Raw genomic sequence first — 121,896 nt, 5'->3', positions numbered from 1 at the left:
AGACCCAGGGTCTTGGGGTCCCGGACCTTCCGGGGGAGGCCGAGAGGCCCCCGTGGGGCCAGGCGGCCATCGGCACCGATCCGGGCCTGGGAGGCTCCTGCAGATGGCGGGGCTCCCGCGCCCCGCGGTGGCCGGGATGGCAGATGGCCCCACCACCTACTCCGCAAGAATGTGTGTGAAGCTGTTTCGAGACGTTCCCAGTCAGCGAGAGCGCGTTGACCCGCAGGCTGCGGAGGGCTGGGCAGGGAGCCTCCCGCCTGGCACAGGGCGATGGGGACACGTCTGATGTGCTCACATACCTAGCGTGGCTTCCCCTCACCCCCGTCTGACGCCAGGCTCCGTCTCCCCGGCTCCCGCCACACCCAGCGCCAGGAATGCTGCCCCGTTCTGTCACCTCCAGGCCTTTGTTGGTGCTGCTTTCCCCCCTGAGACCCTCTGTGGCCTCTGACCTGGCTGATTCTTTTTTCCTGGTAAGTTAAAGGCTTGTGGGTTTTTTTTTTGTGTTTTTTTTTTTTTTGAAGATTTAAAAAAAATAATTCTTTATTGTTGAAAATATTACATATGTCTCCCCCTTCCCCCACTCATTAACTCCCTCCAGCCCACCCCACCTTAGCTGGTTCTTATCCTTATTTTATTTTTTATTTTTTAAAAATATATTTTATTAATTTTTTACAGAGAGAAAGAGAGAGAGAGATAGTTAGAAACATCGATGAGAGAGAAACATCGATCAGCTGCCTCCTGCACACCCCCCACCCGAGATGTGCCCACGACCAAGGTACATGCCCTTGACCGGAATCGAACCTGGGACCCTTCAGTCCATAAGCCGACGCTCTGTCCACTGAGCCAAACCGGTTTCGGTCTTTCCCTTATTTTAGTTGGAACTTGGAAGTTCCTCTCCCTGGCCCTCATGGCTACCTGTGAGCTGCCCATCACAGCTCCAACCACCCTGACATACACTAAGGGCAGTGTTCTTCGTTATAAATCTTGGGGTATCGCTGGGGGCCCTCAGGGGCCCTCAGAGGTTGGCATTAGGGCTGGTACGTCCCCTAAACCCCAAGAAGACACAGCCCTACTCAGTATGTGCTGGGCATGATGGTATTCACCAGGGATGAGATGCAATTTGTAACTTGTATTTGTATGAAAACACAAACAAAGAATATAATTTCAAAGCATGAAGAGTATTGGGAAGAAGGTAAGAAAAATATTTTTGCTTAGGATCCGGGGAAGGCCTCCTGAGTTGGTGATCTTTAAGCTGAGACGCAGGAAAGTATCATGCAAATATGGAGGATGCACATTCCAGACTGAACGGATGGTGCGTGCAAAGGCCCCGGGGTAGGGAAAGGGCATGGCTACTGGAGGAGAGGGAGCAAAGGAGGAAGAGACGGGCTGGTGAACAGGTGAGGTGAGATCCCATGGGGCTTTGCAGGCAATGGGGAGGAGATGGGTTTTATTCTGGAAATAATGGGGAGCCATGGAGAGTGTGTGAGCTGGAGAGTAAAACAATCTGATAATTTTGAGCTATCCCCTTTGGCTCCCAGGGGCAATAGGCTGAGGCAGGTCCCAGGCAGGAGTCAGCAGGGTTCAGACCAGGGCAGGGAAGTGTTTGTACTTGTATGTATTGGAGGCTGAGGGGACATGAGCCACTGAGGCACTGGATGTGGGAGGAATCTCAGGCACTGCCCCGCTCTCAGGCCCCGCCCTGAGTGGCTTACCTAAGACAGGAAACCTTATAGAGGTGATGTTGGCGACCAATAGCCCCATCTTGGCCGTGGGCTGCACCGCTGGATCCACATGTCTGGATCAGAATTCCCGCTCCAGATGGTACCTGGGCCTTGGGGATGAGGAGTGGCCTTGGATGGACATGACCCACTTGGGAGAGGCAGGCAGAGGGCATGAGCCAAGTCCTTGACTCAAACCTTTGTGCAAGCAAGTGGGCCCGCATTTTCCCATCCAGGCCCTGTGCTCTGGCCGGAAACCAGAACCAAGTCAAAAAGTCCAGATGTGGCCCCAGCCTGTGTGTCTTTGTGAATAGAGCTTCGGCCCTCGGACTGAAGGTCCCGGGTTAGATTCCAGTCAAGGGCACATATTTCAGTTGCAGGCTGGATCCCCGGCCCTGGTTGGGGGATGTGCAGGAGGCAACCAATCCATGCGCCTCTCTCACATTGATGTTCTACCCCTCCCTTCAACTTTCTCTCTTAAAAAAAAAAAAAAAAAAAAAAAGAGTCCAGATGTGCAGTTGGACGCGGTCCCATGACCGTGTGGTTGGGGAGGCCCCGTGTCCAGAGGTCAGGCCTCTGGGCAGCCTTGCTGGCCAAGCCTGATGGGCGGCCGGGGTGGAGGGGCGCGGGGGTGGAGGGGCGGGCAGGACAGTTTCAGCTTTGAGTCTCTGGTTGCAAAGGTTAAAAAAATAAGCACCAGCCCTGAGGCCTTGCCCCTCCCAGCACCAGCCCCAGTGCTGGGTGGAAAAGCAGGCCCCGGGACACCCGCCAGCCCACAAGCCCGAGACCCACCCTGGGGCCTGGTCAGGCACGGGGCGGGGGCCAGAAGTTGGATTCAGCATCTCTCTGGTCGTGAGGGATGACTCAGTTTCCCATCCGAAAAGTGTAACATTGATCTGAAGTCATACATCCCAGGAGAGCATCAGGGACAAGACCTCAGCAGTCCCAATATTCCAGGCTAGCGGGTGAATAAGTCAGCTTTAAAAAAAAAAAAAAAAAAAAAAAAAAAAAATATATATATATATATATATATATATATATATATTTTATTGATTTTTTTTTTTTTTACACCGAGAGTAAGGGAAAGGGATAGAGAGTTAGAAACACCGATGAGAGAGAAACATCGATCAGCTGCCCCCTGCACACATCCTACTGGGGATGTGCCCACAACCAAGATACATGCCCTTGACCGGAATCAAACCTGGACCCCTCCGTCCGCAGTCTGACGCTCCATCCACTGAGCCAAACCCGTCAGGGCATTTGGGCCTGATTATTTATCCCAGTTGCTAAGAGGAAGTAGTTCACGTACAGACTGAGAAGACGGAGACTGGTGCCAGGGGCTGGGGGTGGGGGAAGGGGGTTGCTTAATGGGCACAGAGTTTTAGTTTTTTGAGATGAAGAATTCTGGAGATAAGTGATAGTGATGGCTGCACACAATGGGAATGCACTTCATAGCACGATCCTGCCCCCTTAAACATTAAGATAGTAAATTTTATATTATATGTCTTCACCACAGCAAAGCAATTTTTTAAAAAGAAAAAAGGAGGGGATTGGAGTCAGACCTGCTTCTCCTTCACGGTGGGGCCCTGAGCAAATGTTTTGCCCTCCCTGGGCTCCTGTTTGCTCTCTGCCTCCCTTCCTCGGTCCCTCCCAGCTGTGGGTCATGATCATCGCTCTGATCCTGATGATTCATGCCATTCTGTATCTCCCTACTTCAACCCTTTGGGGCCTGAGCGGCGCTGGGAGCAGCTTTGAACCCAGGATCTCCTTCCATTGGCTCCTCCTCTGCCATCACCAGCCATTTGGGAATAACAGGCCCGTGGCACTGCTGTTCTGGGCTAAAGCTGTTTCCTTAGGATGGGCAGGGTTGCCTGATACCCAGGGGAGATCAGGAGGCCAGCAAAGCCCTAACCGGTTTGGCTCAGTGGATAGAGCATTGGCCTGCGGACTCAAGGGTCCCGGGTTCGATTCCAGTCGAGGGTATGTACCTTGGTTGTGGGCACATACCCAGTAGGGGATGTGAAGGAGGCAGCTGATCAATGTTTCTAACTCTCCCTCTTTCTCCCTTCCTCTCTGTAAAAAAATCAATTAAAAAAAAAAAAAAAAAAGAGGCCAGCAAAGGAGGGAAGGCCCTCATTTGGGCTGGGAGCTGCCTTCAGCGGAAGCCTCCAGGAGGCCTGGGCTGGGGCTGGGACTGCCACCCTTGCCCAGGGCAGAAGGCAGCAAGAAGGGCCTCAGATGTAGAGCTGGGAGCTGGAGGCAGAGGCTGGAGGCTTGGCACACTACCAGAGTCCCCCCCAGTAAAGCAGGCCAGACTCCCTGCGATCCAGAAAGCCCCTGAGCAGGAATCTGAGGTGGGGATCCAGGCTTCACCACGTTTAGTATCTAGTGCTGTCTGGGAGGGGTGACCCCGCCTCCTCCGCCTGGGGTCTCCCATCTCCCCACAGTGATTGGCTCTGGGGGGGTCCTGGTGCTCTGAGCTGGGTAATGAGAGTCAGCCCTGAGATATCTTCTGGGCCCAGCAGGGGAAAGGTGATCTGTTTGCTCAGGACCATGGGGCTGGAGAAATGCAAGCCTGGCCCAGTTTTGCACCCTAAGAGACAGGAAGGGAGATAACCAGGAGATGCAAATCAGAACTATCACCAGATTCCACTTCACATTCATTAGAATGGCCATAATAAAAAACTTTAAAAACAAGTGTTGGCAAAGAAACGAAAACCCTTGTGCACTGCTAGTTGGGAGTGTCCAGTGGTGAAGTTGCTGTAGAAAAGTGTGACATTACTCAGAAAGTTAAATATAGAAGGGAAGTCGCGGTCGACGTCGTCGGGACCTCCGCCACCGAAAGCTGCGGGACCCTCTGCCTCGCCGCCTGCTCCCGCCTCGCGCGCCATGCCGTCGGAGAAGACCTTCAAGCAGCGCCGCACCTTCGAACAAAGAGTAGAAGATGTCCGGCTTATCCGAGAGCAGCATCCCACCAAAATCCCGGTGATAATAGAACGATACAAGGGGGAAAAGCAGCTTCCTGTTCTGGATAAAACCAAGTTTCTTGTACCTGATCATGTCAACATGAGTGAACTCATCAAGATAATTAGAAGGCGCTTACAGCTCAACGCTAATCAAGCCTTCTTCCTGTTAGTGAATGGGCACAGCATGGTGAGTGTGTCCACACCGATATCGGAAGTGTATGAAAGTGAGAAGGATGAAGATGGATTCCTGTATATGGTCTACGCCTCTCAGGAGACATTTGGAATGAAATTGGCAGTGTAAGACTAGAAAAATGCATCTGTTCTAGAATTTTTTAAACCCTTACCAACGGGGGAAAAAGGGATGTTACCAACTGAGATTGGATCAGTTCATCTAAATCACAGATCATCAAAACAGTAGTGTCTTGCCTAGGAGTTTTAGAGAGTTGTTTTTGTACTTTAAGCAGAAAAACTGAGCTCCAAGCGAGCACATTCAGCTTTGGAAAACTATATTATTTAACCTAGGCTGTCTTGTTTTAAAGTTTAAAAATAAAATACTTTGCATTCTAAGTTACCAATAAAAAAAAAAAAAAAAAAAAAAAAAAAGAAAGTTAAATATAGAGCCCTAACCAGTTTGGCTCAGTGGATAGAGCATTGGCCTGTGGACTAAAGGGTCCCAGGTTCTATTCCGGTCAAGGGCATGTACCTTGGTTGTGGGCACATCCCCAGTAGGGAGTGTGCAGGAGGCAGCTGACCAATGCTTCTCTCTCATTGATGTTTCTAACTCTCTACTCCTCTCCCTTCCTCTCTGTAAAAAAAAAAAAAAAAAAAAAAAAAAAAATCAATAAAATATATTTTAAAAAGAAAGTTAAACATAGACTTAGCATATGATCCAGCTATGTCAATTGCAGGCATATACCCAAGCGAACTGAAAACAGGTGTTCAAACAAAAACTTGCACACACATGTTCATAGCACTCATTATCACAGTAGCTAAAAGGTGGAAATGCTGAAACCGGTTTGGCTCAGTGGATAGAGCATTGGCCTTCGGACTGAAAGGTCCCGGGTTCGATTCGAGTCAAGGGCATGTATCTTGGTTACAGGCACATCCTCAGAGGAGGGATGTACAGGAGGCAGCTGATCGATGTTTCTAACTGTCTCTCTCCCTTCCTCTCTGTAAAAAAAATCAATAAAAATATAAAATAAAATAAAATATATTAAAGGTGAAAATAACTCAAGTGGCCCTCAACTGGTGAGTGGGTAAACAGGATGTAGTCTGTATATGCAATGGAACACTACTCAGGCACAAAGAGGAATGAAGCTGTGATACATACTGCAATATGGATGAACCTTGAAGAAATACTCAATGAGAGAAGCCAAAAACTGTATGATTCAGTTTATATGAAACTAGAGGCCTGGTGCACGACATTTGTGCACTGGGGGGGGGGGGTGTCTCTCAGCATGGGACCCCTCTCACAGTCTGGGACTCACTGTTTGCTTTACCTTCCTTCTTTTGTTTACTCCTCACAGTGACCTCTGAATGGGGTTGCCATATAGCCAGAGAGGATCCTGGGGAGAATCCAACAGCAGTTGGACATCCCCCAAAGGGCCCTTAGTGCTGCTGCAGAGGCGGGAGAGGCTCCCACCACCTGTGCTCTCCAGCTGTGAGTCAACCTCTGGCTGGGTGGCGCTCCCCCTGTGGGAGCACACTGACCCCCAGGGGGCAGCTCCTACATCGAACGTCTGCCCCCTGGTGGTCAGTGCACGTCATAGCGACGGATTGTTCCACTGTTGGGTCCATTTGCATATTAGCCTTTTATTACTATATAGGATGTCCAGAAGAGGCAAATCCATAGAAACAGAAAGTAGATTAGTGGTTGGGGCTGGGGGCAGGGGAAAACGTGGAGTGATTATTAATGGGGAATGAGGTTTCCTTTTGGAAGATGACAATATTCTGGAAGGAAAGACAAAATATATATATATATATATATATATTCTAGAACGAAATAGAGATGATGGTTGCCATGACTAAAACCCACTGAATCGTACACTTTAAAATTGTTGAAATGGTAACTCTTATGTCGTGTGTATTTTATCACTTCTTTTTTAAAGGAAGAAAGCTGATGGAGAGACATCCTGAAGGCACCATTTGGGCTTTTGAAGCCAGAAGCCCTGCCCCTGCCGTAAAGGCAGTGAGGGGTGGGCTTTCTCCCCCTGTGACCTCGTTTCAGAGATCAGCTCTTTGTGCCAGGGCCTCGGAAGCACGAGAACCGCACTTCCCAGCCCCCTGCTTTTCCGCGGAAGGTGGGGACAGGGCCCGGTCCTTCCAGCCCAGCAATACCACGTCCAGTGCGCACGCTCTGTGACCACATCGTCCCCACAGCAGCCCTGCCTCATGCTCTGAGCTCAGAGGAGGGAAGACATCGCTGAGTCTTGTGCCTTGGCTTCCTCACTATGCCACATCGGGAAGCAAAATGGCTAGGGCTCCAGGAGGAGGCAGTCCGGGGCTCCAACAGGCAGTCTGGCTGGGTTCGGATGAGTTCATGCTCAGCATCCAACAGACAGGTTTGTTTTGTTTGTTTGCTTGTTTTGTATTTTTAAAATATATTTTTATTGATTTCAGAGAGGAAGGGCGAGGAAGAGAGAGTTAGAAACATCAAGGATGAGAGGGAACCATTGATTGGCTGCCCCCTGCACGCTGCACCGAGCCCACAACCCAGGCATGTGCCCTTGACCAGAATGGAACCTGGGACCCTATCCACTGAGCCAAACCAGCCAGGGCCAGACAGGGGTTTGAGTTCTGGCTCTGGCTCTCTGTGATCCGGAGCCTGTTTCCCCTCTCCAAAACAGATGGACTGTTTTGGGCATCAGGGGTACAGCTGCTGCTGGGAGAAGCTGCTGTCCCAGGAGAGCTCATTAATACATGATGCGTCTGGTGGAATCTGAGCTGAGCTGTGAGTCCTGGCGTGAGCAGAGGTGGGAGCCAAGCTGGGAAGGAGGCAGCTTGGCAGTCCACCCCTGCCCTGAGGGATGTGCCCGAGAACAGACTCTCCTCCACGCCATGTTGCGGTCAGCCTTTAAAGGACATGGATGTAGAAGTAACGATTTTATTCTTTTTCCACTTGCGGCTGAGCACTCAGCGTCCCAGCACGCCTGGCTGGAGGTTGGCATTGTTTCCGGGCACCTGGGCAGCCTCACTTGGCACAGGGATTCGCTGAGCGGTGGCTGGCTGGCTGCGGGAGTCGGAGATGCTGTGGTCCTTCTCTCCTGTGGCTCCCCCAGAGATGGGGGGAGAAAGCACTTCGTGGCTCCGTGGCCCCTGGGAGCCTCCGTGGACGGTGGGCAGGTGAGGGTGTGCCTGAGAGAATGGTTCTGAGACTCCACCCTGTGGCCCCTCAGATGTGGGAGGCCGCAGTGCTGTGCCTCAGCCCTCCTCGGTCCTATAGTTCTACCTGTGGCTGCCATTCTATAGTTCTGTGCGTCTGCTGACTGGTGGCCACGTCACTCTGGGTCCATGCTCTCTTAACACCATGGCCCCCATGGCTCTAGGGTCCCACAATTCTGTCGCTTTAGCGCTCCATGGTCTTGTGACCCCAAGATCCACAGTTCTGTGACCTTAGCATGCTGTGGTCCCATGGCTGTAGGACCCCACAGTTCTGTGGCTTTGGTACTATGGTCCCGTGGCTCCATAAACCATGATGTCATGGCTCTGTCACTTCTTAGCTCCTTGTCTCCTTGTTCTGTGGTCTTATGGCTCTTGGATCCTCTGGAACTCCTTGGCTCTAGTAATTATTCAATACAGTGGGAAACAGAGTCAGGAAGACTCATAGGTGGGTGCCTGCTGTGTGCTTTACCTTCCTTCTTTTGTTTACTCCTCACAGTGACCTCTGAATGGAGTTGCCATATAGCCAGAGAGGATCCTGGGGAGAATCCATTTATCCATCTAAGCTACATCCACCCATCCAGCCATCCCATCTATCTAACCATTATCCATCCATCCATCCATCCATCCACCCATCATTCATCCATCCATCCGTCTATCCATTCATCCTGTCACCCATCCATCCATCCATCCATCTATCCATTCATCCTCTCATCCATCCATCCATCCATCCATCCATCCATCCATCCATGTTCATACACCCATCCATTCATCCATCAACTCATCACCTACCCACCTATCCACTCACTCATCTACCCGCCCATCCACCCATCTATTCACCTATCTTCCAACTATTTTCACCCACCTGTACATCCGATCCATCATTCATTTATTCCATCCTGTGTGCACGATGGTGGGGAACACGAGGGGGGGGCTCACTTGACACACCCACACAGCCCATGTAAGCCAGCAGTGCCACACAGGGCGCTCAGGCTGCGATGGAGGGTGCTCAGGGCACTTTGGAGGCGAGAAGAGGCCACTAATACAGCCAGAATGAGAAGAAACTCCCCATGTTAAAGGGGACGATGCCCCAGGGAGCAGGCACAGCTGAGGTAAAGGGTCCGGAGAGCAGAAAGAGATGGGCTACCGATGCCTGTGGAACCCAACCACGGCTCTCAGCTCCCAGCTCTGCCCCTGCACGGGCTCTCACCCCACACTCCTCCCTGTGGTCCCACCTCCTCCCCCTCCAGAGCCCTCTCTCCAGCTGTATCACCTTCTCACTGAACACACCAGGCACAGCCCACCACGGCCTTGGCCCCGCGGTGCCCCTTGCCTGGGTGCTCCCAGTTAACCAGAGCCACTCACCTGTACCGGTCCTGGCACCAACATCCCGCTGCAGAGGGGCCTCCCGAACCCCTGGGCTCCTTCTTCCAACCCTGCTGGCCCTGCTTCCGTGTGGCGAGTGTGCCACGGAGCCTGCGTGCACGTCTCAGCCTTCGAAGCTGCCCACCCCGGAGCTGGGAGGCCAGGACCTCCTCCCGCCTGCGAGCTGTGTGGGACGGGGCCAGGGTCTGTCCAGTGAATAAGGTCATTTAATTTCATCCCGCCGAACGAGAATCACGTATTTGGTACCTACTGTGTGCCCGTCTTCCCTCTTCGGGGCTGGGGCTCCTCCCTACCTGCTAGCTCCCTCCCCTTCTGGTCCATGCCCCAGCCAGGCCCCTGCTCGCCAGGCAATGATGGGTAAACACACCCCACCCTCAGCCTCCATTCATCCATCACTGGGCTGAACAAGGGCCTCCTGTTAATGAGCCCAGTGGAAGCCGGAGAGAAACTACAGAAGGTAGGCTCTGTGCACAAACCCACCCTCTCCAGACAGAGCCCCAGGAACCGGGGAGGAGGGGGGATGACTCCCTCCCTGTGGCCAGGCTAGGTGCCTTCATGAGGAGGGGAGGGTGCGTGTGACTTCCCTCTCTGAGCGTGCCAACATGGAGAGGACCTGGGACGAACCTGCCTTGCTAAACCTCAGTTTGCTCATCTGGAGAATGGGGATGTTACCAACTCAGGGCTCATCACTTTCCATGGATTAATTTACTCCATGGTGGAGCTCTTAGGGTCTCCATTTTCACCTGGGTTTTAACTGCTACTGTGCAAAACTCTTCAGGCATTTCCAATTTTTAGTTCATTAGACAGAGAGAGGGGGGCAGAGGGAGAGAACAGCAGTTCTGCAGTTAGGCCTGCAGGCAGGCAATCTCTCTCCCTGGACACAGACACAGGGCAGGGTGGTCCTTTGTCCTGCCACCGTTATCCTTGGAAAACAATGAAGATATGGCTGTGCAGCATCATTCTTAGAAATCAGCATCCACCGAAAGTGGCATCATTCAATCCCAGTGGGTTTCCTGTTTCTAAAGATTTTTCTCTCCTGAAGCAACTTTGCTTGCTAACCTTGAGGGAAAAAAATTTACAATATAGTAAACTTTTGAAGGTGGTCTTTCCATCACTGAGAGAGAGAAAGAGAGAGAGACAGAGAGAGACAGACAGATGGAGAGAGGGAGAGAGAGGAAGAGAGAACATAAGGAAGAAATTGAGACACAGAGAAGCCAAGCAACTTGCCTCAGGCCACACAGCAGAGCTGCAATATGAAACTCAGGGTTCAAGAAATGCCAGAGTTCAAGACCTTCATGGCTGTGCGCTGCTGCCCCCGCGCTGATGGAGGCCGAGGGCCAGTTCCTCGCCTCCTGGGGCTGCAGAGGGTGGGGATGAAGAGGCCAGAAAGAGAAAACCCATAAAAGTGGTTGGCAAGGTTTCTGAGTGTTTGGTACTTACAACATAAAACTGTAGGCATTATATTTATTGTTATCTTCTCCTTTACCATCCTCTTTCGGGAAGCCTGGGACAGAATGGGGACAGGGCCGGGGCAAATGGAGGGCGGGAGAGAAGGCAGAGCTTGCGGAAGGTCACAGAGCAAATCAGGATGGGTCTACTGGCTCCAGTGCCCAAATGGCACTCTGTCCGCCTGCCCCTTGCCCCCTGCCCCCTGGTCCTGCAGGAGAGATGGGGCCGGTGGGGCCAGCAGAGGCAGGCTGGGTCAGGCTCCTTGACTGTGGCCTCCCTCTTGGCCCTGATGAATTCCCCAGACCCTGGGCCTGCGGCCAGGCCCGCCCAGGGCAGGGCGGCTGCCTTCCCGACATATTTTCCCTCTGGATTCACCAGAGGAGGCAGCTGGGCAATCTGGGGGCGCCCACATGTCTCCTGGCCCGAAAGGCTTCTGCCAGGAGGGGCCCCAGGAGCCCCGTCACCAGGGCCCCAGCCCCTCCGCCCCAGCCTGGCCAGGCTCCCAGGTCCACTCGTGTGATGGGAACGGGAGCCGGCAGGGGCACCAGCCCAGGCTCAGGCCAGGAGGTACCAGGCAGAGGGACCTGGGCCAGCATTTCTCATCTGGCTTCTGTGACCAGGGGCAGGGAGGGCGGTGCGAGGGCCTCAGAGGTCCCGCCTTCCCCAGTGCTAATCCTGGCTGTGTGACCTTGAGGCGTCTCACCTCCCCCAGGAAAATGTGACTAAACACTCTCTCCGGTGTAACTGACATAAGCGTGTAAGTCCCTCGTTGCATAAGGAGGTGACACCAGAGCCAGATGTTGCACATGGCTTTGCTCGTCCAATCCTCTCAACAAGGATCACCCTCGTTTTATAGGTAAGGAAACGGGCACAGGCAGGTCAAGCAACTTGGCGAGGCCACAGAGCAAGGCCGTGCCCAGCTGAATTTCCAACCCAGGCTATGTTGCCCCGAAGTGTGTCCTAACGTACAGGGCTGGCAAGGGTTACTATGGTGAATAGCAATGGTGCTGCATTATTTATAAGGAATAATAACAATGTTACATGAACGGTAGCAGGTGCTATCACAGATCACTAAATCCCCCAGCCTCCTTAGGAGTCCCCAGAACCAAACACAGCCCCCAGGGTCAACCTATCTCAGCATTCTCCGCCAGGAGCACTCTGCCACGGTTCTCAGAGGGCTGATCACACAAGCACCAGCCTCTGAGCAAGGAGGACTTCCTGGAGGAGGGGGCACCAGAGCCAGGACTAAAAGGACAGAGAAAGGTATTTAGAGAAAGGCAGGAGACAGCAGGCACAAAGGCTAGGAAATGAAGAGGAAGGGGACAGTACTAGCAAGTGTATTTCAGGGCCTGGCGGGGCCCAGGAGGCAAGAGTGTGAAACCAGAACGCAGTCCTCTGTTGTCTGACAGGCAAACAGGGACATCCTGGGAGACTCTGCCTGAGCTGCTCCCTCTGCCTGAAGTGCCCTTCCCCGTTTCTTCCCGTGGCCCGAACAAGGCCACGTGTGTTCAAGCCTCAGCCTCGTGCCAAGCCTGAGGCAGGAGCCTGGCTTCCATGTGCCCCTGTCCCAGCTGCATGAGGCACACGCATGCCTGCGGGCCCTGCTGGAGCCGTGGTTTTCCCAAGAATTCCAGCCCCAGCCCCGAGTGGCCCCCAGGTGCGCCGGACGCCAAGAAAAACAGGAGGTGAGCTCATGGCAGGCAGAGGCAAGGCGCGTGTTTCGCTGGAAGTGGCCAGGCTGGGGCCAGCTGTTCCCCCCCAGGCCTCCCCCTCCTCACTCCCCCTCGGTGACTCCCACTGCCTCCAGAACACAGCCTGAGCCCCACACCACTGGCACTGCTTCTCTGGATCTCCAAGACCGCTCCGTCCTGAGATCAGCCTGCCCATCGCGCTCATTTCTGCCTCTGGGGCTCTGTGCATGATGCTCCTCTACTGGAATGCTTTCCTGTCATTTCCTTGCCTGGCCGTGTCCTCCTCATCTTCCTGGTCCTGGTTTGGTGTTCCCTTCTCCTTTGGGGAGCCAGCCCAGACTCCTCCCACCTCAGGCTGGGCCAGGTACCTTTTGGGGCTCCTGCATCGTAGTCCTGGCCCCTTTGGAGGATTACGTAGCTGCCTCCCACCAACCTGGGCTACCCACGCGGGAGAGGCCGGGTCTGGCTTGCTCATCCAGTATCCCCAGCATCAAGCACAGGGCATGACACACAATAGGTGCTCAGTGCACACTAGTGGAATACATGAGTGTGCCTGAAAATTTTTCCCACCTGCAAGCTCCTTTCCCACCACCTCCTCCAGGAAGCCCTCCTTGATTTCCCCACAGCCTCTCAGGAGAACAGATCTGATGCCCGACCCTGGCGTCACCCTCCCCTTGCAGTGGTACTAAGCTACCCTGTTTCCCCGAAAATAAGACAGTGTCTTATATTAATTTTTTCTCCCAAAGTTGCGCTAGGTCTTATTTTCAGGGGATGTCTTATCTTTCCATGCGCTGGGTCTTATTTTCGGAGGATGTCTTATTTTCGGGGAAACACGGTAGTCACTTCCACCATTTGGGCTTCCATTTCCTCACCCTTAGAATAAGAGGCTGCACGCCTCTGGAGGGTCGGGGTAAAGGGTAGGGGTGGAGAGGGTTAACTCCAGAAAACTGAGGTGTTTTGTAGCTAGCTCATGAGTGTGGCTGGGCTGAGAAGGATGATTTTCCTGATTAGCAGTAATTTTTATTTTTATTACAGGCTGTTCCCACAGCAACTGGAGCAGAGCTTGGAAGGCATGGGGAAGTCTTGACAAACAGGAGTCTGGGCCCCCTTCAGGTTTGCACACCCCTCCCCCGGGGGAAATGGACACACACACAGCCCACTGCACAGACTAGGAAGCTGAGGGGCCTCCCGCTGCGGGGCTACCAGATTAGGCAGACTGAGGGCCCCTGCTTTCCGCTGACCCCTCATTTTCCTGTAATAATGATGCTTATTCCCACCATTGTGTAGGGGAAAACAGAGGCACAGAGAGACCTCACTTGCCCCGTTTGGAAACAAGAGAAGAGGGAGAGAGGGAAGGGTCAGTCAGCCTGACCTAAAGCAGGGAGGGAGGTGGAGATGGAGGTGGGTCTTAACCGTTAGCCACCCTTGACTGCTTCCCCGAGTGTGAGTTGAGGGGGGCTGCCCCGGGCTTGGCATACAGCAGGCACCCCATAAAATAAGTGACTGAGAGGGCTGGAGGGTGGTCCCACCTCACTCCCCATCCCACTAACCCCTGCGCTGGCCCCCTATGACTCAGTTTCCCCACCAGGTCCACGCCGGGCGGGGCCCTGAACGCAAAGGCCAGGGCTGGCTGTTTACCTTGCGGCTGGGCGCTGGGCAGGGCGCGGTGGGCCGTCCCTGGGGCCGGCCCCGCTGCGGGGATAAATAGGCCCCGCCGGCCGGTGGGCGGCAGAGAGCGAGCCGAGGCCCAGCTCCCCTTCGCCGCCATGGTCCTCGCCGCCGCCTGCGTCCTCCTGCTCTCCCTGGCCGCCCTGGGGGCGTCGGGGCAGGGCCAGAGCCAGGTCCCGCTGGGTAAGCCGCCCTCCCCGCGCCGCGCGCCCAGCCCCTAAGAGGCCGGGAGGGTCCGCGGGAGCCGGGGCCGGCGGCGGGGCGGGTAGCGGGGCTGCGGGGTGAACGAAGCGGGCGGCTGCCGGGGAGCGGGGCGGAGCGGGGAGAAGCTCTCAAGGAACATGGCTCCTGTCCGTGGGCTCCTGTCCGTGGGCTCCTGTCGGTGGCGGCGGCCGCGTGAGGAGCTGCGTGGGGGGAGTCCCCCGGCTTCACACCCCACCAGCGCCCCCTATCGGTGCAGGTGCGAACCTGGGCCCGCAGATGCTGCGCGAACTGCAGGAGACCAACGCGGCGCTGCGGGACGTGCGGGAGCTGCTGAGGCAGCAGGTGCGGGCGGGGTGGAGGGTCCCGGCCTCCGGGGCGAGGGGGGAGTGAGGCCTGGACCAGGCGGGGCTGGGGGCTGGGAGGCAGGGGCTGCGCCAGGGCAGGCGGCGGGAGAAGGGTGTCCGAGGGGCGAGGGGAGGGGAGGGAATCCAGGGGATGGAGAGAGGAGGAGGAGGAGAAAAACGGAGCCTGGCTGACCACACGCCATCCCCTCTGCAGGTCAAGGAGATCACGTTCCTGAAGAACACGGTGATGGAGTGTGACGCGTGCGGTGCGTGGACCTGAGGAGGCAGAGCCCGGGCGGCGGGACCGCAAGAAGTGGAGAAGAGAGGGAGGGAGGGAGGGAGGGAGACGGGGAAGAGAACGTGGCCGGCAGAGACGGAGGAAGTGTGTGAGGGGAGTGGAGAGCCGGACTGGGAGCGGAGACAGAGGTGCTGGGAGGAGGACGCACAGACAGAGGCAGAAGCCGAGCGGGAGGTACAGGGAGGTATAGACGCGCAGGGAAACAGCTGAGGACGCACCGACACGCACGGCGGAGGCTGGAGCGGTCCGGAGAGCAGTCCGGGGTGGGGATGGGAGTGGGGGGTCCTGATGGGTCCAGCCCTCTGCACGGCGGGGGCTGCAGGCTCCGCCCGGGCCTGGCTGACTGCCCGCTCCCCCCGCCCGCAGGGATGCAGCCGGCGCGCACCCCCGGCCTGAGCGTGCGGCCGCTGCCCCAGTGCGCGCCCGGCGCCTGCTTCCCCGGCGTCGCCTGCACCATGACCGCCGGCGGCGCGCGCTGCGGACCCTGCCCCGCGGGCTTCGCCGGCAACGGCTCGCACTGCGCTGACATCAACGAGGTGTGCCCGCCCCACCACCCCGACGCCCCCCCAACTCCCCAACGTCCCCCCCGCCTCCTCGACAGCTGGGGGCGCTCTCCCCGAGGACCCCCTCCCCGTCGAGGGCGCACGTCCGGACGACCTCCCCACCGCCGGGGGTCGCCCGCTCCGACCACCCTCCTCGCCACCCGGGAGACCCGCGCCAATACCTCTCCCCACCGCCGAGAGGGGTCCGCCCCAGCAACCCCACTCCCCTCCGAGGCTCGGCAGCCCCAACGACCCTTCCACCGCCGCGGAGAGTCCGCCCCGACGGCCCCCCTTCCGAAGGGCACGCACACCCCGACGGCCGCTCCCCCCCTCCGCTGGGGACGGCCGCCCTCACAATCCCTCCCCCCGCCCATGACCACCCCACCTGCCGGCAGCCAGGAACGGCCCCCTCCCGGCGTTCCCTCTCCTCCCCTGGCCCTGCCTCCACCCCCAACAAGGCCAAGTCGCATTTGACCCCCGGAACGATGGCCTCCGCCCCGTGGGCCATCCCCCCTCCAAAGTGCTGGCTGCTGGCCCCGGGACTCTCCAACTCGGAGTCGCAGGAAGCCTAAGGCGCCGCTGGGGGGCGCCGGGGAGCGGAGCAGCTCCGTCCTCTGACCCCCATGGCCCTTGTCCTCCAGTGTAACGCCCACCCCTGCTTCCCCCGGGTCCGCTGCGTCAACACCAGCCCCGGCTTCCGCTGCGAGGCCTGCCCCCCGGGGTACAGCGGCGCCCCCCACGAGGGTGTGGGGCTGCCCTTCGCCAAGGCCAACAAGCAGGTGAGGGCCTTGGGGAGCTGCGCCGGGAGGAGTCGTGAGGCGGGGGCGAGGGGGAGGGGGAGGTGCACATTTAAAAAGTATATATATATATTATTGATTTTTTACAGAGAGGAAGGGAGGGGGATAGAGAGTTAGAAACATCAATGAGAGAGAGACATCGACCAGCTGCCTCCTGCACACGGTGTGCCCGCAACCAAAGTACGTCTTTAACCGGAATCGAACCTGGGACCCTTGAGTCCGCAGGCTGATGCTCTATCCACTGAGCCAAACCGGCTCCGGCTAGGTGCACATTTTGTTTCGTGAACTCTTGGAGCCAAGTGACCGGTTCCCTGCCTCGCCGGGTGGGGACCGGCCGCAGGGAGTCAGTTGGGTAAGGGTCCGAGTGAGGAATGGCCGGTGTCTGCGGCGGGATGGAGGGGAGAGGTAGCACGCAGAGGACGTCCGGCCCCGGGTTCGGGGTGTCTGCCGTGGGGCAGTGACCTCTGCGCTCCCTCCCCCGCAGGTCTGCACGGACATCAACGAGTGTGAGACCGGGCAGCACAACTGCGTCCCCAACTCCGTGTGCGTCAACACCCGGGTGAGGCCGGAGGAGAGGAGGAGGACGGAGGGACGGGCAGGGGAGGTGGGGTGAAGAGGCAGCGTCCCCAGCTGACCTCCCTCCGCCCACACGCAGGGCTCCTTCCAGTGCGGCCAGTGCCAGCCCGGCTTCGTGGGCGACCAGGCCTCCGGCTGCCGCCCGCGCGCCCAGCGCCTGTGCCCCGACGGCTCCCCCAGCACGTGCCACGAGAAGGCCGACTGCGTGGTGGAGCGCGATGGCTCCAAATCCTGCGTGGTGAGCGCGGGCGTGGGCCCTGACCAGGACGGGAAGGGGCGTGGAATGGGGAGGCGGGGCTCGGGGACGCCGGAGCCTCCGCTCACCTCCTTGCTCGCAGTGTGCCATCGGCTGGGCTGGCAACGGGGTTCTCTGCGGCCGAGACACCGACCTGGACGGCTTCCCGGATGAGAAGCTGCGCTGCTCGGAGCGCCACTGCCGCAAGGTGGGCGCGGACAGAGGGCGAGATGTTGCGGGGGGGGGGGGGGGGGGCGGGAAGAGGAGGGTGCGAGCAAGAGCGGAGGGCGTGTCCGCCGTGGTGTGGGCGGGGCCACACGGCACGCCCCTCATGTCTGCCCTCCCTGCCCGCCCCTAGGACAACTGCAGGACGGTGCCCAACTCAGGGCAGGAGGACGTGGATCGCGACGGCATCGGAGACGCCTGCGACCCCGACGCCGACGGGGACGGAGTCCTGAACGAGGAGGTGGGGCCGAGGGGGGGCCCGGGCGAGCTGGGTGGGCGTGGCCTTGGCGAGGGCGTGGCCTCAGAGGCTGGACTCGGGCCCCGTTGCGATATAGGGTTCCCAGAGTCAGAAAGGGGCTCCTCTGGGATGTGACCTTTGCCCCACTTGGCCTGACTCCCCCCTCCTCCCTTTAACTGGTCCTCTCTCCCCCCAGGACAACTGCCCGTTGGTCCGGAACCCAGACCAACGCAATTCGGATGATGATAAGTGGGGCGATGCGTGTGACAACTGCCGAACCCAGAAGAACGAAGACCAGAAGGACACTGACCAGGACGGCAAAGGAGACGCTTGTGACGATGACATCGACGGTGACCGTGAGCAAGGCGTGGGGGAGGGTGTTGGGGGGAATAGCCGGGCTCCAAAGCCGAGGGTTTGGCCTGAGATGCTCGGACCATGAACCATGCTCAGGGAAGCAGAAAAATGCTATGTCGGATGCTGCAGGGAGGAAAAGCAGGACAAAACCTGGAGTTTAGGGTTGGGGATGTGCCCTTTAAAAAAAAAGTTTTATTTATTTATTTATTTTAGAGAGAGACAAAAACAACAATGATGAGAGAGAATGATTGATCAGCTGCCTCCTGCAAGTCCCACACTGGGAATCAAGCCTGCAACCCAGGCATGTGCCCTGACCAGGAACAGAATCATGACCTGGTTCCTAGGTCAATGCTCAACCGCTAAACCATGCCAGCTGGGAGGCGCCCTTTTTACACTTGGGGCATAGAAGTTCAGGGGGTGCAATCACAGGGCAAGGAGAGGGCCTGGCTGAGCTGCCCCCTAGTGAGGGCCAGTCCCCTCCGTGGCCATCTATTCAGGAAGTCTGTGAGGCTGGGCCTACTTTGTAGTCACAGGAGCCTAGAGAGGGTAAGACTCTGCCCCAGGCTTGCACTTGCCCTGCTGAAGTCGGCCTGGCCCTGCCTGATCTCTGGGTCCTGTCCTGTTCCCCCGCTTTCCACAGGGATCCGAAACCCAGCGGACAACTGCCCAAGGGTGCCCAACTCAGACCAGAAGGACAGTGATGGTGACGGTGTAGGGGATGTCTGCGATAACTGTCCCCAGAAGAGCAACCCAGACCAGGTGAGGGCAGGTCAGACCCCACTTGGGTCAGACCCTGGCTTGCGCTCCAGGCTGTTAACAAGTCTGCCGCCCATTCCAAAGCAGCTGGTGGGGTGTTCCTTGGGGTCAGGAGGACCTCTGCTCTTGAACTTGGGCCTGGGTTGGAGGCTTCTGAGTTCCTTTGCTCTGATTGTGGACCCCTGCACCCGCCCTTCCCTAGAGGGATGTGGACCACGACTTTGTGGGAGACGCTTGTGACAGCGACCAAGACCAGTAAGGAGGCCTCCTGGGATGGGGCTCAGGATGGGGAGCCCCTGACCGGGCCCTGTGAGGATCTCCTTGTTTCTCTGCCTCCCCCACCCATTCTAGGGACGGGGACGGGCACCAGGACTCTCGGGACAACTGCCCCACAGTGCCCAACAGTGCCCAGCAGGACTCAGACCGCGATGGACAGGGTGATGCCTGTGATGAGGATGACGACAACGACGGAGTCCCTGACAATCGGGATAACTGCCGCCTGGTGCCCAACCCGGGCCAGGAAGACTCAGATCGTAAGGCAGGGGGTGGGACCCGTGGTGGGACAGGGTGTGTGGAGCCACTGGGGCAGGTTTTCAAATGGGCGTGGTGGGGCCAATAGGTGTGGGCGTGGCCAGTCGCTGGAGTGGGCGGGGCTAGGCATGAAGTGAGGAGCCTGGCGCTGACCTCTCCACCTCAGGGTCTCCCACCTCCTCTCAGGGGATGGCGTAGGTGATGCGTGCCAGGACGACTTCGACGCTGACAAGGTGGTGGACAAGATCGATGTTTGTCCGGAGAATGCCGAGATCACCCTCACGGATTTCCGGGCCTTCCAGACGGTGGTGCTGGACCCCGAGGGTGACGCACAAATAGACCCCAACTGGGTGGTGCTCAACCAGGTGGGAGCAGGGACCAGGCGGAAGGTGGGAGGAACCCAGAACCCCCGCTTAGGGCGCTAAGCGAGGGGCTGGAAAGCTGAGGGGCCCCGTGGCCAGGCTGAGGCCCTTCTTCCTTTGTCTTTCTTAGGGGATGGAGATTGTGCAGACAATGAACAGCGACCCTGGCCTGGCTGTGGGTGAGACGCTGGGAGGGGAAAGGCTCTGCAGGGAGATGCTCAGGGCCAGGGCCAGAGGGAGGGTGGGGCGAGGTCAGGTTGGGTCTGGGCTAGAGCAGGGTGGCTGAGGCAGGTCCAGGGCTCAGGTGCATGGCTGTGTCTGGATTCAGAGGGTAGGGATGGGGTGGGTGTCCTGAGAGGGTAGTCTGGGCCCAGGGGCCAAGCTGGGCTCTGGGGGTGGGGTGGTTCTGGGGAGTCCAGGATGCCATTGGTCTCCTATCTGCCCAGGTTACACTGCTTTCAATGGCGTGGACTTCGAAGGCACGTTTCATGTGAACACCGTCACGGACGATGACTATGCTGGCTTCATCTTTGGCTACCAGGACAGCTCGAGCTTCTACGTGGTCATGTGGAAGCAGATGGAGCAGACATACTGGCAGGCCAACCCCTTCCGTGCTGTGGCTGAACCTGGAATCCAGCTCAAGGTGTGCAGGGGGCGGGGGCCTCCTGACCTCTTGTTCCATGGCCTCTAGCAAGCCCCTAAACCCTTCCACAGAACCCCAGAGCTTTCACAGCCCCCCAGCATCACTCAAAGTCTTCCTACCCACTTTCATCTCTCCTCTGGATTCCCATGGGCCCCCAAATCCTCCCGTTTCCTCTCCCAGACCTCCAAACCCTCACCCAGCACCCCCAGCCATCTCTTGGGCCCTGAAACCCTCTCGTAGAGCCCTAAGCTTTCCCTCAGGTTCCAAATCCTCCTGCAGACCCCCCAGACTACGTTGCAGATATTTCCCAAATCCTCTAGGCCCCCGTGTATCCCATAGACACCCAACACTCTCTACAGGTCACTAAATCCTCTCCCAGACCCCCTAATCTTCCCAGACCCCAAACCTATTCACCGACTCCCACACGCTCTCAGGAGTCCCCAGATCAGTTACCCACCATGACCCACCTGCAAATCTCCATGTGGTGCTCAAGGCGGCTTCCTGTGGGTTCCCATCCAGACCCCCCACCCCCACCCCCCACCAATAAGTCTGCTATCATTCCTCCATGACCTGAAGGAACGAACCACCAGGCAGGGTTCTGAGAGGCCCCAGCGGCCTCCGTGGCCTCTGACCCTCTGCTCCTGTTCCCGGGCACGCCAGGCTGTGAAGTCCTCCACGGGCCCTGGGGAGCAGCTGCGGAATGCGCTGTGGCACACGGGGGACACAGCATCACAGGTGCGGCTGCTGTGGAAGGATCCCCGCAACGTGGGCTGGAAGGACAAGACGTCCTACCGCTGGTTCCTGCAGCACCGGCCCCAAGTGGGCTACATCAGGTGGGGACCCCAACCCTGCGGGGACTGAGTCCCTGCTCCACCCCGGCCCCTGGAAGGAGGGACTCTGGGGCCTTGGTCCCCTTGTCTGTAAAACAGGTAAACGCAGGCAGCTAGAATGAACTGTGACTGGCCCTGGGACATGACACCCCACCTAGGACCCAGCACACAGTGGGGCCTCAGCTAGAAGGTGGGGTCTCATCCACACCCCATTTCTCAATCCCTACTCTGTGCAGGAAATCCAGTTAGCACCCACTGTGTACAGGATCCTGGATATCCATTCTCACAGGGAAACTGAGCTTCCAGTCAGGAGCCCCACCTGCTCTGAGTATGGGTCAGGCAGGAGAGATCCATGGCCCCTACTCGAGATGGGAGGGGCCCATCTGCCAGGGCAGGACGCCACACGCTGAGGTGCTTCACTGTCCCGTCTCCCTCTCCCCCAGAGTGCGGTTCTACGAGGGCCCTGAGCTGGTGGCTGACAGCAATGTGGTCTTGGACACAACCATGCGGGGTGGCCGCCTGGGTGTCTTCTGCTTCTCCCAGGAGAACATCATCTGGGCCAACCTGCGCTACCGCTGCAACGGTAGGAGGAGAGAGTAAGGGGGCGGGTGAGGGGAGGGCCTGCTAGGTAGCAGGTCTGCCCTGCTGGCCTCACCCTTTCTCATTCGCCTATCCTCTCTCCCTCCACAGACACCATCCCAGAAGACTATGAGACCCAGGGGCTGCTGCAGGCCTAGGGATGGGTGGGGGACCTGCCATTAGATGACGGCCACCCTCAGGCCTGGAGCACTGAGGGGCAGCCAACCTTGGGGAAGGGAAGAGATCAGGGAGGACAGAATAAAGTGTGTTCGGCAGGATGGTGGCTGTGGTCTCTCCTTGGGGAGATGGTGGAGTCTGGCCTTACTGCTGACTTCCCTCCGAACCAATTAGCAGTGTCCAGCTGCTGCAGCTCACCCACCCTGAAGTGTCTGCTCCAGAATCCTGGGGGGTTGGTTGTTCCCCTTCCGGGACACAGGTCCAAGTAGCTGGCTAGTAGGGTGAGATTGTGAGGGGTGCACATCTGTGTGTCCATATTCATGTGTGCGTGTGCTTCCCACCAGGTGTACCTGTGACACCCATATTTCATCTCTGGGTGAAGAACAGGGGTAGGAAAAAAGGGGAGGAGACAGAGACGAAAACGTTGGGTTTTTATTAGGTTTCATTACAAAGGATGCAAAGGTACAAAGACAAAAGCGTCCACGCCAGAGGACAGGCAGGGGCTGGCCGAGTGCGCCCTGAGCCGCCCGCCCCAGCCCGCCACGGGCACCCACACGCTCGGCCCATGGGACATCCACAGCAGAGTGTACATGCTGGGGTGGGGTGGGGGCAGAGCCAGCCTGGGGACAGAGGGACACAGGTGGGGCAGGGCTCAGACCGATGAGTTTGCATATATTAAAGTGCCACCCAGACCCCTTGGGGGCAATTTCCTGGGGGGACACATTAGGGGGCAATGGACCTTGGCTGCCAAAGGCCTCCCTCCCAGGGCCCAGTGGGGAAGGCCATGGCAGTGTCCCCTTGTCCGAGCAGGCAAGAGGTCAGAAGTGACAGGCTAGGGTGGGCTGGGCATCAATTGCCCCCAAATTCCAGAACCTGGCTCCTTGGGATGAAGTGCTGGGAACTGGCCAGGAGGATGGAAAGCAGAGGGAGCCATCTGCAGCCAGCATTACCCTGACATACAACCCTTGCCCTTCATTCACCCTGATTGGGAGGGGCCCTGAGACCCATGGGTCTGAGCCAGTAAACAGGAGGGAAACTTCGGCCCAGTTCACAAGGGTCTTGCATCTGCTCTCCAGGAGTACCCAGCACCCTACCTCCCTCTCCTGGGGAGTGCCCAGTTGCCTGTGGCACGTGGGTAATGAAAGGCCTGAGCCCCACTCAACCAGCACCCCTGCAGGAATGTCACAGGGGCCCCTAGTCACATAAAACTGAGAGACCCCCAGGAGGTGGAAGCCCAGGGACCAAAAAGAAAGGGGACAGAAACAGACCCAGCTGCACACTTAATCCAGGCAAGCCTCCCGGAGAGCGTGAGGCACCAAGTCCTCCCCCAGCTCTGCAGGCCACGGGGGCTCAGGTAGCCACAGCCCTCGCCTGGACCGCCACCGCAGGAGTGATGGGCCAGGACCAGGGTGCCCAGGACCACAGACCTTGAGCTCCCCATACCCAAGTCCTACCCTGCGCCCCCAAAGCTTTGACCACAGCTTCATCAGAACCCAGGGCTGCTTTGTCAACCCCCTAAAGCCTCCAGAACCTCACATGGGGTTGGGGGTGCCTCCTGTGGAAAAACAAAGTTGAGTCCAGCGGAGGGGGCATTGGATGGATGTTTGGTTATAATCAGCTCAGGGCCCCCTGGCTCCTTAGTGAAAGTTGCTCATAGGCACTCATCAGGCCCAGGAAACCTGACAGACAAGGTCCCCCACACTGAACATCTGGCCCCAGCAGAATGCATGAATGGGCAGGGGGCCCCTGGCCCTCCAACAGCGCCGCATTTGACAGAGCTGACCTCACCCACTCCATGTGACACATGGGCCTCACAGCAGACCACCCCACTGGATGTCCTTCCAGGAGTTTGGCCAATGAAAATCAGGTCAAACACACTAACCACTCGGAACCCTCCTTCACCATGAAAACTTATGAGCAGATAATAGCATAGAGGGCCAAAAAGTCCAGCCCACGCAAGGGGGTGGGGAAGCATCCCTGGGGAAAAGTCAAGAAGCACACAGCCCTGCCCTTGATAGCTGGTCCCAGGGACCCCTGTGAACCAGTGGTGGGGCTGGACCCACTTTAATCAGGTCCCCTTCTACGGTGGCTTGTCCCCACTGGGGAGCCTGGCCAACATTGGAATACCATTGGCTACGAGTCCCCACACTTTGCTGAGGGGTTGACCTGCCCCGAGCTTTCCACTGAGGATCTCAAGCACCTCTGCCCCAAGAGACTGGCACTCACCCTTCCTGCCCAGAAGTATCAAGGGGAGGGGGCTGCAGGATGCTCCAAACAGCGCTGCCTGTCTTCCCCCTGTAAGGGCATGGAGCGGGGAGGTCAGCATGGGCACCTGTGATGGGGGATATGATCCCGAGACCCTGTCTTCTCCTCCAGTCAGTCCTAGGCACAACCCTCTTCTCTGGAGAGTCGCTAACCCCAGGATTCATCTCAGCCCATGAGCTACGTAGAGGGACAAACTCATTGCCCTGGGGACTTGGAGGGCAGAGGGTAAACTGAGGCAGATGGGGATTAGGCCAAGCAGCTTGAGCTCCCAGAGGAAAGGTTTGCACAGCTGAGGGAACTCAGCTAAAGCCAAGAGCACTAGGAAGAGGGCAGTCGGGGGACCTGGATGGCCTCTGAGCCCATGTGGGCTCAGTGTCAAGGCTTGAAGTCCAGTCTTGCCCAGAGCTTATTCGAGTAGGATATGGGCGGTAGGTCTACATACAGAATATAGGCACAGGCCCGCCCCTCTTGGTGCAGCTTACCTAAAATCACAGTATTTTCACATCGCAAGTCAGAAGACTGATTCCCTTATGCTGTCTTGCCTCAGAAAGTCTTGGCAACTCAAGAATATTTAGTAGAGAAGTGATATTTAAGAAGAAAAAACAAAACCCCCCCACAAATTCCCTGTTGCAGACCCCAGGAGGCCTCCCAAGCCCCAGGAAGACGTGGAGATGCCTGGCCGCTGGCTCCCGGTGGGGCCACCTCCGAGGATAGCTCTGCACCTCCACCTCTCATAGGCAGAGGATGCATGTTAATACAATGTCACCTGTGTTCCAGGCCATGGGCCTCGCCTGTCTGTCTGCACCTAGAACTGGTGCTGGACAGATGGGAAGCGTGGGCTGACAAGGCTCCCTCACTGGATCCCAAAGCCTTGTTTGAAAATTGCATCCAGGAAGGTTGCTTGTAATTTTATTAAGGCCATTTTTTAAAAAGTTCTACATACAAGTCTAATGGTAACCAAACTCTTCTATGTACATCTAGATGTTCTTTTTTTTATTTATTTAAAAAGTCCCCATCTATGTCCCCAGTCCCTGCCACAGAAAAAGGATAGGCCCTGGACCCGGACAGACTGACACTGTGCTCCTCAAGCCCAGACAATGGTGGCGGGGCCAAGTGACTGGGGAGGGAGACCTTCTCACAAGTGTGGCTGCCCAGCTGCTTGGATACGTGCTAACAGCCTGGCCAAGGAGCGAAAAGGAAGGACAATTGCTAGGATCAAATCCAGCTCCCAGTGAGAGGGCTCCCGAGGCCGAGGCAGAAGGGTGACCTCTGACACCACAAAGAAACACACCAGGCAGAAGTGTCAGCTCAACAGCATGTGGAGGAGTAAGTTGAGATGCAACTTGGGGACTGAAACAGAGATTCCTAGTAAAGCTGCCAACAGAAAAGAGAGCCAGCCTGTCACCCCCTCGAAGGGCCTGAGGGCAGAGGGATGGTCACCACTGCCTATCAAGGCACTTTGAGAAGCAAGCACCTAGAAACCCACCACTAAAAGCATGCTGCTCTTTGCCTCCAAACCCAGTCCTACCAGGAGGAGCAACAACAGAAGTGGCCAGGGGGATGAGTGTCAGCTGGTTCTCAGGGTGGGGATGAGAGACAACCTCATTTGGGGTGTCTAGGAACAGAGGGGCCACAGCTGCTGCCAGCCTCAGGGTCTGGGACACACCAGCCCTGAGGACTGGCGGGCACCTTTAGGGCGAGGCAGAGCCGGGTCTTCTCCAGGCCCTTAATAAAAGCATTGGCTCCTTTCCAGAAGTCTGTTACGTAGCCAGAGAAAAGGCACCTCCAGTTACCCAAGCTTCTGTCAGAGTCCTCGCCTAGCACAACCTGCCCTCACTGGGCTGGGCAGCCACTCAACCCTTCTGTTTTGAGATAACTTGAGGTGAAACTAATGAGGCTAGGGTCACAGCTCAGATGGCAGACTGCTTCCAGTTAGCTTTAAAACATATGCAAATGTAGTATTTCAGGAATAAAAAGATGCTCTCAGGCAAGTATTGGCTTGAAGGAGTCAACTACTCATCTACAGCCAAAATGCAAATACATACCGAAAGAAACAACAGAAAATACAACAAAAATGCCCTGGCCACGCCCTTCCCACTAGTCTGTAAATAACAGTAACAGTGACCATAGTACAGAGCAGGAAAGATGAAAACAAGTTCTAAAGCCACCCCTAGAAATAACTGACTCCCACATTCATCCCGGCCAGCGGCTTCCTAACAGAGGCAGCCCCAGAAGGATCTGGTGTGGGGGCAGGTGAGGTGGGAGGAGGCTGGGAAGATCTAGCTGCTCTGTTTACATCCACCCCCATGAGAAGCGTTCTAGCATTCTGTTTGCTCAGGAATATAAAAGACAGCAGTCAAAATAGTGTTTATTTTGCACTGGGTCTATCCCACTCTCTGGCGTTCTCTCTCTCTTGTCGGTGGGGATGGCTCTCTACCTAACCACAACCTGGGGGTGGCAGGTGCAGGGGTGGAGGGTAGGAACCAGGGATGAAGGAAGGCAGTGAGAGCTGGACAACAGTCGGAAATGCACATTGCCCACCACAGTGAGGAGCAGACCCCGGTACCCCCAGGCCTGTGGCCCTGCCCAACATGCTTTCTGCATCTTACAGGGACTGATGGCTCATGGCCTGGGGTGGGAGGTGAAAGAGTGTGCACAAGGGGTAGTCCTAGAGGGCAACTCACAGCCTCCCAAGAAAGGTGGACAGCCGAGGGAGGGCAGGAGGGGGTGCTTGGCGGTATTGCAAGCTCAGAATCACAAGCTCGGCCGTTTGCAGGGACAGAGTGTGCAGTCCCTGGGCTCAGGGAGACTCCGTTGGGACCACTGACCGGCGGGGTGACGGAGCCGCGGCTGGGCAGCAGAGTGCTGGGTGTGCACTCACAGACGGTCCATCCGGAAGGTGTCCTCGGTGGCTGGGTCAGCCAGGACCATGTCAGGGTCATTGAGCATGTGCAGTCCATCCAGGGTCAGGGGGTCAATCTTGAGTTCATCCAGAGGGAACTGGCTGTCAGTGTCGAAGTTGACATCACCAACCCCAACCAGCGTGCTGGTCAGTTCTTTAGAGAGGCTGGGAGGGGACTCTCCTGTCACTGAATTAGGGGGACACAAAAGTCAACTCAGTCTTAGTTCCCTACCCCCACACCAGGGAAGAGGGCTTGGCTACCCCAGGGAACATTTTTAGTTGCCAGGACTGGGGAAGGGGGTGATACTAACATTATATGGAGACCAGGGACACTGCTCAACACCACAATGCACAGGCTGGCCCTACCCAGGAGATCCAGCCCAGACATCAGCAGGAAGTCCCCTCCTGTCAGAGAGGCAGGCTGGGCATGTGCATCTAGGGCCCTCCCTGTCTGGTTCCTATACAGAGACCCTAGTTCAAACCTGGACTCCCTCCTCTATCAGTTTCCCCATCTAGGAACAAGTATAAAAGTCTCCATCTTGACCAGCCAGAGTTGCTCAGTGGTTGTCAACCTGTGAACCAGGAGGTCACAGTTCAATTCCTGGGCAGGACTCATGCCTGGGCTGTGGGCTTGTTCCCCAGTGGGTTGCATGCAGGAGGCAGCCAATCGATGATTCTTTCTCAACATAATGTTTGTTCTCTCTCTCTCTCTCCCTATCTGAAATCAATAAACAAACACATGCTTAAAAATATCCATCTTTCTGGACTGTCAGGTTATCATGGGGGCCTGGTCCTCTTTGGGTACCTGAGGCACCTTCAGGGTAGGGAGGAAGTACTGGGTCTATACTTGGGGTCCCGTCCTTGGGTGGAAGGGGAACTCTGGGCATAGACTCATCCATCCTGGAGATGTGAGTGGGGACCACCAAGGGAGGTCCCACACAGCCCTAGCTTATTAGAAAACTACTTCCTTCTTCAATAAAACCAAGAACCTTCAGTGGAGGGAAGCAGGGTGATCAGGTGGAGAGGGCTTCACAGGTCTGGGCTCTGCTACATGGAGCAGAACTCCCTCACACACACTGTGCATGTCCCCAGGCACCTGGCACTATACACTGGCCTTTTAAGACACACATGGCAGCATATATAAACTGTCACACTCCTATTGACTACACAGGAAGCACCCCTCCTGTCATGCAGGGCTCACCCCCTGCCATGGTCACCTATGTTCCCAACACACTCAGCTAACGTGTTCGGGTGCCAGGGTGGCAGGCATAGGGCTGGGAGAGCGACTGGCTCTCTCTAGTTCTTGATCTGAGCACAAGGTGCTGTATGCCAAGGTGTGGGCTCCAGGTGTATGTCCCCCTTGCCAGTCTGCAGCCCAGCAGCGAATCAAGGTTAGAACAGGGGTCTGGTCTCTCTGGGTCCACACCAGACACCTCAGTTGTGTCATGACTCACCCTACAGGGCAGGGAGTTCCATCTCCCCCAGGGCTGAGACCTATGACAGGGACACCAGGACTGAGACCCCTGCCCAGGACACCTCAAACAGGACCTCACCTGTGAGAATGATGTTGGGGATACTGCTGTGGCTGGGATAACCAAGCTGCTGTGGGTCTTGCAGGCTCCCGTGGCTGCCTGTCAGGCCCATCATGGCCGCCTGCGAATAGTTGAGTGTAGAACCCGGGCTGTACAGACTGCTGGAGCTGATGGCGGTCTCCAACATGTTGAACTGCTCCAGCTGGAGGGGACACAGGGTGTGAGGCTGGCCACTGAGCACTGCTGCTGTGGATGGGCTGCCTGAGACTTCGGGACCACCTCTTCTGCAGGATGCCTAGGTCCACCCTCGTGAGGGCTGCTCACACAAGTCCCTCTGCCTGGGGTATCGCCCTCTCCTAATCCACACGGGCCTGCCCACATACACACCCTCAGGGCTTGCAGGATGGATGGATGGATGGATGGATGAATGGTTGAGTAACCAGCTCCAGGCAGCGGCCAACCCCTCCTGTGCCCACATGCCTGATTCTGGCCTCCACACAAAGCCAACTTGACCTCCCGCAAACTCACATGCACGGCCCACGCCAAATGCCACCGTGACAGCCACTGCCCGTCCCTGTTGGCGTTCACTGACATACCAGATGCATACGCCAGGGGAGGCAAAGGCAGTCACATGCTCCACTGCCTGCAGACAGGAGGTGCTAGGAGCAGAGCTCACTCCCGAGGGCGGGCGGGGTCCGGGCAAGCATTTGCTGAGGGCGCTGTGGCCCGGGCACCTGCTCACCTGGTGGGACAGAGCATTGGCCTGCCTGGCCGCCATCTGCTGCTCACAGTACGAGTCCCCAAACACGCTGCCCAGGGTGGAAGAGTGCTGCAGATAGAAGAGAGGCTTGCTGTTGTCATGATTCCCAAGACTAGGTTGGGGGGAGGAGGGGAGCTCCTACAGGCCAGTTGATCCCACAGGGAGGCCCCTGAGACCTAGTGAAGGATGCACGAGACAAGGGAGGTGGATGACAGCTATTCCAGGGCGCCTACACTGAGCTGGCAAACTCCCGCATCTCAGGATGATGGCTTCTTTCTCCTGCCTGCTGGGGGCAGGGTGGCTCTACAGCCTGACATTTCCCAAGAACGCCACCCCCCCCCATCTCTGTTCCTTAAGCTCAGATGTAGGTGACCTCCTTTCCGTCAGACAGAAGATGAGGGAATGGGGGCTATGAGGATCAGGAACCCCGACAAGACCCAGAGGAAAGCATGTAACTGGAGCCAAGGCACAAGGCTCCCTAGATATTCAGAATGAGACGAGCACTTGGTGAGACCCCCTGTCCACACATGTGGACAGGATGGGTGCAGAACAAACATAGGACAGGCACTCAGAAAGCCCCTCTCACCTGCTGACTCCTGGAAGCCTGCCCTCGAGACCCCAGAGCTCACTGGTAGGCATGCAGCCCCATTCCTGCTTGTTCAAGGCTGACCAGGGAAGGGGGCTGGGAGATGATCCTGGGAGAGAAGCAGGGGGCTAGGACCTCAGAGGTGGTGGAGACACCAGATAGAGCTTGGAGCCCCTGCCCATTCTGGAGATTCTGCCAGGGATGGCAGGATGGAGCCTGGCAGGATGTGGGAGGGAGAAAAGGGATGGCTGGTGTGTGTCCCGGCTGCACCTGAAACACCAGGCCTGGACAGATATATACCCAGCCCGGACCCAAAGTGTCTCTCCTGCAGGACAGGGTATCTCATGGAAGTTGCTGCACCATGGCCATTCCCAGGTGTTACATGTGATGTGTGTGCCGAAACCGGTTTGGCTCAATGGATAGAGCGTCGGCTTGGACACTGAAGGGTCCCAGGTTTGATTCCGGTCAATGGCATGTGCCTTGGTTGCGGGCATATCCCCAGTAGGGGGTGTGCAAGAGGCAGCTGATCGATGACTCTCTCATCGATGTTTCTAACTCTCTCTCTCTCTCTCTTCCTCTCTGTACAAAATCAATAAAATATATTTTAAAAAAAACAAAAACAAAAAACAAGTGATGTGTGTGTATGGCATGCATCTTCTCAAATTTCTCCACAGATCAAAGGTCTAGAACCTTCCCTCTGAGTTCCCTGTTCTAGAAAGGTCCCCACATGCTTGACACTGGCCAACGCTTGAGTCTCAGGCTTCCATTCCAGACAAGGATTGGCCACAACCCCCCGGCTATGCCAGGTGGTCAGTGGGCTGAGAGCAGATAGGAACAGATGGCTACCCTGGTGGGCAGGGAGGCTCCTGGGGATGAATGGGAAGAGTTAAAAATTACCAGCTTCAGGTTTAAAAAAGGGCTGAAGGAGGTTTGGCTGGGGTTGCCCATGAAGGTGGCAGGTTTCTTCTGAGGCGCCTGTTCCTATCTCTGTGGGCTTGGCCGCAGAGAGGCCCAGCATGCCCAAGAGGCCCAGCATGCAGGGCACGGTTTCTCTTGTGAGGAGGCCATGAGAGTTTGCAGGAAGGTCCGCTCAGAACTGAAGAGGGAGGCAGCACACAAGACACATCTCAACTGCTTGAGGCTCAGTGCATCTGCTCCAGGCCTGGGAGCAGAGGCCCTTGGGGCCGGTGATTGTGTCCTGGAGGACTCAACCTACAGAAGGAAGTCAGGTCTGCCCTCTGCCCAACATTGTCCCTCTAAGCCAGTGTCTCTGGTTGGGGTCAGAGACGCTGATGGCCTCGTCTTCACACCTGAGTTAGCAGCCTGCATCCCTTGACAGATGGATTGACACATAGACGGTGGCTTGACATGACAGGAAAAGGCTCTGCCGGGGATGGATCACTTTGGTGGAAACAAATCTCTCCTGAAAGAAATCTACTTGACCCTCAAATTCCTGTCCTGCTTTGAATTAGAGGGATGCTACTCAGGGATTGTCCCCAGGGAGAGCTGCCCATCTCGGACAGGTCCCACCTGCTGCCACCCCTAACAGGTTCAGCTTTTCCAGCCTGCTATATCCCCCAGCACCACATGATGAGACCACTTTCTGGGAGCCATAAGAACTCAGAGCTGTGGTGCATGAACAGAGAGCATGGAGACATCAGGCCAAGCCCCGGCCTGTCCCAAGCTGACTGCCACCCTTCCGGCCTGCCTATGGAGCAAGAGGCTGCACACTGACAGTCCCAGCATGATCCCTGGTGGGTGTGGGTGTGGAGGCAGCATCCTCTAGCAGATGAAGCCTCAAGTCCTCCCTGAATGGGATGTCCACTGTCCCAATACATGTCTGGGTTCAGCGTGCACGTGTGAGCTGGGGGCAAGGGCTGCCTGTCTAGAGGGGCAGCTCTGCTCCTTGCTCTATGCAGAAAGGCAAATCCTATCTTCCCTCGGCTGAGAATAAGGGTTGGGACCTGGGGCACTGCAGAGACTCCTAGGGGTTTCTCAACTTAGTGATATTTTGGAGACTGAGGGACAGAGTCCTGGAGAGGCTTCACTGTAAGCAAGATGTCTTGGGCCCAGATGTCAGCTTCTCAAGCACCCCTTCCCCTCTGATGGAACATTCTGGATGGAATATGACTACGGCCAAGTGAGGTTGAGAAGGAACCTGGACAGGGGATGTGCATGTTAGATATTAGGGACCAATTGTGCCAGGTGTGGGAGGGTAACCTGCATCTGAGAAGGTTGGTCAAGTCCTGCCTGTTGCCTAGGGCCTAGGGTCAGCCTGCCTCATCTGTGGAAGGGGGACAGGACCTGACAGGCTAGAGTACTGTTTAGAGAAGCTTTCTGGGGGACACACCTTCCTATGGGATAAAGGGTAGGGAAGGGGGTGCGTAGTCAGCACCTGCACAACTGGCTGTCACATCAGCTGTACTCCAAAGCAAGGGGAATATCCCCCCCCCCCCTTTCAAAAGCCTCAAGATACCAGGCCTCAGGGTGGTCAGATGTAGGTGAGGACATGTGAACAGGCTATTGGATGACATGTTTGAGCGACACTTGGGGCTGTCCCCAACCATGGATGAGGAGCTGGAGTGTGGCTGACACTGAGATCCTGTATGTGCCCTGACTAGGGATTAAACCCACAACCTTGGTGTATCAGGACAACACTCTAACCACTGAGCTACCTGGCCAGGGCTGGCACTGAGATCTTTAACAGGCTAAGGAGCTCACCACCTCCAGCTGGGGCACAGACCAGAGGAGCAGCAGGAACGAGGGGCAGCGTTTTCGCCTCCCAGCTCATGGAGTGGACGAGATGGGATGATGTGAGGCACGAGGCACAGATGGCGGGCAAGGGCACAGGGGGGTGAGGTGAGCTGGGGATGGATTGGCGCATCCCTTACTTGTGGGGAGCTCCCAGGGGAGAAGCCTTGATTGGAGACAGGTGAGGTGGGAGACTGGTTGGCCGGGGAGCCGGCACTAGTGCGGTACTGCTGCAGAGCCGGGGCCTGCGATGACAAACAGGTCAGGACATGGAGGCCCCAGCCCGGCTCCCAGCTGAGCCTCCCACAAGCCCCCACCCCTCAGTGAGCAGAGGACCTGGGGCCAGAGCGTGGGGCCTCAGGGGTACCTGTCTCCAAACCCAGCTCCCAGGTGTGGGGGGCTGGAGACAGAGAACCTAGAACTGAGTGTCATGGAATTGTCCTGACGGGCTGTTGGGGAGTAAGGTTTGGGTCCACCTCGATTCAACATGCTTCAAAACACCCACACTACATACATGTGCACATAGCTACACACATGCACCCTCACACACACGAAGGCAGAGATGGCCTAGGACTGGGCAGGTAGGCATTGCCTTTTGCTCCTGACTCTGGATGGATCCCGGGTTCTCTCAGTCCTGAGTCTGTACAGGCACATTCTTCCCACCTCAAGGTGTGGTACTGACAGCAGGGCTCCCAGCACTGAGAAGTCACCATCACTGGTGTGGCTTAGGACAAGCCTGATGGGGTCAGGCTCTCCAGAGACCTCAGAGGGCTGGCTACCTCCTCGTTCAAAGGCAGAGGACCCTGGCTTCTTACCAGGCCCTGGTTTCTCACCACAGAAGAGACAGGCTGGGCCAGGATCTGGATTTAAACCCTGCCTGACCTCTCTGAGCCTGCTGTTCACGGAGGCCCGGATAGCCAGCCCAAGGCCCTATGAATGCTCAGTCTCCATTTCCTCAGTGATCTACTCTGAGCAGCTTGTGATGGAAGTTGAGCCTGGGTGGGGCATGGGAGCTCAATTAATAGGGTGTGGGTGGCACTGTCCAGAGAGATGTTCTTGCCTGGGAGAGTCTGCAGAAAGTCTGGAGGAGACTGCCTGTGCCCCAAGGGAGCCAGGAGGCCCTGGGGGTACCAGGAGATAGACTCTCTGACCCGGGAGCCTGGGGAGGCACTGTGTGTGCACCCCACAATGTCCACCCAGCTCCTTAGCCAGGCCCTACTACAGGAGGGTGTTGGGAAACTGGGTGCCCAGGTCAGCCCCAACATCAGAGCTGACCCCACACTTGCTGTGTTAATGCTAAAGGAAAGGTTTGGGTGCTTTCCTGTGTGTGGGGGTGCCTGCTTGCTGAGAGGTTGGAGCGGCTTGGAAATGTGGGTCTCTACTGTTAGGTCACTGCTGGACCACCAGCTTAGGTGGAGGGGCGAGGGGGCTGTTTTTTGCAGAGCACGTGATGCTCCGAAGGCTATACCCCATGGCTGTTAGCTGAGGGCTGAATGGGGAGGGCTCACTATGCCCCAAACATGGGTCTCTGTTCCTCTGGATGTGGCCAAAGGTAGCAATGACCACTCCCTTCCCCCCAGAGAAATGAGGGTGAAATTCTGAACAATCAGGAAGCTTTGGGTTTACAGAGTTAAAAACCTAGCTCAGCCCTGGTAGGGTATCCAATGGTCTGAGCTGCAGCCTCTGGCTAGGCACAGAGTCCCAAGGTTTGGCCGCAGCTCCCCTGCCGCAGCCCAGGAACTGGGCCCCATGGTCCCATCCTATAATGGAGCTGCAGCCCTGGTCCAGGCAGGGGGGGTCCCAGGTCTGAGCTGAAGCCCCCGGCTCAGTCACTGTGCTGCATCCCTGCCTCTCCTCCAAGTTCACCCCCTACTCTCTGGCTGGCAGATGCTGTTCCTCTGGCCCTGAAAACTGTGCTCTCCTTACCTCCAGGGAAGCCCGTTTTGGATGGGAAGGGCAGGGGCAGGTATCAAGGGCCATGGGGAATGGCTTGGCAGCCAGATGTGGGTAGCCAAGATTTGGTTTGGGGCACTGATACGTGCTTGTGCCTTGGTTTCCCCATGTATACATGGGGTGACATCCTCAGCAGAAATTCCATTTGGTGCTGAGCCCTGGCAGTGTCTGCTTCAGCCCCAAACCCTAGCAAGTTGGCCTCCAAATGGAACCTGGAGGTGGCTGCAGACAAAACTGGGCACCCAACTCCCTCTGGGTCCTGGGCACCCAAGGTAGCCTCCCACAGCCCCACATTCCTCCTGCATGACCCCACAGCCAGGCCCCAAAGCCAGGCCTCGATGACCATGTCCTGGGCTTACCGAGGCGATGTCGATTCCCATCGGTGGCTGGCCTGGGTTGTCGGGGGGGGACTGGGGGAGAGAGGATGGCACTGTGACCAGGAGCGGGGGCAGCTGGGGTCCCTGCGTCAGACTCGTGCTCGGCATCAGGGGACTGCCTGGGGGAAGGCTGATGGGCACCTGTGGAGGTGGTGGGGAAGGCTGCTGCTGGGATACTGGCGGCGGGGGTGGCGGGGGCTGGGGCTGCGGTGGAGTTGATTGCTGGGAGCCTGCCTGAGTGAAGAAGGCGTAGGGCAGCTGTTGCTCCAGAGATAGGGCATCCATTGCCATGGCCTGTGGAAGAGAGAGAGGGGCATCAGATTCAGGAGTCAGCAGTGGGGGCCAGGCCACAAGCACCTGGCCTCTGAGGGGCGCTCATGGCCTGGCAAGCTCAGCAACGATGTGATAGATGAACAAAGAGACATCCACACCCTGGACCTGGGAGGCACAGGCCTAAACAGGGCCTCACCTAGAGCTATGGAGGATCAGTGGACCTGGGCATTTAATCCAGCTGGCTGCACCCTACACCCAACCCTCACTGCACACAGAGGTAGCCACAACCTTCTGTATTAACATAGGCTCAGGAAATTCTGGCCTCTCTGAACTGAAGTTTCCCCACTGCAGGCAGGCACCACGTATCACACTATGGAAACCTAGAGGGTGGCCAGCACCTAGCCCCCTCGGAGAGGGGAAGGGACTGCTCATCACCATCCTGCAGCCTGGTTCTCTTGGGGAGGTTAGAGAGGTTGCGAGTGATGAAGGTACTGATGGAGCCAGAAGGTGATAACAAGTTCAAACTTCTCAGAGTTGGAAAGAGGAAAATAAGCAGAGGAAGTTTTCAACAGTCATGAGTCTGTGCAGAGTCCCTGGGATATGCAGGAATCCTGCCCTGTGATGGAGGCAGTACATGCCCGGGAGCTTAGCAGATGCCTAATCGCTAGTAAGTACTTTCCAGAAAGCAAGCAAGCCTGAGAGCCCGGGGGTGGAGAAAAAGGGCAGGGGTCACAGATGCAGAGAGTGATGACACAGCTGCTAGAAAAATGATCATGGCTCTTCTGGATCCTGATCTGAACAAGACCACTGTACAAGCAGACACAGGGGAACCAGGCCCAGAACAGGCATCAAAATGTGTGAATGACTTAATTTTGTTTTAAGTGAATCATGTCACCAAGGTTATATTTAAAAAACAAAGAACAAAAATGTATCTGTCAGCCCTAGACGTTTTGGCTCAGTGGGTAGAGTGTCGGCCTGCGGACTCAAGGGTCCCAGGTTCGATTCCGGTCAAGGGCATGTACCTTGACATCCCCCAGTGGGGGATGTGCAGGAGGCAGCTGGTTGATATTTCTCTCTCATCAATGTTTCTAACTCTCTCTCCTCCTTTCCTCTCTGTAAAAAAAAAAATTTTTTTAAAAATCAATAAAAAATATTTTTTAAAAAATGTTTTCTGTCAGGGATTTTAAAGAAATAGTCAGGCCTTGCTGAAACCGGTTGGCTCAGTGGTAGGGCATCGGTCTGCGGACTGAAAGGTCCCGGGTTTGATTCCGGTCAAGGGCATGTACATTGGTTGCGGGCACATCCTCAATAGGGGGTGTGTAGGATGCAGCTGGTCGATGTTTCTCTCTCATCGATGTTTCTAGCTCTCTGTCCCTGTTTCACTCTCTTCCTCTCTGTAAAAAATCAATAAAATATATATTTTTTAAAATAGGCCTTAATTTGTGTGGCTCAGTTGGTTGAGCGAGGTGTCACTGGTTTAGTTCCCAGTCAGGGCACATATCCAGGTTACAGGTTTGATCCCCAATTAGGGTGCTTTTGGAAGCAATCAATCAATATTTCTTTCTCACAGTGATGTCTTTCCCCCTCTCTAAAAAGAAATGAAAACATGTGTTTAAAAATTTAACAAAATAGACAAATTCCTAGAAACACACAAATTACCAAAATTGACCCAAGAAGAAATAGAAAATATGGGTAGACCTATATCAAGGAGGTTGAATCAATAATCAAAAGCCTAGGTAAAAACCTAGCTCAGCCTTTGTAGAATATCCAATGGACTTTTATCTCAGTGAAGATAAAAGCTCAGACCTCAGGTGGCTTCGCTCATGAATTTTACCAAACATTTAAAGAATTAATACCAATGCTGCTCAAACTCTTCAAAACAAACAAACAAAAAACAGAAGAGGAGGGAATGCTTCCTAACTCATTCTATGAGCCTCAACTAAGTAAACAAGATAATTAAATTACTAAAATCAGAAATGGAAGTGGGAACGTTACTACCAACTTTACAGAAATATGAGAGAGTACTATCACTATGAACAATCATACACCAGCTTGCTGCGTGACCTAGATGAAACAGGCTAATTTCTATACACACACCATTACCAAAAAATCAAAATGACATTAAATAAGGGGAGAGAGGGGGATCTCTCTAAAATTTTATTTTGGAAAATTTCAACTAGATCCTAAAACAGAGAAAGTACCATAATTGAAATATGCCCCATTCACACAACAAATGCTAACGTAGGACCTGCCCATGATGGCACAGGGGACTCCAGGCCACTCGTTAATGCATTTCTCATGTGTTTAAAAAATTGACAAAAAGCCAATAATGTCAGGCCGTTTTTAAGGTCTCCCTGGAAGGAGTAGGAGGCCTCCCAGAGGCCGTCCCCCACCCCACTGCGCCCTCGAACCTGAGTGATGGGTGACAGCGGGGAGAGGGTGGGTGACACCTGCTGTGCCTGCTGCTGCCGCCGTGTCTCCGAACTCAGGGACAGTGGGCTGACGTTGGCCGGACGGTGCTGCGGTGAAGAGCCTGGAGTGTTCATCCCTGGAAGGAAGGAAGGGTTGGCATGACTCCAGCCTCCAAAGGGCCACTCATACACTCCAAAGGGCCACTGCTGGGGACAGCTCAATTGCTCAGACATAAGCCAGTGGCATGACCTGATTGCCAAATCCAGGATTCCACCTCCAAGATCCTGGGGACCCCAGCTCTATGTGGTCTCTATTCTCCTTCCAAAATCCCATGATGACCAACACCCTCCCTACTGATCCTGCCATCCCTCCAGGAGGGATGTGTCTTGAAGGTTCTGCTGGGCAGCATGTTTCTGCCTCTGGACTGCCACATGATGGGCCCTTAGATGGACATGTGACCAGGCTGATCCAATGAGACTGACCTAGGATTTCTGATGGAACTCCAAGAGAGGCTGGAGGGGATGGGGGGGGGAGAGGGAGGGAGGGAGGGAGGGAGGGAGGGAGAGAGAGAGAGAGAGAGAGAGAGAGAGAGAGAGAGAGAGGGAGAGGGAGGGAGGGAAAGGGAGAGAGAGGGAGAGAGAGAGGGGGAGGGAGGGAGGGTTGTGTGAGATTCTGTGGCTGGAAGGGGAAGGATAAGCTGGAGAATGAGGTGGCAGAGGCAGCACCTGAGCCCCAGATGCAGCTACACTGGCACTTCCCCTCTTTGGGAGACAATCAATCTACTTTCTTCCCTAAACTGGTTTGGGTTTTGGTTAGCTTCAAGCAAGTCAGTCTTGCCCAACACTGCAGTTTCCTCTTGACCTTCATGCCCTCCTCACCCTCATTCAATGCACATGTCCTTTCTCTTAATTGCTCTTCCGGCCAGATTTCCTCTCAACCCTGGATTTGTATAACTGGCATCCCCTCTGCCTCCCCATCTCACTTCCACCCTCCCCTGCTCCTCAGTGTATTTTCCAAGCTGGACCATTAGCTCCACTGGCATGCCTAAGCTAGAAACTCAGTTACGCTTTATCTTCTTCCAAAACCCACATTCCTGATGGAGCTCCTGCCAGAGACTCCACATCCTCCTCTCCCCTTGGCCCCCTCCCCCAGTAACCCAATCCCTGCATACAACTGTTGTGAAGGACTTGAGTGAGGTCAAATTCAGTGTGGCAGCATTTGGGGCTTATGTTATCCCAGGGCACTGTGCCAGACAGGCAACAGGCCCGCTGATGCAACGAGGAGCCCTGGGGGCCTGGCCTGACCACCCAGACTCTGTTTCCATATCCTTGAGATGGAGATGATATCAGCTGTCCTTGCCAGTTAATTGTGAGGCTTTAATGAATTGAATTGTGAGTCAAGGCCAGTGAAGGTGCCTAACTCATTCATGGGAGCCAGGCCCAACCTGGCAAGAGCACCAGATCAACCTTGTTCCAGCAGGTAAGATGACAGGTTCACGGGCCAGTTAGAATGCACCCAGTGTGCACTGAGAGATGATGGGCAGCTGCTTGCCGTGTCATCCATGTGAGGAGAGCCAGGTCACTTCCCCTTGGATGCCCTGGTGGCTCCTCCTGGCCCAGCAATGCGGGGCACCTGGTGCCATAGATTGCTCCTGAGGCAGGACCTGGGGATCCAATTTCTGCACAGACTTTGGGACCCAGAAATCAGGCTGCTATGGACACAGGGACATCAAGGGAGCCAGGGTCAGAGGCCTGGGCAGGAGTCCAGGAGACACCTGCTCAGAGCACAGTTGGAATGGGTACCCTGGGCAGTTCCCTCACCACCTCTGAGTGTCCGTCACTTCATAGGTCCAGCAGGCTGAGGAACATGTGACACAGCAGATGTCAGTGTTCAGTAAGCAGCAGAGTCAAATACCAGGAGTGAGAGGAGCGGTGGGTGACAGGGGCAGGTGGGCCCGTGGTAAACTGGAGTTCTCTGGCCCACCTTGGGGCATAGGATCTTGACCCACTGCTGCTAGGCCTTCTGATTCAAAAGAAACCAGAAATCCAGGTTTGTACATGAACTCTCCTGAAGCTTAAGTATCTATTCAAAGCGCCACACACACAGAGTCGTGGGATAGACAAAATACATCACTGGGCTGGATTTGGCATTTGGGCTGCCAGCCTCTAACATCTGCCCTGAATACAAAGGTGGTTTTGAATCCTCTGCTGAACTGCAGAGTGAGCTCCTGGCCTCACATGGGGGCCCGAGGGTGGACGAATGCCTTATTGTTGAATTCTTTTTGGCAACCTGGGTTACCTTTGGGAAAAGGAGTGGGGCCAGTTGGAAGGGAAGTCTGGGCAGGCAGGGAGAGCTGCCAGGGGAGGACAAGCCAGGTAAGAGGGGCCCATCCTAAGACACATGAGCCCTGAGTGCAGGAGCGGCCAGGCAGAGCAGTGCCAAGGAGGAGGACCCAGGCCTATTGTCCTCCCAGGTCCTAGCAGACAGCCAGGGAACTGACTTCAGCAAATGTGGAAGGGGTCGAAAGGGGCCGCTGTCTCCCTTTCTGATGGGGAGGCCTCTTCCTTCTCTTGGGCTCATGATCTGACTGTTGGGTGAGCTGGGGCGGTGGGGGGTGGGGGGCAGTCTCCATGTGTGCCAGAAGCTTAGGCTCAGCTCGATTTAAAACGCACTCAGAAAGCGAAGCCCCTGTCAGGCGAGCCGCTGGAGCGGCAGGTTTGAAAACAATCCAACACATGTCAGACATCACTGGCAAATACTAGAACCAGGTGGCGAGGGTCTGATCCCCGCCCCCGGGTCCCCCTCCCATATGCAGCCGATTCAGGGTCTGCAGCTTTCACATGTGCTTGTTTCCCTGGGCTTGTTTAGACTCTGCTCAGGTCAGAAGTGCACAGCTCCTGGTGGGCGCTGGGGGCTGCCAAGGACTCTTGGTGGAGGGGGCTGGTCCTCTGGAGGCCAAAGTCAGAAGTGGGGGGAAATGGGGCCAAGAAACGGCAGTGTCAGCATCAGCCAGGGAAAGCGGGGGTGGAGGGGGGCCGTAGTCCCAGAATCAACCTTCCACTCTCTTCCTTTGCATCCTGGTCTCTAGGGGCCATGGGTCTTGGGCTTCCCTGAATCTATTCATTTGTCTTTGGGCCTTCCGGGGTGGGGGGCGGGGGGCGGGTTGTACATGGCTGGGATGGTGCCCTTTGCTCTGTAGCTAAGCCTGGGTGGGCATAGGGCCAGGGGCAATCTCAACATCCTCAGGCCAGAGTCCCACTCCTCTCTTCATTGTCTGGCTTCCATCCTCTTATCTAAAAACCTAGGAACATGGTACTGTTTCTAACACACCTCACATTAGCAGGCCCCATGGGCACCAGAGGTAGGACTGACTCTCCACCACTCCTCCCATCAACCCAGCTCCCAGGCCAGCCAATTTCCCCCCGAAATCTCTCTTCAGAGTGTCTGATGGGGCCCTGCCTTGGTCTAGGTGTGGCCTCCCCTCTGACAGCCTGTTCTCCCCGGGCAGTCAGTGTACTTGCAAGTGAACGTGACTCTGAGCATGTGATTATCTCAAAAAGTGCTGCATGATGCTGCCACCACACTCAGGGTGATGAACATGTGAATGCGGCTGATCTGTGGTCCCTGGGCAGGAAGAAGGGAACATGAGGTAGTGCTCTCACTGACCACCAAGCCTGATAGCTTTGGGCTCACAGAGGGGCCCCTTGGGCCCTCTTGCTCACTGGGGCTGCTAGGAGCAAACCCACACATCCCACAGTCAACTCAGTGCAGGGGGGGTGCAGGGGAGTGAGGCTTAGCCCAGGGGACAGCGAGAACAAAATAGTAACTCAGGGTGAGTACAGAAAAGCAAAAAAGCAAAGCTGTGTAAGACGCCAGGTGGAGGGTGTAAGCTATGGGAAGGTGGTGTGAGCAGAGATGGGGCAGATGAGGGGCCCCTGAAGCCTAGAGGAAGAGGAGGACCAGGGGGGAGGAACGGCATGTACAGAGGCCCCATGGTGAGCTCATTAGCTGGAGAGGAGAGGTGTGGGAGGTGAGGGGCTATGCAAGGACCCGAGCAGCGGAGGGCCATGAGCTGACAGCTGTTCTGGGTGAAGAGGCTGGGACTGAGAAGGGAGTGGCAGCGGGGGAGGCTATACAGAATGAGGGTCCGAGTTGGGCTGGGTCCTGATGGTGGGGCTAACAGACATGCCAGTTGGTGAGGGTGGACAGGAGGACAAAGGGAGAGTCTGGTGGACCCCACTCTCTAAAGGTCCCAGCACTCCTCACAACCACTGTCCCATCCCTAGAGACAACATGAGCCTTCCCATTGTGGGCCTTTTGCCCAGGCTGTGCCCTCTGACCTAACACCACTCGCCTTGGGATAGCCTAGTAACACCAAGCCCCCAGTAGGCTCTGCTCCTACTTTATGCCCAGAATTTTGGAAGTGACCCTGCTCAGTCGTATTTCTCTCTCTCTCTTTTTTTACACACACACACACACACACACACACACACACACACACACCCCGTCCTTGCTAGCAGGTGAACTCTGCCATGGTAGGAAGTGTCCTCGCCCTCCCGGCCTTACCCTGGCCAGTGCTGCCGATGCCCAGATGTGTCAGGTTGGCAGTGAGGTTGCCGGTGCTGCTGGAACTGCTGAGCGCTGGGAAGGTGGGCTCCTCAGGGTCCAGCGGGGTTGGAAGTGGGGAGGGGAAGTGGATGTTGGTCAGGTCAGGCAGGGAACCCCCGGTGTTGTGGGTGGTAGGAATCAGGGCTGTAGTGTTTTCCTGGTCAGCAGATGGAAAGATGCTGGGAAAAGGCCAGACATAGGGGAGTTGACCTCTTGGACTGTGACTGCTGGTTCTCCCCCAGAAACTGTGGTGGCAGTAGTGGGGGATGTAGGGGGTGGGGGGCTTGCAAAAAAACCACACTAATTGGTGCAAAAGGACATCCTGCCATCAGATGCTGTCATGCTTGAGAAACAACCATCAACCCAAACCTCCGATGGGAAGCAGTCTATCCTGCAGGGCATGGAGAGGGGATTGGATGAGGGTCCTCCTGCTGTCTGAGGACAGTGTGTCTAAGGGGTGGAAGCATCCCCCAGGGCAAGCCTTGCTGGATGGCCACCTGCAGCTTAGCATCCCTCTTGTCTGGACTTTAGCCTCTCGTGAACAGGGGGAACTGGAGTGGGGTTACTGGCTGAGCAGCCCCTGGTGGCCGTAGGCATGCAGGGCAGGTCCCACTGTGACTTACTTGATTCCAGGGACCTCACAGGACTTGGGCCTGGACCCTGTCTGAAAGAGAAGACAGCAGAGGCTCAGCAGCCTCCTCATAGCATGTTGATCTCCCCAAGAGGGGTGAGTGATGCTCAAGGAGAAGCAAGCTTATAGGGTCCAGGGAGTCCCACAGATGAAGAGCGTCCCTAAGAGATTGTGTGTGTGTGTGTGTGTGTGTGCGTGCGCGCGCGCGCACGCGTGCGCCCCAGACATGCCCAGGGGCTAAACCAAGAGTTAAGTGGAGAGGATCTCCCTATGGTCCCTCCCAGCTTCACTGTGTCTGCCTGGTAAGGTGGCACAGCCCAGGCAGGGGTGATGTGGTGCCTTGTCAGAGCTGGTGTCCCGGGGGGATCGTGCTGCCTGCTCTTTGTATCTCGGCCCCTCAGGCTGTGCCACAGCTGTTGGCCACCAGGCTCTGTAGAGTGGAGACATGGGGGCTGAGGCTAACCCCTCCTATCTTCCTGGATCAGGATGGGAAGGAGAAGGAGTCTCAGGGCAGAGACTGCCTCTGCTCAGCATCTGTCTGTCCACCCCCAGAAAGAGCATCATGTGGGGAAGCCTGAGGCAGCTTGGACTGGTTGCCCTGAAACAAAGAGGCTGCCACTGTGGCCTTCCTCTGGTGCCTAGAGGTTTAACTCCCAGGGGGACCCCAGTACGCCACCACTTGAGGACCAGAACTCTGGCCACCCTGTAGGCTAGCCCAGGAGGAGGGGTCCTAGGGAAACGCTGGTCAGTAAGACCTCTGTGAGCTAGAGCAGCGGTCACCAACCAGTGGTCCATGGACAGCTGCTGATCTGTGAGGTCTGAAAGGTTGGCGGCCGCCGAGCTAGAGACACTGTTGCCACCAGAGATCTGCAGGCTCCAGGCCAGGCCTCTAGATTCTCATTCAAGGACAAAACAAATAACTCCCTTCCTAAGGCAGCAGACAAGACAGGACAAAGCCTGCATGCTGACAGGAATTCCTGTCTGCCTCTGGGGCCCTCAGGTAGACACTCCTGTTGATGTGTTCTTTAGGGATTACCAGACAAGAACTTGGACCCACTGGGGAGGGCTGGGCCAGCCCACAAACACACCCAGTGAGAAGGGAATGCCTGACTGGCAGTAACTGGGCCGCCTCAGGAGGCTTGTGACCTTGAGCTTTTGTAGGAAACTGGGTTGAAGGGGTTTCTACATGGCCACAGGCTCCTTACCTCTGGGAATAAACATTAGCTTTATTGCTGGATTTTTGCAAAGCACCTTGACAATGACTTTCTAAAGAATCTTTTGAAAAACATTCCACATACACATTATTAAGAATTCACACACCCTTTGCCAGTGTTTCTCAGTAGAGTGTCGTGTCAGCCCCCCACTAAAAGATTGTGGGTTCGATTCCTGGCCCCAGTCAGGCAACACACAGGAGGCAACAAAGTAATGTATCTCTCACATTGATGTTTCGGTTTCTCTTTTTCTCTCTCTTTGCCCCTCCTTGCTTCTCTTCTTCTCTCTCTAAAAAGCAATGGAAAAAAATACCTATGGGTGAGGATTAAAAAAAAAATCTCACCAGCATGCTGGGCTCTGCCACCCTCTTTTGCTCCCAACACTAGCCATCTTCTCTTTCTTTATGGCAGGACCACATTCAGGTGCAGGGACCCTGATGTCCTTGTGTCATCTTGTGTAGGGGCTGTACTAATTCCTTATTCTCCAATTTTAGTGTGTGTGGTATGAAAGGAAGCACGGGATTTATTTAATTGTTTTTTAAAAACATTTTTTTACTAATTGTATTTTCAGAGAGGAAGGGAGAGGGAGAGAGAGATATAGAAACATTAATGATGAGAGAGAATCATTGACTGGGTGCCTCCTGCACGCTCCAAAACCCGGGCATGTGCCTGACCAGAATCAAACTGATCTCCGGTTCATAGGTCAATGCTCAACCACAGAGCCACACTGCGAGGCTTATTTAATTCTTTACATACCTTTCACCAGTGTAATAGGCCTGCATTTGTATTATATCAGCTGGCATGAGTGGTCAAATCTGAGTGAGGGTTTTACTTCAGGGAGGATGAAGCTCCTTCAATGTGTTGATTCATCATCTTTTTAAAAAAATATATTTTATTGATTTTTTCAGAGAGGGAGAGAGATAGAGAGCTAGAAACGTCGATGAGAGAGAAACATCGACCCGTTGCCTCTTGCACACCCCATTTGTGCCCACGACCAACGTACATGCCCTTGACTGGAATCGAACCTGGGACCTTTCAGTCCGCAGGCCGACGCTCTACCGCTGAGCCAAACCTGTTTTGGCTGCTTCATCATCTTTGCTTGGCTGTGCTTAAAAAAAGACCAAGAAAGAAACCACTTCCAAAAGCCCAAAGGCTCTTACCTTCTTGGTGTCCCATACTTGCTTGGAAAGGTTCTTGTCCGTCTCTGATGTGGTCTCCTCCATTCCTGGGACTGTTAGTAGTAAGACTAGAGTGAGGTGTGGGGAGAAGGAGAGTCAGAAAGGGAATCTCTGCAGCTGCCTGGCGGTAGCAGGAGGGCACTTCCCTGACATACAGTCATAACCATGATAATAGTGTGCCCCAACAGTGACTTCTGGGGATTGTACTAAAGTACAAAATGGAATTCAAAAAAACAAAACAAAAAAAAAAAAAAAAAAAAAAAAAAAGTCAGAGAACCTGTGACTTAAGCTCTAGAGCTAAGGACATGTGTTATTCAGCCTCCCAATGGGACTGACCCAGCCTTGGAGATGGCGGGCTACAGAGAACAGCTGAGAACTTCTCTCCGACTCCTGTGAATGGCCACTGCCCTGTGCGCACTTGACTGTCCCTCTTGGGCAATCATCACAGTGTCACACTGCTCAATGCTATTATAGATGGGTTGGGTGGAGCCTCATGGTAGCTGTGGCCCCTTAAGTTAGTTGAAATGCCAGCCAACCCTAGAGGAGGGAAAGGGGGGAAGAGAGGAGGAGGGAAGGGAAGTTCTGAGAGACTGGATGGGCCTCATTTGAAGCCATGAAACCAGTCACACCTGAAGGCCCCTTTCCTTGGACCTTTTGGTAACAGTGAGACTAAACATTTTCTTGATGAGACCCGATTTCTTCATGCCTGTTGGAGGTTCAGGCCTGCATTTGTGTTAAATCAGCTGGCATGAGTGGTCAAATCTGAATGAGGTTTTACTTCAGGGAGGATGAAGCTCCCTCAATGTGTTGAACAGAGCCAGATGGGTCAACCCCGCCTTCCTGAAACCTGGAGGGGCCAGGCTGGGGGGTGAGAGAGCCCTGACTCCCTCACTGTCTGGCCCCATACTGGAGGAATGAGGACAGGTAACATGTCCCACTTCTCCACACCCCAAGGCCAACCGGACTGTGAGGTGCCAGGGGTTCCAGGCTTACAGCTCTCTTCCAGTCACAGACCCCACCTACCCCCAAAGCCCACATTTCTTAGGAGGCCCACCATGGAGATGCCACCCCAGAATTGCCTCCCAGTACAGGAAACAGGAGGGAAGCTTCAGGCACCGTGTCCTCATCACCTCTGAACATATAGAACCCTGGCTTTTATTACGAAGACAATTCCTTCTGCAATCTCACCTTCACTACCTGGTGAGCTAGGGTCCCAGGAAGATGGAGTGCAAAGAGAGCCCCCGCAAAGGGTACAGTTCTGGTGGACAATCCTGTCAGTAGAATCTCCCTGGTGTTTACACACTTGCACAGTGAACTGCTAATAGAAAGCAATATGCATGTGGGCTTTAACTGTACATGATTAATTGTCTAGTTTCGGTGTCTTGGGGCAGATAGGCCCCTATGGGGTTTCCTGGGGCTGGCCTCATAGCATCGCATTTCCCTCTCTGGATGATGCTGCCCCAGTTTTTATGATGGCATGTGCCCTCTTGGGAAGTCCCAGTGATGCTGCCCATGCCTGGCTCCGAGGAGAGGGTGGGAGCCGGGCACAGATCTGCCCAGCTGCAGCTACGTACATGGCCCAATGGAAGAGGAGCCTCTGGGCAAGAGCGGGAAAGAACCAGCCTTTTCCACACCCACCAAGGCCTGGATGGGCCCAGGGTATGGACCATGAGGGTTCTGAGCAGCACAGCCAGGATATGGCCCAGTGTAAAGCCTCTGGTCAAGCTCTACCTGAAATTGAACATCTAGCTGTGGCTGCTTAGTCATGAGCTGACAACTGCCCCTTTTGCTTGAGCTTGCTGTCCCCAACATTTGGAAAAAACACACAAGGTTCCCAGACTGCATGGCCATGCTGAATCCATGAATAGAAGGCAATGGGTGTTTACAGGCACTGCGCTTTCTGCACAGAAACCTCCTACACACTCTTCAAAATCCAACTCAAATAGTACCATCTCTGAAGTTTCCCTGAGTGCCTCATTCCTCAGCACCAACTGACTTTTCTTCGAAGATCTGACCACCCGTGAGCTGTGACCTCTGGGTGCACAGGGACTACCACTGGACTTGCCTGACCTGAGGAAAGATGCCCATGTTCTGGCCCATACCTCTTTTCTGGTGTGCGTCCTGGGACCCACCGGCAAAGGGCTCTGGCTGGATGGGTGTCATTGTGCTCTGATGCAGGGCAGAGTCAGAATTGGTCCTGGGAGAAGAGAGAGACAGTGAGCATGGGCTCTTAAGGATGATAAAGGAGGACAGCCCTGGCTCCACTTGTCCAGGACACACCAGATGGGACAGAGTGGGGGCTATTGTACCTGAACATTATTCTTAAAAGAACCATAGGAGTGACCGTAACCATGGTTTTTGTCTGCAAAGCCTGTTTGTGAAAGAGATGTCCCTCTGTCCTAACCTGCCTGTCTGTCCCCAGGCCCTCCCATCTCCCATCCCCTGTGCACTCTCTGCTTTAGAGAAAGAACAGAGCCTTCTTGCTGAAACCTTTTTGAGAGGGGGCCCAATGAATCCACAGTGGCCAAGCCTTGTGAGTATAAGTCCCTAGCCCATCACCTAATGGGAAACAGGGTGCTAGCCTCCTGCACCCTATCCCCAACCCCCACCCCGTATTCTTACCTCTCTATGCTCAAACATTATGACAAACACCAATGGGCAACCCCACCCTCTTGGACTCTCAGTTACAAACCAGGTGTGATGGGCAGAAAGAGGAGGCAGTGACATAAGGTTCAGAGAAGGCCCCAGAAAGAATGCAGCCCCTGGGTGGGATGGGGAGGGAGTGGCATGTGTGTGTGTAGGTGGGGGTCTTGTTCCAATCAGTCCAAATGCTGCCAAGAGCTCCATCTTCCACACCAGGGTCAGGGGCGATCTGCCCCCAGCTACAGGTGCCTGGAGGGAGGACTTTCAGAACAGCCCTCAGCTGCCCAGGACACTATGGGTGCCCAAAGGTAGCTGGATGGACATGCAAAGGTCCATCAGCACAGCTAGCAATTCAGGGATGAGAATAAGAGCTGCATGCACCCAATGGGGATGACCTAGACACTGAGATACTGAGAGTGATATGGAAGAAACTTAGTTAAGAGAGAAGAGCAGGTTACAAAGGGTCAGCCAGTCTCTGATCCCAGGGCCAGCCTCCCGCACCCCATCCCCGACCCCCCACCCTGTAATCTTACCTCTTTATGCTCATTTTCCTTATATCTACAATGGGGATGATAATAGCACCTATTCCACAATGCTCTGTGTGTTTTATATCAGTTACTGTATTGATGGTTGAATAGGGCCTGATATATGATAAGTACTTGGTGGGAATTTAATTATGCTATTGAGTTAAATATATTACATATGTATGATACACATATATATTTTAAGTTTCCTTACTTTTGGTCTTTTTTTTAAACTGAAATTGCATATACACATACACATTTGCTCTGTGTGGTAAAGTATGGGTAACAAACTTTACCATTTTAACCATTTTTTTTTTCATAGTTTAAATTTATTTTAAATTTATTGATATTTAGACAGCGGGGGGGTTGGGGGAAGAAAACATCAATTTGTTGTTCTACCCATCCATGCATTCACTGGTTGATTCTTGTATATACTCTGACTGGGGATCGAACCTGCAACCTTGGCATATTGAGACAATGCTCTCACCAACTGCACTACCCAGCCAGGGCCTTAACCATTTTAAGTGTATACTTCTGTGGTATTAAAAGGATTCACATTGGGTGCAGCCATCACCTGTATTATTATAGGTATTTATACTTATTATTAATTTAGATCTTTCTAGATAAATGACATTATCGGTGTTTTTTCCTCCTTTGGGTGCATTTATTTATTTTCCTAATTTTCTAGCAATAAATGTATAATACTTTTTATAAGCACATTTTCATGAATGTTTAGCAATGTAGGAAACCACAACATTAAATGGGGGAGGGGAAAACAAACTACAACACTGAATATCCAATATAATCTCAGCTTTGGTTAAAAAAAAAAAATAGAGCTGATTTCTAAAAACTCCTAGATGCTTCTTAGTTTTGTCATTTTAACGTGACTACATATTGATTTTCCAAACACAACCAGGATGAAAATCTGGTTTTGTTTTCAACAAGAGGGCGAGGGGCTGGCTCTGGGTCACTGACCTTCTCCAGCTGGTGTCCGAGGGTGGCGAGAGATACACAGTACCATAGGGGCAGCTGTCCGCTTGAGTGTGAGTTAAGGGGTCAGTGCTGTTGACTCAAGCCCCACCCTAGCCCCAAAAACCTGGTGGCCAGGCTACTGGGAACCTGCAAACAGCTGGGCCTGCAGGGCGGGAAGGGGGTCCCTTTCCTTCCTGGCTGCGAGTGGCCCCAGGGGTGGCCCCATTCACCTAGCACTCAGCACTCACCCCCTGCGAGCACAGGTGCGGGCTACACCCCTTCCAAGAGGGGCCTCAGCTGTGAAACGGGGGCCCATGGGGACGGCAGGGAGTCTAGTTCAGATGACCCAGGTCACGACTCTTAATTCTGGGCTGATGGGCGGATCCCGGGGCCTGAGGGCTCTGTCTGGGGCCCAGCTGGTTGGGCTCCCCCAGCCACGGAAATGAGAACCAGCAAAGAACAGACTTCTCTGTTCTAGGAAGCAGGGGGGCCCAGAGCAGCACTCAGACTCTGGGGGGTGGGGCTGGCTGGCTGAGCACCAAGGGGTGGCCAAGGTCGGGCTGGGGGTGGGGGGAAACTTCTGAAGCTCTCTCTGTTTGGCTAAGGTACAGGCAGGAATTTTGTGTTTTGAGAGGGGTACACCAACATGGCCTTAATGTGTAGTCACTCTGCTCACAGCCTTCCTGGGCCCCACTGCCCAGCTGGGCATCCAAGTGCAATGTGACTCAACATCACCTCCCCCAATTCTCACCTCAGGCTGTATGCTCCAGTGGCCACTGCTGCATCCTTGTTCCCTGTATCCCTCAGTCCCCACCTAGCCAAAGGTTCTTCAGTTTGCCTCACTGCCTCCTCTGGGAAGTCCACTGGGGCGGCCCCAATCCATCCCCAGAGCTGGTAGCTCCATTAGTTAGACGAACTCAGGGCCCTGCAGTCACCAACAGGGCCCTGCCCCCCTGCCCAAGTCCTCTGGGAAAAGGATATCTGCCGTCCATGTTTGTCCACTGACAGAGGCCGGCGGTGTGGGGAGCCGAGCCGGCCGCGCTCCCGGTATACTCTGTCCACCAGCCCATGGTGCCGGGTAGTCCGGCTGGTGTCCAGGCCTGAGGACTGGAAGGGTGTCTGGGGGAGGGGCGAGGGAGAGAAGGAGATGGAAAAAAAAAAAAAATGAGAGAAACCCAAAACGGTTATCAGCTATAGCCTGTCCCCAGGATCTGACCTCATGGCCTCCCACTCCTGAGACAACCTTGGCCACCATGAGGCAACCCAGAGTGATTTCCTTCTTTGACCAGCTCCCGGCCTCCTAGCACTATGGGGTTGGGGGCAAGTTGAGGACCCTGGGCACAGAGATGGCAGGCGTGCAGTGCGGCAGGCATGCACAGGCCAGGCAGAATGACACAAGCTCGGGGCCAGTGCTGGCTAGGGTGCCAGGGGTGCAGATGGCCTGAGCAGTCCCCAACCCCCAACCCCCACCCTCAGCCTCACCAGGTGCAGACAGGCCTCCGCCTTCTCTCTCGGGCCTGGCTGGCCTCTTTTTCCCACCTACGTCATCCCTGGAGGGGCTGCCAAGAGACAGCCCAAGGCTCCAGCCAAGGATGTCAAGGGCCCCCTGGCCAAAAGCTGGCTCCCTGGAGGCTCCTTGTTGAGCCTGGGGTCAGCCTCAACTAAGATGCAGCCCTCAGTGCTCTCCACCACATCCTGGCAACACCATGAGCCGAGCGAGTGCAGGCACTTTTTGGGGCCCTAGCCCTCGGCTTGGCAGAATAGGGCTTCTTCCAGCACCTGGGCTGACATGAGGTCCCCAGCCAGGCTCTACTCCCTCTCCCAGCTCCATGCCCCTGAAGACCCCAGGAGCCTGCTCTCTGCCATTCCTAGCACTGTGGGGCTTCTTGCCATCTGACTGTGGTAAGACGGGCAACTTTAGCCAGCTCTGGACACAGCCTGCCCCCCTCCCCAGCCATCTGGTCCTTGGGTCTTCCTTTCTTATCTGGGAAGTGGGGCAAAAAGTGGCTAAAATCCTGCTCTTTCCCATGTATCCAAACACTTGGCATTCAGGTCTGACTGCTCTCCAGTGTCCAGGACCCCTGTCTCTCTCTGACCCAGTGAAGACCTGCCAGCTTGGAAGAAGGCAGGCATCCATTGTAGTACTGGGTACTACTGGCCACAACTTGGGCCCAGCTGCAGAGGGAGGGAACCCCACCCTCCAGCAGGGACACCAGAGGGCAGAGGCCATTCATCTCCTCTCAGAGATGCTTGGGGAGCAAGGTGGCTGAAGCAGAGCCAGAGGCAGAGAGAAGCTTGGCTTGGAACAGCCCAGCTCACCAGGCCGAGTCTAGAATCTGTGCACACCTGTGTGCATGTGTCATGGGAACAAACATGCAGCGTTGGTGCACATGCTTGAATTCTTGGATGGGATCTCTCCATGTGACCACACGAATTTCCCCAGACACGGGGTGGGGGTTGGGGGGAAGGAGAGGGGTGCAGAGCAAATCAGTTTCCATTTGTCAGACAGGACACCTCCCACCAGGCCAGAAGGGCAGCCACACTGGGGACACCAATAGCCTCAGCCCAGGGGCTCATTTACCAGAAAGACAGGAGCCGCTGCCAAGGCATCCCCCAGAAATCCGCTGGGCTAGAATGCAAAGAACCAGACTCTGAGATGCTCCAGCCTCACCCTCAGTCCTGGGACCCAGCAGGCCCTGCACCCTTAGCCCTGGGGCCACGGTGATGCAGGCAGGGCCAGCTTGGGTGCCCAGAAAGATGTTCCCCTCTGGGGAGGCGGGACAGGAAGATAGAGGAAAGGGGAGAGCCAGGGAGGAGGAAGTACCCTGACAAAGAGGTCAGGTTTTGGTCAGCTGGACAGCCCTATGCATCTGTTCTCATGAGGCTGTTCAAAGAGGCCCTATCCCAGGGGCCCAGAGGTGAGCAGGGCAGACCCAGAGCCAGTCTGGGGGACCCTGGCCAGTGGCCTGCTGCATCCTGGCAGCATATCATGAGAGGAGCAGGAGTTGGTGGATTACTCAGATGGGAACTGAGCTCCCTGAGGACCAGCCAAGTTCCACCTGGCCTATCAGCATGTGGGCAGATGTGATTGTGGGCCCTGTCTCAGCAATGGGACAAAAGTGTGACAGTCCATGGACCTGTCCGTGCAGAGCAGACAGCATGCTGGAGTGGCCTGGCTCTCAGCCCTGGCTCCCTGGCCCATCTTGCTTCCACTTCCACCTGTAGAACAGGGTCAGGCATAGCCCCAGAGAAGAGGCTGGCACTATGCCCAGGTGGTGAGTTTTATCTCTCGCTATTTATGATAAGAATGTGTATGGCGGCCTTGTGGCCTGCAGGAGCCATGCTGTATAGGTCTCTGCCAAGAAACATTTGCAGACAAGTGGGGTCAGGTCTCAGGGCCTCCTTCTGAGAACCTCTGGGCTTGAGGATTAGTGAGGCTGATGGAGCCAAGCCCCAGAGGCCCTAAGCGGTTCCCGCTGCTGCACAGACGGCCAACAGGTGTAGTGGCTGCCGAAACACTCACAGCCAGACTGAGGCCTTGCTGCAGGGTCTGCTGATGCTGACAGGGGACTGGCTAGGGGGGATCTGGGCAAGGCCTGGCCAGGCCATCCCAGGGACAGGAAAGGAGGAGGAGGGTGTGGGGTGGGAGAGCTGCAGCAATAGTGTGCTGACCCTGACTGTCCAAAGCAGCCATCACACATACATACTTGCCCCGAGTGGATGTGCCCCAGGAGGGAGGCCAGGGCAAGCTCCCCTAGGAAGGCAGTGTGGGAAGAGGGCGTGGGGGATTGCTCACCTGGAATGGTAAGTCCACAGTGCCGCTCCCAATCTGGTTCACGTTGGGCAGGGACCCGCCGTAGTACTGGCCACGGCTTGGGCCCAGCTGCAGGTACTGGGACTTTTGGAGCTGGAGCTGTGAGAGAAACCGGCAGCTGCAGTGAGGGCTGGGGGGGAGGGGGCATCCTCAGCACACCTTGCCTGGAAAGGACCTGTGTGGTGGGGTCAGTAGCACCAATCACAGAGGGTGTAGAACCCCATGACTCAGATTCTCAAAGAAGCCAAGTGTCTCTCCACCCAAAAAGGCAGAATCACAAGCCCAAGGTGCCACAAGAGGTCCTCCCCAGGGCTCTGTGAACCTCGGGGAGCTTTCTTTGCTGGCTGACACAGCAGGTTTGTGACAGAGAGAGAGTATCGAGCAGGCCTGGAGCCTACAGCCCCAGAAAGCGGCTTCTCACCCACCCGGGGGAGCCATTTCTCATCGTGGCCAAAGGCTTTGTTACTGGGCACAGGCCAGAGGCTGCAAAATGATGCCTGGATAGACACAAGAGAAATCTTCTTTCCAATGGCCTGAAACAGAGGGGTCAGCTCAGAAGTGTAACACTGACTTTCAAAGTGCAGGATGTGGATCCTCCGGCAGCACACAGGACTAGCAGATCTGCCTGAGTTCAAGGGTCCTGCTCAAAGCCCCAGGCTCATTCTGCCTGTCCCTCTGCCTCACAGGGACTGGGCCCAGTGGTTGGCTCTCATCTGGGCTGGCGGAATTCCTGCAGTCCTCTGCCCATCACTTAATTGGGGACTTCTCCCACTTCAGAACCAGAAGCCGGAGGTTCCCTGACCAGCAACGGCTGCCTCGGACCTGGCTAGGCAAACGCGTCTTCTCTCTCAAGCAGCTGATTTCATTTTTGGGGAACAAGAGCAGATGCCTTGGCCCAGGCAGCACCGCCTGCAGCCCATTACACTGCTGTGGGAGACGGGTATCATGAACAAGGGATGGCTGGCTGGGTATGCAGGAAGGGGTGGTATCGCTCTCCCAGCTGGAGCTGTTGCTAGGGTCAACTCTGTGTACACAATAAGGCCACTTGTGGTCCCTCACCAATAGCTTCTAGTGGCCTCCACCAGCTGGCCACCCACACAACCCGCTTCTCAACTAGTGCCCAGCTTCCTGGGGGGGAGGGGTCGACCTTAGACACTGGAGGGAAAGTGAAGCCTGGAAACTGGCCACCCACTCAGCGGAGCACCTAACTCAGGTAAACAGCTGTTTCCTGCAGGCTGTGTGGAGCCGGGAGAGAGGCTGACCTTGCTCTGTTCCTACCCAGGTGGTTTTCAAGAGTCTGTGGGGCCCAGCGCAGGGTCTGCCTCTGACATGAATACCTCACTGTGTCCCTCCCACATTTATGAGGAATAACAGAGGCTAGGGCCCCACTCCTGCCTTGGCACAAGTAACCGCAGGCCTGAGACACACCCCATTCCCTCCTTGTGTTTGAGCCCTACTTCCACCTCTTAAGGGCCACAGCCCCTTCTGGCCCTCAGTTACCCCCACCAGTTTCCTTATTTCAGCCCTGGGCCCCTTTGTTCCCCTTACCCTCTCAGCACATGCAAAATGTCCTCATCTGTTCCTGCCCAACACCCACTCCTCTGTAGAGAGCGCTGTGTAAATGGTGACTTCTCCAGCCTCTCTCAGTCCCACCTTGCTGAGAGGACCCCTACAGGGGTGGGGTCGCCCAGCAAAGTGTATATCCCCTAGCTTCTGTCAGGGCCCACATCCGTGCTGGTCACAACTCCCAGCACAGTAGAGCATCCATTGGCTGGGAAAAGTGGAGACCACAAGGGCAGGGAACAGGGAGGGGCCAGTGGCCCTGGGCAGATGTGGTGTGATGGATGCAGCCACTTCTTTAGGGCACTCCCCAAGCCTCAGTCCCCCAACCCCTGCGCCAACAGGCTGCAGTGACACCCCCATCTGTCAGCCTCTCCCAGGCTTCACTCTCTAGACAAGCCAGCCTTGATCAGGCCCAAATGGTGGGCCTTCTAACGAGATTAAGAGGAGTCGGCGTGCTGACGGCTGAGCTCTGTTCTGCAAAGCCAGGTTGGGCCAGCGAGAAGACGTGTGCTCTGGACAGACCTGTTTGCCCCTCTCACCACAAAGGCTTCACAGTCTGGCCCTTTGCTTCCCCGGACCACCAGGCTCTGCAATTGCCATGGCTGCTGCTGTGAGGCCTTTGCACTGATGCTACCTCCTCTATGAGGCTCTTCCCACTGGGCTAGCCCAGTGGTCGCGAGCCACATGCGGCTCGCAAGCCTTGGTTTGCTGCTCTGTCGACTAATTACCGTATTTTTCGGACCATAAGATGCACCGGACCATAAGATGCACCAGTTTTTAGAGAAGGGAAATGAAGAAAAAAGATTCTGAAACAAATAGTGTCCTAAAATATTTTATGTGCATTAAAACCCAACATCACAGTCATAAACACATGTAATCAACCCTGTAAAGTAAACAGCAGCATTTAGAACCATTTTAGAGCCGGGCAAGCACACAGAGACCACACAGAGCCGGGCAAGTAAAAAAACTTTTTTTTTAAAGTATATGTGTAGACTATATTTGTACCATAAGACGCAGGGACTTTCCCCCCCACTTCTGGGGGGAAAAAGGTGCGTCTTATGGTCCGAAAAATATGGTAGTTTGCTGACCACTGGGCTAGCCCAACACTGAGCACTTCAAACCCACGGGATCACCTCCACAAAACTAATTGACTGAGGTCTATCTGTCTGTCTCATCCCAGCAGACTGTCGGCCCCATAAGGACCCTGGCACAATGGAAGAGTTCAGCATACATGGGGAACAAGTGAAAATGTGACATGGTAAGGTGAAAATAAGGTCAGGAACAAGAGTTGGACACACTCAGAGGCCCGGATAGGAACCATGTTGCTCCTGTGCCCAAGTGGGACCCTTACCCCCAACTTCCAGGAAACTGAGGCACAAGAAAGAACAGATGGCTGTTTGAGTGCAGAGGCAGCATGTGTCCCAGTTTGGAGCCCAATCTGAGAACCACCCATGAGAGGGAAGCAAAGAGCGCACACTGTCCCCTTGCCAGCTCAGGCGCATGATGTTTCTGGGACCGAGCACTGACTGGGACCCAGGGGGATTGCACACACTGGCTCAAGTCACCTTTGGGAGTGTCTCTGGGAGGGAAAGACTGGAGCCTCACCAGTTTCTCCAAGTGTTCCAGCAGCCATGGGGACACATGCAGAGAGCCCCACGAACCCCTAATAGGATCTAATTTTGAGTTTTATGGAGCCAGGGTGGGTTTTCTGGGGTCACCATTCTTTGACAAGAATGTATTCACCCAGTTTGTCTGGCTGCATCCCTCCAGGTTCCTTTCCAGGCTCAGCTTGGGCAGCAGGTAGTGACTTTCAGATGGTAGACAGCCCCTCCTGGGCTCCATTCCCCACACTGGGCCCTCCCCCTATACTGCTCAGCTGAAGTGACATGTGCATGGCTATGAATATCTCACTGAGGCCATGGAGGACAGCACCAAACATCCTGGGCCTACTTACTGATTGGAAACCTGGGTTCTGAGGGAGATGGCTATACCAGCAGCTGCCCCAAAAGGAAGGCTCAAGATAGCTTTTCTTTTTTTTTTTCTTTTCTTTTCTTTTCTTTTCACTAATTATCATCAGAGGATATGTTTCTATTGATTTTAGAAAGAAAAAGTGAGAGAGAAACATCGATGTAAAAGAAAAACATCTATCAGCTGCTTCCCTTATGTGCCCAACCGAGGATTGAACCTGAAACCTAGGTATGTGCCCTGACCAGGTATTGAACCCACAACCTTTTGTGTGTGTGTGTTTTTGTTTGTTTGTTTTAATATATTTTATTGATTTTTTACAGAGAGGAAAGGAGAGAGATAGAGAGCTAGAAATGTCGATGAGAGAGAAACATCAACCAGCTGCCTCTTGCACACCCCCAACCGGGGATGTGCCTGCAACCAAGGTACATGCCCTTGACTGGAATTGAACTCGGGACCCTTTAGTCCGCAGACCGACGCTCTACCACTGAGCCAAACCGGCTTCGGCTGAACCCACAACCTTTTGGTATAGGGGATGACGCTCTAACCAACTGAGCAATCTGGCCAGGGCTTTTTGCTCTCTTTTTAAACATCTTTTTTTTTTTTTTTTTTTTTTTTTAATCAAAACAAAGTTCCCATAACATACAACAAACCATTTTAACATATACAATTCAATGACATCTAGTATATTCACAATGTTATGCAACCATCACCTCTTCCTAGTTACAGAACATTTCTGTCAACCCAAAGGGAAACCACCTCCCCATAAGCAGTCACTCCCCGTCTCCCTCCCCCACAACAACCACTAAGCCACTCTCTGTCTCCATGGATTTGCCTGTTCTGCACTTTCATACAGATGGAATCACACATTGTGTGGCCTTTTGTGTCCGACTTCCTTCACTCAGCACAGTATTTTCTAGGTTCATCTCCATGTTGTAGCATGTGTCAGTGCTTCACTCCTTTTCACGGCTAAATAAAGTTCCATTGTGAGGATGAACCACATTGTGTGTATCCTACATCTACCAAAGGACTCTTGGGCTGTTTCCACCTTTTGGCAATTGTGAATATGGTGCTCCTGTGGACATAGGTATACAAGTATCTGTTTGAGTTCCTGTTCAAATCTCTAGGTATACATCCCTAGGAATGGAATGGCCAAGTCATATGGTAACTCTGTAATTTATTTTTTGAGGAATAGCCATTCTGTTTTCCATAGTGGCTGCACCATTTTACATTCCCACCAATACTTTTTAAGGGCTCCAATTTCTCCACACCCTTGCCTATACTTGTTGGTTTCTGTTGTTTTAACAGTAGCCATCCTGATGGATGTGACTTATCTCATTGTGGATTTGGCTTGCATTTTCCTGGTAACTAGTAATGCTGAGCACCTTTTCATGGCTTGTTGGTCATTTGCCTATCATCTTTGGAGAAATGTCTGTCAAGTCCTTTGTCCATTTTAAAACTGGGTTTGTCTTTTTTGGTGTTGAGTCATAAGAGTTCTTTATATTTCTTATTATTAATCCCTTATCAACGATATGGTTTGCAAATATTTTCTCCCATTCTGTGAGTTCTTTTTATTTTCTTGATAGTCTCTAGATGCACTAAAGTTTTAAATGTTGATAGAATCCAATTAACTTATTTTTCTTTTGTTGCTTGTGCTTTTAGTGTCATATCCAGAAAGCTATCACCAAACCCAAGGCTAGGAAGAGTTACACCTATGCTTCCTTCTAGATTTAGCTCCTATATTTGCTCCACTTCGAGACTTTGAGTTAATTTTTTAAAATATATTTTATTGATTTTTCTTACAGAGAGGAAGGGAGAGAGATAGAGAGCTAGAAACGTCGATGAGAAACATTGACCAGCTGCCTCTTGCACACCCCCTACCGGAGTTGTGCCCGCAACCAATGTACATGCCCTTGACCGGAATCCAACCTGGGACCTTTCAGTCCGCAGACCGACGCTCTACCACTGAGCCAAACCAGTTTCGGCGAGTTAATTCTTATTAACGTTGTTGCTGCCCTGGTCCTACATCACAGCCTACCCTCATGCCAAGCAAGCGCTCCATGGTGAGGAGCCCAGCCAAACCCTAGAAGAATGCCAGGGACACTGGAGTTTTGGATCACACATCTGCTTAGTGAGTGAGGGAATAATGAATGAATGAGGGAATGAATGAAAGCATCACAGGCTTGTGGCCCAGCAAGGATTCCAGGCTGAGTCACCGCCCCCCCCCCCCCCACCCTCCAAACTGAGTGAGATACTCCCCAGCTGCCTCCTTATTCGTTCCCAAAGTGTAAATACAGAACCAGATACACAAACACCGAGTGAGTCTCGGAATGCCTTTAATCAGGCTCTGTGGTTGCTGCCAAGTTCCCGGCCCCGGCTGAATCAGAGGGTCCACTGGGAGCACGTTTGTTTCCCTGTTGGTGCAGTTGTTGAGCACAGACCTTCCGGCTGGGATGTGTGAAGGGTCCCTCGGGGTCTGAGCTCAGCACAGCTGGATCATGTGGGCCTCTCTCCCAGAGAATGAGACCCCAGACCTGCCAGCCAGCTGGGAGCCCACCCTGAATGAGGCCTTGCTGCAGCCCTCAGCAGGGGAGACAGGGCTTACCCTCCATTTTACAAGTGAGGAAACTGAGATAGTGAGGGACAACAGGCCCTGAGGTTGCCCAGTGACAATCCAGGGGGTCTAAAACTAAAGTTTTAAATGTTGATAGAATCCAATTAACTTATTTTTCTTTTGTTGCTTGTGCTTTTAGTGTCATATCCAGAAAGCTATCACCAAACCCAAGGCTAGGAAGAGTTACACCTATGCTTCCTTCTAGATTTAGCTCCTATATTTGCTCATTCACAATCCAGGCTCTTTTCCTAACAAACCCAACTTCCCGCAAGGCCCTTCCTTCTGCCTCTAGGTCCTTGAACCCACTCCACCCCTTTCTAGAACTTTCCATGGAGTTCCTTCTCATCACCTGGATTTCAGTTCATACACCTCCTCAGGGAGTCTTCCCTGACCCCTACTTCCAAAACAACCCTCTATCTTAGCCCAGATTGCTATAATAAGTACCAGAGACTAGGCAGCATAAACAACAGAAGCTTATTTTTCATGGTTCTAGAGGTTTGGGAGCAGGGTGGGGTTCTGGTGAGGGCCCGCTTACTGGGCTGCAGACGGCCACCTTCTCGCCACGTCCTCACATGGTCTTTCCTTGGGTGTGTGTGGAAGGGACTCTCTCCTCTTCCTCTTCTCATTAGAGCACTAGTCATACCGGATCAGAACCCCACCCTTATGACCTCATTTCACCTTAATCACTTCCTCAAAGGCCCCATCTCTACATATACTCATACTGGAAATTAGGCCTTCCCACATGTGAATTTGGGGGACACAATTCAGTCCATGGCACCTGCTCTAGGATATGTTGCCTGCCTGTGTCTGCCAGCGGGCCCTGATGGCTGGAGTCCTGTTTGCCTTCCTGGGCACACTCTAGGACCAGTGCCCACCCCAGGAAGTGACTATCCACAGCTGGAAAGCTCAGAGTCACCCCACAGCCAGCCAGATATGACAACAGGGAACCTCTGGACCAGGGGTCCTCAAACTTTTTAAAGTGGGGGCCAGATCACGGTCCCTCAGAGAGCTGGAGGGCCGGTCTATATGAACTACTAATTCCTACTGTAACACCTCGGCTGCGCTCACTGCCCAAAAAACCTGGCGGGCCGGATCAGACTCCTCTGCAGGCCGCATGTGGCCCACGGGCCGTAGTTTGAAGACCCCGCTCTGGACTCTCCCAGAAGTTCCAGAGTGTCCTGTGGGGAGGGGCCTTCTTATGCTTGGCCCTGGATGTAAGAGTCAGTGAGGTAAGCGGGCGTGCTCCTCAGGTGTTGAACAGCAGAGGGGAGGAAAATCGTGAGCAGCATTTCCAGAATCAGTTCCCCAAACATGAAGTGACACACCTGCTCAAAGGGGTCATGGGCTGGGAAATGGATGGGAGCACCCGGAGAGCATCGCAAGTGGCTGCGAGGCTGAGATGGACCCGGAACAGAGGGTGCAGCAGCTCAGCCCCTGTGCTGGGCTGACTTGGAATCTCAGAATATGACCTTGTTTGAAAATGGAGTTTTTGCAGATGTAATTAGTCAAGGCTCTTGAGACAAGATCATCCTGAATTTAGGGAAATTCCTAAATCCAACGACTAGTGTCCTTACAAGAAGAGAAGAGAGACTGACAGGGATGGGAGCAGAAATCAAGGTGGCATAACCACAAGCCAAGGAACCCCAAGAGTTCCTGGCAGCCCCTAGAAACCAGGAGCAAGGCTTGGAACAAGCTCTATTTCAGGATCCAACCCTGTCCACACCCTGATCTGAGACTTCTAGACTCTAGAACTGTAAGGGAATAAATTTTTTGTTTTAAGCCCCTGAGATTGGACAGTTGGGGAGATATGACAACAGGGAACCTCAAGCTGACACTCCAGGAGAAAGAATGAGCTAGTAATCCCTGGCTGGTGTGGCTCAGTTGGTTGGAGCATCATCCTGTACACCAAAAGGTGGCAGGTTCAATTTCCAGTCAGGGCACATACGCAGGTTGAGGGTTTGATCCCTGGTCAGGGTGGGTGCGGGATGCAACCAATAAATATTTCTCACGTCAATGCTTCTCTTTCTCCTCCTTCCTCTATCTATAAACCAGTGAAAAATATGTCCAACCGGTGTGGCTAAGTGGTCAAGCATCAATCCACGAACCAGGGGGTCAGAGTCTGATTCTGTCAGGGCACATGCCCAAGTTGTGGACTCAGTCCCGTGTAGAGGGTATGTAGGAGGCAGCTAATGGATAATTCTCTCTGTCACTGATGTTCCTTCTCTCTCCCTCTCTCTCTTCCTTGCTCTATCCTGGGTGCACTAGGTGTAGCAACAGAAATGTGGAGCCTTGCTGGGTATGTAGCTCAGCCTGGCTGCACACCTCCCTTTGAGTTGCATCTGGACACCATGTCCACAGGGCTGGAGCATGATGCTGTGAGCAATGCGACTTGCCCCAACCTGTCATCTCTGCCTTGTATAAGCCCTGGCTTATCTGGGACAGGTGTGAATGTTCTGAGTGGGAAGTGGAGGGCCCTGGCTTATCTGGGACAGGTGTGAGTGTTCTGAGTGGGAAGTGGAGGGCTGAGCTTTGCAGGGTCCACACGCAGCTTGAAAGCAAAGTCCAGAAACACCAGCAAGGGCCAACTGGAAGACCAAGCTACAGTACCTTTTGCCATCATCTGATAGAAGCTGTGCTAGACGACTTTTTACATTTCAGCTATCTGCTACCACTAGTTCCATGTCATTGTGTCCTTAGGAGAGAAGTCTGACTGCCTTGAATAGCACAAGATGACCAGCACATGCACACTAACCTCACCCTATCTGTCTGAGCACCTGGTTCCCACAGCATGGTTAAGTATGCTCACTGCTGGCCAGTATCCCCTGAAGCAGGTCAATCCCAGCACACAGCACAACCCCATCTAAATAGCCAAGGGCACCCAGTTTCCTTGTGATCTCCAGCAGCTCTCCAGGCCTCCTCAGGGGCTATTGGCCCTGCACAGCAGGAGGCTCTGGGGAATCCACACGGCTGGATGCTTTCAGCCAGAGGAGCTTCCAAGAACGAGGCAAACAGAATCTAGTTAACTTCTAAAGATGGTCAGGCTTAAAAAGGGAACTTAGAGCTGCTCATTTATACTGTGACTGCATTATCATGTCACTTGGCTTCTAGAGCTGATAAGATTTTTAAATGGTTTTATTGATTTCAGAGAGAGGAAGGGAAGGAGAGAGAGAGAAACATTGAGCAGCTGCCTCCTGCACATCCCCCACTAGGGGCTGAGCCCACAACCCAGGCATGTGCCCTGACCAGGAATCAAACTGGTGACCTTCTGGTCAACCAACTGAGCCACACCAGGCAGATCTCTGATATTTTGTTTGTGTGTGTGTTTTCTTAAATGATTTTATTGATTTCAAAGAGGAAGGGGGGGGGGAGGAGAGAGAGATAGAGATAGAGATAGAGATAGAGATAGAGATAGAGAGAGAGAGAGAGAGAGAGAGAGGGAGGACGAACTACAAATATCAACAATGAAAGAGAAGCACTGATCGGCTGCCTCTTATACACCCCCACTGGGGATCAAGCTCCCAACCTGGGCATGTGCCCTCACCAGGAATCAAACCTTGACCTTCTGCTTCATAGGTCAAGGCTCAACCACTGAGCCATGCCGGCCAGGCTGTGTATGTTTTTTGTTATTACTCCTCATCTGAGGATATTTTTTTCCATTGATTTTTAGAGAGTGGAAGGGATGGGGAGAGAGGGAGAGAGAAACATTGATGTGAGAGACACATATTTATTGGTTGCATCCTACACATGCCCCAACTGACCAAGGCCAGAGATCAAATTTGCAATCCAGGTACATGCCCTTGACAAGGAATCAAACCCGTGATCCTTCATCAAGAGGACCGATGCTCTAACCATTGACCAACACTAGCAGGAAAAATAGCTGATTTTTTTTTAAGACCAAATCTTTTGGATGCTGCAGCTCACAATTTATTCTATGCAGCTAATTAAGTGAGGAAGTCTGGGAATAAAGTTTTGAACAAATTTAATAAAGTCTCTTGCCTAGCCGAAACCGGTTTGGCTCAGTGAATAGAGCATCGGCCTGCCGACTGAAAGGTCCCGAGTTCGATTCCGGTCAAGGGCATGTACCTTAGTTGCGGGCACATCCCCAGTAGGGGGTGTGCAGAGGCAGCTGATCGATGATTCTCTCTCGTCAATGTTTCTAACTCTCTCTCTCTCTCTCTTCCTCTCTGTAAAAAATCAATAAAATATATTAAAAAATAAAATAAAAAAATAAAGTCCCTTGCCTAGTTAAAAAAAAGAGAGGGAGAAAGAGAGAGAGAGAGAGAGAGAGAGAGAGAGAGAGAGAGAGTGAGTGAGTTAGGCGTCAGGGTGATGTACACTTCCAACCCCTGGGCAGCCTCTCAGGTGACAGGGCACTGGATGAGAGACACTTCTCCAGGAGGGGGGGAGGGGGGGGAGACACGATGACGATGACACCACACACAGACGGACACACCTGACCCTGGAGCCTCTCTCTGCCACTTTGTAGCACTCTGTGTCCCGGGGCTGCCAGAACAAATGACCACAAACCAGGGGACTTAAAACAACAAAATTTATTCTGTCACAGATCTGGAGGGTGTGGTCAGGGTTGGCTCCTTCTGGAGGTTCTGGCAGAGATTCTGTTCCAGGCCTTTCTCCTAGCTTTTGGTAAATTCTGGCAGTCCATGCTGTTCCAAGACTTATAGTCACACTAGTAGCCTGGTGCATGAATCCGTGCACATTGAAAGAAAATTAATTAGAAAAAATATTTTAATATCACTATTTGCCCTTTCTCTCTAATAGAAGTGTCAACCAAATTCACAATCAACAATGACAGATGGAGCCAAAACCGGTTTGGCTCAGTGGATAGAGCGTCAACCTGCGGGCTGAAAGGTCCCGGGTTCGATTCCAGTCAGGGGCATGTACCTTGGTTGTGGGCACATCCCCAATAGGGGGTGTGCAAGAGGCAGCTGATCAATGATTCTCTCTCATCGATGTTTCTAACTCTCTATCCCTCTCTCTTCCTCTCTGTAAAAAATTAATAAAATATATTAAAAAAAACAAAACAAAAAAAAACAATGACAGATGGAAACACATGTGTGCAATTGGCGCCAGTGAGAGCTTTATATGTATTGCGCATGTGAGTCAACTTAGCCTTTTATATATATATATATATATATAGAATAAACTTGCTTAGTTAGACCTGCTTTCTAATTTAGCTAAACTTTTTCCAGTCCAATGAAGCACTCCAACTTCTTTCAGGTATTGTCAATACCACAACAGTAAATATAAACAGAAAACAGATTATTATTGTAGATCACAGAGGGAGAAAAAAGGGTAAAATAATATACATTTTTAAAAATATATTTTATTGATTTTTTACAGAGAGGAAGGGAGAGAGATAGAGAGATAGAAACGTCAATGAGAGAGAAACATCGACCAGCTGCCCCCTTCACCCCCCCCACCAGGGATGTGCCCGCAACCAACGTACATGCCCCTGACCGGAATCAAACCTGGGACCTTTCAGTCCGCAGACCGACGCTCTACCGCTGAGCCAAACCGGCTTCGGCAAGGTAAAATAATATTTAAGTGCAGTAGTGTTTGACTATATTCTGCACAGTGAGAAAACCTGAAGTTATTTTCAAGGTCCACCATTTCTTACTTCTTTTCAGTTGAGTCAAGTTTCTAAGCTTTCTAAATCTCCATTTTCCAGCTAATGAAAAGAAAATAGGATTCCACCAAGTCTCTTATCTACCTACTCCAGGACTTCTGTGAGGATCAAATGAGATGAGGCATGGAAAAATGCTTCAGACATTTGGTTACAGTGTAAAATGTTTGCACTTGGCTATAAAGCAAGTCAGGTTTCTGGGCAGAAGAAACTCCAAGGAGGCTAGTCGCTAGGGAGAGGAAGCCAGCTGTTGCTACGTGATATGACATCACTATCCAGCACTCACAGAGACTGTTTCCAGGCTACCCATGGGGTCTTGGCAGCATCAGCTGCAATTTGGTGGGCTGTGGCTCCAGGGTGGTGGCAGGGCCTGTATCCCACTTGAGGGAAGCCAAGTGTTGCTTTGTTGGCCAGGTCCGTGCTGCCTTTTCTCTAAATGGCAAGCGTGTGTCACAGCAGCTCCTGTGTCCAGCCCCTGGTGGTTAGTGTGAGTCATAGCGATCGGTCAGACAGTGGGAAGGACACTTAGCACATTAGCCTTTTATACATATACTAGAGGCCTAGTGCATGAAATTCGTTCGGGAGGGGGCGGGCGGGAAGGGTGTCCCTCAGCCTGGCCTGCACCCTCTCTAATCTGGGACCCCTCGTAGGATAACCAGCAGTTGGACATCCCTCTCACAATCCAGAACTGCTGGCTCCTAACCGCTCCCTTGCCTGCTTGATTGCCTCTAACTGCTTCTGCCTGCCAGCCTGATTGTCTCTAACTGCTCCCCTGCTGACTTGATTGCCCTAACCACCTCTGCCTTGGCCCTGCACCTGGGACCCAGGATTCCCTCCTCTAGCCAACCAGAGGCACTCGGAATCTGGGCTTCCCTCCCTCTGGTCAGCCATAGGTGCCCGGGCTGGCTGCAGACTCAGGGGATGGTGTGCAGGTGGCTTTGCCTGTGCTGCAGCCGTAAGTGCTGGCGTCTGGGACCGCAGGGTGAGTGGCTTCTCCATCTCCCAGGCCACAGCCAGCCGCAGGTGCTAGAGCCCAGGACGTCAGAGTGGGCGGCTTCTCTGTCTACCAGGCTGTAGCCAGCTGCAGGTGCTGGCGCCAGGAATGCAGGTGGGCAGCTTCTCCATCTTCCCTCGGATGCAGTGGGGGCAACTTCTCCAGCTGGCTGTGACCTGGGATCACAGGACAGGTGGCTTCATCTCCCGGGCTGCAGCCAGCCTCAGGCACTGGCACGCGGTTTCTTGTCTCCCCCAGACGGCTTCTCCAGCTGGCTGTGGCCTAGGATCATGGGGCAGGCAGCTTCTTGGTCTCCCAGGTCGTAACCAGCCTCAGGAGCTGGGGCCCGATTTCTATGTCTCCCCCAGGACATGGGGCAGGTGGACATGAGGTTTCTACTGCTGGCTGCGGCCTGGGATCACAGGGCATGTGGCTTCTTCATCTTCCGGGCTGCAGCCAGCCTCAGGTACTGGGGCCCGGTTTCTCCGTCTCCCCCAGGATGTGGGGCAGGTGGACATGGGGCAGGCGGCTTCTCCGGCTGGCCATAGCCTGGGATCATGGAGCAGGCGGCTTCTTCATTCCCCAGGTCACATCCAACCTCAGGCGCTACGGCCCGGTTTCTCCGTTTCCCCCAAGATGTGGGGCAGGAAGATGAGAGGCTTCTGAGGCTGGCTGCGGCCTGAGATCACAGGGCAGGCGGCTCCTTGGTCTCTGTGGCTGCAGCCAGCCTCAGGTGCCTGACTTCTCTGACTCCCACAGGCCCAGAGCAGCTGGGGAGGGGCGGGGCTGCCGACATGTTTTTTGGTTCAATTTGCATACTCACTCTGATTGGCTATTGGGTGTAGCGGAGTGATATGATTTGCATGTTTCTCTTTTATTAGTGTAGACTAGTAGCCCTGCACACAAATCTGTGTGCCAGTAGCTCTCTGTGGGCCCTGGCCGCTCCGCACTCACTGCCCAGAGGCTCCAGAGGCTGATCGGCGTCTGGCTAAGCACAAAATGCTTGCCTTGTCACCACGACGATGAAGCAAACATTCTGCTAGGCTGCTCACACTGCCTGCTTTAATTCACCCCACTCCTCTGGTGGGGTTGAGAGGACTGGGCATCGCCATCTATGTGACAGAGTGACGGTTAATTAGCATATTATCCTTTTATTAGATAGGAGTATAGATTACTCTCATCTCCACTTGTCTTCACTTGGTCCTGTGTATTTGTTTTGTCTTCTTGTAAGGATACCAATCACTGGGTTTAGGGACCGACCTCCTGCAAGATGACCTCATATTGACTTTTGACATCTGCAAAAGCCCTATTTCCAGAAGTCCTATTCACAGTCACCCAATCCTATATTACCTCAAATCCCACACCAAGAACCATCATGGTGGCAACACCCCAGACTTCTCCTGCAGCCCTTAGTGCCCCTAAGCCATACTCTCCTCTACCAAGCCTGATTCCTCCAGTCACCTGGAGGGGGGGGGGGGGGGCAAGGGGTGAAGCCCAACCAGTACATGAACCTTCCCTGCACACATCAACCTCAGCAAAAATGACTAGGATCCTAAGAGGCAGATGACCTGAAGTGTCCTCAGCACCATTTGGTAGTGTTCATTGGGAACATGAATGTGTTCCTGCCCTCTAGCCTGGTAATCCCATGTCTGGGAAGCTCTCCTGAGGGAAATGTCCAAAACGCAGATTTATGCAAAAAGATGTTCCTTTATCATTGGTCAGTAGAACAAGAAGCTAGAACCATTGCAGGATCAGCCCAGGGCAAGGTCTCCACTCCGGTAATAATGAGAGCATTGCCCGAGGAGTGGGAGATGGATAGAGGGAAGTTGTCCCTGCTGCATTTTCTGGACCAGCTCTAAAAAAGATGGACCCAGAATAAGGCCAGCTTTCCCCCTTTCTAGGGAAGTCCCCAAGCGGGGGCTGGGCACTGGACTGTGCAGGGAACAGGGTGGCTAGCAGAAGAACTCTTTGGAACACAGAAAAGGCCTTGGTGAACCACATTACTGGGTAAGCAAGCCTCCTGAACTCAGGGCTGAGACCGGACACCCTGGTGTGTCCTCTCCCGAACAGAGACCAATAAGAACCTGAAAATGGGCCAAAGGGATGATCTGGACAGCAAGAGGTTCTATGAGGATAGGGATTTCCCTGGAGGCCATGAAGAGGGACCCCCAAGCTGGACAGAGCTGAGGAAGGAGAGGGAGGGCTTAAAGTGCAAGGCCCTGCGGAGGTCAGAGGTCCGAGAGGAGGGGCTGGGAGGTGGAATCTCACATAGGGACAGTGGGTCACAGACATTTGCCTAGCTTGCTCAGGGGTGTGGAGGGGCACCCCCAGCTCTAGGTGGGCCCTTGGGGAAGGGGAACAGGAGGGACAGGACGGGTGTATCCATGAGTGTTGGGAAGGGGAACAGGAGGGACAGGACAGGTGTATCCATGAGTGTTGGGCATGGAGAGAGAAAACTCCAAAACTTGTCATATCTCTGCCTTGACTGAACATACCCTTCCGAGTGTACACATAGCTTGGGGGGAGGGCATGCTAGCACACATCTCTACTTGTGTCCAAGGGAAAGAACCCTTGGCAGTTTAATTTTATAGTTCATCACAAATGGGTAAGAAACCACCAGCTAGGATGCCATTCATGGGAAAGAGACCGCTTTCCAGCAAGGGGCCCCTTGGCCTGGACAGGGAGCCATAGGCAGAATGCTGCTGCAGCGATGTGCCCTGGCCCTCCTCAGCTTGCAAGCTTGAAAGTGGCAGGCCAAATTTCTGACAAGGGCCTGACCCACCTGGGGACATAGGGTCCAGATGTGGCAAGGAGGCTGACCTTTCTCATACCAGGCTGTCAGCATATACCAGCCTCTGGGACCCTGGGCGCCACAAAGTGATCTGCCAGCAGCTACCTCAGGACAGTGCCAAGCAAATGGTTTTGACCAGGACATCCACAGGCTGACACCAGGCTTCGCTAAGGTTCTGTGTTGATGCTATCTCCCACCAGTAACTCCTTTAATGCTGCCCCCACCCCAGAATGGCAGGGGCCCTGGAAAAATAATACAAAAGTGAGATGCCCTCATTACCTTGGGCCCAAAATAGTTTTATGCTCCATTTTTTAGACATAGTTATATAACCTTGAAAGCCATTTCATGTTTAAGGAAGCCAGTTCCTGGGCCTCCCTGGCCCACCCTGTGATCCCCGGGGACCTCATGGCCCTGCTCTGAGCCCCCGAAACCCCACTGGGCTAGCTAGCACCTGCTACAGGGGAAGAGGAAGGTGGGCCCTCAGGCTGACCACATTCTCAGCCCAGTGACATGGACCCCACATAAACTGTTTGTGGTTCAGTGGACACGTCCCTGGATAGGCCTCGCTGTGGAAGAATTGTCCCAACCCGGGGAAGAGAAAGCAAAATCAAGGGCCCAGAATAGAATAATATAGGCTTGGGGAGACAAGACCAATGATGGCATGCGTGGCTGGGCAGTAGTCAATGAGGGGAGAGAGACCACAAGGCGGTCAGGTCAGAGAGTTGGCTGGGTTGGGCTGGAGGAGGGCCTGAGTGCAGCATTGAAGAGCTGAGGGGCAGGCAGGGGAGCATCACAGACTCTCTCCAGGTCCCCCTCTTTTTCCTCAACACTTTGTCGTGTCCCTGACAAGTCTCAGCAGCTTGACCTCTAGGACCCTGGTCCCAGCCTGTGATCTCCTCTCCAACCTCCTCCCCAAACTCCTGTCCAAAGCCCTCTCTACATGCTGCCAAAAGCTCCTTCCTCTCCTTTTATTAAGTTCAACTCATGTCATGCTCCTGTTTCAAATACACCAGGAAATTGGCGGTTCCTGAACAAGTTAAACAGAGTTATCACAGAATGCAGTAAGTCCATTCTTCAGTACAAACCCCATAAATCGAAGACCTCAGTCTACACCAACACTTGCAAACCATGTTCACAGTAACCAAATATGTGGAAATAATTCAAATGTCCATCGATGGATGAAGGATAAACAATGTGGTCCACCTACACAATGAAATATTACTCAGCCATAAAAAGGAACAAAGCTTTGACACACACTACGGCATGATACTCATGAAAGAAGCCAGAAAGAAAATCCCACATGTTGTATGATTCTGTTGATATGAAATGCCCAGAACAGGCAAATCCACAGAGACAGGAAGCAAAATAATGGTTGCCAGGGGCTGGGGGAGGGAAGGTAGGGAGTGATTGATCATGGTGACAGGGCCTCCTTTGGGATTGAAGGAAATGTTCTGGATCTAGATATAGGTGATGGTTCACAACATTGCCTATGTACAAAATGCCACTGAAAAGTGTACTTTAAAATGATAAATTTGATGTTTTGTGAATTTTACCACAATAATAAAAAAAAAAAGCCTGAAGAAATGAAAAGCATCCCCATGTTGTGGCCAAGGGCCAAGTACACGTCAGTGTGGAGAGGAGTGACAGCTCTGGGGCCCAGAGCACCCCTTCTCGAGTCTCCACCAGTGGAACAAGAGTGTGGGTGAGGGACAGTCACCAAGGGCAGGATCCCTGTCCTCAGAGCAGTTTCCTCTAACCGGGAAGCCACTGTGGCCCCACAGGTGTACACAGAAGAACACGAACTGCTGATCAGAGACCCTCGGGCACATGGCTTCTTGGCCATCACACATCCTCTCTACAGACTACCTGCGATGGACAGACCTGCCTGGCACCCATGCCAGGAGTTGCATGGTCACTCATCTGCTGCAACCCAGAGAGCTGAGGGTTTATGGGCCACGTCAGAGCCTGCAACCTGGCAGGTGGGAGTGTGGCAGCCACAGCTGTGGCCTTCCTGAGGCCTGAGAGTATGTCAAAAAATGCGAACTTGTGGCCAACTTAAAAAAACACTCATTTAGATTAACTTAAACATCAGAATTGCTGGATTCTCCTGAAACACTGTAAGTGCCAAAAACTTGGGGCCTGAATTCCTGGCTGGTGATATTTTATCAGCCAGAGTAGGACCATGGCTCCCCTCACACCCCAAGCCTGAGCCCAGGCTCTGAGAGGGTCAGTACACCCTGAGGTCACCCAGCTGGCTGCAGACCGAGGGCCGCCAAGCCCAGCTCGTCCCTGCTGTTCTTTGCTCCAGCACAGCAGCTGCATGGCCTGACCCAAGGCCCAGAGGGAGGAAGCCCCAACCCCACCCCCAGAAGCAGACCAACTGGGACGGAAAGGTGCAGAGCTAGCAAGCTGCATGTGGGCCAAGAGAGGCCCAGAATGCAGGTCTCTCCTTGAGCCAAAACCCCAAAGAAATCCACTGCTGCCTGTCTAGTGTTTAACCATTAGAGGCCCCAGCTACAGTAGATGCCCCAATGCCAAGAGGCCTGTAAAGTCCTGGGGAGGGAACAGTGGCAAAATCAGAGAGGCCAGCAACCAGGCCTGGAGAGCACAGGATTGCTCAAGAGCTGGAAGCTTTTGGGGAATAGCCTACACTATACCCCCACCCAGTCCCTACAACAAGCCCAGGAGCCCAGCCACTCGCCTTTGCCCTTCAGCAGTCCCAGAAAATCCTGTGTGTTTGACCCAGCTGACTGATCTCATCCAGGGAGGGCCCACTGGGCACTGCCCAGGTCCAGCAGGGCAGGAGGCCTGGGTGGGTACCTAGAGATACAGGGAGCTAGTTGACTGAGGGTGCTGGAGAGGAGGCAGCAGGGGAAGCCAGCAGGCCTGTGCTGGTTGGAACAAGCTCTGGCAGTTTATGTGCTCACCCACATCATAAATAGGTCCTGGTTCTTCAGACAGAGTTGGGCATCAAATGAAGAAAAAACGATAAAGGATTCCTGAGTGAGAGGTCATGTATAAAACAAGCAGGAAATGGGGGATGGAAGAGGTCAGGTGGCCAAGAGGTGACACTGAAGCTGGGAAAAGTACTCCAGGTGGGAGGCCCAGCAAGTGCAAAGGCCCTGGGGTCAGAGTGAGCATACTGGGAGAGGACCAGCATGGAGGTGGACAAGAAGGCCAGGTCAGCCCTAACCGGTTTGGCTCAGTGAATAGAGCATTCATTGGCCTGAGGACTAAAGGGTCCCAGAGGGTTCGATTCCGGTCAAGAGCATGTACCTTGGTTGCGAGCACATTCCCAGTAGGGGGTGTGCATGAGGCAGCTGATTGATGTTTCTCTCTCATTCATGCTTCTAATTCTCTTTCCCTCTCCCTTCCTCTTTGTAAAAACACAACAAAGTATATTTAAAAAAAAAAAAAGGCCAGGGCAGGCTGCCTACCTACTAGTAAGTGATGAGAAAAGGGAAGGGCTCAGAGCCTCTTTGGGCCTCACTCTGAGTGTGATGAGAAACCAATGGAAGGATTTAAGCCAGAGTGACCTGAGCCACCTTCCCTGGTGCTAAGAGGAGCTGGATAGAGGGGCCAGGTGGGGGCAAGCAAAGAGCCCATCCATGGCAGGTGGGCATAGAACACCTGAACCCAGTATATTCTGTGGAGAGCTGAGTGTGGTACCGGCACAAGTACAACCACCCAGGGCAGATATGACCTGGAGACTCTCCTGTCCCAGGGACTACGTGCTCTCATGTCACCCACACCCCTGGGTGCATTTACAGCTTCCCCCTGGGTCCCAAGAGGGTGTCAACACTAGCTCACTCCAATTCTCACCCACACCCACATATGGACATAGCCCCTGGCCAGACCCCAGACACATTCTGTCTGTCCCTTTCTCACCCCTATGCAGGCACTTCCTCCTCCCCATCCGGTCTCTCCCTAATGATTATGAAAAGTGCAGCAGCTGTCCTAGGCTTCCCATCACCACACTTGTCCCTGCACCAGGGATTGGAACCCCCTACAAGCTTCCCACCACCACCTTCAGGAAGTCTAACACACCTGCAGGACCTTGTCCCCTTAGGCACCACCTTTTCATGTGAAGAGCCCCCACGCCAAGCCTCTGCAACTGCTCTGTCCTCCACCAGGTGCATCTTTCCCTGCCCTGTGGGCAAACAACACTCAGGGCATCACTGGGCTCAACGTGGCCCCTGATCATGTCCCACCAACACCCACTGCTCCAGAAACAGCTGCGGCCACTATACTTCCGAGTGCCATGAGGATCAAAGCAGGCACTGGTGTGTCATTGGGGGCACCTTTCCAGCCTGGCACCCATGGCAGCCCTTCAGAGGGGCCCTTCCTCCTTAGCCCCCCACTCCTCCCCTGACCTTGGCCCTGGAGTTGAGCTTCCTCAAACATGGCTCTCTGTGCTTCTAGGGTCACTCCCCTAGGGAGGGCCCAAATGCCAAGTTACCCTCAGAACTCTCTGTAATATACACGTAGGACCACCTCATCCAGCAGCTCCCACCAGGCTCTCATTCTCCTAGTCCTCTACCCCACACTGCTCCTCTGGCCCTGGAGACAGTGCTGTATCTTTCCTATGTCACAGCCAGGAACCCAGGGGTAGTTCCATTCCTCCCTCGAGCATCCCCATCATAGTTGGCCTTGTAGTCACCTGAACCCCTCAGGTCCCATGCCTTCTGCACCTGGTCTCCTCGTTCCCCTGACCAGTCTTTTACCAAGCTCCTCCTAAACTCAAAGCCAATCTAGATCTCCCTTTCCCTTTCCTCACAGCCAACTTCAGGATCACATCTACCCTGTTTCCCCGAAAATAAGACAGTGTCTTATAGTAATTTTTGCTCCCAAAGATCCGCTAGGTCTTATTTTCAAGGAATGTCTTATTTTTCCATGAAGAAGAATACAGTACACATTTATTGTTAAATGAAAGTAAAGGAAATTTATTACCTGTATATGGTACGGTAATACGGTAGTTGTCAACACAAACCAGACAAACTGAGAATCCTACAGTATTAAGAATTTACTCATTTATTCAATGACAATCATGTCATCTTCTGGAACATCATCATAACAATCCAATTCCTGAATTTCCTGGTGAATTTCTTGTGACTCCATTTCTTTCAGAATCAGTGGACCAAATCTCTCATGTTTAGCAATAGCATTCTGAGACAGAGCCTAGGGGGGGCCTTATTTTCTGGAGGGATGCCTTATATTTCACTCAGAAAGAAACCTGTAAGTAGGCCTTATTTTTGAAGGATGTCTTATTTTCGGGGAAACACGGTAAGCTACCCAGCATGACTCTTGGGGCCAGTGACAATCTGGCTTCCATTCTCACTCTCTCCTCTCTGGCCTCTTGTCCTCCTCCCAGAGTCACCATGCACCACATTCACGCCACACCACAACCCCCGCCAGGCTCTGTGTCTTTATACCCAAGTTCCTCTCCTCCCAAAGACCCTTTCTCCCACCCGCTTCCTGTCCCACCCATCGCAGAGCTCTCCTTCAGGCAGCTCTCCCATAGCCGCCTCTCTCCTCTAAGTCAGTAGCTCCTCAGGGTGATCAATCAGCAAACACGACTTCCTCTGCAGACCAACAATGTGCAGGTCCAGTCCTCATCCAGACATAGTTAACTCCAGTTACGTGTTTGCTCCGGGTCACAGCTGGGAGGAAGCGAGCAGGACAAGACCCGAAGCTATCTACAGTCAATGCAATCCCTATCAAAATCCCAAAAACATTTTTTGCAGAAATAGAAAAACCCACCATAAAATTTATATGGGATCTCAAGAGACCCTGAATAGCCAAGACAATCTTTAAAAAGAAGACCAAAGTTGGAGAACTCACGCTTCCTGATTTCAAAACTTACTACAAAGCTACAGGAGTCAAGATACTGGGGTACTGGCATAGAGACAGACATGTATAGACCAATGGAACAGAGAGCCCAGAAATAAACCCTTGTATATATATGGTCAAATGACTTTTGACAAGGGTGCCAAGACCATTCAGTAGGGAAAGGAAGTATTTTCAACAAATGATGCTGGGAAAACTGGATAGCCACGTGAAAAGACTAAAGTTGGACCAATACTTTATACCATATATAAAAATTAACTCAACATGGATCAAAGACTAAAGTTAAAATTATAACTAAAACTGTAAAACTCGAAACAGAGGAAAAGCTTCACAATGTGAGATTTGGCAATGACTTCTTGGCTATGACACCAAAAGTGTTCAACAAAAGAAAAAATATGTAAACTGGAGTTTGTCAAAATTAAAAACATTTGCGTGTCAAAATACACAATCAACAGAGTGAAAAGGCCCCATTCCCATGGAACGTGAGAAAATATTTGCAAATCATATTATCTGATAAGGAGTTAATATACACAGAACTACTAAAACTCAACAATAAAAATAAACAACTGGATTAAAAAATGGACAAAGGAGCCCTAGCTGGTGTGGGTAGGAGCATAGTTCCATACACAGAAAGGTCTTGGGTTCAATTCCTGGTCAGGGCACAATACCTAAATTTTTAAAAAATATTTTTTTATTGATTTCAGAGAGGAAGGGAGAGAGAAATAGAGGTAGAAATGTCAATGATTAGAGAGAATCATTGATAGCTACCTCCTGCATACCCCACACTGGGGACTGAGCCCGCAACCCAGGCATGTGCCCTGACTGGAATTGAACGGTGACCTGGTTCATAGGTCAACGCTCAACCAATAAGCCATGCATGGCTGGGCCACAAACCTAGATTTCGGGTTCAATCCCAGCCCCAGTTGGGGCACGTAATCTATATTTCTTTCTTACATCTCTCTCGTTTCCCAGCTCTCTAAAAATCAGAGAAAATGTTGTTAGGTGAGGATTTAAAAAACAGAAAATGGACAAAGGACTTCAAGGAATATTTCTCCAAATAAGATTTACAAACAGCCAATAAGTGCATGAAAAGATAGATGCTCAAAATCACACATCACCAGATAAATGCAAATCAAAACCATGACCTACCTCCTCTGGGCTGGCTCATTAAAAATAAATAAATAAATAATAATTGTTAATGAGGATGTGGAAAAATTGGAACCCTTGTGCACTACTGATGATAATGCAGCTACTGTGAAAAACAGTCTGGAGGTCCCTTGAAAAATTAAACAGAATTATCAAATGACCCAGAAATCCCACTCCTGGGTATATACCAACAAAAAATGGAAGCAGGGATTCGAAAAGATATTTATACAGATGGTCCCCAACTTACAATTTTTCAACTTTATATAATGGTGTGAAAGCAATACAAATAATAAATTACATTAACTATTAACACTTCATTATAAACTAGGCTTTGTGTTAGATGATTTTGCCCACCTGTAGGCTAATGTAAGTGTTCTGAGCACATTTTAGGCTATGCTAAGCTACACTGAGTGGCCAGATTATTATGATCTCTGAGCGCATAATAATCTGGCCACTCAGTATATATCCTATATATCAATAATAAAACGCTAATATGCAATTTGTCCCCTCGACCAGGAGTTAGACCAGCAGCAGGCTGGCCAACCGCCCATGTCCCCTCCCGCTGGCCAGGCTGGCCAGACCCCCCACCCATGCACGAATTCATGCATTGGGCCTCTAAAATACACACACACACACACACACACACACACACACACACACACACTGAGTGGCCACTCCCCTCCCGTATCTCCGACTCTACTACAATCAACAGCTAATATTGTTCATCAGGTTTTTCAATCTCCTTTTTTTGTTGTTGTTGTTATTTTTTTTAATTAATAAACTTTTACACTTCTAAGAATAAAATTTAAAATCTAATAATTTTAAACCTTGTTTTTTTCTGCCCTCGGAATTGAGAAGCAAACTTGTTTACATGTAAACTTGCCCTTAGGCTATCAAAAGGTGTAGCCATTCAAATGTAAATGAACACATTGTTTAAAGATAGCTGCCGGTTGGAATAGGATTACCTATTCTGGGTGGGTAGGGCTTGTCCTCCCCTTTCTCCATTAAAATTAAGGTGTTAGCTTTAAAACCTCTTTTTGGCAAGAGACCTTAAACTTTCAGAATTTTAAATTTTTCAGATAGTAAATCAGTTACTTAGCATTTTCTCATATCAATAATACCTCCACATGCCCAAGGATACACCTCACACAAAAGACATTTCCAAATAGATCAACCAACCCCACACAAGGCACTCACAGATCAACACCCCAGCGCTATACTAACTCAACACATCCAGATCTAAGCCTTCATCACTTGATTCAGCAGACCCTCAAGTTCCCACAAAAGTTTCCAGCCATGTCTGAGAGGCAGCCCTGGGGTGTGGGCAGGCGAGAAGCGAGCTGTTCCAGGCCTGGCTGCTCCAGGCCTGGCCTCTGTTGCTCTGGTCCGCTCCACAACCAGCTATACCTCAATTTTAAAAAAGGAAATTGTGTGGGATTCCTGCCAAAACACACCACCTTAGTCCAATTTCAAGAAAACATCAAACAAAACAAATCATGACTGATAGTCTACAAAAAGAGAAGGCAGTTCTCTTGAAGTGGGTAAAGATTGTGGACAATGCAGAAACCCTGAGCAATGATCACAGACCAGAGAGGATTGTGACACAATGACTAAACATAATGTGGAAGCCTGGAGGGATGGATCCTTGGCCAGAGAAAGGTCACCAGGAGACATCTGGGGAAATCCAAATGCAGTCTGGAGTCTAGTTCATAGAATGTTATGATCCTGTTGCCCACCCTGGTCACGTGAAATGCTCACAATCAGGTGCCACAGGAACTGTCTGTACTATCTTTGCATCTTTTCACTAAATCTAAAATTATCTCAAAAGAAAAAGTGAAAAGAAACGAATACACCCCCTCTCCTCAAAAAGGACATTAAACAGACATTGATAGTAATGTCATGGCATCTGTCACATGTCAAGCCATGGCACATGTGGTGCCAAGGAAGACCCAATTGTCATATGGACACCCCGATGCTGGCCAGGCACAAGGCTAAGAGGTTTGGGAGGGCATATCATCTAATCTGAACAACTCTACCAAGGGAAACTGAGGCACAGAAAGGAGTCAGCTGGGGAAAGCTAATAGAGGCAGGGCCCAAAACTGCAATGACAACCCAGTTGTTCAGGTGCTGAGGGGGCCACATGCAGGCTCTTAGGCACAGGTGGCCCCCAGCAGGCCCCCTATTAGAAACCCTTAAAGTTCCTCCCTCTACAATTGCTGAGCTAGTGGCAGGAACGGCAGTTTGCCACTTTGGGCATGAAGGAGGCTGCTGGGCCCATAAATCATTCTGGAGGCTGTGCACTGATTCTGTGACAATGAAATGAGCTGCTCCTGTCCTAATTATAGCTATCAAACCCTGTCTGCCTGAAAGGACAGAGAGACAGAGACAGTACAATGCTCACAGGTGTGAAGGGACCCCTGGAGGAGGGCAGGAGGAGTCTGCCTCTTCAGCCACTTGAGAAACACTGAAACTGACGTTAATATGAGGGAGGCTCTTTAGCCAGGAGAGCATGGACACAGTGGCCAGTCTGAGCCTTAGGCAGGGTGGACAGCTCTCGTATCGATGTAGGGTACACTCCGTACCCCCATGTCCCCAACCCAAGGACTAGCAGCCCTGCAGAGCCAGCCCTGAGACTACCACATGAGTGACCAGCTGGCATGTACCCACCCAGCTCCACATCCAGGTGGGCTGTATCGGATAAACAGGAAAGTTTTCTGTTTTCATCAGAGTTTTGAAACGTAAGTTATTTCTTTTATTTAAAAAAGGCATGGCAGAACACTTCCCTGCAATCTCAGCTGGCAGGAAAAGGACAGCCTATACATGTTCTCAGGGTCTTCTTCCCTTGACAGGAAGCCCCAGGCATCGTACACTCAGAAGATCACAGAGCTCCAAGGCTGTATCTGGGCATGGGGCAAACTGGGTGCAGTTAACAGCAGATGAGGAGGAAAGTCTGAACTTCACTGCAGTCAACCTTTGGACAGAAGGCCATGCTCCAGATTTGGGGTGAAACTCCCATGACCAGTGATGCATCAGGATGGACTTTCATATACAGAATTAGAGCTCGAGGTATCCTCTCACCTTTAGAAATGTCTTTCCTTATACTGAGGCCACCAGAACATTAAGTAGAAGCTATCTTATCTAATAAAGAGGGCATATGCAAATTGACCATCACTCCATCACAAAGCTGGCTGCACCCACAGCTGAGGCCAAGTTCCCATAAGGAGCCTTATCGAGCAATCAGCAGGGTCCTGAGGCTACACCCTCCCCTGCCCCCGTGGGGCTTGACAGGGGACCTCAGGCCACACCCCCACCCAGTAGGACTTGATGGGGAACCTCAAGGTGCACTTCCTGTGCTGGTGCTGGGCTACAGGAACTCAGGCTGCTCCCCCAGCCCCAGCGCCAGGCCTCAGGCCACACCCCTCACCAGGTGGGGCTTGACAGGAGACTTCAGACCACACTCCCCACCCCAGCACCAGCCCAGGGGACCTCAGACTGCATCTTCCGCCCTGGCTGGGCTTGACAGAGGAACTCAGGCCATGTCCTCCCATCCTGGTGCTGGCCAGGGGACCTGAGGCTATGCCCCCTTGACAAGGGTGGGACTGGCCAGGTCTGGATCTATCCCAATGCGGGAGGCTGGCCAGGTCTGGGTCTCACGCAATTTTGAGGTGCATGTGGGAGGGTGGACTTGAGTCTGGGTTCCATGGTGTGCCTGAGACTCTGACAAGAGGAAGGATTTCATAAACATTTTACTAATTTTCTTTCATCTCTGACACTTCTATTATAGAGAAAGGGCAAATAGCAATATTAAATTATTTCCTCTAATTAATCCCCTTTTAATGTGCACGAATTTCGTGCACTGGGTTACTAGTTTTTAAAAAATCTCCCTGTCACACCCCTGAGAATCAGATTACTGATTTTAGGTGAAAGAACTTTCAAATCAGCAAGTCCAAATTCATTCCCCTGATGCCACCCTCTCTCAGGGCACACCTGCCCCAACACCCTCTTAGGTCCCTGAAGGCTCCTTTTTGCTCTTCCCCGGCCTATCCTTAGATGGTGGTTAGAGGAATCTTTGCTAAACCTGCATCTCATGTCAGGTCCTGCTCCTAACCTTACTTGAGTACCCCTAATCCCAGAACCAGGCCCATGAAGAATTACCCACTGAGCTCAGCCTGTGGGCCCCTGCCACCACTACAGGCTTTACACTCCCCACCTCCATGACTCCCCCTCATACCAGGGGGCTCAGCTCAAATATCACCACCTCCTAAAGGCCCCCACTCCATTTCACTCTCTGAGCTATGACCTCAGGGCCATGGCCAGGGACCAGCTGGCCACTGACATGGTTTCCTCTGACTGAAGGGCTCCATCTGACTTACTCTGCAGGGCCTCCCCAGGACCCAACACAGAGTGAGTGCTCAAAAAGTACCAACTAAAGGAGGTCTTTTCCATCCAAACTCCAGCTTCTGCAGGCATCTCATGGGAGACCTCGTCAGAGTACCTGATGTTTCTCACATTCTTCCCAGGGCACTCAGGGGTTCCCAACTGCCCCTGCTTATCCCAACACATCCTGTAACACACTGCATGTGGTCAATACAAAGTCAGTCTCTCCTGGAAGTAGTTCAGCAAAACTTGAGCTCTGCAAAGACCACCATGCTACCCACCTGGCTCCATGCCATTCAGTGCGTGATTCACTTTCCCAGATGGAGAACAAGACCCCACAACACACTCTCACTGCTTAAGGGGGAGCCTGACAGTGTGATGGGAAACCTAGGAGATTCTAGAGTGAACAGGAGCCTGCCCTCAGGAAGGTCACAATCCAGTGCCTGCATTACACCTACTGAATGCCCACTATGCACCTGCTCAGTGTTTGCTGAGTATACTCTGCGTGCCTGCTATATACCTGCTGGATGCTTGCTGACTACACATGTGTGCCTAGTGTGTGTCCATCTAATACCTGTTATGTACCTGCTGAATACATGTGTGCCTGCTGAGCATGTGCCAAGAGTCTACTAAATGGCCAAAACCGGTTTGGCTCAGTGGTAGAGCGTCAGTCTGCGGACTGAAGGGTCCCAGGTTCGATTCCGGTCAAGGGCATGTACCTTGGTTGCGGGCACGTCTCCAGTGGGGGATGTGCAGGAGGCAGCTGATCGATGATTCTCTCTCATTGATGTTTCTAACTCTCTATCCCTCTCTCTTCCTCTCTGTAAAAAATCAATAAAAATATATTTAAATATATATATATAAGAAAAAAAAGAGTCTACTAAATGCCTGCCATATGCCCACTGAGAGCTGCCTGTCGTGTGTTAGCAGTGCACATGTCTCCAAAATCTCAGAAGCGAGACTGAACACACTACAGGGGTTAACCCATCTAAGTGTTGCCCCAGTCCGATGAGGTGGAGACCACTGTCACTCCCACTTTACGAAGAGGTTGTGAAGCTTAGAAGGGATGTCTGGGTCTAAACTCAGAGTAAGCAAGGAGAAGCCTGCAGTGGGACTCTGTCAGGCATCAGGTACTTTGGAATCCTTTATGCCACACCTTGTTCCCATCGAGCAAATAATAAATATTGACTCTCTCGATATCCTTGGACCATGAGGCATTTGGTGGGTTCCTTGTTTGTGAACCTGGACTCCCATCTGGCTAGTGGTACCCACCTCTGCCCTAGGGGCCTGGCTGGACATGGTGGCCGGAAAGAGGAGAGAAGAGGGGATCAGAGACATCCTGGCCAGAAACAAAAGATGTCTGGTCCCCCCTTCACAGCCAGGAAGCCACTACCTTGTCTTCCTTCCTCTCATCTCCCAATAAATGCTGTCATTATTATCTCCTGGCATTATAATTGCCCCAAATCAGCTTTCCCTCTATCCTCACTATGGGCCACTCCAAGCTTCTGTGCCCATCCCTGCGCCTGGCTGTTCGCATGCATGGAATGAACACAATGTATATCTGGTTTGTAAAACACCAAGGACAACCACCAAGGTCTTTGACTGAGGGCTATGAACTGAAGCTTAGCATACATCATGATCTCCATGGCTGCATTAAGAAATACGCAGGCCCCGGGTTCAGACATAGGTTCAAACCCAGCACCTCCATATATAAACCATGGGATCTCTCACACCTGTTTCTCACCTTTCTCTGGGTCACTGCAATAGGCTCTTTCTCTGAGTCACTGCAACAACCCACTGGGTACCTACACATGGGCTTTAGCACCTCTAGTCACTCATGTTGCCATCCTGCTGGAACTCTCTGTGGTTCCTCATCACCCACATGCAAGGCCTGTCCCAGAGCCCTCCACCACTCAACCGCTTCCCTCCTAGAGCTCTGCCCAAGCAGCCTGTGCTCCTTGAACCATTTCAACACGCCAGGTTCCAGAAGCCTGGAAGGCACTCTCCTACCCTGACCAGCTGGTAAACTTCCAGAGCAATATGGATGGGAGAACATACACAGCCACTGGGTTAGTCCAAGCCTGGGTTCAACCCCAGCTCTCCTACCTCTAATGCACTCCAAGCCTCTGTCTCCCCCTCTATAAACCAGAGAGGATGTCATCAGCTGCAGCAGATGTTGTCACATGTCTCATGGAATCGGGGGCCTCCACCCAACCTTCTGTACCTGCATAATCTCAGCATATAGAGGAGCATACAACAGGGCTACTGGGGCCATCTGGTTCTCTGGTGTTAGGCCATCCTGGACACTGCAGGGTGTTGAGCTGAATCCCTAATTCTCCAAGTCAAGACAACCAAAACTGTCCCCATATGTTTACAAGTGCTGCCCCAGGACTACACTCAGGCCAATACCGCCCAGGCCAGATCCCACCCCTGACCTCTGAACTGCATTTCTCAGAGGGTCCTGTTTAAAAATAAATCTCCAGCACCAAAGATTAGTCTCAGGTGCTGAGGCTGTCACCTCCCCTCACTGGAGCAACACCGAAGGGAGCCCCAGGTCCTAAGCCAAAACCACAAACACTCCCAGGACAGACAGCAGCAGAGAAAGACCAACACAGCCTTCCACAATGCCTAGGATGGCCTGACAATGTAACCTAATTAACCCAACCAGGACCACAAGGCTCACCACATTGACAAGAGTCACCTGGCACTGTGTCTGTGGCCAGCCTTGGGGACAGTGACAGCAAACACCCTCTCTGGCTATATGGACCAACAATGACCACTGGGTCATCAACCTGAGGGCCAGACAGCCTGCTCACCCCCAGACTGAGGCTACTCTCCCTCTACCTGGCACAGCCATGGTGATTACAGCACCCAGACCTCCTAGCCAGGCCTGGATGGAAGGATCCTCAGAACTCCATTCAGAATTCAGGCACCCACACTGGATCCGCAGAAGCAGAATCTTGGGGTAGCCCAGGAGTCTTATTCTTCACTACCAGATTTGGTTCAAAGGCCCCTGAAACTAGAACCGACTCCCACCATCCTCCAGATCTTCTATGTTGCTCTAGGGCAGATCTCAAACTGCAGGTGAGAACCATTGGCCAGTAGTGGCAAACTCCTTCTATAAAGGGCCAGATGGTAAATATTTTTTCCTCTCCAGGTTACATGGTCTCTGTCACAATGACTCAACTCTGCCATACACCAGGCATAAGCAAATGGGCGTAGTCATGTTCTAATAAAACTTTATTTACAAGAACAGGCCAAGTAGCCCAAGTGGGCACAGTGAACAGCAGAGGTTCTAGATAGTGCTTTTAATTTCTTGTTCTGGACACATTATATGTGCTCGTCCAGGGGCTGAACACCAGCTTTGCCTCTTCCCAGCTGGGGCCTCAGTTTCCTCATATGTATGGTGGGGGGGTGAGATGCGTTGGGAAGGTTATGGATGTGTACAGAAGGCAACCAATCGATGTTTCTCCCTCCCTCCCCCCCCTCTCTCCATGTCCTTGAGTGAGAATTTTAATTTTTTTATTTTTATTTTAGAGAGAGAGGTGGGAGAGGAAGAGAGAGAAACATCAATCAGCTGCCTTCTGTACACACCCCAACTGGGCATCAAACTAGCAATCTGGGCATGTGCCCTGACCAGGAGTTGAACCAACAACCTTTTGGTGCATGGGATGACACTCAACCAACTCTGAGCCACTTGGCAACACACAAAACATCAACAAAAAAGCAACAGATTTAAAGATGGTTTCTATAAGGTACCTGGACTCTGCAGGCTTTCAGCCTGGGGGACAATAGCCCAGGTTTACCATCACAGATGACCACCAATCAGGTAAAACAACAGGAATTTATACTCTCATAGTTCTGGAGACTAGTTGTCTACAATACAGGTGTCAGCCCGGCCGGCATGGCTCAGTGGTTGAGCATCAACCTTTGAAACAAGAGTCATGATCCGATTCCTGATCAGGGCACATGCCCAGGCTGTGAGCTTAATCCCACATGTGGGGCATGCAGGAGGCAGTGGATCAATGATTCTCTCTCATCATTGATGTTTCTCTCTCTCCCTCCCTCTCCCTTCCTCTCTGAAATTGATTTTTTTAAATTATATATATATAATTTTTTTAAAAATAATACCTTGGGCGAAAAAGAAATAAATAAAATACAGGTGTCGGCAGGGCCACACACTCTGTCTGGAGGCTCTAGGAGATCTTTCCTTGTCTCTTCCAGCCTCTAGGGCTCTAGGCATCCTTGGCATGTGGCTGCAACACCCCAGGTTTAGCCATCATTGTCATATGACCCTTTCCCTATATGTCTCTGTCCTCTCCTCTTTTCATAAGGTCTCCAGTCACTGGATTTAAGACCACCCTAAATCCAGGATGTTCACATCTCGAGATTACTAAACTAATTACATCTGCAGAGATTTAATTTCCAAATGAGACCACAGTCACAGGTTCTGGGGGTTAAGACAGTGGTCGGCAAACTGCGGCCCTCAGCCACTGGGTTAGGACATGGGCATATCTTCTTAGGGTTCAATGTGCACAGCTCATAACCAAGAGAGCACTGAGGCTGCTGGGGCTCCCCATCCTCTCAGCAGAGCAGCTCATGGAGTCCTGCGTGTGTGCATACGTGGAAGCTACAGATGGCACCAAACACTTGGAACAGCCGGCACAGAGGCAAAGGATGCCAAAGCCAGGACTGGAGCCAGGACTGGGGGCGGTCTTCATGCTCAGCTCACCACTGCGCTTTCCTCCAGCCTGTGCAGAACTACCCCTATCACAGGTTAGGGCCAGAAGAACACCCCACTTCCTTCAGTGCAGCCAAATCTGCAGTCAAGCCAAGCCACGTGGAATGCTTTGCATGCAGGCTTTTCCTGGCCCTGGGGCTGCTCCCTGGGATGCTCAGAGCCTCCTGTGTCCTGAGCCCCTGGCAAGAAGGGGACGCCCCACATGCAATCCACCTGCACATATTTTGCCTCTGATGCCAAAATACCACCAAAATCCACTGATTCTGCTCAAGCTACCTCCACCCCTGAAGTCCCTGACCTAGATGCTACAGTGGCCTCTCACACTATCTGCTGCCCTCCCCTCTCATCCCACTGCCAGTTCGGCTCACACCCATCTTTGTAGAACAGATAATGCCCTCAAATAGTTAAATGGAGAGTTACCATATGACCCAGTGACTCCACTCCTTGGTGTACACCCAAGGGAAAGGAAGACCTGCACCCACACGAACACTTGGACATAAATATCCATGGCAGCATTATTCACAATGGCCAACACACATGTCCACTGACTGATAAAAGATGAACGAAGTGTGGTCCATCTACACAATGGATATTACTCAGCCATAAAAAGGACTGAGGTACTGACACACCCTAGAACATGGATGAACCTCAAAAGTATAATGTAGCGTGAAAGAAGCCAGACCCAAAAGTCCACATGGTGTATGATTCCACTGATGTGAAGTGTTCAGAACAGGCAAATCTATAGAGATAGAAAGCAGATTAATGGCTGCCAGAGGCTGGGTAATGAGGAATGGCTGCTAATGGGATATGGTTTCTGTTTGGGTGACAGAAATAGTCTGGAACGAGATAAAAGTAATGGTTACCCAACATGGTAAATGTGCTAAAAACCACTGAATGGTGCATTTTAAATGGGTGGGTTGGATGTATTGGAAATTATATCTCAGTGCAGCTGCTGAAAAAATAAGCAGCAGCTCAGGCTTCTAACCATCAAACGCCCCCCCCTCAGGTGGAATCCAGGGTTCCCAGAGCCACTCCAGCCTCACCTCTCTCACTCCCTCCACAAGCCAGCCTCTCTGTCCTCTGACCTGTCCTTAACTTTGCCAATCCCTTCCCACCCAGGGCCTTGCATCTGTCTGTCCTACAGCTGGGGTGCTCTTACCGGCACAGGGGGCTCTGCGTCATTGTTAGGTATTAGCCTCCACTCCCCGCCCCCCTCCAATCAGTCCACTGAAAGCCTGTGCTTCGTGCATTTGCAGTGATTCTCTCCTGTCCCCACTAAAACCACACCCACTCCCCAAAAGCACGGCCCTTAATGCTCTGTATGCTACATTATGCACCCAACATGATCCCTGGGTCATACCGGACAATCAAAAATGTCATTATATTGGAACGAACACGCTACCCTAACAGGACTCAAAATATAAAAAAATCTGCCCTGGCCAGTGTGACTCAGTCCAGGCACCGAAGGACTGTGTTCGATTCCCGGTAAAGAGCACATACCTGGATTGCAGGTTCCCTCCTAACCCCCTAGACGGGCGCATGGGGGAGGCAATCAGTTGATATACCTCTCTCACACTGAGGTTTCTCTTACTCTCTCTTTCGCTCTCTCTCCCCCTTCCTCCCTCTCTTCCACTCTCTCTCTAAAAAAGCAATGGAAAGAACATCCTCAGGTAAGGATTAACTAAACTAAACAAAGTAAAAAAAATATTAAAAAAAACTGTTCAAAGTCACACAGCAGAGCACCACAGCCGTCTCTGCATATCATGTGACCCAAGCCTCAGGGTGGTAGAGGAACACTCATACACCCAACCTCTCTGTGCTACAGTACAAAAGTGGTCTCCCCGACATTATACACTGTCCTCCCACTTAACTGGCCCTTGTGTCCCTGCTCCCCAGGAAGGTGACAGTGCTGATTTGCTTATCACACTGAATGTCTAGTGACTGGCCTTTCACATGGGAAGGCACTGCGAGCACTCCATCACCACTGAGGACCGTGTGCGGACACACAGAAACACGAGTGGCCCTGTTCACTCCAGGAGTGGGCCAGCTGTCCTGCAGAATTCACTGGAGAGGAGCAGCTACCAACAGGGCCATGCCCTATCTGTTGGCATGTGCAGGAGAAACCGAGGTGTCTACTGCAGAGGGAGGTAGTGAGGGAAGGCTGCAGCCACAGAGTTAGAGCAGAAGGGGAACCTGCATCAAGTGGGTTCACTCACCTACACCAGACACTGCAGAAATGCCATTGGCCACAGGCAATGGCCAAAAGGCTGTGAAGAAGCTTGTCCATCTTGGTTCCAGGTTCGAGAAAAGCCATCAGCCTGCCCAGGTGGCACAGCCATGAACTCTATCTGCCCAGGTGCAAAGGCTGCACCCCTGCCCACTCAGGGTTCCCTCCAAACTGAACATTTCAGGGCTCTGGGGCCAGATCACTCACTCCTGTGGTAGGGCCATGTGTGAACTGTGGGGTGGTGAGCAGCATCCCTGTTCTCTACCCACCATATGCCAGTAGCACTCCCATCCCCAGTAAAGACAACTAAAAATGTCTCCAGGCATTGCCATATGCCCCTTAGGGGGCAGAAGTGCCCCCAGCAGAGAACACTGCTCTGTCTCTAAAATCCAGCGTAAGCTCATCTCTGCCTGGAGGCCACGCCCATCCCCCCATCTCCCCAAACCCGCAGTAAAGGAAGACAACAGAAGGAGGGAGGAAAGAGATGGGAAATGGTTATTAGGGCTGAGAAAAATACTGTATCTGCATCTTAAAAATTTTTTCTAAATCCATCAGTGAATGAATGGGTAAGCAAAATGTAGTCCATCCAAACAATGGAATATTATTCAGCCATAAAAAAGGAATTAAATTTTCTGATTCATGCTACAACATGCATGCAACTTAGTGCTGAAAGAAGGCAGTCACAAAAAGCCACATAGCGTATGATCCCATTTACATGAAATGTCCAGAATAGGTCAGTGCATAGGAAGAGAAAGCAGATTGGTGGCTGCCAGCAGCTGGCAGAGGGAGGAATGGGAACTGACTGCTCATTGTACCAGGTTTCTTTTGGGGGAGATGAAATGTTATTAGAATTAGACAGTGGAGATGATTGCATACTCCATAAATACACTAGAACCCACTAAATTGTATGCTTTAAACAAATGAATTATATGGTATGTGAACTCTATCTCAATCAAGCTGCTAGAGAAACCTTTTCAACAATAATCCATTTCTAACCCCAAGGCAGAAACAAGACCTCCCGTCATGACGACCGGCATGAATTTCACACAGCCCACTTCTTCCTGTCAAACTATATACATTTGACACCTACTTGTGCTAGAACACACTACATGCTGGAGACAACATGATATGGACACTCCTGCCCTCAGAAGCCCTGACTTATGGGGTCAATCCAGTTGCTCACTTTCTTTCTTTCATTCATTCATTCATTCATTCATTTATTCACCAACCATCTCTTCCTCTATGTCTTGAGTGAGAACATGAGCTGCTGGAGTAGGGACAGGAAGCACCTGGCTAAGAGTGAGCATCCAACCAATATGTGCCAAATAAATGCATGGAAAGGAAAGCACATTCTGGTCTATAAGGTCACACTTTCACAGCGAAAATGAGACAATAACATGACCTGAAAATTCCATCTGAGGAATCAGATTGAAGCTGCAGTCACAGAGGGAGGTCTGCCTGAAATGGTCAGATCAATGGCCAAACCCGGAAACCAGCAATGTGGGTGTCAAATCCACTCTGAAGCCCCAAGGCAGGATCCCACTGCTCTGAGGAATGCAGCAGACATTACCAACACCTGTGAGAAGCATCTTGCCTTCTGACCCACGGGGAAGGGCTTAGACACACTTCACCAAGAACGTAAGGCCCGAGGACCTTAGTACTTTGTGCAATTATTCAGCCAGAGAGCTGAGGTCCAGGAGAAAAGCCAGGCCACCAACCTCACCCCCAACCAAACCCATGTTCCGGGCCCACAGTGGTTTTCCAGGTGAGATTAGCAGATAACCAGGCCTGCCTCTATGCACCGAACCCACCCAGCTACCCGACCCTCCACCCTGTCCCTAAAGGCCAGGGGGCATCTGAGTGTAGCTGTCCTTTGTCTCCGTGGGAGGAACATCACCTGGTCCCCACCATATAGCTGCACAGGGAAGGGGCAGCTGTCTCCACGCCAAACTCTAGAACTGAGCACATCTGCCTTCCTGACCCCCTTCAAGGCCCCACAGGGGAGGGCATCTGACCTTGCCCTGTGGAGTCCAAAAGGTCTCTTCCACCTCAGGTCTGCAAGCAAGGCCACGTGTCCTCCCACAGGCTCCCAGGAAACAAGGCAAGGCACCAATGATGCAGACGCCTGTCCCTTCAAGTAGTAACAATGTGGGATCACTTGTCCCCTCAGGTAACAACACGGGAGCACGTACCGACCGTCCCCATGTACCAGTGATGCTTTCACAGACCTCCGTGTCACAGACCTCAGTGTCATCCTGTCACCCCTAGGTAGAGTAACATGGGAGCACCTAGCCCCCTCCGACAGCAAGGATGTAAAAACACCTGTCACCATTAGCTTACAACGATGTAGCCGCACCTGTTCTCTCCAGGTAGTAATGACATAGAGATCCCTGCCCCTCCAGATAACAATGATGTGAGGGCACCTGTCCCCCTCAGGTAGCAGTGATGTTGAGACACTGTCCCCGTTAGGTAACAATGATGGAGTGGCACCTGTTCCCTCCAAGCAGTACTGACACGGAGACCCCTGCCCCTCCAGGTAGCAATGGTGTGGGATCACCTGTCCCCCCAACAGATACCGAGGATGCGGGGCACCAATCCCGCCCACGACGCCCCAGGAGCGGGGACACCTGTCCCCTCCGGCCAGGCCAGGCCCCGCCCCGCCGCGCGCCCCGCCCCCGCCGCGCGCCCCCGCCCTGTGCACGCGCTGGACACGCGCCTTCTCCTCCTCCTCCCTCCCGGCCCCGAGGGGGTCGGCGCGGCAGCCCCCTCACCCGCGCGGCCCGCGTCAGGCTCAGGTCCTTCATGACCTCCTCGAAGGCCGCCGTCTCCTCTGCCTGCTTCTGGTTGTGCAGCGCGATCTTCTCACTGAATTTCCGCGGATTGTTCGAAGTCGCCATCTTCTCGCCGCCACCTCCTCCTCCTCCTCCTCCGCCTCCTCCTCCTCCTCCTCCACCTCCTTAGCCCCCCCACTCGCCAGGGCCACCGCGCACGCGCCGGCCAGGCCCGCGGGCGGCGGGCGACACGCAGGCGCGGCAGCGGCCCGGAGAGCGACGCAGGCACCTCCCGCGCGGCGGGGGTGAAGGCGCATGCGCTCGCCTCGCCGGCGCTGTCGCGACCTACGGGGGAGGCGAAAGGAAACTTCGGCGCAGGCGCAGTGGGCTTCCTCCTGGCCCGCTGGACAGCGGCCGTTGGATCCTCCAAGAGGGATACAGTCAGACCCAAACCCTCTCAAGGACGGGGCCAGCACCCTCCAAGGACGGGCAGCGCCCTGAGACTGAGCTCGGGCTCGGGTCAGTTCAGCTCGGAAAGTTGTTCTGGACGTTGTTCATTCCCGTATTCAATCACTTACTGAGAGCCAGTATGTGCCTGGAGGACGCCCTCATGAGGTGCAAAGTCGGGGAGGGGTCACCAGCAAATGACCCAAGAAATGTTCCAAATGGAGATAAATGTGACTGTGAAAATAATTCAGTGATGGGAGGAGGCTTGAGAGGGCTTAGTGAAAAGGGTGAAAGTGCAAATTGCCAGTTATAAAAATAGGGGGTAGTAAAGTACAACATAGGGACTATAGTCAATATTGTAATATCTGCATGGTATCAAATATTTGGGTACTAGACTCATTGGGGTGAACACTTCATAGGATATATAAATGTCTAATCACTGTTATACACCTGAAATTAATATAATATTCTATGTCATCTGTAATTGAAAAAAATAAATTATTTACTTTAAAGAAAGTAAATTATTTCCTTTAAAAGTAAAAACATTTTGCTGATGTGGCTCAGTGGCTGAACATTGACCTATGAACCTGGAGGTCACGTGTCAGATTCCTGGTGAGGGCACATGTCCCAATTGCAGGCTCTATCCCCTGTAGAGGGGTGCAGGAGGAAGCCAATCAATAATTATCTCTCATTGTTGATGTTTCTATCTCTCCCTCATCCTTCCTCTCTGAAATCAATAAAAATAAGTATTCAGTGATGGGCCCTAGCCGGCTTGGCTCAGTGGATAGAGCATCAGCCTGTGGACAGAAGGCTCCCAGGTTTGATTCCTGTCTGAAATCAATAAATATATATATATTTTTAAAAGAATACTTCTCTTTATATTTAAAAAAAAAAAGAAGTACTCAGTAATGGACTGGTAGGGGGTGATGTTAGGGAGGGAGGCTCCTACCACCACCAGCAGCAGGGAAGGCTGGAGGGAGGGGGTATTTGAGCTGAGGCCTTACCCTTGTGAGTAGCCCCAGCCCAAGCCTGGGCATCATCTTTAATACCTTTCTTTCCCTGTTACCTCACATTGTACCAGTTCCTATTCTCTGGATCCTTAATCCCAAAGAACCAGAACTACTGAGCTTCAGCCTCCTCTCTGAATTTCTCCAGTTCAGTCTTGCTCAAGAATACTGGTTTTGCCATGAGGCACTAAAGGAAATCCCACTCAGACCAGCAGAGAATGGGATGCTAGAGTCTCCCAGATGATAGAGGGATGGCCCAGTGAAGCAAGAGGGGTTCTCTTTGACACTCAGCAGTCTCTCCCTAAGCGGAGGGACCCCAACCACCATACCAAAGGTTTATATTCAGGACACCCTAGGGATTCTCAGGCATGGGCAGGGTGAAGCCAGAAGGGGCAGCCAGGGGGATGTGGACAGTTGTAATTGCACAAAAAAAAAACCACGCTTTTTTAAATGTATTTTTTAAAAATATTGATTTTGTACAGAGAGGAAGGGAGAGAGATAGAGAGCTAGAAACATCGATGAGAGAGAGTCATCGATCAGCTGCCTCTTGCACACCTCCCACTGGGGATATGCCCGCAACCAAGGTACATGCCCTTGACCGGAATCGAACCCGGGACCCTTCGGTCCCCAAGCCGACGCTCTATCCATTGAGCCAAACTGGTCTCGGCTTTTTTTTTTTTTTTTTTTTTCTGGATTTTGTTCTTTATTCATCTACTCTGATTTTCTTTTTTTCTTTTTTTTAAAATATATTTTATTGATTTTTTTTGCCCCCCTCCCTCCCTCCCACATATCCCCTCCCTCCCCAGAGTTTTGTGTCCATTGGTTGTACTTATATGCATGTATAAAAGTCCTTCGGTTGATCTATTATCTCCCCCAGATCTTCCTCCCCTCCCCGCTGTAATTTGACAGTCTACTTGTTGATATACTGTCTCTATATCTATCTTTTGGTTCATCAGTTTATAATGCTCTTTATTATCCACAAATGAGTGAGGTCATGTGGTGTTTCTCTTTCATTGATTGGCTTATTTCACTCAGCATGATGTTCTCCAATTCCATCCAGGTTGCTGCAAATGATGAGAATTCCTTCTTTTTTATGGCAGCATAGTATTCCATTGTGTAGATGTACCAAAGTTTTTTGATCCAATCATCTGCTGACGGGCACCTAGGCTGTTTCCAAATTCTGGCTATTGTAGATTGTGCTGCTATGAACATAGGGGTGCATATATCCTTTCTGATTGGTGTTTCTAGTTTCTTGGGATATATTCCTAGAAGTGGGATTACTGGGTCAAATGGGAGTTCCATTTTCAGTTTTTTGAGGAAACTCCACACTGTTCTCCACAGTGGTTGCACCAGTCTGCATTCCCACCAGCAGTGCACGAGGGTTCCTTTTTCTCCGCAACCTCGCCAACACTTGTCGTTTGTTGATTTGTTGATGTTGGCCATTCCGACAGGTAGGCTTTTTTTTTTTTTTTTAATGTATTTTATTGATTTTTTTGCAGAGAGGAAGAGAGAGGGACAGGAGTTAGAAACATCCATCAGCTGCCTCCTGCACACCCCCCACTGGTACATGCCCTTGGCTGGAATCAAACCTGGGATCCTTCAGTCTGCAGGCTGAGGCTCTATCCACTGAGCCAAACCAGACAGGGCAAAAAATACGCTTTTTTACTAGAGCCAGGGATAGCTGGGGGGAAACCCCAGTGGAGATTACAGGGGGACCATGACTTTTTCTGAATATGCTTTTAGTTCCACTTCCCAACTGTTTAATTAAATGTCCATATTAAATATATGTGTGTACACACATATAGATTGTAATTTGGAGTGTCTTGGACACTGACACTGCTCTATTTTATCCTCCTTGTTCATATGGTTTTGAGAAACATCATAAACTTTAGTATTTTTGCCTAACCAGTATCTACCCCCTTTGGGGTATCAACAACTAACTGCCCTACAGGGAACACTTATTCTGACTTTTAGTCCATGAGATGTGAATAAAGCTGGTCTTACCAACTCCCTCTCCCCACAAACATCTCAAGTTGGAAGCCTTGGACAATCAGTAGAGCCTTCTTTGCTTGGAAGGCTGATTTGAAGGATAACACAAGCTTCCAGTGCCAGAGGTTGCTACTTGAAGAGAAATAGGCCAAGAAAGTGAACCCACACAGAGGAAAACAGAGACAAAGGGAGGGAGGGAGGGAGGGAGGGAGGGAGGGAGGGAGGGAGGGAGGGAGAGAGAGAGAGAGAGAGAGAGAGAGAGAGAGAGAGAGAGAGACTGTCTAAGCTCCTGGATACAACCATGCCTTAAGATAGGTCTGTGTTGTCCAGTGGTTAGAGCATTGGCCTGCTCAATGAAGGGTCTAGGATTTGATTCCCAGTCAGCAGTACCTGGGTTGCAGATTCATTTCCCAGTCCAGGCCAGGGCATGTGCAGAAGGTAACCAATTGATGTGTCACTTTTATATATATCTCTCCCTCCCTCCCTCTCTCTCCCTTCCTCCCTCCTTATTTTCTCCCTCCCATTCTATTTAAAAGCAATGGAAAAATATCCTCGGGTGAGAATTAAAAAAAAAAAAAAAAAAAGACAGTCCTGCCTTTTCAGTGTGTCAGCTAATTCTCTATTTTGCTGAAGTTGATTTGAAGTCCATTTTCTGTCCCTGGCACTAACTGAGACTGCAGCTTCTGAGAGTCAAGCGCAGGGCTGGGCATTCTACAAAAGTGCTTCTCAGTCCTGCCACTGTCTTGCGAGATTGGAGAGGAAACAGAGACAAAGCACATTGATGGCAACTGCCCCATAGCCAGTTAAGAGCCAGAGCCAGAGCCAGAACTAGAACTCAGGCCTGACAGCAGAGCTCAGCTTCCTTCTCTGCACTGGGTTTTGTACCGTTTAAATGAGATTAACATGAGTCAAGTGCCTGGCTCATAAGTGCTCAAAAGATGCTGGTTACCCTGATCACTTCCATATGTCTGCACTAAGCTGGTTTCCGGGCACAGAAAAGATTTTGTGGGGGGAGAAGGGAAGGGTTATGAGGTCACAAAACTGGGCAATGGCCCCAGGGAAGAAGTGAGGTACCAGTGCTCATCCTGCTCATCCCCCTCACTCCTCACCCCAGCAGTAACGAAATCCATCCTAAACCCTGGTGATGAGTCAGAGGAAGCCACGAGCCTACTCATTGCACAATGGCCAGAACTTGACCCAAGCCTTCCTCCGGCTCCATTGACCCTTATACTGAGGAGGGTGAAGTGGAGGCATCCGATGACCCAGGAAGAACCCAGACCTGATGTTTTCACTTTCTTAGTTCATCAAAGAAAGCTGCTGCCCCCGGTGTGGCCGAGGTAGGGCTTTTCCGAGCACCCTGTGGTCTTTGTAAACTGGGGTGGGCCTCATGGTCCCCATCACACTTGGGGAAAATATCTACCCTCCTCCCAGTGACCCACGGGGCCCAAGCCCTCCTCCCTGCTTTTTTTGTTTGTTTAAAGTTTTACATATGACTCCATTTTTCCCAATTGACCCCCCACCCCAACCATTCCCACTCCCCACCTTTGTACATACTATTGCTTTTTCCCAACTGTTCCCCTCGGCCCCCCAGATCTTTTCATAGCTGGCACCTTCTCATCTTTCAGGCCTCTCCTCTGAGAGACCCTCCCTGAGGGCGCTATCTGGAGTGTGCCCCTGTGTGTTTCCATGACCAGGAAACATCCCACTGTCTAAAGGCGCTGCATCCAGGCTCCTGTCCGCTGGCCTGTAGACTGAGCTGGGATCAAAAGCCAAATACCACGGGGCTCGAGTTCCGTGTGCGATGCAGAAAGGACACAGACACACCCAGTTCCCTGCTTTTAAGACTTGTTCTCTGTCCTTTGAAGGCTCTGAGTACGTTAGGTCTCATATTATACTTGTCTGTTCATTCTGTTTTCCTGGGTCCCCAGAGCTAACGGAAGACGAGGCACAGCGGGGTCATTAGGAAGTGTTTGTTAAATGGATCCTTTTCTGCTGGGAAACTCCTATTCTTGCCTCCTCCAGAAAAACTATCCTGACCCCTAAGGAGAGCTGTGTTCCTCACTCCAGGCTCACCCAGTCCTAGGTCCTTCTCCGGCCAGTTCTGACCGTCCAGGCTGGGAGTGTCCGTTGTTAAATAGTTTCACTTCGGTTACAGAGCACAGCCAAGTGTAAGCTAAGAGGTGGATCCTCATAAACCACTTCCTGCTGCTTCCAGGATTTAATTTCCTCTCATCTGCTCCATAGATCTGCCTGGCTCCATTTGTTCCTTGTTAGTTTCCCCAGCATCATCTCCCACCCTCCCCTTTCTGATGTCCTCCACGTTAGCCTTGCTGCATCCTGCCTCAGGGCCTTTGCTCAGGCTGTCGTCCGGTCTAGAATGCCCCTTTACTGCATCCAGGCCACAATACCCCTCAACATAAAGTCTCTAAATGCAAGCTAAATGAAAACCTATGCTAGCACTTCTGCATGGCCCAGCCCTTGCTGATTCTCCGGCTGCGTAACAGGAAAGTGACTTCACGTCTCAATCCATGTCTTGCTGTCCACCCATGTTAAATGTGAACAGTGGCAATCCTCATAGCAGGTTTTTGGGAGATTAAATAATGAAAATAAAGCACTGAGCTTAGTGCCTGCTTCCTCACCAACACGCAATAACTGTTAGGGGAAGCAACCCCTATCTGGAGATGTGAGTTTTCATGCCTTGCTTTTCTGCACTGTCTTATAGGGAATCTTAGTCAATCTGGGGTACTCACATTGGATGGAGGTAAATTTGGGCCCTGGGGGGTGGGGAGGCAAAGAGGAGAGCCATCCAGGGCCTATGTTTGGCTTCCAAACCAGACCTTCATCAGACAGAGTTTTGAAAGGTAAAGCCAGAGCCAGGTTTAATTAATTAAAGAACCAGGCAATGAGGCCATAAATGGCAGACACAGTGCTCACTCCATACACTGAAGAGGTTAGATGAGGACGAAGGTCCCTGTCCCTCTTCCCCTGAACTGAGTGTGGGGGAGAGGGTGAGTCCGGGCAGGATTGCCAAGGAGAGTAGCAAGAGGCTGGAGCTGACAGGGACAGGAACCTAGGGGGATGGCTCTAGGGAATGGCAGGTGGGGCAGGGCAAGCAGTCAGTTCCTCCACTGCAGCCACCAGGCAGAGGGACAGGCAGTGACAACACAATGCAGATACTTGGCTGAGCTCCCTCACACAGCAGCCCTCCCACTATCCCCAAGCCCAGGACACCTATAGTTCCAACCTACGTGACAAAAGGTAATTCCTGACCTTCAGGGGGCACTGGCTTTTCTTTTGGTGGCCCAGTGGGTTTTTCTTTCTGGAGGCCCAGCATCTGAATCCCCTGCTAAGCCTAGGGAGTCCCCACCATGGGAAGTCAGCCCCCCACGGACAACAGAAGCCTCAAAGTCAACAGCTGGATGGATCAAACGGTCGGCCTCAGTTCCCCATCTGTTCCTGTGTCCCGCCCCGTGCCACTCAATTGTGCATCCTTCCTTGGTGAGAAGGAGGATGCTTCCCAGTCCTGATTCGGGGCTTGCCATGTCATTTACTTTGGCATATGGGCAGAAGCATCAGCATACAAGTTCTGAATCTGGACCTTAGGAGGCCTCACGTGACTCCACTTGTCCTCTGGCACCATTTTGGGAGAACTTTACGTGAGCTGGCTGCTGGTCTGAGGATGAAGATGGGTTGGGCTACGTACCCCCTCACCCTACCCCACCTGCTACTCCACAGCCTTGCACCTGGAAGCAGAGCTGCTCAATTGGGGGCAGCATAGAACAGGCATCCCAGTTGAGTCACAGATACACAAAAAAATACCCATTTAATTTTTTTCTTTATTTATTTTGTTACCCCTCACCCAAGGATATTTTTTCCATTGATTTTTTTGGCTCAGTGGATAGAGCGTCAGCCTGTGGACTGAAAGGTCCCGGGTTCGATTCCGGTCAAGGGCATGTACCTTGGTTGCGGGCACATCCCCAGTAGGGGGTGTGCAAGAGGCAGCTGGTCGATGATTCTCTCTCTTCGATGTTTCTAACTCTCTATCCCTCTCTCTTCCTCTCTGTGAAAAATCAATAAAATATATTTTTTTAAAAAGAAAGTGAAGGGGAGGGAAGGATGGATGAAGAGAGGGAGGAAGGGAAGGAGAGAGAGAGAGAAAGAGAAAAGAGGGAGGGGAGAGGGGAGGGAAGAGAGAAAAAAAGAAACACTGATGTGAGACACATGAATTGGTTGCCTCCCACACGTGCCCTGACCAGATCTAGGGATCAAACCCAAAACCTAGAGACTTGCCCCTGACTGAAACTCAAACCCAGAACTCTGGTGCACAGGCCAGTGCTCTAACCATTGAGCACACGGGCAGGGCCCAGCCATTTATTTTGCATGCCACTGAGAGTTAGGTTGTTTGCTACATGTTGTCAGCAGCTGACTAGCACACTCACATACTCACTTTCCTGGGGATCCAGACAGCTAGGTTGGCACAGGACACGGACTAGGCCAATAGGATGTTTCCACTCAGGAAAAAGTGATGCAAAGAAACAGCATCAAGGCAGGAGTATCCAGTTACCAGGGACAGCTATGGCCGAGTGCCAAGGGCAGATGACTGCCAGTCGAGACATCTGGATTCTGTGGTGGTGGCAGAAGCGTCCTCACCAGTCAGTCCCCTGACCTGATTTCAGCCGATCACCCCAGCTGCCTTGCCACCTTGATTCTTACTGTTTTCTGAGCCTGATTTTCCAGTCTTCCTGCCACTTCTGTGAGCAACCCAACAGCCCTCCAAAGCACATCTTTGCTATTGAAATCGGCCCGTTTCTGTTGTTTGCAAATAAAATCCCTGACTTACATAAGACTGGGAAATCCCAGCATCTGTTACCTTTACATTATAATTTTGTTAAGTGTTTGGGTTGCAAATAACAGAATAGCTGGCCACTAGTATCTAAGATACTAAGACTCCTGAGCAGTACAGACATTGTGACTCTCAGGAAAAGGAGTCTAGAGATCAGAGGTTCCAGGGTAGAACTGGTGGCCTCATGATTTCAGGGCTCTCGGAGGCAGCCTCTCTGTGCTTCTCTTAACTTGCTCCTCATGGCCACAAGAGGGCTGCAGCAACTCCTGCATGTGTCCTCACAGGAAGCATGAAGAGATTGAAGGGGGCAATAAGGCCTTTTCCATGACCACAAACCCCCACCTCAGACCTTCCCTTAAAGCATGGCCAGAGCTGGGAGATTTGCCCAGGCTGAAAACCATGCCCACAAAAGGCATTACCAATAAAATAAAATAAAATAAATAAATTTTAAAAAAGCCGAGCCAAATCCTAAATTACCCCCCACCCAAGGCTGGGCACACTGCTGCTGGGGTCAAATCAAGGCCCTATGGGTGAGGAGGGAGAAATGGCTGCCGGAATAGCAACAGGTCAGCCACAGAAATTAAGCTGGGGTCTTTCCTTAAAAAAATGTTTTTATTGATTTTAGAGAAAAACATCGATGTGAGAAACATTAATCAGTTGCCTCTCCCTGCACTCTGACCAGGAATAGAACCCACAATCTGGGCATGTGCCCAGAGGTAAGCTGAGGTCTGATTGTGTGGGGAGCACGGCCTCGTGGACCATCTGCCCTTGGGGTCCACGGGGAGTGCCCACAGGCACTAGAAGTGGATGAGGCTCTGCTCCCACCGCCCCACCCAGAACTTCTCATTTGTGTAACAAACATTCCTGGCCGTGCCTCCTGGGACACACGGCCAGGTGCCCCTAATAAAACCCGTGCGCGGAGACTCCACCATGAGAAGGGAAATCTCTGGGGCCGTGAGAACAGAGGAGCTGGAGCTGCATTCCAGGACACAAAGCCAGGGGCAGACTTCCAAACTGGCCAGGTCTGGGGCAGATTCCCACCTCACACGGCTCCCCCGAGGCCCCTTTGGCCCTTGCTGGCTGAAAGGCCCCAGAAGTCACACTTGGCCTGCCTCTCACGGGCCTGCATCCCACGGTCCCCGGAGACAGCGTTTTCCCACAACCCCAGCCCAGGTGCGGAGGGAGGCCCAGGAGCCCGAGGTGGGGAAGCAGGCCATCTGGAAGGAGACGGGCTTTCCCCGCGCTTGGTCCTCACGCACAGGGGATGCTGCCCTGGGTGAAAGGTGAAAAGAAGTGATAAGGTGATGGGCTGAAGACTCTTCCAGAGTGATAGGCTGCAGACTCCTTCAGGGAGCCACACAGAAAGGGCCAGGCTGGCCCACAGGCATGTGCACAAGCTATTTGTTCAACTGTGTATGAGCAAGCACGTGTGTGCAGGTATGCCTGAGTAAGCGCGCACGCGCGCGCGCGCGCGCGTGTGTGTGTGTGTGTGTGTGTGTGTGTGCAAGCCTCTGTGTATGGGTACACATGTTCTGCCTTTCTCCAAAGGACACAAACATTCACAAAGTTTCAAGCCAGTTTCTGCTAAATTAAAAACAGCTTTTTCATGTTTAAAGTTTACAATACGAAAAATAATTTTCCTTTCTTCGGGGGGGGGGGGGGGAGCGGGGGTGAATGAGAAGGAGGGGTAGAGGGCCCCCGAGAACATTCCACGAACCAGCCCAGACGGTTACGCACAATCGACTGGTTAGATACGGCAGCACCCCCTCCACCCTGCACCGGCACCCCTGCCAGCTCATTGGGGACAAGATGTTCTGAGGTGTGAGCTGATCTGGGGGAACTTGTAGCTGGCAAAGGCTTCTCACTGCCCCCTGAAGGGGCCGTGCCTCTAGCAGAAAAGGGTTCTCTTGGGGGAGCTCAGGTTAGGGAGGTGAGAAGAGGCCAGAATGTTCTGGTAAGTCCCCAAGGACTACTGCTTTCCTTTCCATGCCCCTGAAAGCATGGCTCCTTCCTGGTTCCCAACCAAGTTCCTATTTCAGCACTGCCTCCCAACTCAGCCTCACCCTGGGGGCCCCATGCCTGCCTGCGGGACGGGAGCACCAGGCCTGTGGTATGTTTTGAGGGTGACCTGGAAGCCTTCCCTCTCAGAAGGCTGTACATGAACAAGAAGGCCGACTCTACCAAAGTACAGCCCGTCAGTGAGGCTGCCACCAAAGCAAGGTCTGGGGCAGCGCGTGGAGCTCCTGGGCCCCTGTGGAAGCGTAATGACTTCATGCTCTTTCGGCCTGCCCTTCCTCTCCTGCATTTCAGCCCAGAGCTACCCAATCTTGCACCCCAGAACTGAGCAGATGGAGAGAGAACCTGTTAGGACTAAAGGCTGGTTGGTGGCAGGGGGCCAGACCACCAGGCCCACGGAACAGCCTGGAGAGTTGCCGGAGGCCACGAAGTTTGCCCTCTGTCTTCCCAGCATCCAGGAGAAGAATCGGCCCCACTTCCTGCTGCCCTCACTCACATCCCTGAGCTAAAGACTGGACCCTTTCCAGCTCCTCTGCGAGGATGGGAAAGGGTGAGGTGGGAGAGGGGGCCCCAAAGGCACAGAGGACAGGAGGAATCTGTGACCTATCAGGCTCCACAAACTCGGCACTGGGCCTGCTCCATCTTTTCACCATAACATTTTTATTAAATACAAGGAAAATATTAGGAGACGACGTCTGCTAAGGTATGAGGTTAATTCTTTACACAGCGAGTGGGTCACAGAAACATGACATCAATCGTCTGTTAGCAGCAGAAGAGACACTTTAAGTTGCCCCAAGGGTATAAATCCCATTTATAAGGCAGCGGTACTGGCCTCTTAAAAAAAAAAAGCAAAATGGAACAACAGTAAAAAGATTTAGAGACCAAAACAAATGTGGCTGGAGATGCCATGAAGCCCTTGAAGAGAGAGGCTCCTGCCTACTGACTGCCAGCTGGTAGCCTCGGGCCAGGGGGCACTTCATTCCCCCTGAACACAGGGCACAGAGGGAGTGCAGCTGGAGAGGGGATACAATGAAAATCCTGAACGGACCTGTGGAGTGCAGAGGCACTGGGATCCTAAGGCAGGATCCTCCTCCATCTGTGGGACAGGGACATATCAGCCCAGTTCTCCTTAGGGGCCCCCACGTGGCTCAGTGCCCAGTGGAGGCCTGACATCCATGAGGACCAGCTCTGGAAGCGGTGGTTTCTTCTCCTGAAAGCGAATGAGCAAAACACCCTGAGGTGGTCAGACCACGGACAGGAAGAGGAACAAACACTGAGCCCTCCTGGGTGGCCCTCTCCCACTCAGCAGCTTAGGCTGCTGGGGAGACAGAACTGTCCTCTGGTCATCAATCCAAGTTGGGTGCTTCTGAGCCCCTCCAGCTCCAGAGAAGTGGGGTGCAATTATATATAATGATAAAAGCGTAATATGCGAATCAACCAAACAGCAGAACGACAGTCCGGGTGACCTTCTGGATGACCGTACTATGACACGCACCGGAGCCAGGCCAGCCAAGACGGGTGCAATGTGATTGGTCAGGGGCCTCCCATCGCCCCGCAGAGGGAGGCCCAGGCCAGCTAAGCAATCGCACTCCATGTTTGTCGCCTGCAGAGGGATACAGGGAGGGGAGGGGCAGTGGGGGGCAGCGCCACAGATGGCAAGTAGTGACAGCGGCGGGGGCAGGCCAGCTGCTGGCAGCCAGGGGAAGGAAAGCCCCGATAGGCCCTGAGCACAGGGCATAGGCACAGCTGAGGGACACTCCTCTTCATGCACTGGGCCTCTAGTTTATCGATAAAAATGCATGTGTGTGCCTGGCCAGAATTGCTCAGTGGTTAGAGAATCAGCCCATGCACCAAAAGGTTGTGGTTTCGGTTCCTGGTTAAGTGCACATACCTGGATTGCAGGTTCGTTCCCTAGCCCTGGTTGGGGTGCATGCACAAAAAAAAAAAAATAATCGATATGTCTCTCTCACAACAATGTTTCTCCCTCTCTCTCTCTTCCCTCCTTCCCACTCTCTAAAAATCAATGGAAAAAATATCCTTGGGTGAGGATTAACAAAAACAAGCAAAGTACACATGCACAAGAAACTTGGGCAAGAAACTTGGGATGGGGAGAGTGGCATAGTATGGATTTGGACTGACATTAATGAGCCCGCATTTGAACATCTGAGACTGCTGGGCTGAGGGATGGGAGAAGTGGGGCATAACAATACCCCAAAGAGACCCACTATTCCAACCCATGAGTGAGGACCCTGTGCAGACGAGGAAACTGCCTCAGGCTCAAGTTTTCTGCCACAACACATCGGCCTCTTCACTGGGAGGCTCCCTGGGCAGGCAGAGAGCCAAGATCTGCTTTGGGAAGGGAGGACCCTAGGAAGGAGTCTTATCAACACAACGGGACTATACAGCCAGCCCACGGGGAGGGGGCCCAAGGTTCTCTATGGGACACGTGCTCGCCAAACCCCTGGCAAGAACAGCATGCAGCCAGGTCATGGATGTGTGTGTGGGGGGGGGGGGGGGGCATCCCGGGAGCTACCTCCTGCTTCCAGCCCGGGGCAGCAGGACCGGGGCACAAGCAATGCCTGCAAAAGACTCGGGAAAGTGCAGGTCGCGCTCCCACTCGTCTGTCTCGGTGTTGTATACCTGCACGATGCCTGTCACGTTGTTGAGGCGCCAGTTATAGCCCCCAACAACATAAATTTTTCTGTCCAGCAGGCAGCAGCCAGCCTCCGACTGGCCGGCCCTCATGGGGCTCACGCTGGTCCACTGGTCTGTTTCGGGTACATAGTACTCTACGGCTAGCACGTCAAAGCAGCGGTCCATATGGTCCATGCGGCCACCCAGGGCGTAAATGCGGCCGCCAGCACCCACCATGGCATGCAACACACGGGGTTCGCTCATGGGTGCCTTGAACTCCCACTGGTCGACTGCCGGGTCATAGCAGTGCAGCGCCTTCTTGTCCTCCACCGAGATGCCGTAGCCGCCTGAGATGTAGAGGCGGCCCCCAGCCGAGGCGCCTGCGTGGCCCCAGGTGCGGCGCTTCAACGAGCAGGCGTAGCCCCACTCGTTGCGCCGTGGGCAGTATCTCTCAACGGAAGCCAGACTGCCGGCCCGGTTGCGGCCACCCGTGGCATAGACCATGCCGCACAGCACGTTCAGCTGGAACTGGATGCGGCTCTCCTGCATGGCCTGCAGGCGCAGCCATCGGTTCAGGTGAGGGTCGTAGCGGTAGCAGGCGTCCACCGCACCCTCACCGCTGCGGTACTGCAGGTGCTGGCCCCCGGCCACGTACACGAAGTTGTCCAGCACGGCCACACACGTGTGGCTGCAGGCCACCTCCATCTCCGTGAGCTCGCGGAAGTGGCAGGCTCCTGGCTCAGGCAGCTGGTATACTTTGCTACTGACGGCATGGTCACTGTCAGTGTAGGGCGTGCCCCCAAAGGCCACCAGCGAGGGCACATCGGAGCGCACAACCGTGCGCGGGGACTGCATCTCGTGCTGCCGGAAAGGCAGCACCTGGTAGTTGAAGGCCTCCAGCAGGTACTGGCGGCACAGCACGTCCTCCACCATGAGGTCCAGCGTCTGCACACTGTCCACCAAGTCAGAAGAGTGCATGAGTGGGAAACGGATATGGCAGAGCACATGGCTGGCACGTGGCCGCCGCGCAGGGTCATGCTGCAGCCAGCGGACAGCGGCTCGGAACAGGTCGATCTCGGCACAGCTCTGCAGGCGGTTGCTCTGCAGGAAGAAGACGAGGCGCTCCAGAGGCAGCTGCAGGAAATCGTCTTCCGCTGCGATCTGCAAGAAATGCCGGAAGGTGAAGGCATCCACCGACTCTTTGAGTGAGGCCAGGCTGAAGGTGGTGGCCATGTGACCAATGTGCAGGCAGGTCTCCACGCTCATGGCAGCCTTGAGGAACTCCTCACACAGCTCCACCACGGGGAGCATCTGCAGGAACACGGCCGCGCCCAGCACATCCTGCACACAGTCCAGGTCCAGCGTCACCTCGGCACTGTAGGCGAAGTCAATGATGTGTCGCAGGCCACGCGCTGACAAGCCCTTCAGTTCAATGATGTCCTGGTTTGCCTCCCTCATGCCGCCTGTGAACATGGCCCTGAGGGTCAGAAACACAGCATGAGGGTTCAGGGCACCAAAAGACACGGGGATGGCCTGGCCCCGAACACTGCAAGCGGGGCTTTGCCCACCAGGGGAAAGCAGGCCAGGTACGCATTAAAAACACGCAAAAAAATGAAAGGTTTTCAATCCACCCCAAGCCATGCATCTTCCTACCAAGAGCACCCTGTGCCTCTCTCATGGGGCCCCACCCAACCTCACCCAGATGTATACAGCACTGGGGTAGGCTGGTTCTGAGGCTGGGGGCCAAGTCCCTCCCTCCCTCCTTCTCCCTGACCCCACTCATGACATGGCAATGTAGCTGTGCTCCTGCCACATTAAATTTTAGCTTTGGCTCTGGGGAAAAGTTTCCAACCCATATCAGTGCCCAGCCATGAAGACCAGTTTCTCAGTGAGCTCAGGAAATACAGCGGGGACTCCAAGGGAATACACATCATGGTTCACAGAGGCCAGTACCTCTCCAGCACACTCACCTGAACAGGTGGCTCCACCTTCCCCTGCCCAAACCTCAGCTGCTGTCACACAGGGATGGGAAGGGGATGAGGGTCTCAGGTTGGAGTGCCTATTGGGGCCCCCCACTGGGGTCACTGATATGTCCAGAGAAAGGTCCAGGTAGTCAGGGAGCCCCTGAAAATGACTCACCGGAGTCTCAGCCTGCTGTAAGACACCCCCTACACGCTCCCCAGGAATGGCTCCAGGTCGGTCAGCTGGGCTGTCCTGCTCTAGGGCACAAGACCTGGGTCTCAGCCCCTCCTTCCCCACAGCTTTCAGGAGGGGCCCTTCCAGGAAAAGGGGTAAGAGTCCCAGGCCTGCTAGAAGTGGATGGGAGGTTCCAAAAGATGTTGCATAAGAGGCTCCTCTCAGAGGGTGGGCTGGTCTTTCATCGTAATTGTGACTGCCATCAGCATACATCATAAACGTAACGGATGCCTGATGGAAGGGAACTCCCGCTGGCCATTCGCCTAACGAATGGCCCAGTCACTACGCTAGTCACCCAGTCACTACGCTAGTATGGGCCAGGCTTAGGCCCCAGAGCGGGAGCAGCTGAGCTTGATGCTGCCTTGGGACCATCAACGAACAACTGCCCAGCACTCCACAAAGCAGGGCCATATCGCTTCCCGGAGCAGCGCTCTGCCAGCCCCCGGGCCCTACCCCTTCTTGTCCCCGAGAGTCCCATCGGCCTGTCGAAGGCAGAAACAGTCATCGCGACGGGAGGGAGCTTTGCCTTTTAAGGCCTTGCCGCTGCAGTGCCAGCGCAAAGGAGCCTTTAAAGGGCATTTCTGGCTGGGGCGGCCTGTCCGTCCCCAAATCCAGAATAAAAATAGAAGCAGCGCCCCAGATGGCTTGGTTTCTCCAGCTCCCCAGAAGGGCCTCATTGAGCCCGCAGGGCGGGCGGGCGGGGGCGCCCTGGCTGGACACCTAGCCTCGGGGCGTGCAGCCTGCGGCGCGCACCTGGGCTGGGACTCTGACAGTCACCGCTGGCAAAGCAGGGCCAAGAATCAGCCCCCGGCTGACACTCTTCGGAAAGGGTCTTCGCAGCAGACTGACCCAGCCGCTCAGCAAGGTCTCGCCTGTCACATGGGGATTGCAACAGAGCCTGGGAGTCCCTCCTGCCCTTCGGCCTGAGGACAGGCACACAAGGGCAGGGACATGTGCCACTCCCTGCTGGGGCCTGAGGCCAGCTCCCACAGGTGTCAAAGACACAGCAGAAACCCGGCCAAGCCCTGCCACCCCTCAGGACAGAAGCTGCTAACTGAGCACCCACAGGCCACTCTGTCCCCCACGTATGCTCTTCTGGGCAGTGTAATGTCCCCAAAAAATCTGAGTGGTTGCAAACCTGGGAAAAGTGGTAGGTTTACTGAATGTTGGCCCAACACCAGCCACCTTCCCTCAATGCCATCCCTCCCTCGCTAGAGTTGAACTTGCCCCTCTCAGAAGAATCTGCACTCTCCAGCCCACCCCCCGGGCCTGTGTTCACCTGAAGTAGTCGCTGCAGGCAGCCAGGACCACCTTGTGCGCGTGGAAGGTCTCCCTGTTGACTGTGAGCACAACGTCCAGGAGCTGGCCCTGTGATCGGAGTGTGGCCAGGCCCTGCAGGAGGCTGGTGCTATGGCAGGGTGCAGAGAAGGTGCACTTGAGAGCTCCATTCTTATCAGCCATGCTGTGGGAGAACAGGATGGGTGTCAGGCTCAGAGGCCTCGCCCAGGCTCTGAAGCTGCCCCAGGCATGGGCTAAATCACCAGAATCAGCCCCAGAGAAGTAGAAACAAGACCTGGGTCCTGACTGCCACCTGCCCTTGGCAGTAGAGTAGAAACCTGGCCAAGCCCTGCCACCACTCAGGCCAGAAACTGCCATTTGCTACCTATGATATGGGCAGGGTATCGGACAGGACTTGAGGAAACCACATGTCCTTTTTAAAAAATATATATTTCTATTGATTTCAGAGAGGAAGAGAGAGGAGAGATTGAAACATCAATGAGAGAGAATCATGGATTGGCTGTCTCCTGCATGGGGATCGAGCCTACAATCCAGGCATGTGCCCTGACCAGGAATAGAGCCATGATCTCCTGGTTCATAGGTCAACATTCCACCACTGAGCCACACTGGCCAAGCACCTGCCCTTTTCTCTTTTTTCTTCATTTAAGTCAGATTCACATAGCATGCAGTTCACCATTTGATGTGTACAATTCAGTGGCATTTAGTATATTCACAATATTGTGCAACTACCATCTCTATCTAGTTCTAGAACATTTTCATCATCCCAAAAAGAAACCCTATCTCCATTAGCAGTCACTCCTATCCCCGCTTCACTCATCCCCTTTTCCCATCCCCTGTCAACCACTAATCCACTTTCTGGATTAGTTTGCCTGCTCTGGACATTTCATATAAATTGAATCAGACAACAAGTAGTATTTTGTGGTTTCTGTGTCTGGCTTCTCTCACTCAGTATCATGTTTCAAGGTTCATACATTGTAGCATGTATCAGAGATTCACTCCTTTTTATGGCCGAGTACTATTCCGCCATGTGAATGTATGAATGCACAATTTCTTTATCCCTTCAACTACCTATGAACATTTGGGTTGCTTCCAACCTCTCCTTTTAAAAACTCTATTCCCTTATTTTTTATTCTAAACGTGTTTCCTGAATGCTGCACTGAGTGACCACTGTCCCCTAAGCCCCAGCAAGCTGCCCCCATGGGTACACTTATCTCTCCTCTACAGAGGGTGGGATTAAGACGCTGGGTGCCGGCACAGAGCCCATTGTGAGCATGGAGGAGGAACTTGACCTGCAATTTCTCAGGAGTGCTAGGCCCTGAGAACACGGGTGCTGCTGGCCAGCCTCTCATGGAGGGGGGGGGGGGGGGGGAAAACAGGGTGCCACCTCCAGAGGGGCCCAGCTGCTTTGACACCTGCCCAGCATACCTCTTGTGCCCAGCACTACGGGGAAGGGCAGCCACATGACCACAATGTCACCCTGGCCGTTTTCAGAAGAATTTGGCTGCGGACTACACTCTCTGGCTGCCCAATCAAAGGGAAAGGTCCCCTCAGTCCCATCTTCTAGGGACAGAAGCAGGCTGAGCAGCTTATCCATCGCCTCAGAGATGTGAGAGGATAGAGCAGAATCTGAACCTGTTCAGGGAAGCAGCAGGCCGCATGGGATCTTCCTGTCACCTCCAGGTCAATGCAGGATAAACAGCAAATTGTGGGGAAGCCACAAAACCAAGAGTATCTGCTGTAAGAAGATGGATTTACCTATGGATGCAGCTGCTGGGGGGATGGGGACAAGAGATTCCTGTACCTCCAAATGAGGATTCAGAAGGCAAAGACCATTTTAGAATTTTTTTTTTAAGTTTTAAAAAGGAAAGTGGAAATAATCCAAATGCCCATCAACAAATGAGTAGATAAAATGTGGTATGTGCACACAATTGAATATTAAGAAGGAATGAAGCTGATTCACGCTACAATGTCGACAAAGATGAAAAATATGATGTTCAATGAAAGAAGCCAGTCACAAAAGCCCACATGTTGTATGATCACATTTATATGAAATGTCCAAAACAGGCAAATTCATAGAGACAGAAACCAGATTAGGGGCTGTCCGGAGATGGTAAGGGGAAATGCGGAATGACTGCTAATGGGAACAGGGTTCCCTTTGGGGAGATAAAGTATTCTGGAACTTGATGGAGGTGATGGTTACACAACACTGTAAATATACTAAATGCTACTGAATTGTTCACTTTAAAATAATGGTTTTCATATTATGTGAATTTCACCTCAAAAACAAACAACAGCCCTGGCTGGTTTGGCTCGGTGGATAGAGTGTCGGCCTGTGGACTGAAGGATCCCAAGTTTAATTCTGGTCAGGGGTATATGCCTGGGTTGGGGGCTCAATCCCCAGTAGGGGGCCTCCAGGAGGCAGCGATCAGTGATTCTCTCTCATCATTGATGTTTCTGTCTCTCTCTCTCTCTCCCTTCCTCTCTGAAATCAATACAAATTATTCAAACTAACAAACAACAACTGCAAAACAGAATCAAAGGGCATCTGAACCTTCTCAGGTCCTACCTAAAACCTTGCATGAAACCCAGCTCCTCAGAGTGTATGAGGAGGCCCTCCATGGCCTCCCCCGCTGCCACCCCCACCCCCACCCCCGCCTCCCGTGCATGTCCCCTTTGCTGCTTCATCTCAGAAAACTTTAGTAGAATGTGTCGGTGAATGACTAGTTTGGAGGTACCAATACATCACTTCATCCTCCAGACACAACAGGAGCAGACAATGCCATCACCTCCAGGTCAGGCCTCAGTGCTACCATAACCCAGGACTTCCCCAGCCCAGGTCCACCCTACCATCCCAGCCTCAGGCTCTCTGAAACTTGCTTTCCCATTCCTGGGACTGACACCTGCCCACAAGTGAGGGCCTGAAATGTGGGCACCAGTCTTCCCCCCCAAAAAAGCAGGAGAGGAAAGAAGGCCCTGGGCCCCATTGTCAACCAGCTCCCAAAGCTCTCCAGGGGGGAAAGGGACTGGCGCCAAGCACAGGGCATGTAGTTGTGCTGGATCCATGCAGTTGCTGCCAGCCTCACACAAGCCACCCGCCTCTGCGTCCTTCCAGAGAGCCTTAGGAAAGCAGGAGGGCTAACCAGGGGCTGATGGCTTACAAGGGTCCCGAAGGTGGGGGGACATGGCTGGGGTACACAGAACACGAGAGGAGGGGCACAGTTTGCACTTGGTAGAAAGGTTTCCCACCCATAGGAAGCCCAGGTGCATGATTTGGAGCCCAGCCCCAGCTGTCCGGGCTGTCAATGCTGTGGGGCCCGGTGTGCCTGGGAGGCTGGGTGAGCAGCCTTCCTAAAGGCCATGGAGGAAAGGGAGAAGAGGGACTTAGGAGGACCCTGAGTCTCTAGCTTGGCCCAGTTGTCTCTCCCCACCAGGTAGGGGTATGCCCACCTTATTTGGCCCCTCCTCTCCCTGACACAGAGCAGCTGGAGCAACTGCATCCAGCCCACCCTTCCTGACTGGCCAGTCTCTGCTCTGTCAGTTTCCCAAGACCCCACAATGGACCCTAAAGATATGAACAGATGCCATTGGTTCGTGAACTCTCAGGAGTCAAAGAGCCTCAAAGTGCACCACCCCTTGCCCCCATTCTTCCCCAATTCCCAGCCAGGGCTGCCTCCATAGTACAGCCACTGCCAAGACCTCCAGGAATGAGGTCTCACTGTGTCCTCTTGCTTATACCCTCTGACAGGCCTCTGGGCTACCTCAGCCAAGGCCATGTCCCACACAAGCCTCCAAGGACCCTAAGACATTCAGGTCCATCCTACCCTCCCCTCCCCCAACACACACACATACATTGGCTTTGTCAGCCCTAGACCTTTTCCCATGGGTGGAAGGACACAGCATGAACAAGGAGTGACTTGTCCTCAATGGGCGCATGCCCTAGGAACTGGGACCACAGCACTGCTTCACACTGCAGCTGTGGGTGCTCCAGAGAGAAGGGAGAAGAGCAGGAAAGAAAGATACAGTGGCCAGAAAGTGGGGGTGCCCTGGCTTCCCTTCCCAGCCCTGCTACCCTTGAGCTTAGACGGTGATGGCCGTTGGGCCTCTCCCTAGAGGGGTAAGAGCTTGGCTGTATCCTGGGTGCTAGGCCTTGGTCCCTGCCACCACAGAGGGCCTTCCTGGCAGCCTTGCCTGGGGACCGCCTGCAGCGAAGGCATTCTAAGCTGCCTGTCCCCACTTCCACAGCCCCTGTCCCTCCTGCTCCTCTAGCCTGGGCTGGTGAACCTCTTTCTCTGTGCAGCACAGTGACCTGAGAGGTCAGGACAGCTGGTGTGACCCCTTGGAGCCCCCCTCCCAGGAGCAGACTTGGACTCAACAGGTCCAAGCACCAGAATGTCGCATTCATCACCAGGACCCCCTAAAGCCCAAACCCAGAGCCTAGCCCTGAGTGGGGGTCAGGCAAGGACCCAAAGGCTGGGAGGTGCAGATCAGTGAGACCCACTCCTCCAGGAAACCTGACCAGGCTGTACCACAGACCTCACTTCACCAGGCTCTGGCATCCGATGTGAGAAGCAGAGGGAGGATTCTGATCCCTGCCTTGCCGTCAGCCAGCTGTGTGACTCAGACACACTCCCTGGTCCCCAGGTCTTTGTTTCTTAACTGTCAAATGGGGCAGGTGGGAGCACAGATGTGCCAAGGCTGTGGTGTGGCTCCCATCACCTCCTGGGAAGTGATGGACCACAGACCACCTACCTCTCCCAGCTTCCTTTTGGGTTAGGGAGGTGGCAAGGTCCAGTGGGGGACTGTAACCTGTCACTACCCTTACAAGCCACCTGTGAGCCATTGAACATGGTCATGCACTTAAGAACTTAAAGCCTGGAACCTCCCACAGAGCACTGGCACATGGCAGATGCCCATTGAGCTAGGCTGGCCTCTCTGTGGACACCTTGCCTCACAGATTCTGTACGTTTTGCTAATTTGGTTTCAGAGAATCTCTTTTTTTCTTGGAGACTTTGGGGCAGGACAGGAGAACTCCTTGTGTTTCCCCTAAGCCCAAGGCTGATATGCATGTTCACATTTTCACGAGAAGATATCAGATCAAGGGCAACTTTGCTTTGGAGCTGCTCTGTCCCTGAATATATATGGTCCTCCATATGTAAAGAGCCCCAAGGAATCAATACAAAACTAGCAACCTCACAGAAAAATGTATAAATGATGTGGGCTGATGGTTTATAGAAAAGGAAGCACAGCTGGCTGGAAAGACCTTCTCACCAAGGGACTGGCTTTACCTCTCAGGTGGGCAGAGTCATCAGGTTACCTCACAGCAGACACTCATGCCTGTTCCCAGTGTCTCACATATCCTCATGCTAGCAAATCTACTTCTGGGATTTATCTGAGATGTACTCACATGTACAAGAGATGAGTGAGACTATTCCCCACATACCATTTCTAGGGGCTAAAGATGGGAAATGAGCTAAATGTCCTTCAAGGAGGTACAAAGAATTATGGTGCCTTCTGATTGGGTCTGCCCTTCAGCTGAGCATAGAGGCAGCTAAAATGTTCATATATGGGAGTTAGGAGACCCAGGTTGGAACCCCAACCAAGCCCACTGGGCTGCTGCCTACAGGATGTGGGCCAAGCTACAACCAGAGCGAGAAACAACCACTTTCTGCATACACATCACATCCTCCTCATGCTGGGCAAGGCTCCCAGCACCTCACAAGCTGTTTCCTTCCTCCTATCTCAAAGATGGGACAACTGTTACCCCTCACATATCTCACAGCCTCTGGGGAGCTCAGGGAGGGAGGGAGGAAACCAGCAGAGGCCAAAGTCCCAGACTGGACAAAGGCAGACATGGCTGGGCAGAGGTGGGCAGGAGGAGGAGGGAGCGCTGAGGCCTGGGACCCATGACTAAAGCAAGGACCCATTACTCAGGCCAGCCAGACAGGGGGTGGCCGCTGTGGCGGGACTGTAGGCCTCCTCCAGGAAGGCTGCTGCCGCCTTCCTGGGCCAGTCGGAGTCTCTAGACAGCCACCCGAGCACGGTCACTAGCACTGAGTCATCGGAGCCAGTGCGTCAGCAGCCGGTCAGTGTCTGGAGGCTGCTCACTGCTGTCCTGGATGACTCTCTGCCCGGATCAGGCCTGTGCTTGGGGTTATCCTGATCCCCTACCCCTGTGCTGGCACCTCCCTTCCTCCCGCACTCATTGGGAACCTCTGGCCCGGCCCAGGCCTGTGCTAGGCATGGGAACATGGCCTCTGCTTCCCTTGGGGCTTCCCTTGCACAGGGGCTGATGGCAGTAAATGCCCTCAGATGGACCACCACATGGCAGGATACCCATAATCTTTCAGGGAACCCCAGCCATTGAGCCTATTGTCTACATCGTCACCAGTTCCCTACTGGTACCCCCTACAGGGCTCCTTCTCCCTAGACCTTCATGGGATGGCCCCATGAAGATACTACAGGCTGTCTCAGGTTCTGCTATGAGGAGACCCAGCCCAAGGCAGGACGGTCTAATGGGGAGAGGCCAAAGGAAGTACAGAGCCACATGGTGACAGGGCCCCATGGTGGAGGTTTCCTCTCCTCCTCCTGTCCTTGCCCACTGCTGGCCCTGGTCTCCGTGGTCAGTTTCCCAACCCTACAGGAGATCTCCAAAGCCCCGGAACAGTTCTTTTCATTGGAATGTCAAACAAACAAAAAAGAAAGGAAAAAGCAACAACAGGAATTTCATGGAAACATTTCTTTGGGGTTTTGTAAAATCCTTTCCCACCCCCACATGGAGCCAAAAGCTCAGGCCAGAACAGAGTCTGCCGGTATTGCCCCTTTAACATACTGTTCTGACATGCAAATTCCCTCACTTCCCCTCAAAACGGAGAGCACTTCCACTTTCAAAGCCAATTTTGGTTTTATTGTCCATGTGGCTCCAAGGAGCACAGCAGCGCAGCGCAGCTGGTTGGCTCGTACCCCGGCTGACGCTGTACCAGGGAGTTCAGCCACTCCACCCAAAGTCCCAGGAGCATCAGCAGGGAAGATACTGCACTTCAGGGGGCAGAGACCCAGAAAGGGGGACAGAGACCCCGAGACAGAAGGAAGAGAACCAGAGAGAGGGACAGAGTTCCAGAGAGAGAGATGAGGATAAGAGACACAGAGAGAAGTGGATAGAGACACAGAGAGAAAGGGGGACAGAGACCCAGAGAAAGAGGGGGACAGAGACTCAGAAAAAGAAGGGAAGAGCGACCCAGAGAAAGAGGGAGACAGAGGCTCAGAGAGGGGGTACTGAGCTCTAGAGCCTTGGTGAAGCTCTGGCAGCCTGCTGGTCCACTTCTCCACTCTATTTCACATATCTCCCTCCCCCACCTCCTGTCTAGCCATACTGGAAACTTCTGTGACTTCCCACTCCAACCCCCTCTGAACCTGCACAAGATAGGCTTACTAACTAAGCATCTACTGCAAGTGGTTCTTCATAGCAACCTTATGAATTCCCTACCAGCACAGGAAGACAATGCAACAAGTATCCCCTTCAACGGGAGACCCCAGCATGGCCCCCATACCTACTCACTACAATGTAGCCTACTGGCTCTGCCAAGGCCATGGCTGGCTCCTGGGACCGCAGCTCCGTGGGTAAGAGGTGCAACAAAGCCAGGGTCTCACATGCCCCACAGAGGCAGCCAGCCCAGCCACTGTTACCATGGTTACAATATTGCACAGCTTGGAGAGCTATGCTCACAGCCCAAGGACAGTCTCAGGATTTGGCACCTTGCTCTGGCTCACAGCCCCCACTCATGTCAGCGTCTTCTCTCTCTTGGGACTGTTCTGCCCCCCTCACCCTCAAGGGGCAGCAAGCCCATTCTGGGGCCATCCCTACAGATAAGGGGCAGTTCCTTCAGAGATGCCTGCAGTTCTTTGGCAGGGCTTGATCCCTGGGCTTCTAGGGGAGGTGAGGGGGCAGGGGGAGCAGAGAAAAGCTCAGAGCCAGAAGCAGATAAAGGTTCCCACAGTAGTGTCCCAGAAGGCCAGGGCATCAATCCACTGATGGAGACCCAGAGGGAACAGAGTCCCCGAAAACAGGGGACAGAGACCCAGAGAGAAGGGGACAGAGACCAGGGAGAAGGGGAATGTGGGGGGGGATCAGAAACCCAGAGAGAAGGGGGATAGAGACCTAGAGAGAGAGGAAAACCCAGCCAGGGCCCCAGATCCCAGGTCCTCCAAGCCCTGGACTCTCTCTACAGCATCAGCAGTTGTTTATTTCTCCCTCCTGGTCATCATGCTGGTTATTCTCCGATATTTTCTGTGACAACTTAAAATAGGCTGCCAGCACCATGCCAATCTGTACACCCTATGAGTGGGTCTGTGTGTGTCCAGGGAGGGCAGATGTGCTAGGTCACCAGGTGGAGGCAGAGCCTAGTCCACACCCTAGAACTTGCCCGGCCTCCTCCAAGAGCCGAAGGCTACGGACATGGCCAGACCCACTCTAAGCCTACCCTGGGAACACATCACCCACAGAACCTCCCTCTCTGAGCCCTGAAAAATAACTCCAGGCCACACCCCCACACATCCCCCAGCCTTCCTCATGGTTCACCATCTGGAGACTTCATCTACTTGGATGGCCTTATTTCTCTGCCTATCTGTGCCTGCCAAGCAGTGACAGGGTGACAGAAGAGAGGGGGTGTCAGGGGGTGCCCAGAAGGAAGGACTGTGCAACCTGCCCATACCTAGGGCTGGCACCTCCTGAGGGCCCCACATAACACCAGGCAGGCCGAGGCAGGGGAAGGTGGTGGGCCAGACAGGTAGGTTCTGGAACCACATTCACCTTGAAAGCATTCATGAATCCTCTTAAGGACTCTAGAGGTGAGAAAAGCTGCTCCCATCCTGCCCAGCCTGTGTGTCACCAACCCCACAATGACATCCTGCCCTAGGCCTGCCTAAGATCCCTAATGCACAAAGCCTGGCACAGAGTGGCCCTATTCAGTGCTGGTTCCACTCCAGATAGGTCCTGCCAGCTCCATCATCCTGCCCTTTTGTGACTTGATGGGCCAAGCAGCACAAACCCCCGTGCTCCCCTAAAACTCACTGGGTCACAGGGGAGTACTCTGCAGGTACCATCCACCCTCCTGCCAGGAAAAGGGCATGACATCAGACCCTGTCACCCCCTGCCAAAGCCCCCTGTTGTTCTCCATAGCCTCACACGGGCCATTGTGAGGCCAGTGCCCCTCAAACTGGGCCAAGACCTGTTCGGGCTCTGAGTCCTCATCCCAGCCTCTTACTGATGCCCCTGGGAGCCCAGGACAAGTGGGGATCTAGCTACTACTGATGGAGAGGAGGACCACATAGGCAGCACCCACCATTCCCAGACCTGCCCAACTCTGGCCACTTCTCAAGGCGAGGAAGAAGGAAAAGGACACCCAAACCCAATGTCCCTTCCACAGTCCCCATCCCTCCCTGTCCTGGTGAGAACCCACTCCATATAGAGCTATGGGCTGGGTGGTGCATACCTGGCTCCCAGCTTACTTCTCAGTGGGCAGTCTGGCAAAGGGAATACCACTATCATTACCATTTTACATACAGAGATTCAGGCACAGAGACGTCCAAGGCTACATAGCACACAAGAGGCCTGACTGGTGTCAGTCTTTCTCTGTAGTCCCAGGTGGGGGTACAGAGAAAGACTGATCACTGAGACCGTTATCTAGGGGTGCCAAGCTACAAAGTTGACGTGAAGCTGTACAGCAGGAAAGGCAGGACGTTGTTTCTGGGTGTCGGCCACAACTAGGATATAGATAAGCCCACTAATCCTCCAGCTGCTACACAGGAGATTGCCCCACTCTGGTGGGTCATTCTGGGAGAGCCACACCCCGCCCCGGGCCTCTCAGATCCACAACCTGGCTCTATTTGTTTTCCCAACTCATTGCTCTGTCTGGCACACCACCTGTCTGTTGCCAGCCTATCTCCCCAACGCTGAAACAGGAGCCTCACCAGGGCAAGGTAAGATGGATTCTATTTCCTGCTGTGTTCCTGTGCCAGGCACCATGCCCAAAATGTGCTAGAGCTCAGCCACACTTATCAACTGGATGCTGCATGGGATGGATGGGTGGATGGATGGGTGGGTGGGTGGAACAGGTAAATGAATGGGTGAGGTAATAGGTGGGGGCACACTGGCTAGAGCTTGACTCCCATCTCTACTCCCTACAAATCTCTGCTACACATACCTGCTCTGTTCACTCCCTCCATGCACCCTCCTGGTCCAAGTCCTGTCATTGGGTATGTTATCCTTTGGGCTCAACCAGAAAGCCCTCAACAAAATTTTCTCTGGGACGGCTGACCTCCACAATTGGCTCATGCTGTGCCCCATGTTGAAGGGCCAACTCCTCCTGCCCCTAACCCTCCTCCTTGCGCTGCACGCCCAAGTCCCCCAGTTCTTCCAAGCCTTCTTGAATCAGGTTGCCCATGGTCTTCCCTCGCCCTCACAGTCCAGCCAGATCTCTCCACAGCCTCCCTTGCCCCATAAAGCCCAGCAGCTCCCACACACACACACACCCACACACACCCATCCCATGCCGTGAGTAGCAGGGGCAGACTAGTGAACAGGTCTCAGGCCAAGGCTTTGCCTGTTCCGTTCCCACCCACTGACTCAAAGCCAATCCCAGTATCAGCCCATCCCCCCACATTATCCCTACTTCACTGGGCTTGGAAACAAAGCCACCTGAATGAGCAAAACCCCTTTACTCTACAAATCAGGCAAGTATGTGCATGACTGCACGGCCCCAGAACACCATTCAAAAACCCAGTGACATTCTAACACTGCCAAATTCCAGTGTCTCAGGGCCCAGCCCAGCTGCCTCCCCTGGCAAGACAGGTGTTGAGGCCCTGAAAGGGATGGTTCTGCCAAGCGATGTGGCATGTGTTCATGCCCAGTGGTGCCAGGCCAGACCCAGGCAGACACAGCTGTGGGGATAGCTCAGCCAGGCCCTTCCAACAGCAGCACAAATTTAGGCGTAAGTAGGGATCTGTCATGAACATCTTCATTTTAGGAGGTACCAACATCCCTCCCATCTTCTGATAAGGTCCCCGTTTTCCTCAGGGAACCTTCTATTCTTCTCTCTCAGCCCCAGTGGTAGGGATCAGGAGACCCCCATCCCTGGGCTGAAAGAAAAGACTCCTGACTCATCCTGGCCATCCAGAGCCTCCCAGGCTCCCAGGCACAATGAATGGGGTTTGGAATCCTCCAATCCAAACCGCGCTTTCCTTGAGACTTTTTCTAGACCCACCAGAATGGAGATTCGCCTTCCCCTGAGGATTCTGGGATAGTGGGGAGCAAAGTGGGGTCACCTTGCCCAGTCAAGAGGGAAAGCAGAGCTGAGAAATGGGAGTCAGATTCCAGGAAAATCACCTGAGCCCTGAAGAGACCTAAAACTGAATTCCTCCCTAAACTTTTTTCAATGTGAACAATGTACTTTTATTTTTCTATTAAAGGCATTGTCAGAAGCCTCAGATCCTGGCCTCTTGACCACCACATTCTGGATAAGCCTCTGCAAAAACCATGGTGGAGTTAACAATTCTCCAGCGGCCACCTCTCCCAGCACTGCACACAGGCTTCCACCCCGGGGATTGGGAGGGGGGCAAGGAAGCACACTGGGCAATCTCTGGGTGAGTAGGTGGTGGCCATACTCAGCCTGAGCCCCGCCTGCCTGCAATGAGACAGCAGGCTCCCTGGTAAAGGTCAACAAGCTACCCGCGCCCCCCACTGAGAAAGTTCAGCAACTCTAAATGCTAAAATGCTGGAAGCGTGCCTAAGGTTGGAGCTGCGCGGCAGTCCATGCCATCAGCCTCGACAAGGAAAACACTGCCCATGGCTTCTGCAAGTGACTCACATGCAGCATAAACATTTGTGAACTACCTTAGAAGCAGGGCTCCAATTATCCCATTTGTGACAAAGAGAGAGAAGGAGAAGAGAGAAAGCAAGAGATGCCTTCCTGGGACCACCCCCTTCTCTTCCCCCCCCTGCGCCCCCCCAGACCTCACATCAACTTTGGTCCTGGAAGTTTTCCAAATGGAAGCTGCCTCGGGGTCTTCACTGGGGCTCCCTTACATGTCTGTCATCTTATGGGCACCTTGCCACCCCCCGAACCATTCTTGAGAGAATGCGTCACTCTTAGCTCCAGTTACAGAAGATTCTGGGTGATCACGTCTCCATTCTTGCTTCCTTTGGCAGGCTGCTTCAACTCCTAACACCCCGTTGAGAGGAGAGCTCTCCGGATATGTAGCTCAGCCCACTCCCCAGCCCAATCAGCCTTTACCCTGTGGAATTTGCAGTTGTGGTGTCAGGAGACATCTTGGACCTGGACTGGGGAACCACCCTTGAGGCTTTAAAAGCCCCACGGTCCACCCCTCAAGATTTCCTCCAGGCTGAGCATGTTCAATTCCAGAAGCTGCTTCACTCACAGGAAAGCTCTGAGATTCCCCCAGGGTGCTGGCTACTTCCTCCGGAATCACAGTAATTCCACGTGTGGCAAGGTGGCTCATAGGAAAGATGAGCCCTGAGCTGCTTGGCGAGGGGTCTAAAACCACCCTGGATCTTCTCCGGAACCTGTTCCGCAGAGGAGGAATGCTAGGGAGGCTCTGTCCTCTGCATCCTGAGCAACCCTCTGCAGAGACCAGGGACAGACTGGAGAACCAGGGTTAAACAAGTGTTAAAAGCTCATCTGCACAGCTGCTGGCTCTACCACAAAAGGAAGGGGGTCTGCTAATAGGGACCTGGAAGGTGGCCCCCATTTCCCACTGCAGGCAGCTGGACAGGGAGAGCAGCCAGCTGTTTCCGTGTTCAACACACAGCATTAAGATCTTACACAAAGCACACCTGCCAAAAGGTACTGTTCACTGGCTTCTCTCAAATAGGTCTGATTCACTGACAACACACCTGAGAATCTCTTTTTCTATCCAGATCCTGCCATGAAATAAAGGGAGGAGGAGGGTGCCCCTCACCTGGCTAGGCCATAAAGGACTGTTCCAGAAGCCTCTCTGTCAGGCCAGCAACCCTGGCAAACCCACAGCAGACTGTGTGTGGAGTATTTGCTAGATGCAATCAGAGCCTCCACAATGAAGCCCTGCTCTCAAGGAGCACACATTTTGGGGGGCTCAAGTCCTAAGCACAGAGAATGTTCCGTGAACACAAAGCAGAGGCGGGCAGTGGGTGGTGGTGGGGCGTGGGGCGTGTGAACAGATGGATCAGCCAGGAACCAAGGAGGCAATACTGGGGGAGGGGTGCAAAAAGCGGAGACAGGACACTCCGGTGTGAGCTGGGCCAATGGCCCAGGAAGGGTGCTGGCCCAAGAGGAGGGCAGGCTGATGGAAGCTGGGGGGCCTGGTGTGTAGGCTGAGGGGGTCACATGGAAAAGCTGATTTTGTTCTGAGATTGAGGAAGCCCCTGGCAGGTGTCAGGTGGGGGAACAATGTGCAGTCTCCCACCAGTTAGAATGGGGAGACAGTGGCACAGAGCCTGCAGGAGGAGGTGGAAAAAGGGGCCGGACCAGGATGTGGCCAACAGAGAGGAGAGGGCAAATAGGAGTGAGTGTGCTCAAAAGGAGAGGTTCAGAGGCCACTGCAAGTGGAATCAAGCTGGGGAGATCTCCTGCAGCGACAAGAGCTTTTCCTCGAGGAGGGACATTCCTAGGACCAGGACCTGCTGGCTGGAAGACCCGAGGTCCTTGACCAAGGAGAGGCATGAGGGCCTTCTGGAACAGGCAGCCAGTGAGAACTGGAGGTAGGATGTCCATCTCCCAGCTCTCTCTCAGGTGCTGGCAGGCAGCACAGCCCCTCAGGTCCAGTGAGGACTGGTCCTCCCCTGCCCACCCACTTACTCACAAATCCTCCCCCAGCATGCACTCCTGGCTCCTGAGAGCAGATGACCCCCATCTGGCTGCCACCACTGGTCAGCACATTGCACAGGTCCAACCTCAAATCTTCCCCAAACCTATGCCCTCTCCCCGGTCCCAACTTTGGTCCAGGCCCCGCCTCTCCTGCCAATGGGATCTTTCCGAAACACAAATCTGACCTGTGTGTCCCCTCACCCAAATCCTGCACCTCCAGTCTCCCGCCTTGTTCCTCCCACCCACTCCAGCTCCTCTCTGACTCCAGACCCCTGAAAAGCCTGTCTCCTCCACCTTCAGAACTTGCACACACCCCTTGCCAGCACCCAGAACTATCCACCTCACTTGACCCCCTTCCCCTGATCTGACACTAAACATCATGACACAAACCTCGTTCTTAAGAAGGCTCCCAGCACCTTTCTAAGAAGCCAGGAACCTCCACTTGGCCTCAGGATCATTCATGGCAACCATGGGGCAATGACTGCACCACTGTCTCACTAACTCCTTGCTGGCACATAGGAGCCGCAAGGGCAGGACCCAACTGTTTCCCACCCTCCTTTCGTAGCAAGCCTAGCACCAAACACAGTGGTAGACACACAAGAGGCAAGATGTCATGAGTTCATTCACATGTTGATTAATTGTTTTTTATCTGGGCCCTACCCTTTCTCCCTCTCCCTCCTTCTCCCACTTCCTTTCTCCTTCTCCAGGGTCATCAACCCCAAAACTGAAACATGCCCTAAGACCAAAGGGAGGGAGTGCAGAGAAAGCCCCATTTTATTTATTTATATATATATATATATATATATATATATATATATATATATATATTAATGATTTTTTTAAAATATATTTTATTGATTTTTTACAGAGTGAAGGAGAGAGGGATAGAGAGCTAGAAACGTCGATGAGAGAGAAACATCGACCAGCTGCCTCTTGCACACCCCCTACCGGGGATGTGCCCGCAACTAAGGTACATGCCCTTGACCGGAATCAAACCCGGGACCTTTCAGTCCACAGGCTGATGCTCTATCCACTGAGCCAAACCGGTTTTGGCTGATTTTTTTTTTTTTTTTTTTTTTTTTTTTTTTTTTACAGAGAGAAAGGGAGAGGGATAGAGAGCTATCGATAGAAAAGATTGATGAGAGAGAAACATCGGTCAGCTGCCTCCTGCACACCCCCCACTGGGGATGTGCCCGCAACCAAGGCACACGCCCTTGACAGAACCAAACCCGGGACCTTTCAGTCCGCAGCTGATGCTCTATCCACTGAGCCAAACCAGTTTCGGCGAAAGCCCCACTTTTAAAGTGTTGGGGTGGGGGGTCCGTGGTGAGAATGCAGGCACAAAACGTATACCCTGGCCTTGCTGAACTCTCCCCTGCGGACAGGTAATCAAAAATAACTGCTGTTAAAGAAAGTGAATGACACACCGGGTGGGCTCCCTGGAGATAGCACAATGACAGCAGAAGCTAATCAAACCTTTCTGCCCCGGTTACTGTGGACAACAAGAAGGCGGTTTCCCTAGGGCACATGTGTCAAACACAAGGCCCGCGGGCCAAATCCGTCCCGCCAGGCCTTGCAATGTGGCCCGCA

General features: G+C 53.1%; 4 protein-coding genes across 20 annotated transcripts in view; 2 read left to right on the top strand and 2 right to left on the bottom strand.

The window, feature by feature from the left end:
* Nucleotides 1–4,499: 4,499 nt before the first annotated feature.
* Nucleotides 4,500–5,255, top strand: LOC118725824 (microtubule-associated proteins 1A/1B light chain 3B). Its single transcript, XM_036449918.2, has one exon. It carries the CDS (start codon nt 4,608–4,610, stop codon nt 4,983–4,985), a length of 378 nt encoding a protein of 125 aa, XP_036305811.1. The 5' UTR covers nt 4,500–4,607; the 3' UTR covers nt 4,986–5,255.
* An 8,979-nt stretch (nt 5,256–14,234) lies between these two features.
* LOC118725822 (cartilage oligomeric matrix protein) lies at nt 14,235–22,048 on the top strand. Its single transcript, XM_036449915.2, has 19 exons — nt 14,235–14,439; nt 14,717–14,802; nt 15,019–15,070; nt 15,469–15,638; nt 16,286–16,423; nt 16,926–17,000; nt 17,097–17,255; nt 17,356–17,460; nt 17,611–17,718; nt 17,912–18,071; nt 18,710–18,828; nt 19,028–19,080; nt 19,177–19,358; nt 19,543–19,721; nt 19,849–19,897; nt 20,165–20,361; nt 21,022–21,194; nt 21,635–21,774; nt 21,882–22,048. The coding sequence occupies exons 1-19, from the start codon at nt 14,355–14,357 to the stop codon at nt 21,926–21,928; spliced, it is 2,277 nt and encodes a 758-aa protein (XP_036305808.1). The 5' UTR covers nt 14,235–14,354; the 3' UTR covers nt 21,929–22,048.
* A 3,146-nt stretch (nt 22,049–25,194) lies between these two features.
* Nucleotides 25,195–90,200, bottom strand: CRTC1 (CREB regulated transcription coactivator 1). Of its 12 annotated transcripts, XM_045585847.1 has the most exons (16): nt 90,020–90,198; nt 53,322–53,438; nt 52,107–52,154; nt 50,507–50,644; nt 49,529–49,590; nt 47,489–47,583; nt 45,369–45,454; nt 42,990–43,030; nt 42,325–42,545; nt 37,758–37,894; nt 35,215–35,367; nt 35,056–35,106; nt 32,884–32,988; nt 29,389–29,475; nt 28,668–28,848; nt 25,195–27,301 (listed from the first exon to the last, which is right to left on the bottom strand). In XM_045585847.1, the coding sequence occupies exons 1-16, from the start codon at nt 90,143–90,145 to the stop codon at nt 27,090–27,092; spliced, it is 1,860 nt and encodes a 619-aa protein (XP_045441803.1). In that variant the 5' UTR covers nt 90,146–90,198; the 3' UTR covers nt 25,195–27,089. The 12 variants fall into 12 exon arrangements, with proteins under 12 accessions (XP_045441803.1, XP_045441800.1, XP_036305809.1 ...); XM_045585844.1 differs by having other exon boundaries at nt 35,056–35,367; nt 37,797–37,894; nt 90,020–90,199; XM_036449916.2 differs by having other exon boundaries at nt 35,056–35,367.
* Nucleotides 90,201–100,958: 10,758 nt separating this feature from the next.
* The window catches only part of KLHL26 (kelch like family member 26), a 29,826-nt gene continuing 8,888 nt past the window's right edge, over nt 100,959–121,896 (bottom strand). For 3 of the 6 annotated variants that reach the window (XM_036449865.2, XM_045585834.1, XM_045585833.1), the window contains 2 exons: nt 106,431–106,613; nt 102,288–104,432 (listed from right to left, as the gene is read on the bottom strand). In XM_036449865.2, the coding sequence (XP_036305758.1) occupies nt 102,851–104,432; nt 106,431–106,613 (1,765 nt within the window). In that variant the 3' untranslated portion in view covers nt 102,288–102,850. Of the gene's footprint in view, nt 101,727–102,287; nt 104,433–106,430; nt 106,614–121,896 lie in introns of those variants that run through there. The other 3 variants (XM_036449864.2, XR_006742415.1, XM_045585835.1) reach the window with 3 other exon arrangements.

The sequence above is a fragment of the Pipistrellus kuhlii genome, unplaced genomic scaffold, assembly GCF_014108245.1.
Source record: "Pipistrellus kuhlii isolate mPipKuh1 unplaced genomic scaffold, mPipKuh1.p scaffold_m20_p_21, whole genome shotgun sequence".
NCBI lineage: Eukaryota > Metazoa > Chordata > Mammalia > Chiroptera > Vespertilionidae > Pipistrellus > Pipistrellus kuhlii.
This window is presented reverse-complemented; position numbering and strand designations above follow the sequence as displayed.

What these genes read in the sequence shown, in the direction of transcription:
- LOC118725824 (XM_036449918.2), top strand. Translation starts at nt 4,608, where the DNA reads ATGCCGTCGGAGAAGACCTTCAAGCAGCGCCGCACCTTCGAACAAAGA.
- CRTC1 (XM_036449916.2), bottom strand. Translation starts at nt 90,145, where the DNA reads ATGGCGACTTCGAACAATCCGCGGAAATTCAGTGAGAAGATCGCGCTG. An exon ending in CAGCGGCTCCTGTCTTTCTG is followed by an intron (nt 50,645 to 52,106) that starts GTAAATGAGCCC and finishes CCCCTCCCCCAG; the next exon opens with ACACCCTTCCAGTCCTCAGG. An exon ending in GGACGCACACCAGAAAAGAG is followed by an intron (nt 45,455 to 47,488) that starts GTATGGGCCAGA and finishes ACCTCACTCTAG; the next exon opens with TCTTACTACTAACAGTCCCA.
- LOC118725822 (XM_036449915.2), top strand. Translation starts at nt 14,355, where the DNA reads ATGGTCCTCGCCGCCGCCTGCGTCCTCCTGCTCTCCCTGGCCGCCCTG. An exon ending in CGGAGCGCCACTGCCGCAAG is followed by an intron (nt 17,461 to 17,610) that starts GTGGGCGCGGAC and finishes GCCCGCCCCTAG; the next exon opens with GACAACTGCAGGACGGTGCC. An exon ending in TGTGACAGCGACCAAGACCA is followed by an intron (nt 19,081 to 19,176) that starts GTAAGGAGGCCT and finishes CACCCATTCTAG; the next exon opens with GGACGGGGACGGGCACCAGG.